Below are 143,125 nucleotides of genomic sequence, written 5' to 3' on the forward strand. Positions count from 1 at the left end.
CGTACATGGCAGCTTCTGCAGACACACGTGCTGGTAAATGTTTAACAACTTGTTCTGGGAGTGAGGGTTGATTTGTAGTGTTTGCTAATTTCTGTGGTGTAAGTACTTCCACCATGTCTAATTTCAAGCTTTTAATGAGATGTTGTTGAACCTGGAATTGGGAAGAGATTCTAAGTAATATAATATTATACAGTATTTCCACCATACGTACATAATGGATGTAAATAGACTTGAAAGCATAGGTAAAAGCGCAATGTAGTACAGTTAGGAACTGATAAGTTTGGGTATTTATTACTTTAAAACTTATAATTTTTTTAGTGTAATGTAAATACCATTATTTATTTATTTATTTATATTGAAGTATAGTTGATGTATTACAATATTATATAAATTTCAGGTGTACAACAAAATGATTCACAATTTTTATAAGATTATACTCTATTTGTAGTTATTATAAAATATTGGCTATAATCCCTGTGCTCTACAATATATCCTTGTAGCCTATTTATTTTATACATAGTAGTTTGTATCTCTTAATCCCCTATGCCTATATTGCCTCTCTCTCCTTCCCTCTCCCCACTGGTAATCTCTAATTTGTTCTCTATATCTGTGAGTCTGTTTCTTTTTTTGTTATAGTCACTAGTTAGTTTTATTTTTTAGATCCCATATATAAGTGATATCATACAATGTTTGTCTGACTTTTTTCACTAAGCATAATACCCTCCAAGTCTATCCACATTGTTGCAAATGGAAAAATTTCATTCTTTTCTATGGCTGAGAAGGAATCCATTGTATTTAAATACCACATCTTCTTAGAGGGTCAAGAGGTACAAACTTCTAGTTATAAAATAAGTACGTCATGGGAATATAATGTATAGCATGGTGACTGTAGTTAATAATATTGTATTGCATATTTTAAAGTTCTAAGAGAGTAAATCTTAAAAGTTCTCATCACAAGAAAAAAATTTTTGTAACTTTGTATGGTGACAAATTGTAATTAGACTTATTGTGATGACCATTGTGCAGTGTATACAAATATCAAATCATTATGTTGTACACCTGAAACTAATATAAAGTTATATGTCAATTATACCTCAATAAAAAATAAATCCACTTCTAAAAAAAAAAAATCCCATATCTTCTTTATACATTCAACTGTTGAGGAATACTTAGGTGGTTTCCAAATCTTAGCTATTGTAAATATTGCTGCTCTGAACATTGGGGTGCATGTATCTTTTTGAATTAGTATTTTCATTTTTTTTCTTTTTTTCAGATAAATACCTAGCAGTGGAATTGCTGGGTTATATGGTAGTTCTATTTTCAGTTTTTTGAGAAATCGTCATACTGTGTTCCATAATGGCTGCACCAATTTACATTCTCCCAAACCTAAAATTTATTTCGTTTTACATATATAATTTAATTCTTAATAAAGGCCATGTTTAACAACTGGGGCACAAAAATCTTGGGAATTTTACAGTTGGTTCTTGAGAGACAGCATGTGCAGGCTCTAGCACAACACTGCAGGTAACTGGCTCTGGTCTCCCTTTAAAAAAATCACATTTGGGGGACTTCCCTGGCAGTCCAGTGGTTAAGACTCTGTGCTCCCAATGCAGGGGGCACGGGTTCGATCCCTGGTCAGGGAACTAAGATCCCGCACGGCGAGGCCAAAAAAACTAACCCCACCAAAAAAAAAAAAAAAAAAAATCACATTTGTTTTTTGCAGTGCAAGTTGCAGTTTTATTCCGTAAGAGGTAAGCAGGCCTGGCCCTGCTACTTAGTAACTGTAGCCTTGGCCTTATCTTTAACCTCTCAGTACCTCAGTTTCCTTCTACAAAATGCGGATAACAGTATTAATACTAACTTCACAGGTTACTGCAGGGATTAAATGAGATCACGTAGGTAAAGCCATTAGCACGGTGCCTGGCAGACAGTATGGGGTACTTAGTAAATCGGCAGTGGCACCAGAGCTTTACAGCCCTGCCTCTGCCTCCCCGGCCCATCTGAAGGGAGGGGGCCACTCCATCCTCATCCACCTGCTGTCAGAGGTAGCAGAGTCAATCACACCACCTGCCTTCCCACCATTAAATCACTTGAAAATGAATGGTCAGGACAGACTTGAGAAAGAAAGGGAATGGGTGTCAAGTGACCAGGAGCAGCAAGGGTGGAGGGCCACTTGTGTCTGGAAGGGCCTCAGGACACCACTGCTCCCAGGGCCTTCCTCCTTCCCTGCTGGCAGCCCCCCACAGCTGCTGCCCAGCCCTCGGGCCAAGGCCAGGGAGAAGAAGCAGGAAATCAGGCTGGCTGGCACCTGTGCAGGCGGCATCTGGACAGTTCCCATCTGAAGATACAGCAGGTAGATGCTCTCTTTGCTGCCTTGGCTTATCTTGAGTGTAAAATGGGGCTGATACTTTTACCCTGCTTACCTGGTCTGTGTCAGAGATACAGATGTCATCAAAGACTTGTCAGTGCTTCAGAACAACAGGAGGGGTTGGCTCACCCCCTTACACACGCCTGCTGACCGGGCAGCCTCAGGTATACTTTTTCCAGGGCTGGGCTCAGGGTTGGGGTGAGCAGGGAATCACAGTTGCTGCTCTGGGAAGCCCCGCTCTGACCTCTGACCTCTGCAAAGCCCCCGGAGATCGGTGGCCAACAGGGACTGGGCCACCAAGCCTGACTCTCACAGGTTCCTGACACGCTTGGGGAGAGGTGCCATGGTTGACGCACAACCACCTGAGCTCAGGGTCTTCCTCCCCCGCAGTGGGAACTGCCCTTCAACTCTGCGTGCCCAGCCTTGCCTAGCCCACCCACCTTGGATTCTGACTTGCTGTGGTGACGGTGGCTTGAATACTTCCACCTCCCCTGGGGTCAGATGGGCTTACTTGTTTACTTTGAAGGCTGCCCAAGGAATCTTTAATCAAAGCAAGAAACCCCATGCTAATTCCTGCCTCAGGTTAGGCAAGCCAGAAGTCTGCTGGATGCCTCAACTTCCTTACAGGTATAACTGGAGGATAATAATGTCTCACTTTATGGGGAGGATGTGTGGATAAAATGAGCTGGCGTGCAAGAAAGTCCTTTCAAAAAGATCAAGAAATATGTAAAGACCATTTGGGTCATTATTTGCTCTTTTTAAAAATTGGGGACAGGAGAAGGCATATGATTTATTTGAAAAAGTGTGACTTTTTTTTTTTTTTTTTTTTTTTTAAACCCGGGACCTAGTAGTATCTGCCCAACAAATTAACAAATTAGGGCTTCACATTTCTTTTTTCTTACAAGGTCTGGTTATTTTTTTTTTTTTCTTTTACTATTTATTTATTTAGGCTGCGCCGGGTCTTAGTTGCGGCACGCAGGATCTTTGTTGCAGCATGCAGGATCTTTAGTTGCAGCATGTGGACTCCTTAGTTGCAGCATGCAAACTCTTAGTTGCGACATGCGGGAGCTAGTTCCCTGACCAGGTATCAAACCTGGGCCCCCTGCATTGGGAGCACAAAGTCTTACCCACTGAACCACCAGGGAAGTCCCGAAAAAGTGTGACTTTTGGAACAGACAAGAATGGATTCTGGTTTTGCAATGCTATGTAGTTTCTGTTGTCACAGAAATCTCTCAGAGACTGTTTGCTCACGTGCAAAGTGGTGTTGACAATATTTAACTTGGGGGTGTTGTCAAAATTAGTGGTTACATGTATAAAGTCCCTACCAAGTATCTGGTACACAGTAAGTGCACAATAAATAGTAGCCGTCATTCCTGCTGTTATATGTAATAGTGATAGCAACAGAGATACCAAGTACAACTGACCCTCGAACAACACGGGTTTGCACTGCTTGGGTCCACTTACATGCGGATTTTTTCCAGTAAATATTACAGTACTATATGATCCCCATTGGTTGAATACAGGGATGTCAAACCGTGGATACAGAGGAACTGCATAAAGGTGGATTGACTGTAAGCTACAAGCGGATTTCAGACTGCAGAGAGGTTGGTTCCCCTAACCCCACCCTGTTCAAGGGTCAAGGTACAAATTCTGAACCTTTTCTCGCTTTCGCTTTCAGGGAGCCATGCTCCTCTTTCCTGCCCTCTAAGTGGTAGAGGCACAAGCTCCTAGATTCCTGGGAGAGGGAGAAGAAATACCATGCCCTCTGACTCATTCCATGGGAGTGACCGATTCTTCCTGGTTTGCCCAGGACTGTACTAGTTTTAGCACTGGAAGTCCATGTCCCTGGAACGCCCTTTGCCCCAGGCAAACTGGGATGATTGATCTACTCACCATCAACCTGGGTCTAGCCACCAAGCCATTTTCCAGTACCTAGATTTAGAGTATAAAGATTTGTACTGGAAATCTGGATGGACCTAGGAATATTAGCTTGAAGAGCCATCTTAAGTCCTTTTAGTACAAAGCAGGGGCTATATAAATAAGTGAAAATTAAAAAATTAGCTCTGGCCTTAAAATTTATTATGCTAGGTGTAAGATACAAAAAAATCAATTATGAAGACCACATCTTGTAGGATTCCATATAAAAAATGTCCAGTATAAGCCAATCTATGGAAACAGAAAGTAGATTATTGGTTGCCTAGGGCAGGGGTTGGGGTGGAAGGAAATGGGGAGTGATTGCTAATGAGTATACAGTTTCTTTTGGGGATCATGAAAATGTGCTAAAATTGATTGTGGTAATGGTTGTACAGCTCTGTAAATATACTGAAAACCATTGAGTTGTACATTTTAAATATACAATTATGTATTTAAACTGTGAGTAGTATGGTATGTGAATTATATCTCAGTAAATCTGTTAAATTTTCAAAAATATTTACAAATTTTAAAACAATTTTTTAAATTAAAAAAAAAAATCAACTGTTCCTCCCACTTGAGAATCTCTAAATTTAAATTATTCTTAACTCTCATCTTGGGAATTATCTCTTTAATGGCCTAAAAATATTTAACCTCTGCCGTGGAGTACCATCCCCATTTTGCAGGTGAGACGAGCAAGGCCCCCAGGCAGAATGTAACAGGAGCTTTTGCTCAGCCCTATAGAGGAGGCCAGTGGAACCTGGCAGGAGGGGAAGTGGTGGGAGAGGAGAGGCTGGGGAGCTAGCATTTACAAAGGGAGAAAAGAGATTCATCCCTGATCCTGGCAATATAAAGCAGAAGGAAATATGTGCTAAACTGAGGATCACCCAAAATGCCACAGAAGAGCAGAAGGGAAGCTCTAGAAAGGTTGCAAAGGGTGACTGGGGAGGGCATTCCGGGCAGAGGAAACAGTGTGGGCATGGGCTCTGAAGTGTGAAAGTAGGTGGCTTGTTAGAGGGATGCAGGTGGTGTGGGGAGGCTGGAGCGTGGGATGTGTGGAGGGATGGAGAGGATCTGGGCCAGATTGTAGGGTGCACCAGACACAGTCCAAGACATGCTCCAAGTTTGATTTTGTTCAGTGGACACTGGGATGTCCAGGATAAGATTTTTAGATAGTAACAGATTTGCAAAGGTCTCAGAAGCCATTTTACAATGTGAGGTAGAGGGTCTTGCATGAAGTCACCGATCGATTAGTGGCCAAACTGACTGCAGTGCAAAACTAGGGGCTCCAATGCCTGGCCTAACCCATCTTCCATCATGTCAAGCTGCCTTCCAGGATGATTTGCCTGCTCTTCTTTTCTTCTTCTCTCATCTGTCTTCTCTAACTCCTCCCTAGCCCTTCCTTTGCTTCCAACCCCCTTGTTGCTTTCCTGGGCCTTGGGTCTGCCTGGGGTGTTCCTGCAGCCGACAGCAGGTTGCTGAACTCGGTTGCAGATCCAGGCAGATCTAATGTTTGCTTTCAACCCCCTTAGTGGTCTGGGCAGTGAGATCCCAGTAGAGGAGGAAATGAGCCGGAAGGGAAGGTGTCCATCTTCTGCAGTGAGTCTGGACCTAGGAGATGTTAGAAAACAAAATTCAACCAACTAAATCTGAAGATCTAATTGGCTTTATTCAGTGATTCAGGAATCACGGTACATCCCATCTAGCAACTAGAAGGGTGCTCAGAGGAGTTGTACAAAATGGAAGGATTTTATAGGAAGAAGGCTGGGGCAAGGGAGCTATTATTAAAAGAAAAGAAAGGATAATTTTTAGGCCCGAAGGTCTTTTTTTTGGTGGGAGGGAAGAGAACTGCCAAGGGTTTTATTATGCAGATTGCCTCTTCCTCTGGGGAATGGAGAGGGTCAATGTGACAGATTACAATGTGACAGCACCTCATTGGTGCTGACCAGAGGATTCCAAACTGGTTAAGATTACATCTATGGTGAAGGTCAAAACTGCAATTAGGTTAGGTGTTAAATCTAGGTTTGGTATCACAGGCTTTAGCACAAGCGACGCCATTTTGGGCCTGTGGGGTTTCTCTTTAACAGAACTCAAGGAGGAAAGAAGGCAGAACAAAGACAGGCTTATGGAAAGGGAAGCAGCAGCCATAGGCTCTGTGGGGCCCAGAATGGGAGGGTTTTCTTGGGATGGGTGTGTGTGCATGGTGGTGGGGCGGGGGTCAGTGCGACACCCTGCTTGCTTTGTTTGAGCTACCTCAAAAATTCAACCTGTTAATTCACAGCACTCTTCCAGAGAACCTGCCAGAACTAGGCTAGGTGAGAGGCCCTGAGAGGGTGTCCAAAGGGCATCAGAAAGGAGAGCCTGCCTTACCCAATCTGCAGCAGAGGCTGAAGTCTCTGGGTCCGAGTGCAGACTCTGGCACTGATTCTCAAGTAGGAACGCCTCAACATTAATTGAGCACCTCTGAGACAGGCACTGTTCAAGGCCCTGGGCCACAAAGTCAAAACCGTTGTCATTAAGGGGTCACAAGCCCTGTAAACACATACAGAGGACGTATCTCCTAGGGCCGCAGTGGGATCACCTATAGATGCTGTAGCTATAAAGTCCACAAACTAGCATATGTTGGAAAATAGCCCCAGGAGACAAGGCTCAGTATGGGAAATAAAGTTAGGCGTGTGGCGGGGTTCTAGCCCGGACTCTGCCAGTCCGCACTCTGAACTTCAGTTTTCTGAACCTTGAGATCTGTCGCGTGCTTTTAGTGTGCTGAGGAATCCCTTAGGAATGCTTTTTAAGATAGATTCCAGAGTCCAATCGTAGCTTTTTCGAATCAGAATGGCGGGACGTGGGACCCTAAATCTGCATTTTTACACCTGCACCCCTGGGACAATTTTGAGGTGGGTAGGCTTTGCAACATAGTTTGAGGAATACCGCTTCACAGGGAGAAGTACCGCTTAGCGACAGGCCTGGCGAGGGATTCCTGAGCTAAGGAGGCAACAGGAATGAAAGCGCCTTGTCGACCGGAGAGCAAACCAATTCTTTGCAAATAACAGTAATCCAAATAATAATACAATAATAATAGTAAAAGAACTGGAGAGTGCAGCGCAAAGGCACCGCAGTCTGAATCTGTACAACCGCCCGATCCACTCTAGCAGCGCTGGCGTGACGGTCCCTTTAAGGACACCCCCCGCCCACCCTGTCTCGCCTCCCGCGGGGCGTGCGGGCCGACGGGCGGCGCGTGCGTGCTGCCAGCCGTCGACCGGCGGGGCTTCCCAGCGGGGCGGGCGCGGCGGCGCGACGCCGGCGCTGGTTGCGTGCGCGCCTGGCCCCGCCTCTCGCCCTCCCCTTCCCCTCCCCCTCCGCGGGCCTCCCCCTCCCGCGCTGTACAGCTGGGCCGGTGACGCGCGTACTGCTGCCGTTGCCTCTGCTACGGCCGCCGCGTTCCATTCTCCTAAGCCGGCGACATCCTCGTCCCCTGCCTCCAGCCTCCTCCTCCCGCAGCGCCGGCCAGCGCCAGCCAGACAAGGGCACTCGGGGTCTCGCCTAGACCCAAGAGGGCTGCGGGCGCGCGCAGGCGGCGGAGCGGATCCCGGCGCCGCGGACGCTGCGAGCGTCCGCCTCCCGGAGGTCGCCGCGCCGTTCCCCGGGTGAGTTGTCACCGCGGCCGGGGGACGGTGGGGCCGGGCATTGTGTCACTGGCGCCCTCGGCCGGCTGTCAGGGGTGCAGGACCGGCGCACCGCCCTGGAGGGACGCTGGGGAGCCCGGACGGCCGCCCCGCGTCGGCTGCTCTCCGCGCTTCCTGCGCCGGCCCGGCTGTCACCCCGACGCCCGGCGGCGAGCCCGGTGCCGGCGTGGGCCGGGGGGGCGGCGGGGGGGAGCTGTGCCGAGGCCGGGAGGAATACCGGCCGGCCGGCTTGCGGCCGGGAGCTTGGTGGCCGGGATCGAGGCGCGCCGCCCGGGCCTCGCCGGGCGTGCGGGGTCGCGCTCCGGCCCGGAATTCAGGGTGGAGACCACATTTTGCAGGTCGCTGGAGAGGAGGTAGTTACAGGCTGGCTGTCTTTATTACTGTTACTGTTTTCCTGTCAAGCGAACTGAAGCTGCGGGTCCTGCGCTGGGGCAGGGTTGGCTTAGCGATGGTGGACTTCCGAGGGCACCTTGGAGCCCGGGTGTGCGAGCACCGGAGCTTTCTGGAGCCCCCGCGCCTCGTCTGGTCTGAAATCTAAAAACTTTTCTTAGTATCCGGGCTGAGACGCACCGAAACCACTTCCTGTTTATGTATGTAGACTTTCTTTATTCACTTCTGGTTTTTAGAGACAAATACTGGTGTCGGTCTGACCCTCCCACAGGGTTGTGACTGTGGGGTTGCTGAAGGGGGAAGTTACCTGTAAGGAGGTCAGGAGAGGGAGGTGGTTTTGGGGACCGTAAGACCCAGGAGAAAAGAGGCGTCGAGAACAAGTCTCCAGCTGGTTCGAGGGAAGTTCAGCAGTGAGGCCTGTTGCTGCTGTTCCCATAGAATGTCCCCTGGTGGCAGGCGGCTCGCTGGGCTTTACTGCTCTTGCTAACTGGGCTTGTGTGTGCTCTGTACAGAGGTGCAGTGAAACTACCCAGTTCAATTAAACCGTAGGTATTTTACACCCTTTCTACGTCTGCAGAGGTGACAAGAGTGTCTTTCCATCCTTTACACTGGTTAATTCACTTCTGTTCTTTTCATTGCTCTGATTTAAAAAATATGTATGAATGGGGTGAATGCATACATACACCTTTTCTGTTTTGGGAATTCCACACCCAAATTGTCACCATCTAGTGGAGGCTAGTAGAGACATGTGCTTGGCATTGAGTTTTGAATTTTCTGGGCTTTCCATTTTTAGCTAGATGCATATTCAACCAGAAATGAAAATTTTCAGAGTTTTGGGGAGGGGGAGTACATCTACCTTCTCCTCAGTAGAGGAGATATTTAATAATGAAAAAATAATAGCAATAACAGGGGAAAGTTCTTGAGGACTTACTGTGAACTGAGTTTTGTGCCAAGAACTTTACTTTCTTGATCTCATTTAATAAACAACAAACTTTTGTGGTAGATTTTGTCATTATTCTCATTTTTTCAGATGAGAGTAAAGCCAAACAAGTAACTTGCCCAAGGTCACAAAGGTATCTCATAGTAGAGCCCTCACCCTGAACTACTAGATTATACTGTTAATTTCTAGTTTGCTTACCATTTGGTAAAATTGAAACTGGAGTCTTTCTAGACTCTTTCCAAAGCACTACTTCCTCAGGCTTTCTCAGATCATGCGCATCCTTATTTCTTTCTCCAAGGTACACATTTATGGTATATTTGCATAACATTCGTGTGTTCATTCATTCATTTTTTTAATTTAGTACTCACAAGTATTTGTGATACAGAATATATGCCGGGCACTGTGCTAGGTATTGGGGTTACTGCAGTGAATAAGACAGAACCCTGCCATTTCTTACAGAGTTCATGGTTTTCAAGTCAATTTATTTTGGCTTATGTTGTTAATTTTCATTGGTGGCCATTTGCTGCTTAAGGAAGTCCTGACCAGTGCGTTAAATAGAGAACAGTACTGATACCACTCCTGATAAATAGAACTCCCTGTCCACAGGGTGGTCTTTTGGATACTGTAGTAGAAATGGCATAGGAAACCAAACCTTACCTACAGCTAGACGGGGACAGGTCCCTGAGTGCTCAGCGTAGGACATGCCTCTCCTCTGGCCTGCAGTGCTTAAACCCGGAGAGCAAACCCATTGTCAAATGGCAGTTCAACTTATTTGCTGAGGCTTGCCTTCTCAAAGCCCAGCATGTGGGCAGATAGAAAGAAGAGGAAGAAAGGTAGAATGAGGTGTTACAGATGCAGGCTGGCAGATGAAGAGACCTCAGCACTTTGTCTGGCTTCCTGGCAGGTCTCCATTATGTGGTGACTGAACTTGTGCTCTTATGTAATGGTGCGTCTCCTGGCAGGGGATTTCCTCCCTTGCCGTTCCCAGGGCAGCAATTCCTATAGCTACCCTCCCCCTCCATACACACACATATGCACCGTCCGAAGGGAATAATTTATCTGGCTTCTTAAAAGTAAGAACTTATTTCAACTTTATTGCTACTCAGCATTGTTTCACTTCCTCCATGCTTTTCCATCCTCCAGAAAAAAACTTGCCTTATGTTTTAAATCTTTCCTAGTACTCTCTTTCCGCATTCTTAGCTCTTCTGATAGCCAGGTAACTACTGGTATCTGTCTGTGGGCTCAGAGAATTACAGTATTTTTTAAAAAATTAGTGAGCCACGTAATCTTCCTCATTTCCGTACCAAAACAAGTGAACTGGGGAGAATGTCTTTAGCAGAGCCTCTTGCAGGCAGAGAAGGAAGGCCAGAGAGCACATGTGCTTGTCTTCCCCTCTAGTTCCCCATTTACTCAGGGACGATTCACCGAGAGACAGCAGCAGGGATGTGATGCCTGCTTACAGGCCTGAAATGCCTACTTGGAGGCCTGAATGTCTGCAGACCCACTAGGCCCAGTTGTGTAATTGCCATGCATGAAGCGTTTTACTGAGCTCCTAAATTTGACATGTGATCTCCTAGTGAAAGGTGCCGAGCAGGATTCATTTTCCCTCTTTCATCCACCTAGACAGTAGGGAAGTCTTGTGTAGAGGGCATTCCCTCAAGCAGTAGGAGAAAGATGGGAAGGAACAAGGAGAGGAAGAAGCCCAGTGTCTTTTTTTTTTTTTTTTTAACTTTGAAAGCAAATATTGCTGTGGTGCAGACTTGAGTGTTGAGGATTAGGACACCTGCTTGTATGATAATAGAGACTCTTTCCCCTGGTTTCTCCTCAAGATGGCTTCAGTCTAGGAGCCACCCACATATCCCACCGTGGTGAGGCTTCACTTAATGGGAATGGTTTTTAAAAAATTAGTATTTTTAAGTTATGTTGCCACATTGCAGGAAACTTGGAAACTAGAGCAGTGAGAAATGATACCTGTAATGTGGTAGGGCTGTTTCCCCATTGGTGGGAATGAAGGATGCAGCTCAGGGTTGGCGCTGGGGGGATGTGTGTGATGAGTATTTGAAGCTGCTAACAGCTGTGGATCTGAGACTAATGACAGTTTCAGGACAGCATGGGGGTGACCGTCCTTGAGCATCAAGATGTGTTCACTCCTGCCCCAGCTAGGATTCAAGGCAGCAGCCGTTGTTCCCTTAGATGGCTGTAAGTTCCAGTATATCCGTTTGAAACCTTTATCTGAAAAAGTAGAGGTACTGGGGAAAGAGGCACCTCTTACAAGGGTTAGGTTTTAGTGGCAGAGCCTGTTGGGCACCTGTGGATGTTTCCTTTTTCTTATGCTCACCTGTGTCTGTGATGCTGTCCTTTTTCTTTCCCTTTTAGTTCTTTGGCCTAGAAACCAGCAGGATTCCTCTATTTGCTATCTCATCCTCTGGTTCTTACCTGAGTGTGGAAGTCTCCACTCTGTTGGTAGGCCTCTCGGTGGTGCCGAGTTGGGTCACTTCAGCTGTGAAAGGCCACCTGTGCTGCTGTCAGGGCTAGGGGACAGCTGAGTCTCCGTGAAGAGACTCACGGAGCAGAAAATGCAATAGCAGAAAATGCAGCGACTGTGGTGAGAACTGAACGGGTTTCACAGACTCTCGTGTTGCCTGTGATGTATTCTCCCTCCCTGGCTCTTATATCTCGAAAAAGGAAAATAGCCACACTTGAAGCATCTGAAGCCGCGTGCCAAGAATTCATGCAGTACTCCAGAGACAGGATATTATTGAAGCATTTTTCTCAAGCAGAAACAGATGTAGCTCCCTGTTTACTGTCGCCAGTGTTAGTGGATCCTTAAAATTACCTGATAGCAGTGTGCCCTTAAATGTACTCTCCCCTCCCATACACACGTACCATTATTATTATTATTTTTTTGGCAGAGCCCCGTTGCTTGATTTGGGGACAGGTAGCCTGGGATTCCTGATGATAGTAATAGGTTCTCAGTGGGTTTGCAGATGGCAGAGGTGGTGACTGACAATTCTTTATTACTCAGAAGAGGATCTTCTGTGGTGAAAGATTAAATGACTCAGGATTCTTTCCTCCTGTAGTTGGAGATTGGACACAAAACCTCAGAGAACAGACACAAATAGGGGCTTTTTCCCAGCTTCCCCTTTCTTTCTATCCTTTTTTAAGGAGGGGGAAAGTCTGATCTTTCCAAATCCAGCCTCCTGCCAGCAGTGACTTGCTTCACCCACAGAAGTTTAAGAACAGAACATGAGTTGCCCTGTGTGTAGATTCTCCTTGCTGAAATTTTGGCTAGACTAGGCTTTGGTTTCTGACAAAGCCAGGAAAATGAAACTAGCTTCTGGGAATAGCAGAGGAGGAGTGTTTACCCCATTCTTCCTTCTTTGAGTTGTTCTTAGTTGATCTCAGTAAACTAAGTGGATGGAAGTTTAAAAAAGGGAACTTGAAAAAGAGAACAAGGTGGTTTTGCTTATTTTGCGTTTTAAGTTGTAGTCAAGGCAAACTGAGGGAGGACTGAGGGTTTTTTTTTGTTTTTAATCGTGAATACAGTGGGACAAGATTACGGAAAGTTTGAAAAATAGAGGGGGGGGAACCACTATGATTCTACCATCCTAACACAAACATTTCCATGTATTCTACTTTTTCTTTTAGTTGGTAGTCCTTGTAACGTTCACTTTTGTATTTCGTTTTTTTTTTCATTTAACATTATAGCATAAACATTTTCCTATAATAACACATAGCCTTTATAATTATTTTTAGTGGCTTTATAAAATTCCATCAAATAGATCAGCTGTGATTTAAATACCCTCTCTCATACATCTAGATTATTTCTAAGTTTGCTCAAGGAGATTTTTTTTTTTTTTGGAGGGGTGATTTTATTTTCTCATATGACATTTTTTAAAAACAGCTTTAAGACAATTTATATATCATAAAGGTCATCCATTTAAAGTGTACAGGCAGTGGATTTTAGTATATTTACAGAGTTGTCCAACGATCACCATAATCTTATCTAATCTAATCTTAGAACATTTTCATCACCCGCAAAAGAAACTCCATTAGTAGTCAGTCCCTATTCCTCTATAATCCCTCTAGCCCAGGGGCACCACTCATCCGCTCTCTATAGTTTACCTATTTGGACATTTCATTTGAATAGAATCATACAATATGCGGTCTTTAATGATTGGCTTCTTTAACTTAGCATGATGTTGCTGAGGTTTATCCATGTTGCAGCATATATCGCTATTTCATTCTGCTTTATTGCTGAACAATCTTTGGTTTAGATATACTACCGTATTTTGTTTATCCATTCATCAGCTGATGATCATTTGGGTTGTTTGTGTTTTTTGGTTATTATGGATAATGCCGCCGTGAACCCATGGGTTTCATGTAGACATATGTTTTCATTTCTCAGGGAGATATCTTAAAAGCTGCATCCATATTTCTACTTTGGAGTTAACGTTCTACTTGGTTATGTAGTTTGTTTGGGCAAGAACAGTATAGCGAAATCTCTTGGTCCTGTGGTGTTGAGGGTATTGCCCTGAATTACGAAAAGGTGCTACATACACATATACATATATATACGTGTATATATGTGTATATATACGTGTATTTATATACATATATACATGTATATATATACACGTGTGTGTGTGTGTGTGGGTGTGTGTATATATATATATATATATTGTTTAAGAGGTTTGAACTCTCCAGTAGCATTGTTTCCAAATCTTTGGTGCAGAACTTTAAACAGTAGTGAGAGTTGACAGATGCTTTAGTGCCTAAATTCAGTGCACATGTACTGCTGCTTTAAAAAAAAGGGGGGGGGGGTGGTTTCAGCATGAAGCCTCAGTTGTAAATTGCATCATTGTGTCTTTTGGAGAGAGTGTTACCGTGAACCCCACAGAGCCTTCCTTATCAATGTAATTTATAGTTCTCAGAAGTTTTCCCTTTCCTTATGAAAAATTCCATGCGAGGGTTCTGTGCACCTGCTTGAAGGCTGCTGCTAGACTGGGGAGTGGCATGCTTGCTGAATAGAGAGCCAGCCCGTGAGGGGGGAGGGAGAGGGGCTGTGAGCGTGGTTTAAACGCAGGCCTGAGAAAGAATGTTATTTAGAATGGCTCTTACGGGCTCTTACTGGTGGACCTTAGTTGCACCCGAGGTTTAAAATATAGATCAGGCCAGACACAAAGAGGAACAGATGGTGCTGCTGGGAGTGTCATTTCCTCTACAGATTAATCTACCCCTGGGTGGTTTTACATCATAGCAGCCTCAGTACTGAAATAGTGCAGTGCCTTCTTTCACTCTTGTTCTAATTGGAATTCCTAGCATTCGTGACCAATAGCTGGTCTTGCTTTTCCTGCTCCTAGGTCCCTCCCAGAAGCTCTTGAAAGTGTGCATGTGTAGGCCACTTAAGGGTCAGAGGGTCAAGATAGTTCTACCTCGGAAACACATGGGACACAGGGCACATGCCCTTTGTCCAACAAGCCAGACAAAAACTAGGAAGTTGAATCATCTTCCCCTGTACCTGTGTCAGGTTCCTTCACCTGGAGCCAAGTCCAAGGACCAGTTTTTCCAGAAAGTTCCCTCGTGTGTGTGTGTAAATGTGTATGAATGCAGCCATAACTTCCCTGCCGCTGTTCACTGCCAAAAGTTTTAGATTTGGAGTGGGCTCTACCTGTTAATACAAATTCTGTTCCCAAGTACTAGGAGTCTCAAAAGGCTGAGTGAGGAGACAGGACTCTTATCTGAAGATTTGAATGCTTGACTGTAGTATCCAGATGTTACCAAAACTTATTGCACAACAAGCCAAGCATGTGACCAGAGAGAGCTCATGAAATGCTAGAGTTGGGAGGATGGGACTCCGAGGATGGTCTCATTTTACAGCCTCACTTTATAGAATAGAAAAATGGGAAATGGTTGCTCAGAGCTCATTTTCCTGAGTGATGACAGGGCCAGGGGAGAAGCCAGGGCTGCAGATTCCTAGTCTGGTACTTTTTCTATCCCAGTGTGATCAACTTCTCTTCTCTGGGCCTGTTCCAGGAAAGGGGATTGGAGCCCAGAAGGGTATGTGGTTCATATCGTTAGGAACAAACTCCTATCCCTTCTGTGATTGTGGTTTTGAGTCTGATAGTGAAATTACAAAAGGGAATGAGTCTTTAAATTCAGTTCTTAAGAAGAACTGTTCTTAAAATGGGAGTTGTGCTTAGGCTGGGCTGCTTAACTCTTTTATCTCTGTACTGTGCTTCCTTACAATTTAGAAAACACCACCTGACTCCAGGCCAATGGGATGTGGTTCCTGAGTCATTTTCCCTTTTGGGTCTCGCTCACCCAGGTGGGACAGTGGCAGGTAGGTGCTGGTGGCATCCTAGATGTAGTAGGACTGCCCAGTATTTGAGAAGATGCTGTCTAGGACGGCTGATGGCCCCTCCCTCGTAGCAGACTGAAACCCTTCACAACTGTGGTTCTGATATCCTCAGGTTTATTTTATGTGGGTCAGCCACCTGTCCAAATGCAGTGTGAACACACGTCCCTAACTGTGTCTCTAACCAGCCAGGAAGGAAATAGACTTCTCGGGTTGAGGTGTCATATATGCTAGCTCTCTCCATCCCAGAAAGCCAGTGAGTAGTTTGGTGTTCAGTGGGTGTTGTTCTTTCAATTGGCATGCTCAGGACATTTTTAGAGAATTAACAAATGGTATGTTGGCTGGTGCACACTTTTATCAATCCTTGATTCTCATCCACTCCCAGGTAGACACTCTGCCATGGGAAGGCCATCTACCTCCTTGTTTCAGTCCTGTGGGAATTTTGCTTGTTACACAGCAGGATGGCAAGAAAAACAGGCTCTGGGTTTCATAAGATTTCATTGGTCCATCTTATTTTCCCCTTTACATGCACCTTCAAGTTCTCATAATTTGTGAGCTGAAAATCTGGTTGGGCTGTGATGTCAGGCTGGTGGGAGGTGGGTAGAGGGTTGCTGCAGAAACCAAGAGGAAGGAAGGAAGTCAAGTCATTTGTGTGGCAGGTATTTAGTGAATGCCCGTGGTGGTTAAGTGCTAGGTATGCAGTTGTGAACCAGAACAAAATGCACACAGCACTTGCCCTCCAGAAGTTAACAGTCTGGGGGAGTACCCACGGCTTACTTAATTTGACAGTAGCGTTGGAGGGATCTGTTGTGTAAAGCAGGCTTTCAGCTTGGCTACGCTGAAGGAGTGGCTCTGGCTTCTTCGGGGACATTTGTGCTCCAAACCAGCAACCACCCTGGAAGGGAGGAGGACTTGAAAAATACCCTTGGAGAATTCCTCCTGGCCTCCCTAGCAAGAGAGCAAATTGCCTTTCTCTGTGGAGCAAGCTCGGTCTAGGAGTTTGGAGTTTGGTCTGGTGTGAGGATTCCAGTTTTCCAGCTTTACTTAACTAACCAGTTTTTAATGTGGGAATGTTTTCTGACCCTGAAGTATTTTTTTTTTTTTTAGTTTAGAGAGAAAAGCGGGTGTGAATTCAACAGTGAGAAATTGGGAGAAGGGAAATAGGTAGGATCAGTGGTGTGAATTCCTTAGGGAATCCTTTTTTCTCCATTTCTTTCAAGCCTCAATTTTAGATATGTTAATTTGCGTCTCTTCCTGATATATCTGGCTTTATAACTTGCTGGGGGCAGTAAAGGACCTAGTACACTACTGGCACAAATAAGGGTCCCAATAAACGCACATCCCCGTATGTTTTACCTCTGTGGGTAAGCCATCTCCATGTAGGCTCAGGTTCTAGGCTGAGACTGGAAGTTTCCTGAGGTCAGTGACTGTCTTGTCCACTTCTTTATACTCAGCTTCTGGATTAATTGACTGGTTGAGAAGGATTGACCAGGTATAGAGGATTAAAGTAAAAAGGGTGAGAGGGCAAGGTGACCTTGAGGCCATCAGCCTTGATGACAAGGAATGTAAGAGTGGTATTATTGATGAAATTCTGAAAAGAAACATTTGGGGGGAGGCTTGGTTTGAGTGAAAAACAAATATAAACAAGGTGATAAAAAGCTGTTAACATTCACCAAGTTTACTCTGACTGGTGGCAGGAAAAGAAGACAGCTCAGGAACCATGGAGGTGGGAGGAGGAGAAGGAAAGAGAGGGTATTGGCTGTTGTCCAAAATGTTTTAGCAAGGCCAGTCAAAAACAATCTATAGGACCCCTTACGAATTTTGATCCGAGACCAGAGATTCACCCCTTCTAATTTTCAAGTGCAGGTCTTTGTTTCTGGAAAACTCTGTCATTCTTTTAAAAGCCTCAGGAGGCATCAGTCATACCCTAAAGCCAATTTACATGTGTGCATCTACTGGTTTGGCCTTTTTTACATATATATATGTTATCCACTGTGACTCTGGCTGCAGGCCAGGAAGTGGTTAACACAGGATGGCTTGTTTCTGTTTGTTCTCCACAACTGAGCTCTTCTGGGGGCGGTTCTTTTGCTCCTGCAATTACAAAATATAATTGTGTGGGTCATCTCATTTGAAGGTCTGTGAATGCTTTTGAAAAATCACATCTTTGAAAGAAGGGCTGCTCTCTGCAAATGCTGACTGTTTTTCTTGGGATGTGTGTGACAGTGAATGAACAGATTCCAGAGCCTTTGGTGTTGGTAAAACTTTCTGTGGATGGTAACAAGTAGATGTTTGTTAAGCAGTGCATCTGAACTAATTTATTAATTGAACAAGTATTGGATGCTCTTTCCCATATAATCATCTCCCCACAGGGATTCTTTGCAGCACAGTATAACCAAGATTTTGAATTGTTCTCCAGTGTTTTGGTTAATCTTTTCCCCTCGTAGATGTCAAACCCCTTGAGGAGGGAGGGGGTGGTTTAAGTTTCTTCTTCATTTACTTATGTAGGTTGGGCATTCATATTAATAGCAATAAAGATTTATTTATTTTATAAAGTGCTTTCACATAAGAAATCAGATAATTACTGTGAGGAAGGTTTCAGTCCCATTTTACAAATGGGAAAGCCAAGGCCTTTGGTAACCAGTGGACATTTAGCGTCCACTGTGCTTGTAAATAGGGATGCTGAGTCAGCCAGGGCTGAGGTTGAATCAAACATTGGTATCCTGCTGGGAAATAGGAAAGCTCTTGGAATTAAAGACTTGATAAATTTTAACTTGTGTGTGAAAAGCAATGTAACAACCCCTTGCCTCGTCCCTACCCCCATCTCAACATAGGTACTCTAAAGGTCGGTATGTTTTTGTGTACTGATGGGACAGAGATGTGAAAGTGTGTGTAATTAGAAAGGGCAAATTTCATCTCCTAACTAAGGAAAAAGCATTGCCATATAGTCTGAGAAGGGTTTTACTTTTATTTTTTGGAGGAGCAGGGAGGCCACAGGGGCAAAACCCTGGTATCTAGAAACTCATACAGTTTTCAGGTTATTAGAGGTCCGTTTGGGGGTGAGCCAGAGCAGAAAGTCTAAGTTCCTCGGGTTCTAAGGGCTCTGTGTTGGCGATTCTAAGTTCCTCGGGTTCTAAGGGCTCTGTGTTGGCGATTCTAAGTTCCTCGGGTTCTAAGGGCTCTGTGTTGGCGATTCTAAGTTCCTCGGGTTCTAAGGGCTCTGTGTTGGCGATTCTAAGTTCCTCGGGTTCTAAGGGCTCTGTGTTGGCGATTTTGAGGGCTCTGCAGTCTGTATCAGCATCGTTGCAGTCTTGTTCTGTCTTTCTGCAGGTGAGTTCTGACTCTAGGCGCCAACTGTGGGTCTGGACCTTCCTGAGATGCCCCCCGCAGCTGTTTCCAAAGGCGGACTGTCTTCGCTTCAGTACTCCTAAGGGCTCCTGAAGAGTGTCCTTTCTTGCTGACAGGGGGATCCAAGGTCTCCTGTAGGCCTGGCTTGACCTCCTCTTCCCCACTGTCCTGCCCTTACTTTCAGAGGCAGAAGGTGAGCCTGTCTGGGCAGTGAGGAGGTTGGAGGTGAAGGTCCTGCCTCATCAGGACAGCTTAGATTTGAAAAACATAAAGCAGTGCCAATGTTCCTGGGGCAGGGTGTGCTCGGACAGCCTGTCTGCTGTTTCCATTTGGTTGGGAAAGTGGAGAAGTGAGACTGGCTGTGGGCCAGGCAGAGCTTCCCCCTTTCCTATGGTGAATGAAAATGGACGATTGTTTCGAGGAGTGGGTACTGAGTGGGAGGCAGCGGAGGAGAGCGGGCCTTGGGACCAGACTCGCCCTGCTTCCCGTCTCAGCTCAGCCACTTCCCAGCTGTATGACCTTGAGCAAATTTAACCTCTCAGACGCTCAGTTTTATCACTTGTAAAATGGAGATGATAATATTACCACTACCTATCTCTAGAGGGGTAGACCTACCAGAATATTAATGATTACCTGGGGTGGGAATTCTGGGGTGATAAAGGGTAACAGGAAACTATAACTTCTTAAACTTTTTGTTTCATTTGAATTTTCACTGTTGGCATGTATAACTTAAATAATTAAAATTATGTTGAAATGTAACCCCTCATGGGGTTGTTATGAAAATCAAATAAAATGGGATAGTTAAAACACTAGGTTCAGTGTCTGACAAGTAAAAGATACTCATGGCAGTTTATTTGGGGAAGAAGTGGTATTAATTAGTATTTGACCCTTGCTTTTTGTAGTGTTAGATTTTCTGTCTGGCTTGTGTACTTTGGATAAGTTTCTTTGTTAAGCCCCAGTTCTTAAACTGAAAATGGGGGTTAACATCAGTATCTACTACATAGGGGGGTTTGGAGGAGACATGGAAAGCAACTAGCCTGGTACCTGGCTCATAGTAAGCGCTCAGTAAATATTATCTGTTGTTGGCTATTATCCTCTCAGTTACCCTGGAAGTGAGGTGGGAGTGATGCCCACTTTAAAGTTACAGAATGTGAGGCACAGAGTAGTTTAGGACAAGTGTGCTGTCGTAAGGCCGAGGGCTGAGTTAGCAGCAGAAATGGTGACGCTGATGCTTATGCTTGTGCGGCCTGTCGGCCAAGGTGGCAACCCAGGGAGGTCTCACCGATGGGCAGACGCGAAGCACCGGCCAGGTGCTGGGTGTGAAACATGCTGCTGGTCTGGACAGCAGGGATTATCGAGGGTCAGTTTTTCCGAGAAGGGGAGAGGCCAGTTTAGGGCCACATCCTTCCTCTACTTTCTAAGGCAGATGGACCGCATCCAGATTGACAAAAGGGAGGGGCTTGTTTCCTCTTGCTTTTCTTTCACATCCTCCTGGCTTGTCAGGTGGTGGACTCCTGACCACTGCCCTTGTTGTGGGTTCAGTTTTCTCAGCTCCTCCGGTCTGGCCTTCTCTGTTAAACTGCCCTGCTGCTGGAGTCCACGCCGACAGCCTCCCAGCCCTCCTCCTTCTGTCCTGGAGGGCCGGCACAAGGACGCTCAGCTTCTGTGGGGTAGGCCTGTTTCCACACCACTTTGGTACTGCCAGTGGCTTCCTCCCTGCTCCTCAGCTAGCTGCCTGTCTGTGCGGCTGAATGGGTGAGTTGAAGCCACACTTGGTGGGAAGTCAGTTTGGAGCTTCGCTGTGGGCTCCTGTTCTGTGTATTCACATTTTGAGAGGAAAAAACGCTGAGTGATTTCTGCCCAGCATTGTTTTCAGAGAGTGAGAGATTCTCATCCCCAAACCCAGTTGTGAGGCCAGAGCTGATTATGCCTCAGTTTCTCACCTTGGGTTTGTACTGCCTGCTTCTCACCCTTGCCTTCTCAGTTCTCTCTTTACCACATTTGCCTTGCTGCGTCTTCACAGGGGTTATGAAATACCAAAAATTGGTGAACAATACAGGCAGTACAGTGTTTAAAGTTTCACCAACCCAGGTTTGCTTAGTGGACTAGAAGAGGGCGTGTGCCTATTTGAATATTTATTTATTTATTTGGCTGCATCGGGTCTTAGTTGTGGCACGCAGGATCTTTTTTTTTTTTTTTTTTTTTTTAAATTTATTTATACTTATTTTTGGCTGTGTTGGGTCTTCGTTTCTGTGCGAGGGCTTTCTCTAGTTGCGGCAAGCGGGGGCCACTCTTCATCGCGGTGCGCGGGCCTCTCACTATCGCGGCCTCTCTTGTTGCGGAGCACAGGCTCCAGACGCGCAGGCTCAGTAATTGTGGCTCACGGGCCCAGTTGCTCCGCAGTATGTGGGATCTTCCCAGACCAGGGCTCGAACCTGTGTCCCCTGCATTGGCAGGCAGATTCTCAACCACTGCGCCACCAGGGAAGCCCCCACGCAGGATCTTTGTTGTGGCATGTGAGATCTTTCGTTGCGGCGTGTGGGCTTCTGTCTAGTTGTGGTGAGCAGACTCCAGAGTGCGCAGGCTCAGTAGTTGCAGCACGCGGGCTCTCTGTTTGTGGCGTGCGGGCTCCAGAGTGCATGGGCTCAGTAGTTGCAGCAGGTGGGCTTAGTTGCCCCACGGCATGTGTCCCTGACCAGGGATCGAATCCGCGTCCCCTGCGTTGCAAGGCGGATTGTTAACTACTGGACCACCAGGGAAGTCCCAGGGGTGTGCATATTTGTACAGACTCTTGCACATGATAGTTTTTATCCTGTTTTCGTGTGTTTCAAATACACCTTTTTCCATTTGTGTTTAGTGGTGGCTGGTGAACCTTGTAGTCCATTTTTCTTTGGGGTATATCGTTGCTGTAGGTGTTGGGTTCACATTTTATGCTTAATTCCCCATCAGGATCTGAAGAATAGGCCTGCTGTTGAGGCACCACAAACCAAGTCATTGCACCTCGAGACAAGTCTGCTCTGACTCCCAGGCTGCTTTCTTTTCCTTATTTATGGTGGCCTGAAGACCTCCATGAAGTGCATCAAAGTGTTTCCTGTTGGCTTGACAAAAGGCAGGTACTTGGAGGAGCTTAAAGACCTCGTGGAGGGGACCCTCTTACTCTTAGCTAATTGAAAAATAAGACTCTTCAGTGGAGAAGCTGCCCTCCCACCTGGCTTATGAAAGCCCCTCTGAAACACAAGTTGTTCCTGCTGTTTGTCATGTTTCTGTAGTATTTATCGGGTTTTTGGAGACAGACTTGCTTAAATTAATTCTGGTTATAAGGGTGATGCCTGGAAGTTTTGGAGGAGGTACTTACAAAAGAGTCAAGCTCTGGGCTTATTTCAGGTCTAATCATGAGCTAGCAGGAGCAGCCTTAGGGCTCCAGGGAGGGAGGAATGGCACACTGCCTTGGAGCTGTCATTGAGGATGCCACCTTTTGGGAACCAAACTGTAGGCAGTTCCTGGCCTGTGTGAAGTTGTGCCTGGGGCTTATCAGAAATGAACCAGATGGTGTTTCTAGCAAAACTGGCAGATGTTCTTGCTGTCAGAATTGATTTAAAATTTTTACATGTAAATGTGGAATTACGGGAATTTTCCTTTTGGGGTTTTTAGTTGCATGTGGAAATGCTACCCTTACCTTACAGAGGCCTTTATTTATCTCCTGCTTCTGGCCACAAGTGACTCTCAACTCCGTGTCCTCCCATCCCCTCTGGTTACTTTTCTCATTAAATGGGTCATTTGTGGTGGGGAGATAGAAGGTGACCAGTCCTCTCTTTAGTGTAATTTGAAGGTTGCTGATGGGACCATGTGCCCAGAATGTGCCTGCTACACAGATAGCATCGGGGACTAAAATGTTCATCATTTGAGTCACTCCTTTGAGTTGAGACCTTTGGATGTAGCAGGTGTGATACCTAGAAAGAGTGACTGTATCAGGGTCACAGAGCCCAGGAAAGAAGGAAGAAGAAAAATCCTGTGGGGAGTGGGACAAGGCAGGAAGTACTGAGTGCCCGCTCTGTGCCAGGCCCTGTGCTAGGTGTTGTACCTAGGAGGGCCTGTCTCCACTTCATGGATCAGAAAACCAAGCTCTAAAAAGTTAAGTACTGTAAGTAACTGTGTGGAGCCTGAACCAAGGTTGGAGGGATTCCAAAGCCTGTGTTGTTTTCATGGCAGATAAAATGCACGTGTATTAGGAAGTTGTTGGGGTGGAGGATGAGGTGGTGAGGGAGACAGAAAACAAATGCCTGGAGAGCAGAGGACAGGGTCAGGTGGGGAGCTGCTGTGGAGGGTGCTGGGGAGTGAATGGTGCTGGGTGAAGGATGTGGAAAGGAGAGGTTGCTTAGCAAAGTGATCTGAAGTGGAAAAAAAGAAGAAAAAAAAGGATTATGGTTTCACTTTGAGGGGGTGTACCATTGGATGATGGCAGCTCTTCCCTGAAGGAAGTGCTGTGGAGTGTGTTTGGGGTCTGGAGGGCCAGATAGACTCTGTCTTTAGGCCGGTGGCAGTTGGGCCCTACAGGAAGCCTTTTAATCCCTGGTGTTTATAGACTGGCCTGTACTCTACTCAAAAGCAACTCCCATTTCAGTTAGTGAAGGCAGCATTATTCGCCTTTGAAACACCGCATTTATGGATCCCCGTTTGGCCTGGCAGGAGGGGCTGGGTAATGCCGTGTTATATTATCCTGACTCCCTGCTGCCTCAGAGGTTGTGCAGGGACAGTTCTGCCATTTCCCTCTAAGTGACCTCTGGCTGCTCCCTCTCCTGCAGCTGCTCCTTTTTCTCCCGGGGATGAGGTGGGAGTCAGGACTAGGAAATTAGCCCTCTTGTCTCTGTGTTCAGGGTAGCCAGGAAGTCCCCAGAACAGGGACTCTGATTTGTTCCCCCGCTCCTTGCCTTAAGGCTGGGGTTGCTCTGTTTATAGCACGGCCCGCCCTTGCTGTAAACCTTCAGTGCAGTTCAGCCTTGATTTACTGACGCCTGCTGGCATGTGTGTGGGGAGTGGTATCCAAAGATGACGGAGGGGGCTTCCCTGGTGGCACAGTGGTTGAGAATCTGCCTGCCAATGCAGGGGACACGGGTTCGAGCCCTGGTCTGGGAAGATCCCACATACCACGGAGCAACTAGGCCCGTGAGCCACAACTACTGAGCCTGCGCGTCTGTGCTCCGCATCAAGAGAGGCCGCGATAATGAGAGGCCTGCGCACCGCGATGAAGAGTGGCCCCCACTTGCCGCAACTAGAGAAAGCCCTCGCACAGAAACGAAGACCCAACACAGCCATAAATAAATAAATAAATAAAAATTTAAAAAAAAAAAAAAACAAAGATGACGGAGGTGGGTCTCTGACCCAGTGACTGGGACTAATGAGCAAACAGCTCATGAGTAACAGGCCAGGTCAGTTCCTTTTCCTCATAGCAGGAAGCATCCATAAACTTTTAAGTCCTGTCTCACGTAAATGGTTATTGTGAGGGCTGATTGTAGTAATAATGAATTGAGACTGCTTCAAAAATATAAAACTCTAGATTCATTCAAAACTTTCTTAATATTGCAAGGTGGAGTCATAATAAAAGATAACACATATTGAGTGCTTTCTGTGTGCCAGGCGTTGTTCCAAGTGATTTACATATATTAGTTTGTTTAATCTTCACAGCAGCTTCAGAGTAGGTTGCTTATATTATACCCATTTTTACAGTTGTGAGAACTGATGCCAAAAGAGGATAAAAAACACTTTCTAGGATGGCACAGCTGGTAAGTAGCAGCAGAAGCAGACAATCTGAAGTCTTGGCTGGACTGTGTGGCCTCTGTGAAGACCCTGAGGAAATCAGAGAATAGAGGGGGTCCCACCTCAGGGGGAGGCAGCAGCCAGGACTTAACCCTCAGAGACCAGAAAGGATCAGGGAAAGGTCACTGGTGCCCAAGAAAGCATTAGCATTTCTGTACAACTTAATCAAATTACCAAAACCGTTTCCGAACTTGGAGCCATCTTTCTTGGATAGTAATGCAATTGACATAGATAATTTAAGCCGAAGAGGAAGGACAAAATTGGTGAGCTCACATATGTGGATGGACACTTACTAACTCTGACTAAAACACAGAGAGGCAAAATCTTAAAGCGAGTGCATCTTTATTCAATTTACAAATGAGTGCAAAGCCCTAGGCAACAAGCTTTGTGTTGGGACTGCGAAAAATCACACATTTAAAAAAAAAAAACTCTTCCCCACTCAGCCTTTTGGTGTTGAAGTTTCTATTAAGCAGTTAAGAATCCGCCTGCCAATGCAGGGGACACGGGTTCAAGCCCTGATCCAGAGAGATTCCCACATGCCACAGAGCAACTAAGCCCATGTGCCACAACTACTGAGCCTGCGCTCTAGAGCCCGTGAGCCACAACTGCTGAAGCCCGTGTGCCACAACTGCTGAAGCCTGTGCGCCTAGAGCCCATGCTCTGCAACAAGAGAAGCCATCACAATGAGAAGCCCGTGCACCACAACGAAGAGTAGCCCCCGCTCACCACAGCTAGAGAAAGCCCATGCACAGCAACGAAGACCCAACGCAGCCAAAAAAATAAATAAATCCAAAAAAAAAAAAAAAGTTTCCTAGAATACCCCAAAATAGTGTTTCTCAATGTGTGCTTTAGAATCACCTGATCCACACTATACCTGAGGAATCCTTCCCTTGTTGGGGCCCTAGAGTTGGTCTGCATGTTAAAATACTTCCCTCTGCTTAGGTTCTGAAATAGAGCTGGGAAGCCAAGTCCAAGCCCACTCAAGAGGGTGCAGAGCTGCAAGCAGCAGTATGAACAATCTTCAAAGCTTCCTGTTTTCTTTTTCTAGTGAATGGAAGTTTTGCCTCTTATTCCATAATATATCCAGGATAATTTTAATATTTAAAATGAATTACATTATCTAACATGGAATTGATTTGAACCTCTAGCAAGATTATATGCTTTGGGGTCAGACTGCTTAGTTTGTAACCTTGCTATCTCTGTGACCTTGGACAAGTTATTTAACCACTGTCCAGAAATGGAGATAGTAGTAGTACCTACCTTTTAAGGTTCTTGTGAAGATTAAATCAGATATTAGATGGAAAATGCTTAGATTCCTGTGCAGTGATTAGGCAGTCAGGTTCCAGGTAATAATAACAATGTTGTTATTATTGTTGTTATTTTTATTATCCTGAGGTTTCATGTTACTGGGAGTATGACCACCCCAGTTACAGAGTAGAGTCCTGCAGGGTAACAAAACGTCCCTCTCCCACTGACACAGCCAAGCCACCGGCTTATGAAAGGCCTTTTGCCAACCATAGGAAGCCTAAACCAAGCACTGGGAAAAAGCTTTGTGATAACATATTCTCAGCATCCCAGTTTTAGTTCTCCGAGCCGCTGTGTGAAGGGTGTGGGTGACTGTTCTCAGGCAGTCAGGATATGTCACAGGTGGGAGGGAAGCACTTGTTTAGAAAATGTCAGAGAATCCACCAAGTTGTTTTAACCAATAACTGTTCTTCATTCAGTCTGCACTCGTTTTTTCCTCTTATTCTTGTTTAATGATTAGGAAAGAGGGCTAAGTTGCACTTTCCCTTTGTAATGGTACACATGTCAAATTCATTTCCTCCATCAACTTACTTGTTTTCAAAAAATTTAAGAAACCACAAGTTCTACTTGTTTCTTGAAGAAAGAATAGGAAATACAGGTTACTTGCAATCATGGAGGGAGAAAATCAGCTGTGATTTTTCCTTCCCGAGGTCACCACTGTTCACCTGTTATTGTGCTGCTTTTGTCTAGGATGATCAGGGATGGCAGTGGCTGGCAGGGTGTCAGGGTTCTGAGGAGGGGCCACCTTTTTGGGAGCCAAGCTGGCCCTCCTGTGGCTCAGAGCCTTACACTGGGCAGCTCTACTTTGGGATGAGCACTTGGCCAGTCCTCAAGTGTCGTCTCCCCTAGAGAGCAGTTACTGTGGAAGGCCAGCTACTTGTTTCCATGGATTCTGTGTACTCAAGTGTTTTGGGCCTGCTTCATGCTGATTCTGCCCTCTTGACTGTGTGCTCATTTTTCACCTAGCCAGGTGGGGTGGGATCTTGGGCCTCTTTTCTCTGTAGGAACTGGTACTGGCTCTCAGGGTTGATACTTTTCCATCTCTTGCCTCTGCCTTGCTAAATGTCGCTGGGGAGGCTCTGTCTAGGAGGAAAACTCACTGGGTAAGGAGAACACTGCCTCAAGGCTTTTAAAATGTAGTGCTTCCTCCCCCTTTTCTCCTCTTCCCGGAATAAGAGCTGCCAGTAAAACTTTAGGGCAGGACTATTGAGATGTATTTATTACTGTTGTGATGGACAAAGGAATTGTCAACTCCTCATCGATCTCCTTTACCCCCTTGCAAATGGGAATTACAGGAAGTCACAACTAGCATAAAGAACTGTGTGTGGATGGGAAGGATGGAGTGTGTAACCCTCATTCCCAGAAATGGGCAGAATGGTGGAGCCGACTGACCTTAGCATTAGGCGGTCAGTGGGCCAAAGCATGGGCTGAAGATATGTCACCATCTGGGAACTGAAATCCGAGTCATCCTGCTCTCAGACTTTGTGTCATCGTGACTCCCCTCTTATGAGCCCCTCTTGTCTAGTCAGTAACCAGCTCCTGCCAGTTCTTTCTTCTGTAGGTTTCTGTCTCCACCACTCTGGCCCAGACCTTATCATCCTGTCTGGCCTCCCAGACTACTTAAGGCTCTCTTGCCAGGTTCATGTCCGGTTAACATTGTTCTTATCTCAAGTGAGACTAGGTAAGAGAATGCAGCCCTATGTGTGTGGGAGGTCATATTACCATCCCTTCCCATGGTGGCGGTGCTCCTTGAGGGTGAGGACCGAGTATTCTGGTGCCTCTCACATAGTAGGCCTTTAGTAAATGCCCGTTGAATTGGATTAGGTCATGTTTCCTGCTCGAGAACATTCATTGGCTCCTCACTACCTACTGATCCAAAGCTGAATTTCTCTGCCTGTTTTTCATAGCTGTACAATCTGGCCTTATCGTAAGTATTCAGTTGAATACTTAATACTTTGTGGAATAACCAGAGTCTGCTATGTGATGGATACCAGGAAAACTGTAAGAATTGTCCCTTGCCCTGAAGGATCTCAGATGGATTTTTTTTTTCTGTTCTTCCCTGATTGTTGACTTCTTTCCCCACCCCTACCTTCCTAATTTATCATGCTTACTTAAGCCTTCCAGCCCCAGAAATTCTATCTCTCCATACTTACTCAGCACTCAAGGCTTTCAGGTCAGATCTCCCTTCCTTCCTTTTTACGGCCCTCTTTAATTGTCTTGGTTCAGATCCATTTCTATGTCTTTTTTTTTCTCCCATTATTCTGTCCATAACTGTCAAGTAGTTGCTGTTCTTCCTTATTTTCTAAAATTCATACCTCACGATTTAGTGGTTGTGTTTTTTTTTTTTTGGCCGCACTGCGCAGCATGTGGGATCTTAGTTCCCAGACCAGGGATCGAACCCATGCCCCCTGCGGTGGAAGTGTGGAGTCTTAACCACTGGGCCACCAGGAAAGTCCCGACTTAGTGTTTTATTGTACCCACATAGACTACTGAAATAGATACTCTTGCCTTATTGTGTGCCTTGATTGTTTGCTGTCAGTGTAGGCAGCTTCTCCAGCTCCACTGAAAGTTCCTGGTGGGCCGGGGCCTGTGCTTTCTGTACATTTTGCAAGCTTTATATAGAGGACCGTCAGGAAATGATGATTCACGGAGTGGACAAAGGTGAAAGGTGATCTGACAGTGCTTGGGAGTGGGGTTCCTAGCAGGATTTTGGATGGCCTGGAGCAGAGCATGGGCTGGAGGCTGGAAGACCATCAAGGAATTTTAGGGCTCTGGAAACCCAAGACCTGAGAGAAAATGGAAAGGTCAGAAAGAGTCAGGCTTGTCCCCCAGGAGCTTGCCTCACTCTGAGATTCTCTTGAAAACCCGGTTCACATGGAAAATGTGTTCATCCTAGAAGTTGGCCAGTGTTCTTGGGGAATTGTGGTGAGGCCAGATGCACGTGTGACGAATCCTCTCAAAAGGAGGGTGTGAAAGGTGCCACAGGGAAGCTTGTAGCTTAAGTGAACAGACCATTAGGGGCAACGGTGAGCAGACATGATTTGATTTATTTGTATTAATGGCGTTTGTATTGATTCCTCTGGGAAGTTTAGGGATTTAAATATATTCTGTAAATATGTTTTTTACTTTGCTTTGTCACTGATGGGGCTTATGGCTTATGTTGCATTTTTCCTTCTAATAATAGAATCTTGCATGAAATGAAAAGCAGTGTCTTCCTCTTCTGAGTTGGGCAGAATTATAAGTGTAGCACTGACTCCCTGCCCTCCTTCCCCCCCCCCCCCCGCCCCTTTATTTCTCAGATCCAACTAGGACTGTGAAAACAGGTTAGTAACATTTATGGGCTGGGACCAGTTTCAGCCAGCTAAATTCCCTGTAATCCAGTCTAAATCTGAGGGGCACACCTAAACTTCCTGGAATTCTAGGTAGGAAGTGTGGTTACGGAGGCAAAGCCATTTAATTGTAGCTTGTATGAAAATAAAACCAGCTTGAATACTCTTCTCACAAACTTTCTCTGAAACGCTTCTTTAGATCTTTTATTTTTGGCAAATGGGTTTTGGGGTGGCAGCCTCATTACTTGTGATGGAGAGGTATAATAAGCCAGTGGGTGATTTCCCAGAATCCTGAGCCTTTGAAAACTGCTATTCCTTTTGGAAAGTAATAAGTGCAGAAGCCAGGCTGCGCGTCTCAGATTTATACCCTCTTCCCATTCTCTCTCCACTAGTAAACACTGTGGCTTCAGTCTGCCTAAAAACATAATGGCTTAAATTTGTTTAAATGTTTGCAGCAGTTTGGTAATGAAGTTTAGCCCTTTAATGATTATGATGATGATGATAGCAGTAGACAGTAGCAGGTAGACTGAGTTGTGAACTGCTGCTTTTAAGGTTCCCAGGAAGAAAATCACGACCTCACTTTACATTTCAAGGTCTTAGTGTTGAGTAGAGGAGGCAGCATCGTGGAGTGTAGGGAAATCATCTGCCCAAAGGTTACCCTTTAGACAAGTACTTTGAAGGAAGTTGTGTTTTTCTGTTTGGAATGGGCTGTGTTGCTTCTTCTGAGAAGCCTTTTTACAGTAGTATAATGGTTCCTCTGGAACTCCTAGCAGGGTTCTCCTGTGTTTACAGCTGCTTTTTCTCCCTAGGGGAGCAGTCGTCTGTTTTAAAGCGCGAAGAGAGAAGACCAGAAGTTCTCTCAAACAGTGAGGTTTGGAAGTCAGAACTGCATTTGCCTTTCAGGAGGGCAGGTTCTAAAGGGGTGTGGTTTGGGCGGAAGTAAAGGAAGTAGTGTCCCCATTCCCTACCCTTACTGCACACCCCACGCCCCTCTACCCAGAGCTTCCTTGTGGCGGCTGTGAAGGAGTTTGGGGTACAAGGTGCCCATTATGGGCCTTTGTTGTACTGGACCAAACGTTGCTTTTCAGCTCCTGAGTAAGTCAGTTTTTCTGGCAGGCTACTTTCTGGCCCTGAATACCCATGTCCAGGGTCCTGGGCTGGTGTTGGCCCTAAAGGCCAGGACGAGCCTATGGTGATAGCACTGGAGTGTAGGGTCAGAAGCAGCATCTGAGGGCGTTTAGGGCAGGAAAGATTTCTGATCATTAGGATGCTTTCATTATACCAGTGCTTCAGGGCCTTGAAGCTGGCGTTTGCCAGGCATCTAGATGAGGTTAGTAAGTCAACTTAACCTCAGTGCTCCTTAGCCTCTTTCCACCCAGCTTTTACCAGATGGCTGGTTGTGGACGTGCATCTTTGTTTTATAAGAAGAGGAATTTTGCTTTGCAGTTGCATAACTGTGCCTTCTATTTAGGTTCTGTAGAGGGTTACATTTGAAAAGCTCATGAGTGTTTTCTTCCACTGCGCGCGCACACTGATCCAGAGTGGGCTGGAGGCTGGGGGACCTTTATGGAGCAAATGCTGTTGAAGGTGGATGCTGAGGTGACAGTAAGGGCAGCTGGTGTGCCGAAGCTCCAGGGGCCTGGCTGCCTAGCTGATGGCCCATCCCCCAGGGCTAGGTCAACTGAGAGGGCTTCGGCTTCCCTGAAATGACTGCTGCTTGTGGCTAGGTTAGTGCGACCAGCCAGAGGAGAGGGTGGGCTTCCTGGGGAAGAGGGTGGGAGGGTCTTAATTAAGCCAGTCTGGTTTGGTAGTAACTCAGACTCGCCTCTGTTTCTGTGTTGGCTGATAATTCCCTTCAGCTCTCAGAACAGCCCTTTTTCGTTTCCAAACACACACACACACACACAGTTCACACACACACACACACACACACACACACACAGTTCTTGGAGACTAATGCTGCTGGACTTCCTAATCTGGCAGAATTCCTTGCGGGCTCAGAATGGACAGAGCACAGTGAACAGTGCTGGGGCTGGCACTCTGTCTGAGGGGGCTCAGTGGTTAGACTCTGATTGGGAGATACTTGGGGAACCTTGTTTATTAGTGAGAGTTGGGAGAACTTAGTTTTGGTTCAGCCACTAACAAGCTCTGTGTCCCCAGGGCAAGTCATAATTCCGCTCTAGGCCTCAGTTTTTCCCTCTTAACACGGATAGGTTGGACTTCAGGCTGTACTGTGTTAGGTTCCCAAGACAGACCCATGAGTCTGCTCCTGGTAAAGAAGGTGACCAGAGGCAGCAAAGGTCGGTGCAAGAGAACCTTGGATAATGCTAGAGTTGTTTTTGAGGCTCATCTCACGGTGGCAGAGCATTGGGTGACGTTGCCACCCCACCCCCAGGGTGCGCATTCCAGATGATGCGTCCACCTGGGTTGGGCCTGGACCTTGCCCTGCTCCTCCCCATCTTCAGCCTTGGGGGAGGGGCGGGCAGGCACGTGCAGATGGCTGTCTCTGCCAGCTGCCTGGGGCTGGGCCATCTGCTGCTTATGCCAGCCGGTGGGGTGAGGGGCGAGCAGCAGCCTAATCTCCACTACACTGACTTCTCAGCAGAGTCCAGCCCCCCTGCCCCCCACATTCTGTCCTCTGTTCCAGCGCTCTGTTGTGCTACCCTTCAGCATGGTCTTGCTTTGTTCTAGCTGCCCCCACCCCCGGGAGAACCCTTGCTGCATTTTTGTTTACTCTGTGTGTGTGCTTTGCCCTTTAGCCCATGCCCCAAGAATCTTTCTGTAATGTAAGACAGCAGCAGCAGCAAAAAAAAAAAAAAAAAAAACAACAAAAACTTTAGAAATGAAACTTTGGACCCCTGTTGGTCTCTGTTCAGATGCAAATGATGAATCTCTTCCCATCAGAGTGTGTACCTTTGGATTCACCTTCCCTTTTTCCATCCCTCCTCCTGGGGAATCTTTGAACAGCAGGGGTGGGCTGAATCACTCTCAGAAAAGCTCTGATTTGGCCTGTGCTTCAAGCATAGCTTCTTTCTCCCCTTGTGTGGATGTAGGAAAGAGGCAAGGAGAAAGGAACCTGTCCCCATGACTCTTGGTGACTCTGGATTTGGAAGTTCTGAAGTGTGTGTGTGTGTGTGCGCGCATGCGTGCGTGTGTGTACATGTGCACAGGGTGTGCAAGGAGGTGGGGTTAGGGTAGATTGTGGACAGAGTCTTGAAAGTCATCTTTACAAGTGAGGAGATGACAAAGCAGAGAATAGAAGGGGAGCATACCCTAAACCAGGACTTCTCAAACTTTAGCATAGGAGTCACCTGGGGAATCGTACTAAAATGCAGATTCTAATTCAGTACATCAGGGATGAAGGCTGAGATTCAACGTCTCTAATAAGCTCCCAGGTGATGCCGGTGCTACTCTTCAGTGGCCCTAGCCTCCCCCTCCTCCTCCTAACACTGGTGAAAAAGATTGACATGGGAAAGGCAGGAGGGAGGCTAGTAAGGACTTTCATAATTTAAACCTGAGGGCCTGGGCTGGACTTGCAGCCAGTGTTTGCAGAGCCCTTTTTGGGTCGCTCATACCTGAGCTCCAGGCTTCTCTGGAGCTCCCCTTGGCCGGGTTCGGTTTCCACAATAGAAGAACCTCTGTCCTCTGATATGCATACTCACGACTAAGCTGGATCCTTCCCCTTTCTCTTTGGCTCATGAGAAGGCCAAAGCTAGCATTTCAAATAGAGCTGGAAGAATGCTTAAGTCATCTTTTCCAACCTCTCTATTTTACAGAGGAGGAAATGGGCCCAGAAAAGTTTTGTGACATGTCCAACCAGTATCAAACAGCTAGTGGCAGAGATGGGGTGAAAACCCAGAAGTCTGAACCCTTAAGCTCCTCTCTCGAGGGCCTGTAAGCCTGAGTTAGGGACAGCGGGAGGCTCAGGGGACAGGTGGTAGGACAAGAGACTTTCCAGTGGTGTGAGGGAATTTGCAAGACATGCACATCTACTGGCATCTGCTGCAGCTCGGTGCTGACCCACTCAGGCCAGGGTTCTCAGCTGCAGTGCAGTTGACATTTGGGGCCAAATTCTTTGCTCTGGGGGCTGTCCTGTGCATTGTGGGATATTTAGTGGCATCCCTGACCTCTACCCTCTAGATGCCAATAGCACCCCCCCAAGTTATGACCATCAAAAATGCCTCCAAATGTTGCCAGGAACCCTGGGACTGGGGTGGAGTGTAAAAGTGTCCCCAGTTGAAAACCGCTAGTTCAGGCAGTAAAGTATTTTGGGAAGGAGGGTCCCTCTTGGGCACCTATACTGGGTTTTTTTTTGAGAGTGTGGTGGTCTCAGAGTTACAAAGAAAGCATAAAAAACAGATGGGGCCCCAGCTTTCCCAGGACCTTATAGTTTAGTGGAGAGACCAGAAACAACCAATGCCCAGAACAGATAAATTGCCATTTTAACGGTCCCTCCAGGGTAAAGCCGCAGGCTGGACTCTGAAGAATGGGGTGCCGGCCCAGGTACTTAATGAGGAGGAGGCTGTGCTACCCTGGGCTGGGTCGCATGGCTAAGAATCGAGTGACTCTCATGGAGCTCTTGAGTTACTCTTACCTGCTTCTCAAGGAGCATTCTTCCATTCTGAAGAAAACCTTTTATCTGAATCTGTAAAGGCCAGTCAGACACATTAACCAATAGAAGTGTACACGTGAGGAGAGGGAGGCCTTGTCAGGCCTGATGCTGGTGAGGCTAATTCATTCCTTCATGAGATTTACTTTTTATTTCTTGATTTTCTTCTGCTATGGGATGACTCCTCTGATAGACCTTTCTTGTCTCTTTTCCAGTGTGTAAAGGAATATGACTACATAAGAGCTATAGTCTGTAATGTTCTGAGTACATAGGTATAAAATATGGGTAAAACATGGCTCTGTATGAACCTAAGAGTCTTTACCCCTTTTTACTCTTCATAGGATACGGTACTTGCAAATGTTTGTAAGGCCACCGAGCTTCCATCTTGTGCTCAGCACAGGCCTGCCTGAGAAATATTACTGCAGAGCACAAAAAGCATTCGTGATGGGAACTTCATAGTTCTTGTCAACTTTTCCTTAACCAGCGTCAGACTGATTTTTTTCCCAGTGCTTTGAACATGATGCTCCATTGCCTCCTGGGTTGCGTTGTTTATAACAATAGACTTGCTGTAATTCTTTGTTCCTCTGAATGCATTGTCTCTCCTCCTACCCCCTCATGGCTGCTTTTAATATGTTCTCTTTAATGCTGATTTTCATCATTTTGATTACAATGTACCTTGCTGTGTTTTCTTTTTGTGCTGCTTCTTGGGATTTGATGAGCTTCTTGAATCTGTGGGTTTATAGTTTTCATCAAATTTAGAAAAATTTCAGCCATTGTTAAAAAAAAAATTTTTGTGCCTACCCATGTGCCCTCCCCGTGCCCCAATTATATATATATGTTAGGCTGCTTGATATTGTCAACACTTCTGACTGACGTTCTGTGTATGTCACTTTGGACAGTTTCTATTGCTATGCTTTCAAGTTCATTAATTTTTTTCCTCTTCAGTGTCTAATCTGTTATCCCATCCTGTGTATTTTTCATTTCAGATATTTGTATTTTTCCCTCTAGAAGTTCAATTTAAGTCTTCTTTTTGTCTTCCATTTCTTTCCTCATCATGCTCATGCCTTCCTTTTTTCTCTTGAACACACAGAGTATATTTGTATAGAGATTTGAATATCTGTCCACTAACTCTATCATCTGTCATTTCCTTGTCCATTTCTGTTGTTTGATTATTCTCCTCATGTGACCATATGTCATGGTTATAATTTCCTGCCTCTTTGCATGCCTGTTAATTTTTTTAAAAAATTTATTTATTTATTTATTTTTGGCTGCATTGGGTTTGTTGCTGCACGTGGGCTTTCTCTAGTTGCAGCTAGTGGGGGCTACTCTTCGTTGCGGTGCGCGGGCTTCTCATTGTGATGGCTTCTCTTGTTGCGGAGCACGGGCTCTAGGCGCGTGGGCTTCAGTAGTTGTGGCACGTGGGCTTCAGTAGTTGTGGCTCGCGGGCTCTAGAGCGCAGGCTCAGTAGTTGTGATGCATGGGCTTAGTTGCTCCGCAGCATGTGGGATCTTCCCAGACCAGGGATCGAACCCATGTCCCCTGCATTGGTAGGCGGATTCTCAACCACTGCGCCACCAGGGAAGCCCTGCCTGTTAGTTTTTGATTTGAAGCTAGACATAGTGAGTTGTGTGTTGGTGGGTGCTGGAACTTCCTGTATCCTTTAAAAACTCTTCAGCTTTGTTTTCAGAAGCAATTTAGTTAGTACTTAGAATTGGTTTGATCCTTTCAAGGCTTGCTTTTCAGTTTTGTTAGGGTGGGTCCATAACAGCCTTTAGTCTAGGGCTAGGATGGTCCCACTGCTGCGGCCAAACCCTTCTGAAGATTCCTTCCAATGCCCTGTGGGTTAGGAGATGTTTTCCACTTTGGCCAGGGGGGAACATGTAAATTTCTGGCTCTGTGTGAGTGCTGGGGGTTATGCTGCCTGTTTCTTTCCTTTGGTTCTTTCCTCAGCCTTGTTTCCTCAAACACCTGCACAGATCAGTATGCTCAGCCTCTGCAGATCTGTGCACTTTTTTCTCTTTGCAGCTCCCTCCTTTCAGTTACTTTGCCCTGCACATTCTAGCCACCTTGGCATCCCCAAATTCCCAACTCTGTCTCTTCAACTCATTGAAATTGTTGAACACTTTCAGGTTTTTTCTCCCTACTCTGTGACCTGAAGATTCCTTTAGGGGATTAGCTGGGGTACTAGTAGGACTTCACTGCATTTCTTCCCCTTTTTTCAAGGATCACTGCCCTGTGCTGCCTATTGTTGAATGTCTGCTACCCCAATTTCATATATAAGGAAACAGAGGCTCACAGCAGGTAAAGCAGTACACCTAGCACCCCTAAGAAGCAAGAGGCAGAATCAGGATTTGAACTCCCTTTTGTATGACACTAAAACTCACATTGTGATTGTTTCTGTAATTAACCATTTCATTTCCCTCTTCTGGCTCCAGCTTACTTCCCTGTTTTGTCTTTGACACTTTGGCTATATATCTCCAATGTGTTTTCACTTTTTACCTCATTATAGTTATTTGTGTATGTATCTTATCTCCCCCAGTAGACTATAAACTCTTTAAAGGTATGAGCTTTCCCCCATCTTTGTACCTTTCGTGTGAATCTAGGGTAAGTAGGTGCTCATTATATGTGTTGAACGAAGTCAGTAAGCTCCTTAAGAAAGATGTGTGTTGGGAATGAGGGAGATATCAGATTCCCTTATTAAGTTATGCTGTTTCTTTTCTTTTTTCTTTTTTAACATCTTTATTGGAGTATAATTGCTTTACAGTGTTGTGTTAGTTTCTGCTGTATAACAAAGTGAATCAGCTATATGCATACGTATATCCCCATATCCCCTCCCTCTTGGGTCTCCCTCCCACCCTCCTTATCCCACCCCTCTAGGTGGACACAAAGCACCGAGTTGATCTCCCTGTGCCATGCAGCTGCTTCCCACTAGCTGTCTATTTTATATTTGGTAGTGTATCTATGTCAGTGCTACTCTCTTACTTCATCCCAGCTTACCCTTCCCTCTCCCCGTGTCCTCAAGTCCATTCTCTGCATCTGTGTCTTTATTCCTGTCCTGCCCCTAGGTTCTTCAGAACATTTTTTTTTAGGTTCCATATATATGTGTTATGGTATTTGTTTTTTTCTTTCTGACTTACTTCACTCTGTATGACAGACTCTAGGTCCATCCACCTCACTACAAATAATTCAGTTTCGTTTCTTTTTATGGCTGAGTAATATTCCATTGTATGTATGTGCCACATCGTCTTTATCCATTCTTCTGTCGATGGACGCTTAGGTTGCTTCCATGTCCTGGCCATTGTAAATAGTGCTGTAGTGAACATTGTGGTACATGACTCTATTTGAATTATGGTTTTCTCAGGGTATATGCCCAGTAGTGGGATTGCTGGGTCGTATGGTAGTTCTATTTTTAGTTTTTTAAGGAACCTCCATACTGTTCTCCATAGTGGCTGCATCAATTTACATTTTACATTGCCACCAACAGTGGAAGAGGGTTCCTTTTTCTCCACACCCTCTCCAGCATTTATTGTTTGTAGATTTTTTGATGATGGCCATTCTGACTGGTGCAAGGTGATACCTCATTGTAGTTTTGATTTGCATTTCTCTAATGATTAGTGATGTTGAGCATCTTTTCATGTGTTTGTTGGCAATCTGTATATCTTCTTTGGAGAAATGTCTATTTAGGTCTTCTGCCCATTTTTGGATTGGGTTGTTTGTTTTCTTGATATTGAGCTGCATGAGCTGCTTGTATATTTTGGAGATTAATCCTTTATCAGTTGCTTCATTGCAAATATTTTCTCCCATTCTGAGGGTTGACTTTCCATCTTGTTTATGGTTTCCTTTGCTGTGCAAAAGCTTTTAAGTTTCATTAGTTCCCATTTGTTTGTTTTTGTTTTTATTTCCATTTCTCTAGGAGGTGGGTCAAAAAGGATCTTGCTGTGATTTATGTCACAGAGCATTCTTCCTGTGTTTTCGTCTAAGAGTTTGATAGTGTCTGGCCTTACCTTTAGGTCTTTAATCTATTTTGAGTTTATTTTTGTGTATGGTGCTAGGAAGTGTTCTAATTTCATTCTTTTACATGTAGCTGTCCAGTTTTCCCATCACCACTTATTTAAGAGGCTGTCTTTTCTCCACTGTATACTCTTGCCTCCTTTATCAAAGATAAGATGACCATATGTGCGTGGGTTTATCTCTGGGCTTTCTATCCTGTTCCATTGATCTATATTTCTGTTTTTGTGCTAGTACCATACTGTCTTGCTTACTGTAGGTTTGTAGTATAGTCTGCTGTTTCTTTCTTATCTGCTGTGTTTATCACAGTCTCTCTTAACGTCTTCTAAGATGATACCTGGACTTTATGAAGTTCTTCATTTGATACCTCTGCCTGAGCTTTGACTAATTTGAGATAACTTTTGAGTCTGTATTTGGAGATTTAAGGGAATATTCCTTCTTGTGAGTTAACCAGATTCCTTTCTTCTCCGGTCCTGACTTAGAACCCCTTGTGGAGAAAACTGGAGATATGGTTGGAGCTAGACCTAGAGCATGCAGGCATTGGTGGAGGGGCTCTGTACAATGAGAGGGTCATGTAAGGGCAGAGGTGGGGCTGGGGCGTGGGACTAATCAAAGGGGAAGGAACAGTAGGCAAGTTCCTGCTTCTCATTTTTGCTTGGGGCCTCGCAGTCCAACCTTGACAGCTTACAGGAAGTTTGGGTAATTTGTAAGGAGGAGGACGGGAAGAGTCATGGTTTGGTTATAAATTAGGAGGCTTTTTGGAACTTATACAAGATGGAGAACATTTGGAGCCAGAAGGCAGTGTCTTGTTTGTTCTAAATGTGTACCTCACTGGGGCTGTTAAGCTTCAGTAGATGGAGGTGAAGAACACGCTTCTGGAATCCTGAACCTTAGGGGAAAATACTCAGCTGACATTTGAGTAGAAAGGAGGGAAATGGCAGAAACTGAGACCGTATTTATGGAGCACCTTAAGGCCTGAGAGACACTAAGTCCACTTCTCTGGCCCTGCCATTAGGTTGACTGTTTCTTCTCACTTATGAATCCTACAGAAGAGGTAGTAATTTTGGAAAAGGGGTGATGGGCTGGAGAGGCTTTTGTTGTTGTTGAACATTAAGGAAGCAGGCAGGTCTTAAATATTCATCCCCAGCGTCTCCATAGCTTTGGCAACCATAGTGTGTGTGTCTGGGTGCCCATTCAGAGGGACTCTCGATTAGGTTTGGGGGGAGGGTGTCTCGGAGTTATCTGGGCAGTTCCAGAAGCTTTAACTGAAATCCTTGGGTTAACTGAGAAGGTACAACTCATAATATATTTGGAGCCAGAAGCCATCATCCAGTGTTTCTTCTCCCTTGTTTTCCAGTTCCACCCACCCCCAATTGTTTGGCCCTTACTGTGTCTGCTTTCTCACTTTGAATTCATGTTAAAGTCAACATGATCTGCCCTCACCACTCTAATAAATGTGCTCTTGAGGAGGTCACTAGTGATATCCTAGTGGCCAGATCCAGTGGGTATTTTTTAGTTTTTATTTACTGGACCTTTGCTGCATCTGCCACTGTGCCCCCTCACATCCTCCTTGAATCACTCTGTCCCTACCTTGACAGCTGTGATGCACAGGCTTCTGGTTTCCTTGTGCTTTTTGGAGTGTCTTTCATGGTCTCTCCTTCCTTGATATGCCGCTTTAAAAAGTTAGTGTTCTCCCCAGGATTCTGGCTTGACTCTCTCCTCGCCCATCTCTCTCACCTAGGTGAGCTCATCATCTATTTTGCATGGTTTCAGCCATCACTTTCAGGCCAATCACTCCAGGGCAATACCCCGAGTTCGGAGCACTTTGCAGAGTTTCATACTCATTTCTAACTTGCCTGCTATACTTTTCTACCTGGATATCTTTCAAGTACCTACAATTCAACCCACCCAAAAATAACCTGAACTACATTCATCACATTCTTCACCAAAACCTGCTTGTCTACCTGTGTTCTTTCCCTCCTGTGGTAGCTTCTACCATTCACACAGTCACAGGCCCCAAACCTAGGTGTCATCCTTTATTGTTCTCACTCATCCCATCCTATTAGTTTCTGGCATCTTCTACAGCCTTTGGCACATTATGGACACTGAATGAATAAAAGAAAACACTTATTAATTTCATCTGAATTTAACTACAGTTTAGCACTTTGGCTTTGATAAATCCAAACATCTCTGATTACACTCGTAACTTTCGGGGAAGGGCATTTGATTTTTGTCCACATTCAAATTATATTAAGGAGAAGGCACTTTTTTGTTTAAAACAGGAATACTTTGTGGGGGGATTAGTTATTATTAGAAATGGGTGGATTAGCCACATGCTGTCTTTTCGGGCTCCCTAAGGAGCTGCTCACAGTTAAAGATAGGTGGATGAAGTCGGATTGTGCTGGCCCAGGAGGGTGTTGTCCTTCATGAACATGGGAGTAGAGGCAGCAGTTGTGGGTGAACTTGCCATGTGCTGTGGCTTTAATGTGAGTCATAGATAGACTTTTCCCTTGGGGAGGGTAACATGCCCCCTTCAAGCTCATTGATGGATTTCCTTAATTATATTCTAGTGTTTCTAACATAAACATTGAGGATGTGTCAGTAACTGTCATGCTTCTCCAAGTTGATCTCCCTTCCTTTCCATCTAACCCCCCTGAAAAAAAAAATAGAAAAGAAAATAAAGAAAAAAAAGAAAAGAAAAGGAGAAAGTGACTTAAAGAATCATAGGATTTTGGAGCCAGAGAAGTTCTTCAAGTAGTGGTCATCTAGCTCAGCCCTTCCATTTTCAGATGATGATGACAGTAATGATAGATGGTGATAACTATAACACCATTTTTGATGACTTACTGAGTGCCAGACACTATACTACGTGCTTTATATGTATTTCCCATATGATACTTACGATAGCCCTATGAGGTAGCTATTATTAGTGCTATTTTATAGATAAGGAAACTGAGGTCCAGAAAGATTGGAGAACTATAGTGGGGTTAAGAGGATGCTGAAGCAGCTATTGTGCAGAGAGATGAAGCATCTTGCTTTTTCAAGGTCCGGTTTTCCAGTTAGAGGCAGAACATGAGTAGAATCCATATCCCCTGACCTTGAACTCAGTAAGCCTATATTTTTGTTTTCACCTGAAAATTCATTCTCTGTGGTCATTTTTGTCTCATCTCTCGCTCAGCCTCTTTTAATTACAGTGAAATTGAATGAAGTAGAGGAAAAAGTAGAGTTGGGGTTTTTGGTGAGTTTTTACAGTTTATTTTTAAATAGGCAGCATTCCCAGACTGACTGGGAATGTAGCAGAAGGCCTGAGAACCAGGAAGTGACACAGACCTGTTTATACCCTTCCACTTGGGAGCCTTTGGAAAGCGATCCACAGAGACAGTAAAAAGTAAACACAACTGCTTCAACCAGTTCTTTTGGGTTTGCTATTTTTGACCTGGAGGAGGTGTTTCCTACACAGCTATGAGTACATACTCTTTGAAAACCAAAATCTAGCACCGAAATATCCCCTTGAGTGAAGGTATATAGACAGATCTTTATTTCCTGTTACCAGACAGCAGCATTCAGTGACTCTTGGCAGACAAAATTATCACTTTATTTTTCTTCTCACCCTCTGCCATCCTTTTGGTGAATTGTTCTTCCATTTCTTTTTTTTCTTTCTCTCTCTCTTTATAATTAGCACTGTGCATGCAAAACTGCCCCGAGAGCGCAGGGGCAGTGTGTGTGATCTTCAAGGTCCAGCTCAAAGCTTTCTCTGTCATCTCCCCCTACTCCCAACCAGAAGCCTTTGTTCTTATCTCCTCTGTGTTCTCATAGCACTTTTTAAAGTTAAAAAACAAAACAAAAAACAAAAACACAAACCCTAGTAGCAGTTTCACAGTGTTATGTAGATAAACATATAATTCCTCTCACGTAGATTGTGAATTCCTTGAGAATAAGAACTGTGCCCCACTTCATCTCTGTGATCACCCAAGCCTTGCACTGAAGACAGCCAGTAAATATTTGCTGAATTGCAGTAGAGTCACTGCAAACACTGAGCCCTAAGAAATCAGATTTAGCAAATCAGCTTCCCAGACTTTATTTGCCAAGTGGGTATTGAAGCCTGCTCCACTCAGCTCTGATGGGAACCAAGCAGAGGGGTGAGATGACACATAGATGTATCTCTGGGTTTAGGAACCAACTACAGCCACTTCTACCAAGCATCTGTTTTGCTACCTGGCAAAACTTCAGGCTTTATATACCCTTTTCCCCTCCTGTTTTATATCTGCTGCTACTTTGCCATCTTGTATTTCCTATACAAATTATGGGTTTGGGGTTTATCTTTTTTCCCCCTTCCTGAACAAATAAATGTTGAGCACTTTGGGGCACAGAAGGAGGCGGAGTTGGTGCTCTGCAGGAATTTACTACTTGCAGTAAATGTAGCATACAACAGTTAAGGAACTGTGAGTGGTCCTTGGGGAAGGATATGATTGGTTCTCCCAGTCTTCCAGGCAGTGATGCTGTGGGTTCAGAAGAGCCTTCCATGCTTGTGGGCTCAATTGAAGAGTTTTCCCAGAGGAGATGCAAATAAGCTTGACCTTGAATTTGGAAAAAAGAACAGGGAGCCCTTTGCAGTAGGAAAGCAAGAGGAGGAAAGACTTCTAGGCCCCTTTGATTCCATTTATCTGTAAAATAGGCATAATGGCACCTATATAATGAGGTAATGAGTGTGTGTGTGTGTGTGTGTGTGTGTGTGTATCTCAGACATGTAAGCTCTGTGCCCTTATCCTCTCCTGTAGCATATTCAGGCTAGAAAACCTCCTTGGTCCCTCTAGACACAAGTATCACTTCAGTATAGTCACATACATGATTATTTAATTTTGGGGGAGGGAATGTTAAGTTCCTTAAAAAAATATATTTTCAGAACTTCATGGGAGAGACCTTTGGAGGTTCATTTGTTTAACCTCTTGGCTCTTCTTTCATCTAAACTAACTGTGTTTTGAGCCTAGTCTGGGGGCATGTGTTTTCAGCCCAGCTGAAACAGTGCCCTTCGGGAGTCTAGTGGGGGCTCAGTAACATCCTGTTAGAGCAGGAAGGGGCCTTCAACAGCACTGATTTGAGGGCCCAGTGTTCCAGACACTGTCCTGATCCTTCACCTTCATCCCATTTCCACTTCACAACAGCCCAACAAGGTGGGTGTTATTTATCCAGTTTGTAGATGGGAACTGAAAATAACTTGCCCTAGGCCACCTAACTAATAATATTCAAGCAGACCAGCGATTCTGGCCCAGCCTGCCAGAATCTTTCCACGGAACCAGCCTCTCTGAGAGAGAAGTACTTGAATTGTTTCGTTTTACTGATGAGGAAACAGAGGCATCAAGAGGCGAACTGATTGGTTCTAGTTTAGCCCATCAGTCTAGAGAAGAAGTGGTTTCCTGCCTTCAGTGTTGGAAATTTATGGCCTGAGCCAAGTGCCTGTGAGCAGGCACTCTGCCTTCTCTCTCCTTTTTTCTGTCCTGTCTTGAGCCTGTCTTGTTTTGTTCTCTTGTGTCCTTGTCTCTTGCATTTTCTCTTTCTCTCTGGGCCTCTACAGCTCTGCAGTGATCCGTGTGTGTGTGTGTGTGTGTGTGTGTGTGTGTGTGTGTGTGTGTGGGGAGGCTGGGGTTTTTTTGTCAGATGTTTGTTATTTTTGGAAAGCAGTTTAGGAACACTGTGTACGGATGGCCTATACAAATGTGCTGATGGATTGATTAAGCTCTAAATGGAAAAGTTGGAGTCTCCGGAGTTTGCTGCAATGCAGAGGGAGATAGATGCTAGGATAGGTCTGGGGAGATGCAGGGGGAAAGGACTGCTCTGCGGAAAAAAGAGGATGGATTTAACATTTCTTCCTTCTAGTCAGAGGTTTTGTTGACTTATGTTTTCAGGAGAAATACGTCTGGGCTTCTCCTTTTCCCTAGAAGACATTCCAGATTCCTTAGAACTCAGAGGGCATTTGGGGATCATCCAGACCTACCCGGTGAGGACCAGGAAGAATGATTGACTTGCCTGAGGCCAATCCGCTGTTGGTTGGTGGAGCTGGGACTTAAGGGCTGTCTCCTGCATTCAGATCCATGCTGCAGTCATCCTGCTGCTAGGTTCTAGAAAAGAGATTCTGGAGACTATTAGGGGGAGGTTTAGTGTGTCTGCTGGTGTCCCTGCTGTCTGAAGCCTGAGCAGTAGCGTAGGGGAAAAGTGGGACAACAAGAGGATGTAGTGAGCAGTTCTGGGGAGTAAGACAAGAATACAAGGAATATTAAAGCAATTCAAAAAAGCCTCAAACACCTACCCTACCCTGGCTTCGGTGGTTTCTGAGAAAAGCTGAGGGTTATTTTTGTGATTTGTAGGAAGTAATTTTTTTTTTTTTAGGACTTTTATTTATTTATTTATTTAATTTGGTTGCGCCAGGTCATAGTTGCGGCAGGCTCCTTAGTCGTGGCTCGTGGGCTCCTTAGTTGCGGCATGCATGTGAGATCTAGTTCCCTGACCAGGGATCAAGCCCAGGCACCCTGCATTGGGAGCGTGGAGTCTTAACCACTGCGCCACCAGGGAGGTGCCTGTAGGAGGCAAATTTTAACAAGAGTTTGATGTTTGTGTCCTTTGGACTTTGGAGCTGGAGATGAAAAGGAAATGGATAAAGTAACTTATGGCTCTCAAGGATCTCAAAGTCCGATAGACAACTTCGTGCCTATTGAAGTACTCAGCTGCTGGTGGCACAAAAGAAAGGGGAAGATACAGAGGTTAGGAAGATTGGAAGGAGCCATTTATCCCCAGGGAGGAAAAAAGTAAACTGAAGACATCTAGAAGTAACACAGTTTTGTCATTTTGTGGGGGAGGAGTGCGAGGTACTAAGATCTGATACATATTTAGATACCTTTTGCTGCTGTGGCCCAGCCATTTCAGGGTGAGTGGGAGTGAAGAGGGGGGACGTTGCAGGGAGAAAGGGAGAGGTAAGGGGGGGCCTCCCAGCACATTATTCCCTTCTCTTATCACACCCTCTGGGGAACTTTGGACTCCAGAGTTAGGACTTCTTATCTTTGCAGTCTGAAATGTAATGGTCGGTTAAGTTGTGTTCCAACTTCATGAGCTGTCCTTTGTCTCCCCCCAGCACATGGGTAGTATTAATCAAAGGAACAAACTCTTATTCTAGATTCTCCCACCACCACCATCCCCTTTCCAGACTAGTCTGAGGCAAGAAAAGGATTTATGTTGGTTGTACCTGCCCAATTCCCTCTTGTAACTAATGGAGAGATGGCCATGGTTTAGGAAATAATCTGTCCTGAGTATTACATGTAAACGGAGGCTGAGCGCACAGAGATGTAGAGAAACTCACCTAGCCCCTGGGCACCAAGCGTGGCTGAGTCAGGACCCTTTGCCTTCACAGAGGAGCGCTCCTTAGCGTGACATGACTGCGCCTCCGCAGGACTGTGACATCCTCCGCCCGCAGGGATAGGCCCCAGGGCAGCCCGGACGCCTGAGCTGCGGACATCTGGGCCCTGCGTGTCGAGGGGGCTGGGTGCCCTGGCTGTTCCATGGCTCCCCGCTCCCAGCCCCTCCCCCAGCTGCTGCTGCCTCCCTAAGCTATGAGCCAGTTTTCAAGGTGACTCTAAGGACACATTTCACCTTAGGCAGGCTTTTTGGTTAATCTGGAAGCATCTGTGGCAACAACAAGTAAGCGAATTGTGTGAACTTTGAGCTCGTGTTACAGGTTCTCCTCAACACCGGAAGCCTGCCATGCTTATCATCATCTTTTTTATGAGCAGTTCCTCAGATCACCCTCTGCTGTCTTGGCTTATAGGCTAAGCCTGTAAATAGGAGGACCTGAGTCTTACCAGTTTAAAGAGCAAGCAGTCTTTTATATTTTGTTCCTTTTGAACCTCACTATAGACTGGTGAGATATTCACTGGTGAGATATTCAAAGCAAGCAGCACCTCCATTTTACAGATGAGGAAACAGAGGCAGAGATGTGGGACGGTTCTTCCCCAGGTTCAGAGCTGTGGCTTAAGGGCAGTGTCCTTCCTCTTGGAGGGTCACTCTGGACAGGAGACGAGTGTTCGTGGCATCACGTTCAGCAGAGCAGTCACTCAGCTTTTGATGTTTTGGGTTCGCAGAGGTGGGGAAAGGCCAGATCCTGACCTTAAGGGGCTGGCAGTCTAGCTCACGGGGGTCTCCCCTTGCCACAGGCTGTTGAGGCGGCAGCGTTGGTCCCATGAAGGAAAGTCAGAAGGGTGAACGCAGACTTCCCATGACACCGCCCCACCCCGTGTTTTGGAAAAGCTGGAGGAAAAGATAGGTTATACAAAGAGAAGCGTGGCTGCTCTGGAGAATTCTGTGATTGAGAGAGACCTTTGAGCTGTTTTTAGGTGTGAAAACGGAAGCCAGAGACGAGTGGTATGAAGTACATTCATAATGTTGAGCAGCCATCACCACCATCCGTCTCCATAACTCTTTTCATCTGGCAAAACTGAAACTCTATACGCATTAAACAGTAACTCTCCATTCCTCCCTCCCCTTAGCCCCTGACATCCACCATTTTACTTTATCTCTAAATTATAATTTTTTTAAATCAGGGGAAGTGGTCACTAACACACCAGCGGAATACTGAAGCGAAATGAATTGTTTTTTGTTTTTTTTTTTAACTACGTTTTCGTCTATGTGTTTCTCTAGGGATAATAATGAATACTTAGTCTTAATTTGTTCTAAGTGTTCCTCTTTTCACTTGGTCTAAAGCCATGATTCAAGGGCAGGTTTTATTTTGTTTTTCAAAATTCTGTGTTCTAAGTGGATTCTTTCTGAAAATGATTAGATGTCGTGTGACCCTTTCTTCATAGTAGCTGGGTTTTCCCATTTTGGGTGATATCCTGGGGCTGTGGGGATTCACTTTTCTCTGTATTATTTCTGAAGCACTAACCCTTGGCTCAGCCTTGCATATAAACATTCCTTGACTCTCCTCTGTTCATCTTTTCTCTTTTCTTTGCAGAGCCCCCGTTTCCATCACCCCATTTGTTTTGCACTTGATCAGGTCTTAGGCTTCATGGTGGAATCGGTCCCTTGGCCCAGGTAGCTGCTTAAGCAGTAAGGGAGGAACCAGCTGTTTCTATAAAACAAAACAGAACATGGGCTCATTTGTGTGCATCTTCTCCCCAGTCCCATACTGGCTCCTCCCCACAGTGTTCATGAGTTTGGCAGACATTCGCTGCCTGCCTGTCAGGTGCCAGGCCCTGTGCTGGCTTATGAAGATTCCAAGTTGAGTAATTCACAGTCCCTGCCTTCAAGGAACTTTGAGCCTAGTGAGGTGAGACAGATAAACAGATATAATAGCTTGATAGAGGTACAGTCATAGTAGGGTGCTCAGGGCACTTTGGGAGTAAGGAGGGGGTTAGTTCTACTGGAGGCGGGCGTGACGGACGTGTCAGAAAAGAATTCCTCCAGGAGGTGACCCTTGTGCTGAGCCCTGGAACTGACTGTATTCCTGGCAGAGAGAGCAGTCAGGTTTATGGGAGTGTCAGTCAGTTTATTGAGGGAGGAGACAGGTGGCTTACGGGAATGCCTTGCTACATTAATTTTATTCTGTATTTTATCTGTCTGAATAGGTAATGCATACACAAAGTACAACACTCAAGAAGATGAAAAGGGAATACATACAGTGAAAAATGAGCTTTCTTCCCTGTTAACCACTAGATTCCCTCGCTCACAGCACTTGGTAGCTACCAGTTTCTTGTGCGTCAATTCCAGAGAGGGACTTCCAGTGCATACAGGTGTGTGTGTGTGTGTGTGTGTGTGTGTGTGTGTGTCCTTTAAAAATACATGCATACACACACATAGTTTTCTTCATATACTAATTTTGGAAGTCATTCCATATTAGTACAGACTGAACTGCCCAGTTCTTTTTAAACCACTGCGTGGTATTCTATTATGTGGGTGTATGACAACTTATTTAACTAGTCACCCTTCAGTCTTGTGCCAGTACAAATAATGCACTGAATATCCTGCATATATATCATTGCACACGTGATTTCTCAGGACAGATTATAGAAGTAGAATTCATAGGTCAGAGAATGTGTGCGTTTTGGGGACAGATATTGTCACATGGTTCTCCAAAGAGCTCTATATTAATTATAAAATACGAAATGTAAGATTCTTTACCACTTGGTAAGCCCCCCACCACGCCAGTCCTCTAAAATCCTTGCCAGAGTGACCTTCCTAAATGAATTTGGTGTTGTAACTTCCCTGTTTATAATCCTCGTAAGCTTCACGTGGTCTTCAGGATACAGTTTAAACTTAGCCTAGCCCCTGCCTCTAGCATCTGCCGGAGCGCTGGGTTCCATTGCTCTGAGCCACTTGTACTTGGTGTCTCCGTTTCCTTTGCCAGTAGACATGTCCTTTAGCAATCTGCTTAGCATCCCCTCCTGTGGGTAATCTTTCCTCTTTCCTCCAGTCGGGCATGGAACACTAAGCGTCACCCTGATCCAGCCTCATCCATTCACTGCAGAAGTATTTGTTGTGCACGTGCTGTGACGTGGCACGGGCAGGTGTCATCCTTGATGATCCATTGGTTCTCGCCTTGAGGGGATGATGACTGCCTGGTAGGGTTACCTGCTGTGGCCGCATGTACAAGGGCAGCACCAAGGACCCATTGCTAACTGGCTGGTGGCCCTGGGCATATCCTTTAACTCATTGGACCTTGGTTTTGGCATCTGTCAAAAGAGGAGGTGAAGCCTGATGACCTCCAAGGTCCTCGACGCTCAGATCTTATTAATAATTACGATAGCAACAGCCGCTGGTGTTTACTGAGGACTTGCTAAGTGCCAGGTACTGTGTTGAGCACTTTGATCCTACTCCTTACATCAACCCTGTGAAGATGATGGCATGGTTACTGTCTCCATTTTACAGATGAGAAAACTGAGGCTAAGAGAGTAATTTGGCCACAAGGTCATAATAAAGGAAATAGATTTGAATTCTGGCATTCTGACTCTACCATTCTTAGCCACAAAACTGTTTACACATGGTTTTGTGTACTGTTTTGGGTCAGTCACAGACTCCACCCCTAGAGCTCTCCATGAACCATCCCTGTTCTACAGCCGTAAAGGCTCAAGTTGGAATCTGGGTAAAAGCTGGGGACAGAGGACCGCTACAGTCCCAACTATTTGGGGGTAGTGGATAAAGACCTGGTGGCTAGCTCTGTTCTTGAACCCCTGGCTCATTCTCATTGAAGACCCTCATAGCTGCTTTTCCTTTGGACTGAGACAATTCATATTGCTGTTTGTAATAACTCTCTTCAGAAAGGGTGCATAGGCTTGAGTCAAGGCTTCATACATGGATTAAAGTCAGGTCTGGGTGTTATCCCTCAGGGACATCCTTTATTAGGGTTGTAGATGGCAGTCTCCTTTATCTGTTTACATAAAGCCTTGTTGGAGAAGGAGGTGTATATGGAATTTAAAAAGGAAGTGTAACCTTATTACTTGGAAAACCTGTTATAAACTAGGATAAATGAAGTCACATGGGTTAACTAAAATATAATAGGCCTATATCATAATGTATCATCAACCCTCTGCTTCCCTGAAGGCAAGTAGAAAAAAATCCTGAAAAGTCTTAATCCCTGATTTTATTATTATTTTTTTTAAGATACTGGTTCCTATTCTTCTTACATCTTTGTCTGAGCTAGAGTGGCTGGTGGGGCTAATTAAGAGTTACAACCCGTTCTCCGCTCAATCATTGTCAAGTGTAGCCAACAAATCTGGGCTCTGGGGTCACAGGTGTGTTGGGTGAGCCTTGATTAATTAGTCCATTTTTGAGATTCGTGGCTGTCGAGTCAGAGCCAGGTCCTCAGGGGGCTCATCCAGCCAAGCCCGGGGCCCTTGGCTCCCGCCGCTGCATTCCTTCTCTAGGCGGTGTATTTCTCCCTTTAAGACATGTGTTCTCTATTTTTTTTTTTTTTTTCCTTTTCTTTTTTCTTTTTGGTTAGTTGAACTTGCTCTGAGTCCAGTGGCAAAGGCAAAGCCAGACTCTGGTGTAGCAGCTCTGAGTCAACAGCCATCTCTCTCCTCCTCTTTGCTCGAGCCTCCAAGGCAGGCAGCAGGGCAGAGCCACGGCAGTTTCTGAAAGCTCTGCAGAGCCTGACAGATCTCCATGTGAGCCGGTGCTTGTCTCCTTGTCCTGTCGCAAGGATCTGGCGCCCGGATGCTGACGCCCATGGCAGCTTGCTTTGGGCCTTGGCATTTCCCCAGGGAGGAGTCGGAAAGCCGCTTATGTGCTTGTCTCTTCTCCTGGCAGTAGGGATTCAGTTGCTAGAATTCTTTCAACTTTGTATGTGATTATGGCTTCCTTACCGTAAAGTGCCTATTGTAAGTAACTTATGGCTATAGTTTTCACTTACGTCCTTGTTTTTGGTTTCTTTTTTATAGGTGAATCTACCCAGGGCTGACTTCAGTGTTCTTACTTCCGGCTTTAACATTTTTTCTTTTTAAAATAACTTGGACGGATGAAAGATGTGCCATGGCAGGGTAGCGCCAAAGAGCACCTCATTGCTTGCCGTGGCCTCCGTGGGACATGGACTGTTCCTTCTGCTGGTGATCCTTAGCACCCTCCTTGGAGACGGCCTCGCCTCAGGTGAGCCCCAGCCTGCCTCCTGTGTGTGGGAGGGAGAAGACTCAATACCACCGTTTCTCCCGAAGGCTGGGAGAAGGGATTCTCTGTGGCGCCGTTAGCCGGGGGGCAGAGGGTGAGGGCTTCTGTTCTGTTGATGCAGCAGGGAGCCAGCTGAGGGCGTGGGACCGGTGGCTGAGGTGCCTAGTGAGCCAGCGGGGGCGGGGCTGTAGGAGCCTGCCGGGGATGACGGGACCGCGCCCCTCCGCCGGCTGTAGTCACGGGTGGGACGGAGGTGCAGGATTCAGGGTGCGACGTGCAGGTAAGGGCGCCGGCTTTGGAATCCACTGCCTGTTTTCAGAGCCCGGTCCTGCTACTTGCGGGCTCTGTGACCGAGAGCGAGTCTCTACTTCTGTAAGCCTCAGTTCCCTCACCTGTGCCAGATGGCAGAGTTGAGTAATTGTGACATAGACCATGTGGCCCCCAAAGCCTAAAATATGTACGCTTTAAAATGTTTGACCCTTTATAACAGAGGTTTGCCACCTTACCCCCAGCCCGGAACGGACGGTGCTCAGTAAGAATGCCTATGAATGGAGTGGCTGTCAGAGTAGGAAGGAAGGAAGGACTGACTGGGCAGAGCTAGGATGGCCCTCAGAGGCTATGCACTGGCCCAGGGCCTTAGGGCCAGCTCATGGCAGTGCCTGGACCAGAACCTCGCCTAGTGCCTGGTGCGCTACCACCACCATCCTCTTCCAGGGCTCTGCTGGGGAAGCGGTCCTGGAATGTTACGTGGCAATATGAGGGCAGAGCATCTGCCTCCTGTGTCTGATGCCTTCAGCCTCTTTAGCTCCATTAAGGCATCCCCTGTACCGCCACTCTCTCTTTTATGGGCTTCCCCCCTTCCTCCTCCCATTCCCCACCCCATTTTCCAGCTACCCACACCTTCCCAACTTTCCATTCAAGGTCTGAAATCAATTATCAGGGATCGATGCTTCCAGACTGGCTGAATAAAGGGATTATTATTCTCCAGTATGGAAAAATATATCTGTAGTGTGGGCTCAGACCAGGATGGGAAAGTTGGCTCTGTTGTTTTCTTTCCCTCCCCCATCTGCAAAGAATCCTTCCTCCCCTGCCACCCCACTCCCTCTGCCCAATCTTTTTTACTCTCCATAAGACAAACGTACTGACACAGAGCAGGGTGCAGGCGGGGGAAGGGGTTTCATCATTTCTTCGATCCAGTGCACCAAGTTACGATGTTTGTCCCTCTCTCTGGAGTGGCTTCTGGGGGAAGGAGGTGCCCACACCTTGGCCTGAGACCCAGAGCACACCTGTACGGCTGTGCCTGCCCTGAGCAGCGTGCCAAGCAAGCTTGCCAAGAAACCAAGGCTCTCAGATACTCTGAGGTCGAGGAAAGGCAATTCAGGTCAGGCAAGGTCTCCTCTTCCTTTTCCTGCATTTCTTACCTGCTCCTGTAGCTTCCCCTGAATACCCATTCCAGAGGCCTTTTTAAATGAGGCGCTTGTTACCCAGTGAGCTCTAGTAGATATGCTTGTGTGTCCCGGCACATTCGCAACGGTGAGAATCCCACGGGACAGAGGTCAGTGCGCACCCTCGGTGGGGCGTTGGCCTGCACAGTCTCTGGTCATAAGTCCCACAGGCACCTCTAGTCTTGGCCATAATTGCTCAGGTTTAGAAAAAAGAATCATGTATGAAGAGGCACTTGAGAGTTTTGGGGTAAAGTTCTGGGAAAAGTTACATATGTCATGTTCAAAGTTCTGTTTTCCCTCCTGGTTCCTCTTATCTGCAGCTGGAGATTTGGCGTTATAACAGAGAAGCGGTCACGGAGACATCGGGTTCAGCTTGCCCCATGGTCATGCCTGTAGCAGAGATGGAGAGAGTTATTGATAAAGTTCCCTTTTTCAGGGTGGCAAAAGGAAGCATATCTTATTCGTCACACCTGGTCACAGCCTGCAGGGGAAGACCAGATTTAAAAATAAGATCTGTGCTCATGCTACCCAACTTGCTTTTCTTGGGCTAGAGAGGAATTAGGATCCCAACTGTGTAGCAGCCTCTCCCAGATGTCTTTACCTGTGACCTTAAGAAAGTTGCTGTGTGTGTGACCTTAGGTAAATCACTTGACCTCTTTGTGTGCCCTGTAAAACAGAAATAAGATACTTAAGGATGTTAGGTTGGTGTTGTGTAATAAAAATGATTGGAAGGCACTTGACATACAAAAATGCTCAGCGTAATTCCTAAATAACAACAGCAGCAGAGACGGTATTTGACCTCCTGTTGAGTCATGTTGGGCAAGAGACTTCCTGTGGATGACGTCCTCTGCTGTCTTTAAAAAACGAAACTGGAGATGCAGAGTCACTTTTTGGGTTGGGGATGAAGGGTTGGGAGGAGGTGTCAAACTGGACCAGTTGAGGAAGGATTGATTACTTCCGGAATCCCTTTTGCCTTCCATGTTTGCATAGTTTGATGGTCTCAACCTAGCTCATGTAAAAAGCTTTTAATTTCCATTCTCTCCCCGTTCTGAGCATATTTATTGAAAAAAAACTTAGTATTTTACTTGTTTCTGATTTTTTTTTCCCTTTAAGATGTTGCCACAATGCTTAGCGGCCATGTTAAATGTCACACAAGCACCTAAGCAGGGAAGGCAGCCATCTGCATTTCCGTGTGGCAGAGGGAGAAAGCCAGGCGGTTAGTGTTCACTGAAGATGGAAAATGTGGAGAGCTAGGCTCTCAGGGGATGATGTGGCTTTGGCCGTTAGCACTGCTATGGCAGAGAGATGTTGGCAGGTGGCCTGGCTCACCTCACGGTCTCTGAAGGGACCTGGAGTCAGAGGTAACATACACTGAACTGGGAAGAGAGAACAGGCAGGGAAACGATGCGTATGGAACATCACCTGTGTGTCGGGCTCTGTGTCGTCACATGTGAAGTTCTCAGAGTGCCTGTGAGCTAGGTGGTCATGTAGCTGTTTGACAAGTGAGAAAACGAGGCAGAGGCAAGTTAGGTAGCTTGGTCAGAGACACGCAGTCGTAGGTGGGGAGGCAGGCTTGGATTTGCGTGCAGTCTGTCTGACCGTGTCGCCCATGCTCTGCCGAGAACTGTACTACCTGTGCTGAGTGGCGGGCTTCTCTGAGACCTGTGTCTTGTGTTGCTCTGTTGGAGCACTCAGATCACCCTTCAGAGGGTGATTTTGGCAGAGGAAGAGAGGCACCATCTGTTTTCTTCCCTGGATATAGGATGCAGGAGTCATCTCTGGGTTACCATGTTTACCTCCGAGGTTGTTTCTGTTCTTATCTACAGTGGCCCTTGGTGGTTTGGGTCCCAGTTTAGGCACAAGGTTTGCCAAGGCAGTTCTATTCTTGGAAAGGAACAATAGGGACCACAGCAAATTGTTTGCTAAATGAGGCTGTAGTTCCCAAAACATCCGCAGAGCATCTTCCTGTCAGCTGCAAACCCTGCTGGCGACGTGATGTAATCTCTCCATGGTGTAATTACCTGTGACTATAAAAAGACTTGGGGATTGTGGTAGGAGGCTGGATGGGTCATTACAGAGCTTGCTGAACCCTGGCGTCGTGAAAAGACATTGAGAAATTACCCTCTGCAGGCTGATTGTTGTGCCATGTTTAGAACATTGCCAACACATGGTACGACCTTTGCACTGTAACTTTCGAACAAAAGAAGCCAGGAGTCTGCCAGACCGAACACCTCGGTGGCTCTCGTCTGGGTTAAAGCCCTCATTAGGCACAGATTCCACCTACCAAACAAAGGTGCCTCACTACCCTGTCCTTAATTGCAAGCTTAGAGGTTATCCTTACCTGCCCAACTCTTTCCACAAAAGGGGGTCACAGGGTGCTTAAAAAAAAACAAAAAAAAAAAACTAGGGTTAGTGCTCGGAGTCTTTAATTATTCTAGGTAGGTTTTCAGATGAATTCTTTGACAACCTCTTACCCACTGGGAGATTCCTTTCTTCTGCGTCACCCCAGCAGCATGAGCCTGTGAGGATGTGAGCAGCCCTCCCATTCCAGGTGGCTGGTACTGGTGTAGCTGGCTGCCTGGACTGGGGCCAGATCAGGAGTGACCTTGGCCCGCCTCGTGTTTACCTCTGGGGCCCGGAGGGACAGCAGTGTTTAGAGGCAACTTTGCCATGGTGTGGTGTGACTGAGGGGGGTGCTGGCCGCTGGTTTCTCCCAGCCCTGTTCACCCAGCGCACCTTCAGCCAACCTGAAGCATGAACTCTGAATTCACTGGAAGATGAGGGTGAATACTGCCTCTATGCCTAGCTGCCTGTATTACCTTGGATAATCTTCCAGACATCATTGTCGATGTTCCCTAGAATAGGGAAGACACTAGATAATCTTACTTAACACACTGCTGCGAGGATTAAATAAGATAGAATATATAAAGCACTTAGGACATTGACTGGCATACAAAGAAGTAATTCCTAGGTTTGAAGACCAGATTCTAGCGCCAGCTGATACCAGTCTACACTTCTGACACCATAGCTGATTAGCTCGGGTTGGAAGGAGTTCCTTGTTTCTTCCGTGTGTCTTGGATTCTCTTGGATTCAATTCAGTACATCCTGAGCAGAGTTAGACACGTACTGCATGAGTTCTTCATAGTTCACAAGTTCCTAATTCTCAAATGCCACATGTTGGCATCTCACGCATGAAGCCAAGCAGAAAAGAGGGGCCGTGGCCCTTGGCGATATTTGTGCTGAGGGGTCAGCTAGGTCATCTCACAGTCAGCCCTTCCCTTCAGTGAGGCTGTCTTGTTGGCATCTCAGAGCTGGGATTCCTCAAAGCTGCTATTTGTTAGGAACTTTCAGAGTTTTTTTGAAACCTTAAAAATTTGAGAATGCCAAGGGTCTGTTCTTTTAATGAGGTATTTCATTTCATCAGCACAGTGATATATGATTGAAGGATTACATTTTAAAGAATTCCTAAACACATCCGTGAGAATACAACATTACAGTTAAAAAATAGGAGCTCTCTTCTCGTCTGTCCATTTTGGTAGTCCTTTTGCCTCCTCCTGCTTAGCTATATTTGACAGCATTTCTTCTTGTAAGAAGCTTTTTCCTACCTAGATTCACTTGCTTCCCCAGAGACAAGCTTTTTCCCTTGTTTAACTTCTTTAACTTGTTAGCTTTGCCAGTAGCCAAATCTTTTAAAAGTACAACTGTTTAATCATTCAGAATTCTGGGAAGTAGTGCAGGGAACACAAACAGATTCTCATCAAGGTTTATTCTTTGCAAAACGTTTTTTCTTTTCAAACTCACAAAAGTATTTTAGGTGTTTCGACCAAGGAGGGGAAATGTGTTTCAGGAAGTTATGGCCAAGTACTCCCGCAGGATTATAAAATAATTCTGCTCTAGCCTTTGTTATTCTGAGTAACTAGTGACACTTTATGAAATACAATGGGCCTGATGATCAGTTCTTCACATGCAGTGGACACATGTCTCCCTGGGAGAGGGCGGGACCTGTGTGTTTATTGTCACTGGCTGGAGTTCTGACAGCTCAGCCTTGTTGACTCTGGCAATGGTGGGAGGCACGAGAGAATGTCGCTGGGATTGTCACACACCAGACAAGGACTGAGTGGGCGTGGGGAGCCACCTGTCAGTATTTGCCGAGCACTGATCTTGGCACAGCAAGGTGCGGGGGCCGACAGGAGAGAAGCCTTGGATGTTTCTGCTTCCCTTTGGAGGCCAGATTGCAGAGGATCCGGTGGTGTCTGGAGTCAGTGCAGCCCCACTCGGGCTCCTGAAAACCATGCACGGTTGCCCCGAATTGCTAATTAATGGTCCATGAAGTTAGGTGGTGACATCAGTAGGTTGTGTGGCCCTCTGCTTTATACCTGTCACACAGTAGACCCCTTCAGTCTCTGATCTTTGAGTCTTCTGTACACGAGCCACTTGATCTTAGTTCGTGTTCTTTGTTCTTGGTTTTGTAAGTGTTTGCATACAAGCTCGTTGAAGGCAGAGACAAAGTCCTTTGTGCTTTGTTGTAACCAGGCCAGTGATCACCCCAGAGGGGGTCACTCCTGGCAGGATTGTGCAGGATCATGGCCCGTCCTGTGCCTGAGGATAAGCAGGACGAGTCCACGGCCCTGTGAGCAGCAGCAGCCTGATCTGCGGTTCCCCGTGGGAGTCTGTCCACAGCCTTCTTGGGAGCGGAGAAGGATGTGAAAGTGTCTTCATGCCTCAGGGGATGCAGGTGGTGGGGCTCCTCTGAGAGGAAGGGAGTGGGACTGGGCAGTCTGCCCAGAAGAGTTCATCACAGAGCGCGCTAACTTTCGGCCCCAGTGAGGATCTTTGAACCCAGCGTGGGTCCCTTTAGGTGATGAAGAGGGAGGAAAGGAAGGCTTTCATTGCCTGTGGGGAGTGAAGTCATGTGGAAGAATGCATGGGAGAACCGTGCTGGCTCTAAAAATATACTGACATTGGAGGGGGGGAAAGGCAGCTTGCATGGGTTTGGCTTCCCTTCCCCACCCACAGCTCCCTCTACCTCTGTCCCTAAAGTCAAGGCTAAGGGGACTCCTTATTCCCCTTTCCTGAACATTAGCACAGTCAAGCCTATCCTCACGCTGTTCTTTCAGTGGCTAGATTCCTGTGGCTGGAATCCCAGCCTCCCCTCCCTCCTGTACTTCACTTCATCCTTTAAGATCAAATTCAAAGTTAACCTCCTCTGAGACACCGACCCATCCCCTTACCACTAGAATTAATAGGGTCTGCAGGAAGGAGAGTGGGCCATGTGTGTATTTATGCTGAATGGAATTCGCAGGAGCTCTTTGGTCTCAGTCCTTTCTCTTGGGAGGATGTCAGAGAGTTTTTCCTATGAACAGGATTCCAACTCCTAGAATCTTAACTGTCTTTGATTATTTGAAGGGATTGGACAGCTCGTTAAGACTTCAGCTTTGGGGAACCTGAACTCTTAGTTCTGCAGATCATGACACACAAACCCTGTATGGACTTGTTCCAAACCCTAATGACCAGGGTTGCCAGGGTTGCTCTGGGACAGATTGGGTTTGGTGTTTTCATAAGCGGCATCAGCTCGTTTAGCAAGTGTGCGTTGATATAAGGCGGGCAGGGAGGACAGCAGGAGATGGGTAATGCCGTAAGGGGCTTCCTGGGGCCAAGTACTGGACTGGCTCTTGTTGGAAGTTACCACATCTAGTTGGTCCTCACAGTCAGCCTGTGAGAGGCGGGCGGTTGCAGCCAGGAGCAGTACTCTATACCAGCAGGGATGCGGACGGGATGGTTGAGACTCTGATTTATCCACAGTTACTTGCTGAGCTCCTGCTGAGTGCTGCGACTGTGCCAGCTCCAGTTCTGTGAGATACTTGCTGTGATCGGGGAAGTCATTGCTGCACTGGAATACGCATGGGCGGGGCTCCTGATTCAGATAAGGGTGGTCGTAGAAGGCCTCTCTGAAGGAGAGGAGTGTACACCGAGACCTGGAGGCAAGTAGGGGGACAAGATGGCATAGTGAGGTTAAGAATGCAGTCTCTTGGGCCAAGTAGGCTGGTTTGAATCCTAACTCTGCCACTAACACGTTGTCTAATTTTGAGCAAGTTTCTCAGTGTCCCTCAGTTTTCATATGTGTGAGATTGGGATAACATACTTACCATATAGGGTTGTGGTGTTACCATCATTATGTTACTCTGTGTCACCTCAGCCAGCATGTTGGGGGCAGTCTGGAGGGAGGAGAGGGAGAGAGTTAGCTTCGTGTCTGCTGTGCTCACCTTGGCTCTTCCTTCCTTTGGAACTTGCAGTGTCACTTCTGTTGAAACTTTGGAAGTCCAGTATACTCTGTTCTCTAAACTGGTTTTCCTCTTACCCTGCTGGATGAATGAGTCGTTTCTTCTACTTTGGTGGAGTATGTTTTGTTTTGTTTTGTTTTTTAATTTATTAATTTATTTATTTTCGGCTGCATTGGGTCTTCGTTGCTGCTCGTGGGCTTTCTGTAGTTGCGGCGAGTGGGGGCTACTCCTGGATGCGGTGTGCAGGCTCTAGGCACGCAGGCTTCAGTAGTTGTGGCTCGCGGGCTCTCGAGCGCAGGCTCAGTGGTTGTGGCGCACGGGCTTAGTTGCTCTGCGGCACGTGGGATCTTCCGGGTCCAGGGCTCAAAGCCATGTCCCCTGCGTTGGCAGGCAGACTCTTAACTGCTGCACCACCAGGGATGTCCCTGGTGGAGTATGTTTGGAAGCTGGCGTTTCAGAAAAGAAAAATGAAGTCTATCCTTAGCCTCAGAGTTCAGAGATGGGGCGGAACATCACCAGAAGCACAGTTGGGGGGAAGCTTCCAGGGATAAGATGCTGGTGGAGGCAGGTAGGTGCCCTTCCTAGCTGGCTGTCAGAGCTGTGGAGGGGTAGGGGCTGTGGAGGAGGAACAAGCTTGGTGTGAAAGATCAAAGGGTTAAAGAAAAAAGCAAACACCAGTTAATGGATTAAAGGTTGAATGAGTCTAAACAGGGAAATAAGGAGGGCTGACAGAGGGTGTTGATTTTGGTACAAGTTGTGGAGAAGATGGGGATGAGAAGAATGGGCTCCTATTTGCCTGTGGGAACAGGAAGTGACTGGCTCAGTGAGGCCGCCCCTCCAGGGCGTCACTCAGGATAGACCCTTCATCCTCTTACCTCAGCCCAGCCAACCCGTGGGAGGCGTGCCTGACAAGGATGGCTTATTGCAGCCAGTCTGATGCACTGCACAGGGTCCCCATGTGGATCTCTGCGTCAGGAATTCCATGGGGAAGTTCCTAATGCTCAGGAAGGGAGAAGAGAGGAAGAGCAGCAGCTGGCCACGGGCATGCGCATGTATCCAGGACCCCTCAGCTGGGGTCAGGCCGGCGTGACTGGAGCTGTTGCGGTGAGGACTCTCTGTGATTTGATGTGTTCAGGGTGCAGAGAACCGCTGTGCCTTCCAGCAGAGATGTGTCTCCAGTTTGGCCACGCAGCATGTGGGGATCTTAGTTCCTCCACCAGGGATCAAAACTGTGTCCGCTGCAGCGGAAGCGTGGAGCCTTAACCACTGGACCACCAGGGAAGTCCCAGTGTCTCGAGTTTCTTGAGAGAGGCTTTCAGCAGAGGAACCCGTTCTCCATGCTCTTGTTCTTAGCTTTGCGGTCCGTCTCAGTAACAATTTGTCAGGCACTTGAGAAGCTTTGCAGTCCGTCTCAGTAACAGAAATTCTGTTACCAGTAATGGCAGACCCTGGCCCTGCAGGAATAATTAAGAGTGTGAATGATAGGATTAGGTGAGGTAATATATGTAAAAGTTCTGGGTAAATAATAAAAGTCTATTCCAATGGAAAGGATTATTATAATGCTCTTTTTTTTGTTTTAAAGAGAGTATCTCTTTTCTGAATTGCTCAGAACACTTGGTTAACACTAACCAGTTAATCCTTCATCCATCCCTGGGCAGGAGGCTGGCATTTGATAGCCCCCTTTGTGCAGGAGATCAAACTAAAGTTTCCAACAGAGCCCCAGATCTTGAGTCTGAAGCCCAAATCTATGGAGTCTAAAGCTTGGACCTCCAAATGTGAGAATGCCTCACTCCTGAGAATAGGGAAGGTGAGAGGAGAAATGGAGAGATCTTTAAAAAAGTCTTTTTTTCACAGACATGGTCATGTCAGACAAGGTTGTTGTAGTCGGGATTTTTAGAGGCCTAGAAATCTGACATCCATTTTCCTCTGGGAAGCCCCCGAGTCTCTACTAGGAATGAGGGCCTGGTATAAGCTAGAGAAGCAGAAGGCTAATCACGGCAGGTTTGGACACAGGTCCTGTTCTGTTTAGGCCGTGGTTGGCGATACCTGAGGCACCAGATTCTGCACCACGGTACCCCTGCTCCGTGGCACGCACCGGTGGAAACCCACTCACCACCCCGACGTGACCCAATGTGTCAGGGCACCCACAGCAGGTGCCCGTTGTCTTCTGCAGGTCCCATGGTGAAGCCCCATGGAGGCGGGATCAGGCAACTCCCTGAGTGTCCGACCCAGGCCAGTTTTCCTGCAGAACAAGTACTGCAGCCTCCATGGGGCAGGATGGCATCTGGGCAGATCAGAGTCATGTCAACTCTCCAGTCAGGAAGAGGCCTGAGCCCTTTGGCCCACCGTCGTCCCTTCTGAAGTCTAGTCTCAGCAGTGTAGAGCTGGCGAAAGGAGGTTCCGTTTTGTTCACTTTACTAGGTCAGGCCCTTCAGGGTCCTCGAGATCTTTCTCCCCAAGTCTGTGCTTTCCAGCCTCTGGTCACAGCTTCAAGGACAGTTTGTGTACTTTCTTGTACAAGACCTTGAACCTTGGAAGCAGGGGAAGAGGATGCTGAGTTGGGAAGCTCCTCCTGCCCCCAGTGGCAGCTCCGTGGGCTCTTGGGCTTGAAGTTCAGGTCATTCAGCTGTGCCAGTTAAGTCACCTACTTGTGAGAGAAGCAACGGGCTGAAGCATGTACGTTATAAGCACCATTGGGTGTCAAATTTGAGTGTGCGTTAGAATCCCCTGGAGGGCCCAGATTGCTGGGCCCCACCTCCACCTCCAGTTTGCATCAGTATTTCTACTGAGTTCTTACAGGCTACTGCTGATGGTCTGGGGACCACACTTTGAGAATCACCGGTTTACAGTGGGGCTGAACAAGCTCACTTAACCCTTCCAGAGCAAATTTGATAAGGTGGAGACAGAGGGCTGGAGAGGTCGTGAACCTCTGGGGAGAGAGGAAGTTCAGAAATAAGAGGCTGCAGGTGGACCAGCCTAACTTGAAAACTGAGAAAAGGTTAAATGATTAAGGGAGGTGCTGGCAGGCCTCTTAACCTTCACCAGTCTGGTTCTGGTCCTTGCCGACTATCCAGCAGAGCGGGAGGGACCAGGCCTGGTGAAGCCCTGGAGGCATCACCTTGGGCATCTCCTCCCTCCACTTCTTATTCTGCCCTCTTAGGCAGCGGTGAGCTCCGAAAGTCTGCATTTTAGAAAGTCTTTCCCCGGCTTGGGATCTGTGGTATGAAGAGCAGGGCCCTGAGCCGGGGTCCCGGGCCTCAGCCCCTGTACTGCCTCTAGTGAGCAGTAACTGAAGGCCCCTCACTTTGCTCAGCGGTGAGGTAAGGGTTGGACCAGCTCTCCAGGGCCCTTTGAGCTTAGATACCGGATATTCTTTAATGCCTTCTCTGACAGCTTCCTCTGCAGGGTCAGGAACTTCTGCTTGCTTGTTACTTGTTTTTTATTTTTTAATGTGGGTGAGAACTTCCATTGATACGCAGTACTGAGCCAGAATCCCATCTGGAAAGTGAAACTAGAGAAGTTTGGAAATTGGAGTAACTTTTCTTTTTAGAGAGCCTCTGGGCTCCACAGTTACGCTGCTTCCATAAAACTGTCCACAGAGGAGTGACTTAGCATCCTTGTTGGGTGCTGATCCCTTCACTCCAGATCATCACACTTGTTGACTGCAGTGTTTCCCAGGCTGTCTGATCAGTTCTCATTTCCAGGTGCTCCTGCATTCACCACTGCCTGGCACAGTGCTCATGGTAGGCCTGTGAAAATATTTGCTGGTGGATGGAATAGAGGGATGTATCCATGTGCCTCTTTTCCTTTCCTTTGATTTCTCCCTGCTTAACTTCGTGTAATTGTCCTTTTGCCCTTCTCCCTCTTCTTCCTCTGTGCTCATTTTAACTACTCTCTGCTCTGACAGAGCCAGCCGTTGATGTTTGTACGTTGTGTGTGTAGGGGTTGGGGTGTGCCTGGGGAGATCACAAAGGCCCTACATACGCCATCTGTGTGAGGGGCACATCCAGAGCTCCCCAGTCTTCTTCCTCTTCCCTTCTCTCTTTTGCCCACTTTGTCTGGGGTAGCTGTGAGTTACAGAATGTTTTTGCCATCCTAGGGGAGTTTGCTGTTCTTCAGATTGAATTTGACCCCATTTACAGCCTTTATTTCCTGCTGTTTGTATTGGCAGACTAAAGGACTCCTGGCCTGGAGAAAATTAGCACGTCCTGCCTCAGAACCATTGTCTGACCCTGTCTCTCCAGCCTCTGTCTGAAGGGGCAAATGAAAGATTTCCCAGCCTTGGCTGATTGTCACTTAGCCACTCTGATCCTGCGTGGGTGGCTTTCAGGCAGCTCAAGCACTGACTAGCCTGAGGTCTGCTTTGAAACGGGGAAAGACTGAGGTTGATTTAATTCACTTTAAGTGAAATCACCAGCCTTTTGATGATTCCATTAATTTCCTCCCTTTTGAATACCCTCATGTTAGCAGTAATTGGAAATCCTGACTCTGTTTCTCATTTCCCCCCACTCCCCTGCTTTAATCTGAGGCAGCTGGATACTGCACGCTGCTTTTTCATTTACTGGAAGAGCAGTTTGAGGGTGATTTTAACGACCGGCTTTGACAGTACTTCCAGAAGCTGAGACTGTTGCTGCCCTTCAGTTGACACCCACGTGGGGGCCTCAGGCTCGCTCACCTTTTGATCCTATAAAACTCTACTAGTTCTTGGTGTGCCGGTGGGAAGGGGTCACTGGGAGAATGCTCTCTTGTCCCAAGTTCTGTATGCAGGCTTTTCATCACTCAACATTTACAGACCTCTTGGGTGTGCCAGGCACGGTCTAGTTACTGAGTGTTTCCCTGCCCCTCCTCCCTGCCCTGGTGGAAGCACAGAGGCCTGAGTAGCTGAGGTTCCAGCAGGCAGACCGTGGGAATTGTCTCTAAGGCTTTCTCTGTGTGTTTTTATGGTAAGAATGCCTATTTCAGTGTTTTTCCTTTCTTGGCTCTAAAGAGGAATAAATAATATGAACCACCTTCTGAGATCAGAGAAATAATGGGTAGCAATAGCTGTAACAGCTTACTACTGTTGGCAGTTGACAGAATGTAAAGCACTTTCTTGTATATCATGTCATACTGGTGTCTTCACAATAACTTATCACAGCCAGTAAAGGGTAAAGCTGGATTTGAACCCAGGTCCTCCCTTTGCAAATGAAATACTTTTCGTACGACATTGCGTGTGTGTGTGTGTGTGTGTGTGTGTGTGTGTGTGTGTGTTTCACACTGACTTTCCCATGCCATTGTCTTTAGCATTATTTCAACCACTGAAGTGTTAAGAAGCTATTATGTATGCACTGGGCCCTCTGCCAGAAACTGAGGTCCTCGTAGTCTAATTGGGGAGAAAGATAAGACAGAATACACCTTGAGTGGTTCAGGTACTGAGTGCTATTAGAAAGAAGAGAATTAACCCTGACGTCATCCAGGAAGGCTTCCAGAGAACTGAGACTTAACGCTGGGCCTGGTGGGAAGGCAGGATCCAAACCAAGGGAGAGCTGGAAAGGGGAGTTTGGTATTTGGCCGCCTAGGACTCTGGGATACAGAAAAGGTGGTGAGGTTTGAGTCTTTCATCAGACTTAGAGAACTAACATCCTCTGGGGTGATGCTTTTCCAACTTTACTGTGCTTTTAAAACCAGATTCGCACACCCCATGCCTACAAGGAACCGTTCAGTCAGTCTGGAGTGCAGCCCAGCAATATGCATTCTTTAAAAGTTTTAAAATAATAGCAGTCTCCCAGCCCTTGGGTTGTCTTTCCTGAACAGAAGAAAGCAAGGGTGCAGGTTTCATTTGTTCCCTTCCAGAGGCAGAAGCTATTTAACACACTGTTGCAGGTGGTGAGGGTGGCCTGCCCTCTGAGAAACACTGTATTCCAAGGAAATGCCCTCCACGTTGCAGGAAGCATTAGGGGCTGGGGATCTGGGTTTTGACACCATAGAGGGCCCACTCCTGAGGACTAAGTGTTTAGGCTAAACTAAGGAGGAACGGGAGGAGTGGTATTAAATGATGTAAGTGAAGTTGACTCTGACAGTGGCTGGGTCAGTCTGGCTGCTCTCTGGAATTGAAGGCAGGTGGTGGGGCCGTTGAGGCTGAGGACCTTCAAAACAGTGCATGCTCAGAGTTACTGCATGTGCCTCTGACTTTTTTTTTTTTTTTTAACGCTATTTATTTATTTTATTTTTGGCTGTGTTGGGTCTTTGTTTCTGTGCGAGGGCTTTCTCTAGTTGCGGCGAGCGGGGGCCACTCTTCATCGCGGTGCGCAGGCCTCTCACTGTCGTGGCCTCTCTTGTTGCGGAGCACAAGCTCCAGACGCGCAGGCTCAGTAGTTGTGGCGCACGGGCCTAGTTGCTCCGCGGCATATGGGATCCTCCCAGACCAGGGCTCAAACCCGTGTCCCCTGCATTGGCAGGCAGATTCTCAACCACTGCGCCACCGGGGAAGCCCCCTCTGACTTTTAAGAAAAGCATTTTTACAGATGCTGTTTGGTATCTTAGCTTTCAGATGAGTTTTGGGAGTGGGAACAGTCAGGGGTCAGTCAGTGGGTAGGTGGAGGAAACTTCTTTGGGATTGAGGGTCATATACATTGAGAGCCCTGGAAGAGGTAATCCAGTGTCTTCCATAGGAGTTGGCAGTCTTGGTGAATCTTAAGATTTCTGTCTGTGTTTTGGGACCAAATGGGACCTAGGGTGGTTGTGAAGAATTAGAAAACTTAACCAAGTTGCTAAATACCCTGTTAAGAAGTGACATGCCTGAGTTTTGGGGTGTTGTGAAATACCTATGGTAAATGTGCAATATGTTTCAGGTAGTAACCACTTTAAATCTATTATCCCATTCTTAGTTTTTCAATGAAAATTTTCAGACATTAAAAAAATACAGAGACTAACACACCTGGGTACTTACCACCCAGATTTAATATTTTGCCATGTTTGCTTCAGATCTTTTTCTCCAGAGATATAGCCAGTGTGCTAAATCAGTGTGTATCCTTCCAACCATGCCTCTGTTTTTACATACTTACACATGTATTAACATGCATTTTTTTTTTTAAGAGCCCTCAGTCTGTGGAGTTTGAGTTTTAGTGGGGTGTGTTTGTTTGGTTTTTTTTGTATTTTTTATATGACATGTACAAGTTTTACAGACTTATACATGCATTCCTAAGCGATATAGGATATCATTTTATGTTTTAAATTGCATGTTATCTTCTGTAGCCTCCTTTTTTTGTTCAACATTGTTTTTGAAATTTAGCCATGTTGATACGTTTGTTTTACCTACAGTATAGCATTCCATTGTGTTAATATGCCAGAAGATTTGTAACCATTCTCTCATTAATGGACATACAGGTGACTTCAGTTTTTCATTGTTAGGAACACTGCAAGGAACATCCTTGTACATGTGTCCTGAATATGTATACAAGATTTCTCTGGCATATACACGTAGCAGTGGAGTTGGTGGATTATTAGAAGTGTACAACTTCAGCTTTCTGTATATTGCCAAGTAGCTCTCCAGAGTAGTTGTATGAGTTTTCACCACTAGTGATACATAAGGAAATTCTTAGTTCTCCACATGCTTTGCAACAGCTGGTATTGTTAGATATTAATTTCTGCCAATCTGATGGATATAAAATGGAATCTCCATGTGGCTTGAATTTTGTATTTTCCTTGACTGTCTTCTCCCAGTTTGCAGATTATTTTAACTTTCTCTGTGGCAGTGGTTCTCAAGGGTCGTTGGGGTCTTTTCAGGAGGCTGACAAGGTTGAAACTATTTTCATATTAATACTAAGATGCTATTTGCCTTTTTGCACTCATTCTTTTCACAGGTGTGTCGTGGAGTTCCAGAGGCTGCATGACATGTGTTGACACAATCACTCTGATGTTTATTATTGTTTTTATTTATTTTTAAAATTTTATTTATTTGTTTGTTTGTTTGTTTATGGCTGCGTTGGGTCTTCGTTGCTGCGTGCGGGCTTTTTCTAGTTGTGGTGAGCGGGGGCTACTCTTCGTTTTGGTGCGTGGGCTTCTCATTGCAGTGGTTTCTCTTGTTGTGGAGCACAGGCTCTAGGCGCACGGGCTTTAGTAGTTGTGGCACGCGGGCTCAGTAGTTGTGGCTTGCGGGCTCTAGAGCGCAGGCTCAGTAGTTGTGGCGTGCAGGCTTAGTTGCTCTGCGGCATGTGTGATCTTCCCGGACCCGGGCTCGAACCCGTGTCCCCTGCATTGGCAGATGGATTCTTAACCACTGCACCACCAGGGAAGCCCTATTATTATTTTTAAATGAATTTATAAATAGTAAAAATTAGCTTTATTTTCAACTGTGGTATGTATTGATAGCTATAACACACAGACAACTTTGGGGGCCCTCAGTAATTTTCGATAGTGTAAGGGGGACTTGCGAACAAGGGGTCTGAGAACCACTGCTACTTTATTCATATATTTTTTTCTTCCTGGAATATGTTTTCTTTTTTTAAATTAATTTTTATTAGAGTATAGTTGATTTACAACGTTGTGTTAGTTTCAGACGTACAGCAAAGTGAATCAGTTATACATATACACATACCCACTCTTTTTTAGATTCTATTCCCATATAGGTCATTACGGAGTATTGAGTAGAGTTCCCTGTGCTATACAGTAGGTCCTTATTAGTGATCTATTTTATATATAGTAGTGTGTATATGTGGAATATGTTTTCTTTGACTTGCTTAAGAAATTCTGTCCAAATTTCATCAAGATGGGCTCATATTTTCTTCTAGAAGTTTAGGAATGTACTTTTGTGGGTGCTGTCTGCCATTTCCCAGGCCTGTCAGCTGCTTAATTTTACACCTTCTCAAAACATTTGTATAGCCTGAATAGAACGTTTTCCACATCTACCTTTATAGTAGAATTCTATTTGGCGGGGGACGGGGGGGGGGTGGTTTGGGGGTGGGGTGGGAAGGGATGGAAGGATAGGCAGGGATTTAGTCACTTTTTCCAGACCCCTTTGTTCAAGATAGTCACCAAGCGTTTTGCAGAATACAGCAGTCTCTCCTTGAGATGCTGTACATGCTCATTTTGGATCCTTGTGTTCACCATTAGTTCATTGCCAACTTGCTGTCCAGAGGACCAGAATTCACTAGTGACAGGGATTCTGGAAGCGCGTCCCCTCTCTAAAGCCCCGGACATTTGAGTTCCTGTTAGAGAAGCACTAGCTTTCTTCTTCCTGGTTGTGTCTGGGCTGGGCTGGGCTGGGTGGGTGAGGGCAGTGGGTGGGCACGCAGCCACCAGGTTGACTACAGTGAGGGGTATAGTGGTGGCCCCCTCCAAGAAAAAAATAACGCTACTGACAGCCCAGGCCTCATCACCTCTCACCAGACTCTTACTGATTTCTCTGTCTCCAGTGTATTCCCCACCTCCCTCCCCTCAAATCTGTCTTCCACCTTGCTGCCAGAATAACTTAAAATCTCAGACTTAGCATGATACTTCTCTCCTTAAAACAGACGAAAACAAATTCAGGTCTTGCTATAATGCTGCTCTTAAGGTCTGTACTCCTTAGCAACGTAACCCTCGTCTGTGCTTTCTCTCTAGCCACTTCCCTAGCCTGTGCTCCGTCCTGGAACATCACCAGGCTTTTTATCATTCCCAAAACACACCATCGCATGTGCCCCCAGTGCCTCACTTACGCTCTTCCCTCTGTCTCACATGTTGCTCCCCATCTGAGAGCTTGTTTGACTCTCAGTCCCCGCAAGACTCAAATATAAATTCTGAGAAGATGATCCCTTTTTCATCTTTGTCTCCCCACTAACTCAGCGTTTCCGATTAAAATGAAGACTTGGAGTTAATTTCTTTTAGTCTTTGTTTCACTTGTGGCTTCGTTAGGGGACAACTGCTACATCTCCATCCCTTCCCCACAAGTTCCTTCCCTATAAATTCTGTTTACCAGATTGACTCCTGTTGTTATTTTGCATCCCAGTTCTTTAGTAGCTGCAAGAGACGGGGATTTCTTTTTTGTGGTTAAGGAGCTGATGTAGACGTCCTAATAAATTTTCTTCCAGCATATCTTGCCTGCAGGAAGGGAATGCGCTGAACAGATGAATGAAAGCACCTAGTCCCTCGCTTTCACTACCACCAATTTAGTTATTGCTCATTTTGAAAAATAATAAATTGACATTTATTTTAAATTGATTGGCATATTTTAAAAGTGATGCACGAGTTGTATGTGTGCATTAATGCTGCCAGCGGAAAGGCCCTGCTCAGGGAAGGAATTCTGGATGGTGCGGTTTTTCCCATTTAGCCCCACCCAGCCTCCTGCCTCCCCTTCAGCAGCTTAAAAAATAAAATTTCACAAACCCTCGAAATCTGTTAGAGATGCAGATTAGGTAGATTAACTTTTATTTTCTGAAAGAGCTTTGTAGCAGGAATCCACGTGGGTACGGAGAAAGGGGGCTACTGCTGGAAAGTCTGCAGGCCTGCGTGCCTGCTGTAAGAGGTTGGGGTGTGTACCTGAGAAGGGATTCAAGTCCGAGACTGTAAGCTTGCAGGAGCCTTCTTCACATCGTTATTGTGTCTGAAAGAGTTGACTTTCTTTGGCAACTTGTTTATGGCCCTTTCGTTGGTTCTTGAGAATGGTCACTAGGTAGGTGGGGAAAGTAAGACAGCAGAAGGGGAAGAGTTGTTCCTTGGCTCGTGTTGCTGATGAGGGCAAAGCTAGGATTTGACGTGTTTCACACTGCCTTCTGGTCCATGTAAACAGTCCAGGTGGACATGAATTCTCAAGTTCAGGGAGAAGGGGCGTATGCCAAAGAAGTGAGGTCTGAACACACAGATGCTGGTTACTAGGTATGGAAACATTAGCTCTTTATATGGATATGGACCTGAGAGGTTTCCTTTGTGGGTGATGCTTTTCTTTCTTCTTATTTGAAGAGTACTGCTAATGTTGCTGTACTGTTTGATTAGTAGTGGTTATAAAGATGAAATATGAGAAGTTAGTTAAGCCTTGAAGATCAAGCACAATGATAGGGATTTTCTCCTTCTACTCCAGTTTGCTCATGCCCCCTCCCCTGAAACGCAGACATTCTGCAATATGTGAGAAAACAATCCTTATAATCAAACCTAATGTATGAATTACAAAACCCACCCCCCCCATTAAAAAAAAAGTGTGGTTATTTTTTAAAAATATGTATTTATTTTATTTATTTTTGGCTGCAGTGGGTCTTCGTTGCCGCACGTGGGCTTTCTCTAGCTGCGGTGAGCGGGGGCTACTCTTCGTTGCGGTGCGCAGGCTTTTCATTGCGGTGGCTTCTCTTGTTGTGGAGCACGGGCTCTAGGCGTGCGGGCTTCAGTAGTTGTGGCACTTGGGCTGAGTAGTTGTGGCTCACGGGCCTAGTCGCTCCGCGGCATGCGGGAGCTTCCCGGACCAGGGCTCGAATCCGTGTCCCCCGCATTGGCAGGCTGATTCTTAACCACTGCGCCACCAGGGAAGTCCAAGAGTGTGGTTACTGCAAAAGGATTTTACCATCCACCAGAGGAGTCACTGTGCAGTTGTTTTGCACCATACGGCTTGCGGGATCTTAGTTCCCCCACCAGGAATTGAACCTGAGCCCTGGCAGTGAAAGCACCGAGTCCTAACCACTGGAACACCAGAGAATTCCCTATGCCGTTGTTTTTAAGTAGAAGTGTTCCTGGTGTGTGTGAAATACTGCATTAGCACCCAACTTCATAGGGTCACGTCTGTTGCTTAAGGTGTGTAAGAGGAAGAGAAGATGGTGGAGCTCCCAGTGGCACCTTGGGCAGTGTGAAATGAGGCGTTAGGTTGGGCCTCCAACTCTGAAAACTGCTGTGTTCTACATCTGGCCATAAGGATTTGCCTCCTTTTTCCCCGTGCGGCTTGTCTCCCCTGTTCCCGCACAGCAAGCTTCTTTGCCAAGGACGAGGAGCCTGGATGTCAAATCCTTTCTCTCTGCCCTGGCAAGGGAAGCTGTTCTATTTGTTTTCCAAGAAGCCTTCTGCACTTGGGGAATTTTTTCTTTTCTCTTATGGGAAATTGCTTCATCATTTCCCAAAAATATACTGCACCTCTTGTTTAAACAGGGTGCCCTTGAATAGCTTTGGAGTCTGAAGCGGGGTGGGGGCATTGTGAAATCCTTTGTTTGACGCTTTGATGCAAGCTGGAATGCTGGCTGTCTGCAGGCAGAAGTCTCCGAGTCTGCCAGGACTGGGTCCAGGAGTGGGGTGTGGGGAGGAGAGGCTCCCTGAGAAGCAAGAGCTGGGGACTTTTTAAGCATTTAATCAGTCCACGTTGTAAGAGGTATCAGCCCTTCTGCACACAAGCTCCATCAGGTATTTGTTCAGTTGCCTTCAGTGTGCCCAGGCTGGTGAAGGTGGGTTCTCTGTTCTTTTGAGCTGCTCACGGTACCCTGGAGAGGCAAGACCAACTCCCACGTAGCAATGGCGAACAAAATGGTGTGTAACTGTGGGCTAGATTGTGTAGTCTTGGGTACTTTAGTTCAGAGGAAGGAAATTCCTGTAGAAGAAAGCACTAAGACCAGGCCTTGCACTATGGGAGGGGTTTGAGTTGATGGAGGGAAATGAAGGATATTGAGAGGAGGGGAAGAAGGAGCTGAGAAGAGCCTGAAGGCCCATCTGAGGCCATGAGTGTGGGTGAATAAGGCCAGTACGGGTAGCCTAGTGGGACTTGACGTTGGAGAAATGGGACAGACCAAATTGTGGAGAGCCTGGCGTATCCAGGAGAAACACAGACTTATAGAGAGAAATTGGCAGACTTTCAAAGATTCTGAGAAGAGAGCATCATTAGGAAAAATGTGGTTTGGGGGAATGTTAGCTGATCAGGGTGAGTTAGAATATGCCTCCAGGTGGGCAGTAGGAGAACCCCAGCTCCATCCACAGTTCTTGGAAGGAAGTTGTACTTGGGTCCTGGGAGGGAGGGGTGGCCTGGTAGAAGGCTTCTGTCTTGAGTGAGCACGGCCCCACAGTGCCTGTGGCCTCTGGCCCCCTGCAGCTCCCCCTGGCAGGGCACAGCAACTCAGGCCATGAGGTTAGTGCTGGCTGAGTAGGACCAGCCATTAGGTGCCAGCTCGAGTTGAGCTTTGACCAGGCCCACCGTGGAGGTGTGATGTGCCCTGCTGGGCCCAGTGGAGCCAGGCACAAGGTGCAGTGAGCTCCATCCCTCCAGCTGGGCATTTTAGGATGTGATTGACCAGGGATGATTGCTCAGATCCAGGTGACACAAGTCACCTCATGCCTAATCAGGAGTGAAAGAGTGCTGTTTCCAAAATCCTTGCCAGTGCTGAGTACTATTACCATCCCCTGTGCCTTGCACCCCCTTAACAACTTTAAATAAGGAATTTGGGTAACTTTGCATTATAAATAATATCAAAGAGTATCAGTCAGAAAGTGCTCTTTTTTAAAAAAAATTTATTTTATTTACTTATTTTTGACTGCGCTGGGTCTTCATTGCTGCACGCGGGCTTTCTCTAGTTGCGTCGAGCGGGGGCTACTCTTCGATGGCGGTGTGCGGGCTTCTCGTTGCGGTGGCTTCTCTTGTTGTGGAGCACGGGCTCTAGGTGCGCAGGCTTCAGTAGTTGTGGCGCATGGGCTTAGTTGCTCCACAGCATGTGGGATCTTCCCGGACCAGGGCTTGAACCTGTGTCCCTCACATTGGCGGGCGGATTCTTAACCACTGCGCCGCCAGGGAAGCCCAGAAAGTGCTCTTCTAATAGACTGTCTAGTAGCTGCTCTTCGAGAAAAGTGGAAATTGAGAAAATAAATTTTTGCTGAGAGAGATTGTATCAGTGGGGACAAACAAGCATAAACATGTTTTGCATATCACAAGATCTATTAATTTCCAGTAGAAAGAGGGAAATGTAAATGATTGCCAAGGGAGGTACTGCCCAATTCGCCTGAGTCAGAAAAGGAATCACAGTTTCCGTACCAGCTGCTGGGCCTGGGCCTGGCCTGCCACTCCCAGCTGACCCACCCCAAGCTCCCCAGCACGGACCCACAACATGGCCAGGGCTGATGTCAAGTTTGCAGCCCTGAGAAGTGAGCAGTTCCTCTTTGGGGATCATCCCAGCCTGTCACCAGGCCAGGGTGTAGGCCAGGCAGAGGCTCCGCTGCCAGCCTTGGCTCTCTCCACTGAGGGCTTTGGGGCCCTGGTGCAGGAGAGGTGCCGGGGCTTAGCCTAGAGCCTTGAAGCTTCAGCTTTTACCTCATGTAAAAGACCAGTGCTTTCTTCCCCTTTTTGTGAAAACTAAGGCCCCAGATACTCTGTTTGGATTGCTGGTAGATAAACTGCTAAGTAATTCTGAGTCATCACTTTGTTACAGTTGAGTTAACAGGGTGGTCCGGTAAAGCAAGGTTTGACTTTAGTGGCCCGGCCCACATTTGCAGAAGGCCCAGCTGTCTTTGAGTTTGTGTTTTCTCTGTCCCTGTGAGAGGTGAGGCTAGCTGGGAAAATTGAGGGGATTGTTGGGGAGAAAGGAGAAGGCCCAGAGTTCAGAATCAGTTGCTCTGCAACTTCTATGCTGTCTTGGGGTGTATGGTTTCATTCGGTTTTGTACAAGGGCTGCGAGTACAAATGGCCTAGCCCCAAAGGAGTGCCCACCCATTTGTGTGGAGTCTTTGAAGCCCGTGGATTCTGTCTCTCGTAGGCCAAGTTGCTCCTGGCAGTGGGGAAGGAACTATTGTTCTGCTAACGTTATTTCACTGCAAGGTCTGGCTGGAGGCATCTGCAAAGACTCAGGATCCCTGATTGCGCGTGTGCCATCAACAAGGCAGAGCGGCCAGGGAAACCCAGGATGAGCTGTCATCAGAGTAACAGGCCTGTGGCAGGTGCTGACTAGCTTGACTTCCCTTGGTGCTGTGCAAACCTCTGCACCCTGGCTGCAGTCCCGGCTTCTTTGTGAAGTGCAAGTGTGTGTGTTGCTGAGTGCTCGTGATCCTTGGACACATTCCTCATTTGTATCTGGGCCTACCTAAGAATGCATTTTCTCCAGGTTCACCAGAATGGTTCCGGGCCTCTGGGGCTGGGGAAGCGAGGGGCGAGGGGTCCAAACTGGATTCCTCGTGAGGTAGTTCTGAAGCAGTGCTGAGCAGTCAGCTTTTGAACATTTGTCTTAGGAACAGCCTGTGCTTCGGCGCATTGTAAATCGACACTCCGCTCACCGTTGGGTGATGAGTTTGGGCTTCGGTGCAGCAGCTGAGAAGGAACGTCTTGGCGGCGGGTCTGCGGTGAGGCTGCCGGCCTGCGGCACGCTCTGAGCAGCCTCGCTGCCTCCGCCTGCGCAGCCGTGTACGCCGTAGCAGTAACTTGAATTTCTGGACGCTTATGCTCTAAGGGTGGTTGACAATGGGAAAACGACATCGCTGATGGTAGTTAGAAGAAGGGTAGGACTTTTAAAGTTGATACAATAGAGGAAGAGATTTGGAAACTCAGTGAGCATGCCAGAAGTAGGGAATCATTAGTGTCGGTTGAACGCTTGCTGACTCTTAAGTCAACAGCCCTGTTATGAAGAGGAAAAAACACAGTTAAAGAATAATGTAAAAAAATGCGCAAATTATGTTGTCCAAGAGTGTAAAAGGCAGAGTATAATTAGGCATTTTACCATCTTGTTTGGCTTTCTGAGAACACAACTTCCTTATAATATGTAAACCTATTATTTGACTTTGGTGGGGGGGGGGTCTTTTCAGGGAAATGGGGGGGACTATCTAAAACCAGGTTCTGCTGTGACCAAGAATTGTGCAAAAACAAAACCCTTTTTTTAAATTAAAAAATATATATGTATTTATTTAATTAATTAATTTATTTATTTTGGCTGCACTGGGTCTTAGTTGTGGCACGCAGAATCTTTAGTTGAGGCACGCACGCGGGATCTAGTTTCCTGACCAGGGATTGAACCCAGGCCCCCTGCATTGGGAGTGTGGAGTCTTAGCCACTGGACCACCAGGGAAATCCCACAGAACCCTTTCTGTAAATGTGCACAGCCCTTCTGGGACTGAGTGTGCCCTTTGGAACGCAGTCCGTATTGATCTACTCTCTTGATGTATCAAGGCCTTTCCCCTTGCATCGTACTCATTTATATGCTAATTTCTGTCATCTTTTTTTCTATTTAGATACTTTTAACCTATGATTTTTAAGCTGTCAGATGGGCTTTATTTATTTAAAAGTGTAGGCTGCTCAAGCATTGCTAGCCTTCTCTAACTGGGAAAGACCCACGTTTGGGGAGGTAAGAGAAAACCAACCACCAAAAATAAACCAGCTCCTAGACTGTGAACTTTTTTATATTCTCCAGTCTCAGTCCCTGACTTTGTGGGTATAGAGTTTTATTATGTGTGTGCTTTAAACAGCTAAGTTTTTAAGAAAAACTAACCGACCTCCTACACCAAGGTACCATTATAATGGAAAGAGAAAAATCTCTTTAATTGTAGCAGTGCTGCGGGCTTCTCCCATGCCTGGCTGGCTGCGGCATGGAGTTGATAAGCATACAGTGTCTTTCATACTTGCCATTACAACATGTTAATTACGAGAATTCAGCTGTGGCACCAGCTGGGGGTGTCTGGCTTTGTGGCAGATTGCAATTAGATGCTTTATTTTCTATTTTCTTTTTCCCCTTTCAACTTTGGTGGAATGCCTTTGAGTAAGGGGCTTTTAGTCTCAGCAGTATAAATACTTTAATGTGCCTAATTATGTAATCATACACTTACACTCCTCTGTGTATACACACATCATTTTATGGATTTTTGTCCCCCTTTCCAGTACATGGAACATCTAGCCCGCTTTTTGGTTGGTATGGTGGAGTCAGACTCCTCCGTGCATTGGGCAGGAAGAAGAGGGCCGGAGGCAGTTAGGGGTTTTCCTCTGATTATGATCTGTCCCTCTGCTCCCTCTCCCCTTGACCCTCTCACTGATGAGTCCTTTATCTCTCAAATAATTAGCATCTCAGTAGTTTCCTAGCAAAGTCAAGGTAATTTAAATGAAATTGGACTTTATAATACTATATCTTTCCATTAATTTGCAAGTGCAGTCTTTCAAAGTGTGTAGTGTTATTTTTCCCAGTCCTCTGCTCCAGGCAGGCATAGGGCAGGAGCCTGGACACGAGAGTTCATGCGTGCAGGCACAATGCAACCCATTGATTTCTGGCATTCAGCTTGTGCAGAGAGGTCCTGTGACCCCAGCTGTTAGACCAGGACCTGGGAGCAGCTGCTTTCTGAGATCCAGTCCTTCAGGGATAGGCCATCTGCTGCCATGCGAGAGAACCCTGGGAAAGAAATTGACCGGGAGATGTCTTTGTACTCCTTTTCTCTGCTCTAGTCCCTCCAGTTTTTTCTGGCCCCCTTCACCTCGGCAAACTTAAGAAGCACGATGCATCTGCACTGGGAAACTCACGTGGTTTCCCCTTCTGTTCTTCTCCTGTGCCCACTCCACCGCACCAGCACAGCCAGCTCCATTGAAAAATAGTTGCCAGGGTAGGCAGGGAGGTTGAGATGGCTGGCTTCTTCAGCTGGATTAGTACCGTAGAGCAGGCTTTCTTTTTATTAGTAGTAACATGACTTTGCATTTTGGGACTGGAAAGGTCCTTAAAATCTCATTTTATGGAAGAGGAACCCAAGATTTTTTCATTCCTTAGCTATGTCGTCAGGGCCCTCCCTGTTCTGGCGCCAGCCTGATTGTCTCAGTTTCCAGCTATCTCCTGCTAAACCTGCTGCTTTACACAGACACAGACACACACACACACACACACACACCCGCCTCTTCTTGCTCCTCTGCTTTTGCTGCTCATGCCCTTATCTTCCCCCTTGCGTGTTCTTCCCGCTTCCTTTAGCCCACTTACAATCCCATAGTCACAGTCTTTTATCCCGTGGTCACAATCCTGTTTCCCCCTAGAATTGGAGTTCTGTTATCATTTCTTTCTTCCTTTCTGATCTCCTCCTCATTGGATTAATCTTTCTTTAGAACCTCATATTGTAGTCCATAGTGATTTCTAACATGTGTCTATTGTGATTATTTATTATAAGCTCCCAGAGGGTAGGGCCTATATCTTTGCCATCTTCCCAACCCTTCTTCTCCCATTGCCTGCTACAGTGCTTTGGTGCTTACTAAAAACTTGTTGAAAGAATGGATGGATACATGTAATCCCTACGTGAACTCTGGAGGATAAACAGCGTAGATGTTACTATTATTATAAGGTACTTGGGGCTCCTCATCTATCTCCCCAAAGAGTCTGAAGTCTCCTCAGGGACAGAACTGTGAATTATTTGCTCTTGAATTTCTAGCACCAACCTGGCACATTGGTAGGTGCTCATAGATATTTATTTGTTACATTGAGGAAGGCATTCCTATTAGGAGAGTGAAATCCAGAGAGAATAAGAATCAGTGCCTGCAAATGTTTTTTACCTCTCTTCTGGGTGAAAGTCATTCTTTGGAATACAAAAGATTATCTACCGAGGCACAGAATGGGTGAGGCTGCAACAGGCAACATCTGACCAGGAATCTCGATCGGTCAGTCAAAAGTGGCTTGCCAGGGTCAGGGGTCCAAAGACCAAGAGAGGCCAGGGGAGGTAACAGGAGCGTGGGCCTCAGTGTGACAAATAAAAGCATGGTTGAGACTCCATCCCCAAAGCTTCCGTAATCTGTTTTGGGATCGCTCTGTTTAATGATCAAGGAGTCTTGACAGTATGTCAGAGTCAGGCTAGTAAATACTCAGGCTAAAATCAAAGGGGAGGCCAGTCCCAGACGTGTGAGAAAGCACCTTGGGGGCCAGGGGCCCTGCTTTGGACCTGACAGCGGGTTTGAGTGGATTCACAGGAGGTGAGAGGCTCTCCTGTCTTCCTTGCTGCCTGGGGGGAGGAAAGGGATCTGCTAGGAGTACTCTGGCTCCATCTGGTCCAGAAATTTAGAAAGATCCACAAGTTGAAAGTAGGGAAGAACAAAATAACCTCTGGGCGGATTTGACTCCTCACCGCCTTTGATCAGCTAATGATAGCGCAGGCTGATAAGTTCCCCTTCTAGGAGATGCAGAGGAAACCAAGAAGGCCTGACAAGCTCCTTTTCCTGTGGTGGTTATGTGAGACAGGGTGGTTTAAACAGATGAAGTGTTTAAATAAGAGAATCCCATCCCCCACAGGACGGAGGAGACTCTCCAGATGAGTGGACTTTGTAACTTTTGACTCTGTCTTCCCATGGTCCGTTTGTCACAGTGTTCCTTATACTTGTTGGTTCAGAGGTGATAAAGATAAGACCCCTTCCCCATGCCACCCACCCCCCCCTCCAAAAAAACAGCTTTTCCCTTTTATATTTCCTTTAGTCTTGTGGTAGGGTCAGCCTGACACAAGCCCCTACAGAATATACAGGGCTCACTTCGTGGCCTGCCTTAGACTCGTAGTCTGTTATTTGCACCTTGTCTGTCACAGGGAAACCCAGTCACATCTGTTTTTTCAGGAAAGATTACTCAGGCCTTTACCCCTCAATTACTGGTGAGTGTTTTTCAAAGAAGTGTGGTGCTTGCTGGTTTTAGGCCATCCCCCTAGCTGATTTCTGCCACCTCAGCTGATTTCTGCCCCCGTCTGTGGGTAGAGTTTATTGATTGTTTCCTTTCATTCTTTGCAGTTGTGTGGGCCTCGGTAAGTAGCAGTGGCTTGTTGAGCACCCGGCATAAGCAAGACGCTGCCTGACTCACTGTTTGGAGGTACACGGCAGAGGCTGTTTATTTTGGGCTTTGGCAGAGCTGCCCCAGTGATCCTATGTATTCTGGGCAGCTGGCAGAAGGGCAGCCCTCTACCTACTGTAGCTCGCGTCCCTGTTCTGCGTTTAGTGGCAAGCTTCCTTTCACATATCCCTCTTGGAAGGCTTGTGTTCCCAGCTGAAAATGCCCCCATACCCTCTCCCACTTGCAGCTTTGGGATCTGTGCTCCTTAAATAGCTCCATTGTTTGTAATGCTCAGAGCTTAGTGAAGGACACTGTCTTACCTTCCCCCCACCACTTCTCTGGAAAAATGGGGCCCCACTTGAGATAGGAGCTGAGTCCTCTGGGCACAAGCAAACTCACCAGTCCACATTCTTCTCCAAACAGGAATTACTATAACATTTGTCAGATGGACCCCACCCCCATGCTATACTTTTGTAGGTCTTGGGGTAAGTTTTTCTGGTGGCATCTGTAGACAGGGAGCTTCCCTGTAATGGGGAGAAAGGCAAGCCAGAGTTTGAATCCAGACTCTACTGCTGGGTGGCTGTGTAACCTCAGGCCACTACTAAATTGTTCAGAGCCTCACTTTCCTTCCTCATAGGACGGGAGAATTTAATTAGGATGGCAACTTTAAAGTGCCTAGTGTAGCGCCTGGTGATAAATGTTAATTCTCTTAGTCCCTTCTACCCTGTTGGACAACAGAGATCTCTACATTTATTTTAAGTTTAAATTTGTGTTTCTTGAAGGCCTACTGTGTGTGCCTGGCACCAGACTTGGCATAAAGCATTTCCATTAGATGGCAGAATTGGAAATGAAACCACAGCTCTGAGCTTTGTACCCAAGAGTCCAACCCTGTTGTAAACTCCAAGCCCGACTCCTAAGTTAATTATCACTCGCTCATCAATTATCCTTCTGAGGTTGGACAGTGCCTTAAGCAGCTGACTGGGGCCTTCCTCCAGAGGACCAGCCTGCGTCCTCCTGGAGGTGAGGAATTCTGAGGGCGAGAGCTGACTCATGTGCAACTTCCTTAGATGATAGGATGACGGAGATGAGACCAGGAAGTAGCAATTGCTGATGAGGAAAAAAATAAACATCTGTTTTCTCTTAACCCTTTAACCCTTTAACTACCACTGTCAAGGGACCACAGTATCATTTGTTAATGCCTGTGGAATGGCCTGGCTCCCTAACTCTGCCTGTGTCCCAACATCCTGGGGTCGGGGGCGGCAGACAATTGTGGGCGCTGCTCTGTAGGTCACTGCATTGGGTGGGGGGCTTTAGATGCTGTACAGCCCAGGCCTGGAGCAGCAGGAGAAGGAGAGTGGTCCTCCTGCCTGCCCGTTTTATAGCAGTCATACAGTGTAGGGGTGGGGTCGGGGGTGCAGTCCCAGCTGACAGCATGTCCCCCAGGTCCCTGAGCTGTGAGAACGAGAGGGGGTGAAGGGGTACCAGGCCATATGGAGGCCGTTTGTCCGCCAAGAGCAGCCCGGTCTCTGCTGAGAAGTGGGGAAGGGGCTGGCATATTACTGAGCTGGAGGAGGAGGGAGCAAAGCAAGCCCCTCCAAGGTATTCATCCTTCTCTGCTCTCTTGCCTGTCCTCTCTCCAGATATCCAGAAATTTCTGAAGCAGCCCTTTTTCTTTTCTTTGCCAGAGTCTTTGCCCTACCCCATTCCAAAAACCAGAGGTAAGAATTTAGTTTACAATGTGAAAATAAATGTAAAGAATTTATCAGTGCCTACTGTGTGCCAGGCATGATGCAAGACAGTTTCAGGTACACAGTTTCATCTGTCCCCTCAAACGCTTTACGGAGGTGGGTATTGGCGGTCAAGGAGTAAGGCTCAGAAGAGTTCAGGCAGTTGCAGGGTTGCAGGGCAGGCCCCGAGGTCAAACCCAGATTCATCCATCAGACCGTGCTCTGACTCTCTGCGGGCCTGACCCTGGGTGGCTGGGAGAATATCTTCACCGGTAGATGCCAGCTTACAGAACATGAGATGTACTATGCAGAGGGAGTCTCTCTGCTGGGAGACTGTGCAGCTCAGGTTGGGACTTGAACCCATGTGCCAGGACTCGATCCCAGCCTAAACTGAGATTGGGACTTGAACCCAAGGTCTTTTAATGGAGATCACACACCTGGTTTCAGGACTTAATGAAGCTCAGGTTCTTGATGTCTCATTGCAGAAAGAATTCAGTGGGAGACAAAGTGATAAGTAAGAAGTGGATTTATTTAGAGAGAAACACACTCCGCAGACAGAGAGTGGGCCATCTCAGAAGGCGAGAGGCTCTGGAAATATGGGGTGGTTAGTTTTTATGGGCGGGGTAATTTCGTAAGCTAATGAGTGGGAGGATTATTCCAACTATTTCTGGGGGAAGGGGCGGGGATTTCCAGGAATTGGGCCACCGCCCACTTTTTGACCTATTATGGTTGGCCTCAAAACTGTCATGGCGCTAGTGGGTGTACCATTTAGCTAATGCATTACAATGAGCGTATAATGAGGCTCAAGGTCCACTGGAAGTGGAATCTTCCTCCGTTGTGGATCTGGTTAGTTCTAACCAGTTTTGTCTTGTCCTGTGGCTGTGTCATTCTTTTAAAGGTTGTGCCCTACCCCCTTCCCTCCTGTTTCAGCTGTTACCTGCTCCTGACTCATCTCAACTCGGAAACCACGTGACCCTTTGCATTTAAAAACAAGGTAGTGCCTTGAAATGTGGGCAAAATATTCCAAGTCAAGTCAGTTTTCTACTAAGCGTCTACTCTCTGCCAGATTCTGTGCCGAGTTCTGGGAATACAAGAATCAGAACAGGAAACAGAACAAATGCTTGCCCTACAGCTTGGGTAGGTGGGTGGGTTAATGGAGAGGTAGGGGAAGGACTGACCTGTGAGAAAATAATTGCAGAGACAACAATACAGTGATGTTTATAGAGAGGTGTGAAGACGTTAGGGGAAAACAGAGGAGGAGTAATAAAGCTGCTGTTTATTGAACACTTGGAGTGTGACAGGCCCTTTACCAGGTACTTTACCTGCATGATTGTGATGAATCTGCACAGCACCCCTGTGAGGTACATACCTTTAGTGTCCCATCTTGCAAATGAGGGAACTGGCGCATAGGAAGATCTGCCTGAGCCCACGTGGTGGGAAACCGTCAGAGCGGTACACACCCCGGGTGCTCTCACTGTAGGCACAGGCTGGTAATCTCTACCCTGTGCTGCTTAGTTCTCTTTGGGACAGTGTCCTGGAGCAGGCGACCTTGGAACTGAGTCTTGAAAGATGGGCTGGGTTTCAGGTGACCCCGTTGTACTTTCAGGTCAGGGTTTCCAGGCAGAGGATTAGCACTTCTTCTTTCAGAACGACTAGGGACTTTGATGGCTACTTCCAGGTGGCAAGAGTTTTTATGTTCGGGGCAGGGTTCAGTAAAGAAAATGTTCTTCCTTCTTGTGCACTCTGACCTGCTGGCTGGCATGTCCCCTCTCCTGTGAGGTGGGGGGAGTGAGGGACTCAGGCCTAAAACAAGAGGGACAGGCTCTGAAGCCAGACCCATTTGTGAGCTGCCAGGCCCCCGGTGCAGGGCTTGGGCTGGGCCCCTCTCAGGATGGTGGCGCTGGGGGCCTGCGAGGAGCTGTGGGGACAGCCTAAGCCTCGGTGGCTTCTGCCACTGAGCCTACACCCCGGCTCCAGTGCCACACCCTGGGAAGGGCTTGAGCGCCACAGCTGGCCCTCCTCCCGGCATGTGGAAAGTTCTCATGAGAAAAGGGATCCTGGCTGGACAATGGGCTTCCTGTCTGACTGCTGGGAAGGTTTGTCTTAAAGGAGAGGAAGGTTGCAAATGGCATGAGAAATCCTCTCTTCCCTCTCGCTGCAGCCTGTTTTAGACTTTTGACTATTTGAGTGGGGCCAGGAAGGCAGAAAGCCAGGGGAAGCCATGGACAGAAGCAGCCCTTGGTTCCCTCTTGAGTTAACTGACCTCCGCCTGCCTGGTCCTCTGCCCTCACCACGCGCCCAAGGTAGGAATCTGCCCTGACGCCGGATGCAGGAGCCTCTGCACAGACAGGGTGCTTCTCCTGGGGCTTCTCACACCCTGTGCTCAGTCCAAAACCGTGGTGGCTGTAGGACTTTTATGAAGGAATCTCGGGAGGTGGTGAGGCTGGCCGTCCACCCAACTTAGACAGATTTGCCGATGGCAGACTTGGAGGCCATCTGGTTCAGTGCCTGCGTGGACTGAGTCCCAGAGAGACCAGTGTCCACAGGCAGCACCCAGATTTGTCTTCGTCACTGGGCTCCTCTCTCTGGGGCTCCCTTTCCAAGGTGCGGGTGTGGGAGGAGAAGCCGGGCTCAGCACCCTTGCCGCTGTCCAGGGAGCGCCGTGGAGTGGAAAGCCACCGCTCCTGGCTTCAAATCCTGACTCTGCCTCTGACCTGCTGGGTGACCTTGAGCAAGTTTCTTAACCTCTCTCACTCAATTTGCTTATCTGTATAATGTTATAATAATGTTTCTTACAGGGTTTCTGTGAAGTTTAAATGAGTTAAACATGTAAAGTGCTTAGACTGGTACTTGGCATATAGTAGAAGGTCAGTGACTAGGAGCTGTAATTACTGAGATTTCTCAAGGAGGCCTCAGAAGGAACCTTTAGACTGTGGTCAGATGTGATACCCCATCCCCCCCTTGCATTTGTCTGGAATGCCCAGTACCAACTTTCTGGGGAGGCTTTCTTGAGGAGAATCATCTCCCCTTTGAACTAGCAAGCTCACACCTTTCACAGAGTAGCGAGATGTTCCAAAGGCCCTAGGCCTAGTCCATCGGGGGATGAGCCGCAGAACGGAGCCTGGTGTCCTGCCCTCCTCTGCAGGCCCACCTTGGCTTCGTGGTCAGGCCTGCAGCTCAGGAGCCAGAGCGCCTGTTGAGTCATTTAGAGATGTGTGGCTTGGAGCAAATGACTCAACTCAGCTAAGCCTCATTGTTCTTATCTATAAAATGGAGAAAATGTAGTACCTGCTTCGTGTAAAGAGAGAGCTCAGAAGAGTGCCTGGTACACGTCATAACGCTGTTGGCAGTAATTATTATTTTCCTTGTCTTACGTGCAAAAAGAAGTCTGCACGTTTGAATGCCTTTTTTTTTTTTTTTTTTTTTTTTTTGCTGTTTTTGCCTTGCTTTTTCTCTGGCTCTCTCTGTTCCTAGCAAACCATCGAGGGCTCGAAGTAGAAATTGGACCTTCATATATCAAGAAAGGGCTTTGAGAGCAAGCACATAAACAGTGCTTTAAAACACAACCTGAAGGGACCCTCAGTGCTCCATGGTGTCTTTGTCTGCTGTTAGCCTCCCGTCTCACACTCGGTCGTGTGGTCTGAACCCTTCCCGCTGTTCTCAGATCCCTAACATCTTTGCCGTCCTGTACAATGGCCACTAGCCCCAGGTGGCTCTTGAGAACTTGAAATGCGATTAGTGTGGCTTGAGATGCGCTGTAAGTGCTGACTTACTGTGAAGAAAAGAATATAAAATATCGCATTAATAAATTTTTATATTGATTATGCGTTGAGCTATCAAAAATGTATTTTGCATATATTGGTTAAATAAAATACATTATTAAAATGAATTTCACCAGTTGTACATTTTTAACGTGGCTACTAAGAAAATTTAAAGTCACCTGTGTGGCCGCATCGTATTTCTGTTGGACAGTATTGTGCTAGGTGTGTGCTTTCCATCTATTCCTTCCTCCCCTTTCTCCCGTTTCTCTTTGCCTGGGCTCTCACCTTCCCCTGGTCGCCAGCGGTTCTCAGATGAACGGAAAAGATGTCCCTACCCAGAAGGTCACCCCAGGCCAATAGAAGAGCTCACCTTTGAACACTTCCTTCTTTCATTTACATCAGAGTTGGCTGTGCGCGTGTCCGTGTCCTGTAGACGGTAAACTTTCTGAGGGCATGGTCCTGTCTCCTTTACTTTTGTGGCCCTGCTAGAGCGTCTTGTGAGGAGAGGCTCGCTCTAACTGTTTGATGCAGTTACAGCCACACAGGGACACGTCTGATACCGCCTCAGCCGTGTCCCTGATGACCACAGCTGCCGTGTTGGTGTGCTGGGTTTGCGGAAACCACTTCCTTCTCCCCTGAATTCCCAGGGAAGCTTTTCTCTGGCCATCCTTTGAACACCTTCACTGAGCACCTATTTCTCTGTGCTCAGTTGTGTTCTAAATGCCACTGCACTGGTTTTGGTGTAAAACGACATTATTTCAAACCTGCCAGTGAACACTGACACAGTTTCTTAAGCCCTCAGGCACTGTGTATGGGAGTGTAGTGTTTTCTTGGTAAGTGACATCAGATGGACACCTCTTAGTGTTGAGTCTTTTTAATAACTGCACGAGGTGTTTACATGTCTGCTTCCGCTCCGCAAGCTGATCTTCACACTCCCTACGCCCCACACCTCGTTTTAAAGGGGCTCAAGTATTTGTTCAGTTTGTTAAGCTGAATACTTTGACCCCAGGGCCATTCCTGGAGCTTGTTTTGATTCCCTTGTTATGGAATCTTACAAGACTTTGTTTTGTCTTTAATTTGTCTCTTCCTCCTAAAAGTCTGGTCCCCAAAACGGCAAAAGCAAAACACATTTAGAAGTGCTGACTGTGGGTTCTTGTTGGTTTCTGCTAATGGTTTTAGGCTGTGGGGACTCTGGGGTAGAAGTATCAGCCAGATGGCTTTGCGTCTCCTCCGTCTGCACCCTCACCAGCTGGTCACATGGTCTCTCGCTCAATGACTGCCATGCTCCAGGCACGCTGCCGGGCCCCCTGGAGAATTACCTCGCTGCTTCCCGTGCTCACTGGAGGCCTAAGTGGGTGTAAGAGAGAACGGAAAGCGGAGAAGGAAGCTAAGGAGAGCTAATTGATTTTTTTCTGTAAAATTTCCATCTTCTGGCTTTCTCCTTCTTTTTTTAAAATTATGCAGCTTTGCCAAATCAGATGAGTTCATTGTCTTCTTGGGGCTAGGAACAGAGCTTGAAACTCCCCCTGCGGACCTGGGGTTGTCAGAGAGCAAGCAAGCCTGATGCACAGATGAAGTCAGCCTCTTGCCCAGAACAGGGGCTTCCGGAAGCCACTGAATGATTTGTTTGCTCTTCCTGATGTCCTTCCCGTTCCTGTGAACCCCAGGCGTCACCGAGACGGTCCTCTCCAACACCTGCTCTTTGCCATGGCTCTCCCACTCTGCTCTTTGATTGGGCAAGAGGGCCATATTTTTTCCTTATGTTCTTGGCGTCTTAAAACAATCTTGCCTTTTTCTGACTTTTCCTTCTAAGGCCTCCTTATTTCTTCCTCGGACCTGGGGCAGTCCCTTTGTGACGCTGAACCTAATGTACTCTAGTTTGTTTCCTTTGTATGATCCTCATAGACAAACATAAGAGAACTTTTGTCCAGTTTATTTCACCATGCAAGGGTTGCTCTACTGCTGACCTACTCTAAAAGCTCTCTCCACTTCTGTCCATCTTACATCAAATTCAGTTCCTCTTGTAATTCTGCCCATTGAATATAGTATAAACACCTCCTGTTGCAGCCAAGGCCCCTCTACAAGATGGTTTCATCACAATATTATTATTATTATTACTACTACTACTACTACTGTTATCGTTATATTTTATTTATTTATTTATTTATGCGGCCAAATTTTCTTATGCAACCAAGCTAACCTAGGCTACCTGATGCTCTCTGGGCTTAATCTACACTGTCCTACTTTGGTGCATTAGCTGCAAACCACCACCTCCTTTCCTGCTGAAATCAAGCCCCATTGGAAATGCCACTTCCTCCACGAGCCGTTCCCAGCCGTTCCCCACACAAGGTTGGTCTCTCCTGCTCTCAGCTCCCTCTCTTGTGACACTAATCCCTTTCTTTGATGTGTATTAGAATAAATCTGTGTGGAGTATCTTTGGAGAGAGGCACTGGGTTGACTAGGAAAGGAGAAGGGCTTACTTTCCATGTTCACCCTCTTACTTTTTGGATTTTTACCATGTATATATTTCCTATGATTATTTTTTCTATGAAGGTATTATTTGCATAACAAAGGACCCAGTCTATAAAACGTTAGGAGAAGATATTGGAGAGTATGTTTAGGAAAATGTCCTTACCCAAGACACAAAACCCAGAAGCCATGAAGAAAACAACTTTTAAAATATATGTGTCGGGACTTCCCTGGTGACGCAGTGGTTAAGACTCCGCGCTCCCAGTGCAGGGGGCCCGGGTTTGATCCCTGGTCAGGGAACTAGATCCCACATGCATGCCGCAACTAAGAGTTCGCATGCCACAACTAAGGAGCCAGCGAGCCGCAACTAAGGAGCCCACCTACCGCAACTAAGACCTGGTGCAACCAACCTAATTAATTAATTTTAAAATATATATGTGTGGACTTACTTGTCATACCCCTATTTGGCTACAAGTACCTGAAGTGCTTATCTTTCTATCCTTTTTCAGAGCACAGCACAATGCTCCCTACACAGTAATCAGTAAATATTAGTTGAATTGAAATACAATTGTAAGTCGCCTCTTTGTAGACCTCATTTTTGCACATATAAAATGGGTGCCAGGTGATGTCCAGGGCCCCTCTCAGAGATTCCGTGAAGATGTGGGCTTTATGGGCAGAAGTACCCAGCAGAGCAGGAATGGTTTTAGAATCAGCAGCCCTTCCCCTGGGACCGTCTTCCCCAGCACATTGGACCTGTAAGTGGGTCCTTCCTGTTTTCGGGAGCTGCCCCCCGGGTGTTCATCATTAATTACACTGAGGAAATGAACCAATTAGACACAACCCAAGGAGAGCCGGGAGAATCTGTGGCAGGCTTGTTGCCCTGAACAAAAGAGGGAAAGTGTAAGGGGTAAAGCAGTTTGCTGAGGTTCCTTTGGAAATCCAGCTGGCCAGCTCTTTGAACTACTTGGCCAGAGTTTAGAGAGGCACCAGAAGGAATGTGACGCCTGTGTCTCCCTCCCGTTCAAGACCTCGGGCGAGGTGGGTGGTGTTGGAAGAGTCTAGAGGAGGAGGAGGTGTGTGCTTCGCGGGGACTGAGGGGGCTTATTTGGGCTCATCTGCGGGTGTCAGAGAGGCTGCCCAGACTTCTCTGGATCCCTGTGGACCTACCCCGGGTTTTAATAGCTTTAACTATGGAGTCTTTTCTCCCAGTCTCAGTGACACGCAGCCCAAGGGCAGGGAGCCACCATCTCTTTTTCGACTTAGTATCCACCCCACAGCCTGGCTGGCAGTCATCTTGCTTAATAGAAGGTTGAAGGGAAGTGGTATTTGGTGAGAGAGTGGTGGGTGGTCCCATGAAGGGAGAGCACCTTATCTCAGACAGTCAGAGACTCCAGGTCTGTTAGAGGAAGTGAAGAAAAGAAACCCAGCAGTTCTTATTCTCATACTGATGTCCTTGTGGTAGTCACAATGGGGACAGGGTATTTGTCAGCAAAATCAAATGTCCTTTAGAGACTTTCGTCTTTCCTGTTTTGGTAATAAGGCTTGTGGTAAGTTGAAGTTTGTGGGTGCCTGGCCACCTGCCAGCATGTCTTCTCCCCCAGCCCAGCCTTCCTAACAGTGATCCCATAATGCCCCTCCTGTCCCCTCCTATTTTTGCTAGGCACACCCCATGATCCATTGCCGGGGGACTTCAGTTCTGCAGTGTCTGTCCAGGCTCAGAAGGGGAGGCTGCCTTCTCCCTGGGCTGCTCAGACCTTCCGGCTCCTCTGACGTATTACTGCAACTTACCTACACCAGCGTTCCCACCACACTTAGGTACCACTTGCCATCTCCCTAACTGACCTGTTCAAAGGGGAGGCAACCTTGACATATGCACTCCTTAAAGGCCCACTCACTCCTGGGGTGGAAGCAGTGTCTGCTGGTGGGAAGAGCACAGGTTTTAGAATCGGAAGCCCTGGCTCTGCTCCCAGGTCTGCCTGACTTGGCTAAAAGTCATTTAACTTTTGTGGGCCAGTGTCCTCATCTTCAAAGGGAGAAATGATAACTACCTCACGGAGTTGTCAGAGGAATAAATAAGATAGGAGGTCAATGAAGGTGCTTTTAAAACTAAACAGTCCTACCTGAATGAAAAATAATGGACGTTACTGCGGGATAGAGACGAGTGATGCCAGTGACCGCTCTAGTCAGGGAATGGGTGGTGCACGGGGGCTTGGGAAGCCTCCCAGGAAATGCATCAGAAATCCCCTCTGATGCCAAGAAGTCACATTTTTATTATGCGAAGGAATCCTTTCTGGTATTGATGTTGGAAACAAGGCTAATGTTTCCCCTGTGCAGGTTACTGGTGTTTTCTCACCTGTCACTCTGATTCGTTGTGTATTTCAGTAAGTTTTATTAAAACCACATTATGCGAATGCATTATTTCATTCTTTTTTATTGGCTGAGTAATATTCCATTGTACATATGTACCATGGATGGCCCTGGAGATTATCATACTTAAGTGAACTAAGTCAGAGAAAGAGAAAGACAAATATATATCACTTATATGCGGAATCTAAAAAAAAAAAAAGATACAAGTGAACTTATCTACAAAACAGAAACAGACTCGCAGACTTAGAGAATGAACTTATGGTTACCAGGGGGGAAGGGTGGCAGGGGGAGGGATAGACTGGGAGTTAAAAAAAAAAAAAAAGAGTACACAATTTGTAATCATAAAAAAATAAAATGCTGAAAAAAATCCCACATGCGCTAGATCTCTGTAAGTCCAGCTTTGTTGAAGTCTACTGTTCGGTGATGGATGCCGTTGTCCTAAGGCGCAGTGCTGGGGAGGGAGGGCGAGGGGAAGTGCTGCAAGCAGCCAAGCTTCCCCTGCTGCCAGGGCGCCTCCCTCTGTCATTGGCAACCTGAACTTGCAGAGTTTGGCCAGCAGCCTTTCCAAGGGGCTGGCTCTTTGCTCCTGGTGTGTTTCCTGCCGAAGCCCTCGGAGCTGCCCCTCTCTGTCGCTGGCGGCAGTCTCGCTGGAAAACCTCACCACTGTACCTCTGCTCTCTCTGTCTTTGCAGTGTGTTCCCTGCCCCCGGAGCCAGAGAATGGTGGCTACATCTGCCACCCCCGGCCCTGTAGAGACCCCCTGAACTCGGGCAGCGTCATCGAGTACCTGTGTGCCGAAGGCTACATGTTGAAGGGTGATTACAAATACCTGACGTGTAAGAATGGCGAGTGGAAGCCAGCCATGGAGATCAGCTGCCATCTCAACGAGGGTCAGTTTGGCAGATGAGAGGGGGGTGCTGCTGGGCTTCTGCTTTCTTCTAACTCCCGGGAAGTGGTGCCCGCTCCCTCTGGGGCAGCATGGCCCTTCTGATGCCCTGCAGCCTCCCTTCCCTCGGGATTTCATGTCTCTGGGAAAGACGTTTGCATTGCTGGTGCGTGTCCCAGTGCATTTCAGCCGAGCCACCGAGGCATCTGCTGTGCTATGTAAAGTCCCTTTGATGCTCCGGATCTCTTGTTTGCCTAGCCCAGTGCCGGTGACCTTTGACTGTGTTCTGCTAACCCATGAGCACAGTGCGAGCACCTTCTGTAGTGTCTCTTTTGTATTGTTTTTCCTTGAATGGAAGTGGACTGTTTTGTTACGGAGCTGCAGTCCAGCTGGCCAGAAGACCTATCCCCCTCCGCCTCCTCCTGTCACGCATGACGGGAAATCCAGCTGCCTGCGGGAAAGTGTGTCATGCAGCCATCTTTGTGCTTTCACTCGAGCTTCAAGACCGTGACACCCCAGAGAAGGGTGGGGACAGGCCTGAGGTTTACAGCTAAAGCTGCAGGATCTTAGAACAGATTGTTATTACCACCCTATTCTTATAAATTTTCCTGCCACGTGGGTGGGACTTCAGATGGTGGAAATGATGTGTGCATTTGGATGGTTCATGTCTTCCAGCCTGCTACTGAGGACAGGATCATATGGGGTTTATAAAGGTAAGATCTCTAGGGGTAAGTGAGTTTAGGTGTTAGATGGTCCTCAAAGGTCCAAAGTGAAGGGAATTTCAGATTCAGGAACAGAATAGGGAAATGTCCCCTTTCCCTGATGTAAAAGCCACCCTGCACCGTTACTCCAAAAGTGGCCCTGGCCATACGTAGCGTGTCTCAGCGTGGCACTGTGCAGGGGGCCCTTGACAAGGTCAGCCGTGGGGCTCACGTTCCGTGTGTCAGGGTACAAAGCACGTCTGACGATGGCTTGTTCCCGTAGACAAAGATGCCCACACGTCGCTCGGGGTCCCCACGCTGTCCATCGTGGCTTCCACTGCCAGCTCCGTGGCGCTCATTCTCCTCCTCGTGGTGCTGTTTGTGCTGCTGCAGCCAAAGCTGAAGTCTTTCCATCACAGCAGGTGAGCCAGTGGCAGCGGGCGGCGTGCGTCACGGTGGAGGCTGGCCTTCGGCTGGCAGAGGGGTGCTGGTGGGCCTGCTGGCCTCTGCTGGTCTGTGTGCACCCAGGGAAAGGGGAGGGCCCTGCCGTGTGTTAAACTTCCAGATGTGCCTGGCACTGTGCTTTTGCTTTGCATACATTGTCTTCATCCTCACAGGATCGTTGCAGATTAGGAAACTGAGGCTCAGAGCGGTTAAGTCATTCACTCAGGGTCCTCCCTCTAGGTGATGACAGAGGTGAGATTTAAACCCCAGTCTGTCCAACTCTAGTGCCATGTTATTTCCCCTACATCAGTGGTTCCCAAAGTGTGGTCCCAGCAGTGTCAGCATCACCTGGGAACTTGTTAGGAATGCAGATTTTCAGGCCCCACCCCAGACCAACAGAATGAGAAACTCTGTGTTTCTCAGGCCCTCCAAGCGTTTCTGATGCAGGCTCATGTCTGTGAGCCACTGCCCTGTCTCCCTGTTCCCCTCTCCTGGATGCACATAGAGGCACCTGTGGGAAACTAAAAACAAACGCCAACACCTGGGCCTCCATCCCCAGACGTTCTGATTTATTTAGTTTGGGATGGGCGCCTGGCGTTAGTGTTTTAAAAAGCTCCCCAGGTGGTTCTGACGTGCAGCTAGGATTGGCAAGCACTGCACTATACCATACTAGAAACCGAGGAAGTGGTTTTCTTGCCTACCTTTGTCACTTTCCTTTTTCCAGGTGAGTGCATCAGCCACAAATCATCCCAGACTGGATAGGTGAGGTTGGGGTGGGGATGGCCAATGGTGGGGACCTGGCCCCCGGTGGGTCCCTCAGGGTGGACTCTCCCAGGCTGGCATGGCCCCCTTACCTGCTTGGGTTGCCCTGGCCCTTCCTCGTTCCCTCCGAAGAAAACAGTTTATGTCCATCCACAGCCCTTCCGCATTGACTGTTGTCAGGCACAGGCACGAAGGAACAGACTAAACTGCATTAAATAAAATGCTCCTGGTCTGGAATGCACAGACAAGGACCAGTTTAATATCTGTGTACTGTGTGTGTGATTCTTCTTTCTTCTTGTTATTTTGTTTTGTTTGGGGCAGGGGGTAGCAGCTATTTTTAAAGGTAGTTAAACAATTAGTAGACTAGAGAAGATTTGGAAGGGACTGTTTATTTGAAAGAATTGGCTACTGCCACATAAAGTCAACTCGAGCTGTTCCTCATTTCATCCAAATTAGGGATCATTTTCCCCTGGTAGTTAACTAGTCAGTGTGTTCAAAGTAACTGATTTTGCCTAAGTGGAAGGGAGATTTGGGTTTCATTATAGACCCTGTTTAAATTTTGTACATCTATTACTTTTTAAACAAAAAAAAAAATGTTATTTTGAATAACGAAAGTTAAGCACATGCCAGAATGCACTCTGCTTTTGGATGCCACCCTGTCATCAAAGTTTCCCTTCTTCCCAGAAACATCTGAGCACTTTTATGAGTGCCACTTCTGTCTTCCTCACTGTGTGTGTGCCATTTGAACTGGGTAGTACAGATTTTTATCTGCAAGTACAGGTGAGGAAATTGAGAACGAATAAAACAGTCCAGCAATAATAATATGGTCCAGCCATAGACCTTATGTGTCTCCTGGTGTGACACACGGAAGAGGACATGACATCACAGACAGTGCTGTGATGTGTAGTGTTCTAGGCAGAGATTGGCCTGACTCTAATCCCAGGGAAATGATTAGACAGGTCCAAATCATGGGATATTCTAGGAGACAGGTGGCCTGGACCTTATAACAAACGTCAGTGTCATGAAAGAAAACGATAGTGGACTGTTCTAGATTAAAAGAGATGCAAGAGACAGGACAACTAAGTGCAATGCATGATCCATAATTGGATTGTGGATGAAAACAAACAAGACAGCAGCTGAAGCAGATATATTTTTGGGTAGTTGGGAACATTTGTATTACAGTATTATACCAATGTTATTTCCAGGATGTAAATACTGTTGTAGTTATATAGGAAAAGAGGTTCTTGGGAGGTGTGTGCTAACTACTGTCTTAATTAGTAAGAAATAACTTATTTTCAAAATGGTTCAGGAATTCCCTGGTGGTCTTATGGTTAGGACCCTGCCCTTCCACTGCCGGGGGGCCTGGGTTCAATCTGTGGCCTGGGAACTAAGATCCTGCAAGCCTCACAGTGGCAAAAAAAAAAAAAAAAAAAAAAAGTGCGTGTATAAAAGTAATCCAGAAAAGAAGTATTTGCATGGATAAATCTCCCAAACGTAATGTTATAATGTTGAGTTAAATACAAAGCCAGACACACACACACACACACACACACACACACACATTTATTGTCTGTCCCATTCATATAAAGATCAAAAATATGCAGAAATAACTGGTGTTGAAGGATTCATGTTTAGGCAGTAAAATTACTAAAATAAAAGTCAAAGGAACGATTTTCATGAAAGTCAGGATAGTGGTTACTTTTGGTGGTGAGGCGATAGGAATGGACACGGCGGGGGTGGGGTAGGCGGTGCTGGCAGTGTTCTGTTTCTTGACCCAGCTAGGGCTTGTACGCCATGTTACCTCTGGAATAAATCAGCTGTACGTTTTTCAGTATTTGTCTAATATTTGTGTTACAATTCACATATTTTTTTAAGTTTATGAAGTTAAAAAAATGAAATAAAAGGCAAGCAAAGTGGCTGAGTCGAAAGAATAAAATTCTTCAGTTTTTGAGTCCAGTGTCCCATTTCAAGACCACGGTGCTGCTTTTCCTCCTCCTCTTTTTAAAAGGAGCTTTATGGAGATGTCATTTACAAACCACACAGTATACCCGCTCGAAGTGTACAGGCGGGGGTATGTTCACGGGCGTTTGCAGCCATCATTCTCCCACTTTCCTGTCTTAGCTGTGCTGAGTGAATGGCTTTATTTCTGGGTCTCTAGCGTCCTAGTTTTTGCACAGGACCGGAGGGCTAGGTGCCTGTGTACCCAGAGGTTAAGAACACAGTCTTCGGAAGCAGGTGGAATGGATTCGCAGCCTAGCTTCCTCCCTTGCCAGCTGTGCGACTGGGGAGGTTACTTAACTACTCTGAGCCTCATCTGCATTCTTGGTGAATCTACCTGAAAGGGCTCAGGTGAGGACACAGTGGGGTAAAGTGTATAAAGCCCTAAGTGCCATGCCAGGTACGTAGTAAGTGGTCAGAAACGGTTGGTGGTGTTGATATTGTGATATTCACCTGTGCATGTATTCTGATTCTTCCTTTGTCCTTTCCTCCGGATGCAGGCGTGACCAGGGGGTGTCCGGGGACCAGGTCTCCATCATGGTGGATGGAGTCCAGGTTGCGCTGCCGTCGTATGAGGAGGCTGTGTACGGCAGTTCCGGTCACTGCGTGCCGCCCGCTGACCCCAGAGTGCAGATAGTGCTGTCAGAAGGGTCTGGGCCCGGCGGGAGGAGCGGGCCGAGGGAGCAGCAGCTGCAGGAGCAGGGGGCCTGCTCCTCGGCAGGCGGAGAGGAGGCGGCCCCGGGCCAGTCTGGACTGTGTGAGGCCCGGGGCTCTCGGGGCTCGGAGACTGTGATGGTGCATCAGGCAGCCCCCGCTTCCTGGGTGGCCGGCTCAGGGAACAGCCGCGTGGCACACAAAGAAGCCCCAGATTCAGAGAACAGTGACATACAAAGCCTCACGTCGGAGGACTACACAGATGGTAGGTGCTCTGTGCTTATCATACGTTATTATCTGCTCAGGGTCCTTGCTGGGAGTGAGGAAGGACTGCGAACCTTTCTGATAATTGGTGTATCTGGGGGCAAAGAAAGATAATACCTGGGGGATTATCCTACAAAATAGAATTTTACCCTCGGAGCCCCAGGTAGGCCTTTGGGCTCTGTATAGGGAGGCTTTTCACTGTTGTCTGTGAATTTTAATAGGTTTGGAGTCTCCGAAACTATTCATGGCCTCAGGGATATGCTAAATCAAAGGGTAGACAGCCGGTTGGAGGTGGAGTGGAGCCTGTCCTCTTGTTATAACTTTTATGTTCCTGAAAGAACAGGAATGACAAGGAGGTGTGGGGTCTTACGACAGAGAAAACTGGAGCCTGCCTCTCCCAGAGCATTCCAGCTGCTTCATTTTAAATAGGAGCATGCCAGGTCCCGTGCTAGTTGGTTTTCTTGCACTGTGTCAGTCAGACCTCACAGTGATCCTGAGAAGTGGGTGTTATTACCAGCCCCATTTTACAGATAGGGAAACTGAGGCTCAAAGAGGTTAAGTCACTTGCCCATTGGTAGGTGGCTGAGCTGGGATTTGAAGTTGACGGATCTGCTCCCAAACTTGCGTTATAGCCCCATGGTGCCATGCTGCCTCCCAGGTCACTCCAGGTCCTTTGTGGCAAACCAGCCAGAGAACAAAATTGCCCCCTCCTGACACCTCTGCCTTTACCGGAGCCTGGAGAGTTGAACGTTGGGATTGACTCTGTCACTTTAAAAAACATCTTTATGTAAAATCCCACTGTGGTTCAGGATGCAGACCGAATCTAGATGTTTCCCTTTAGAAAGTGAGGACTTCTATACGTACCAACCCCCCCGTAAAAGAGCCTTAGAGAAAACTCTCTGTTTCCTGGGAGTCCTGGGCACAGTTAATGTGTACGGTTTAGAATATCTGAAAGCAAAGAAGTTGGAAATTCCTAAGTGCAGATCAGGTGTAGGGTTTCCTGATTATCAGCAGCATGCCTCCTTTTTTCTTGGTGGGATATAGAGCTAAGAAGGGGCCATTAAATAGGTGGCCAAGGTTTAAAGGTGGAAGCCAGTGACCCCCATGGGCAGCCAGCTTTACATATTGTGTGTCTGCACGTATTGACACAAACCTCAGCCCTTATCCTTCCTAAGGAGCCAAGGTGGTGCCAGCTCTTCTGCCTTCTCCTCCTTGCTCCCTTGCTTTGTTCCATGTATTGAACAAGCGTTTTTCAGAGCCCATCTTGTGCCAGGTGCTGGATTAGGTTTCAGGTGTGATGGAAAGAACGGTGAAACATGCTCTCTGCCCACATGGATTGTCAGTCAGTTGGGAAGATGGAGCCTATACTTGAGAAAAAATGGAACCAAGAATGGTAGAGTCCATGTCAGAATGAGGAGTGCAAAAAACAAGACACACAGTTTATCGAGTTGGTTACAGGCTAAGCCTGAGCTGTCTGGGGCTGACAGTAGTGAAGGGAGCCAGGCCCTTAAGGTGTCAGTCTAAGCCGGGTGACAGATGAGTCAACTAAGACCCAGAGACGGGGAGTGATTTACTCAGTATCACACAGCTGGAGGATGGCTTGAAGGAGGAGGTGAGACTTACCAGGGCTCAGGAGCCTCACAGGGCGAGAATAAGGACAGAAAGAGAAGCAACTAGACCAGCAGAGTTAAAGCAGAGAAGAGGGTTCAAGGTGGTAGGACCAGAAGGGGTTTGAATACCCGACTGAACGTTGAGATTTTGTCACACAGGCAGAGGGAGAGATGAGCAGGGAAGGCCTAGAAAAGGGTGAGGGATTTAGGCTACCTGGGAGCGTGTGAGGGGAGCATTTCAGTTCTCTAAACGTGGGGTCCCTGCGACGGGGTCGGGTGTGCTGCAGAGGCACTCACACGGGCTAACCACGGTGCTCTCCGTCCTCCTCTGCCCGCAGATATCCCGCTGTTGAAAGAAGCATGAGGGCTGCCGCTGGCTTCTCTCCTCTGTGCCCTTCCTCCCTCTCCCTGTGGGTTTGAGCACCGCGTACTCCAGCTGCCCTGCCCGGATACCTGAGCTGCCACCTGTGTATCTGTGTATCTCTGAGGGCCTGCAGGCCCACCTTGGCTGGAAACTCAAGGAAGATTCTCACCATCTGCCTGCTGGACAGCTGGAGGAGCTGGCTTTTTGCCTGGCCCAGCCTTCCCGTCTGTGTCGGGGACATCGTTGAATGTGCTGGATTGAACCCTTTCTTGCCCTGAGCCCTCCGGGTCCGCTCCAGCGAGCGAGCGCTTGGGCGGCAGCCCCCGTGGGCCCGAGAGCGCTGCGTTTACTTGTGCCTTCCTCCCGCCCGTCCGGTGTCCCTGTCATGCGGGCTTGTTGCTGTCCTGCAAGCCTTCGTGGCGGCACTCTGCCACACAAGGGGCCGGGCCTGGGTCTGGCCTGTTTCCTTTGGGGGCTGGCACCGCTGCCCTTAGCAGGAGCAGATCCGAGAGTGGCTCGAATTGGGGCAAGAGTGTTGTTCCCTTGGCTTACCCTTGGTTGACACTGGTGGCGCATTGCTTGGCTGAGCAGGGAGGCTGGGTAAAGTCATGCCAGAGCCACCCCAGCGCCCAGCTCTGTAGCTCAGAGGTGCCGGCGCCTGGCCCTGTTGAGTTTCCAAGAAGCATCCAGAAGATCCCAGGGGAGGGGAGGACGGTGGCTGATAATGACCGTCTTCCGCATATGCAAGCTCTCACTTCCTACTTCCAGCATCTGGCCTTCCTGGCCTCGGTCCTCTCTCTCTCCCTGGAGCGTAGGGGGGAGTTGCATGCGGCCTCCTGGGTTTGATCCTGCGCAGCTCCGGCTTCCTTGCTGGCCGAGGCCTGAGGCGAATCATCCATGGGACAGGAGTGTTGCTGAGATGCCATGGGATGCCCGTCTGGTCACTGGCAGTTGGGGCCAGTTGCCCTGTTCTGGGTTCGTGGTGAGGGAAGGGGGCCTGAGAGGCGCCGACCGAGTCCCCAGGCAGCTGCAGGCAGCTCCGCCCCGGTCCCGAGGGTCCTCCTCACCACAGTCACGTGCCTTAGTAACTGTGCCCAGGAGGCATCCTGCTGCTTGCCTCGCTGCTGCTGCTTTTCCTCGTTCCGCCCTCCCCTGCCGCCCCTCCGCTCGTCACAGCTGGCAGACGACTCCCTGGTCTTCCCGGCACCGGGAGGGCCCAAGGCACAGTCGGCACCCCCCCGCCCCCCCACCCCGCTTGGTGGTGGAGGTGGTTTGGAAGCAGCCTGGCCCCGGGGCCCTGCTGGGGCCGCTCCCTCGGCCGCCGAGTGTCCGATGCTGACAGGGCTGCTGCCTCCAGGAGATGTGGCGCTAAGGAGCGCATGTTACCGTTTTGTTTCTGAAGCACCGCGCCTCCGCTCCTTCCCCCAGCCTCTGTTTGGGGTGGTGAAAATAATAGAGCCCGATGTGTTTTCAGTTCCTGACCTAACAGGGTAGCTCCGGGGCCGCTGCGGGTGGCCTCCAAGAGGAGAGGAACGAATGGCCCGCCCTCAGCCTCCCGCCTCCACTCTCACACGCGCACTTTACTCCCCGCTCTCGCTCTGCCGGGGGCTCGCCGCCCCTGTGGTCTTCCCTCGGCTCAGGTGAGGGCAGTGCCTGCCTGCGTCGGCCTCCTCCCCGCGGGAGTCCTCGCGCCTGTGCCCTCAGCCCGGGCCCGTGAGCCGGAGGGAGACGGAACGGAGCAGGGCTGTCCTTGGCCTCGGAAGAGGCCGTTTTTGGAGACGTGCCTGCTAGCAGTTGCTGGCACGGGGCCCATCTGGAGGGCAGGGTCCCCGGCCCCGCCGCTTCACCCTGCACAGGTTCTGTTCCACCCACCGGCTGCCCTCGTCTTCCTCCAAAAGAGAGCAGGGACCAGTGGGGGCCGGGGGGAGGCATCCAAAGTCTCATTGCTGAGCCTGCAGCTTTCATTTCCCAATCTTCCAACACCTGAATTCTAGTCTGGAATCTTTCTTTTAAATGGAAGCTCTTACCTTTTTTTATATAATTACTCTGGGTTTTTCACCCAAGAGATTGCACTTTTTGTTTGCGTTATATTCAGCCACAGAGGTGACCGGCTTGGCTCTTGAAAAAAGAAAAGCCTGCCTTCTGAACCCTTCTTCCACTTTGCCCGCCCACCCTGGGGATCACAAGCCCAGACTTGCCACCCGGTAGGGAAGAGAGAAAAGTCAGGAACCTCCCCTCCACATCCCCCATGTCACTGGCTTTGCTGGGGCCTCCCGGAGTCCCCTGGCCTGTGGGTGCAGAGGCAGCCTGTCATTGCTGCTGACACCCATGACGGTTTGCCGCAGTGAGTTCTCTGCTCCCACATCAGCCATGCGCTGCTGTTTCTAGAGCTTCTGGCCTTTGTCCCTTGCGAAGGATCAGGGCCCCCCCACAGCTGCCCTGGAGTGGGGCCTGGCTGAGAGACAAGGTGGTGCTGGGGGCTGCCAGAGGGGCCTGGAGCAGGTGGGGAGAACTGCCCATGGTCTGACTTCCCGGGCTCCCCTCCAGGGGAGTCCAGCAGAGGACTTGCCCAGGAGAACGGTTGGCACCAAAGGACTTTTAAAAAGGGGTGTTTTGTTTTGTTTGTTTGTTTTTGCGTACATGAGCTGACTCAGTGCAGGTTTTATATCCTGGCAACTTGCAGTCACATTCCAGTGACTTTCAAGGGCCAGTATATGGTGAAAATTACTAAAAATTTCCATCCCTTTCAATGCCTTAGTTCAACACGTAGGCTCAATCTTCTGCCATTTTTGAGTTTTGTGTGCTATGCTCCCACTTCACTGGGTATGAACCGTGAAATGGGCCGAGTCCTGGCCACTTTGTGAGTTCTTTTGGTTTTATAAGGTATTTCAAAGTACATCCTACTAACACTCCATTTGCAAACAGAACTCATGTTGTCATCCCCATTCTTCCTGCCCTCCTCCTCTCCCCCTCCCCCAGCTTTAAAGCTCTGTGGAGAAGCTGGATGGCAAGACAGACAAAGGTACACTTTTCCTGCTAAGTTAGTGGTGGCACAGGAATCCTAGCACTCGGCCTTTTCCCTCCCCATCCCAGAGGAGCTCAAACCACTTGCTTTCTACATAACAATGTCACTTCCATTCCCAGGGAACATCTTTACATAGAGAATGGAAAATGCTGCAAATATTTCTAGATCCTTGCCTGTTCCCCTCCTCCCCCCCCCCACCCCACCTTGAGAATAACGGGCCCAGGAAGGAAGGGACACAGGCTTGACAGCTTAATTCCAGATGTGCTTGCTGAGGATAGAGGCTGGGAGCGTCTCTCGTGGAGCCTGGTAGGGCTCTTGGCTCTCAGCATAGGGCCTGTCATTACTGGTGTCCGGTGAGGGGCCCCGAGAGGATTTTGTTTGACAGATGTGTGCACCTGAGTGGTAGAGTAGCCAGTTCCCCGGAGAGGGAAAGGCAGGCTCAGCTTTCCTGGGAAGCGACTCCTCCTAACTGCCAGTTGAAAATCTAGTAGAATTTTGAATGAGAACCCCGAGGCTGAGCCCTCTGCTAGGGCTAGGAAGATGGCAGGGGCAAAGCACTAGGAAGATGCAGGGGCAAAGCACTCAGATGGCCAAGCAGGGAGGAGAGAGGGGCGAGGAGGGTTCCCTGGCAGACCACCACGCCCTGCCCAGGCTTCTCATCACACCACTATGGAATCTCTGCAATGGTTTCACATGACACACGCATCATTGACTGTGCAGGATGTCAATCAGTTTGGGTTTGCTTTATTTTATTTTATATATATATTTTTTGGTATCCTGTACATTGCAGTGGGTGTGAAGATAGTATTTTAATATTTGTACAAAGTTTAATTTAATTTTAATTGTTCTATGTATATAACTGCATTTCTAAATAATAATAATAAAAAAAAAAGTTCTTATGAAGGCAGTTGTGAGAGATGTGATCCTTCCAGAAAGTTTTTGCAGCAACCCTCCTGTGGGCAGGAGCTCATGAAGGGATGAAGCGCTAGCTCTGGGGAGAGAGGTACCTGGTAAGAGGAGACAGGATGAAGGTACAGGGAAGAGAGACCACAAACATAAGTGGAAATACATCACTTCTCTTTTTTTTTTAGTGCTCTTAGTGTGCCCCCCACTGCGCTCAAGCTGGGATTGGGCAGTGAGCAGGACCGTGAGTTTGGGGCCTGCGTGGAATTCCTAACGTATCAGGAAAGCAGACAGTCACAGCACTGTGCAGTGACGGCTGTGATCACCGAAGTTATGTTGGGGGACAGTCAAACACCTTTTGGATGAAATGCCACGTGAGCTGAGATGCGAAGGGCCAGAAGAGTGAGGCTGCGGAGCAGGACACGGTGTGTGTGTGGGTGTGAAGGCAGCAGAAAAGCACGTTCAGTTTGAGAAACTGAAAGGAGTCTAGGGCCGCCGCAGGCAGGGCTGAGGGCAGAGTGGCTCAGGACCGGCTGAACGAGGTAAGCAGAGGCCAATGGTAGGAGGCCCCGGCCAGCCAAGCTGGGAAGTTTCACTTCATCCTAAGGGCAACAAGTGCCTTAATGGTTTTAAGTAATAGAATGACTTAGTAAGCTCTGGTTTTTTTTTTTTTTTTTTTTTTGGAAGCTGTCTCCGTCTCTTAAGAAGAATGAATTTAGGGGGATAAAACATAAGTACCTGGAGACCATGTAAGAAGTTGTTGGTCTTGTGGGAAATAAGGCAGTTTGAGCAGCTAGGTGAACAGCAACACCATTCTCTGAGATGGGGAAATGGAAGGCACAGTTTGGGGAGGGGAAATGATGGAGATCTAGAGATGAAAGGGCAGAGGACATAGAGGTGAAGAGGTCATCATTGCCAGGTAGGAGAGGCCGACAGACAGTACTTGAGCAATTGCAACAGGTAGTAAGGGTGTGAGTAGAGAGATGTACAGGGTACTTTGGGATTGAAAACCAGGCCACCCTTAAATTTGCCTTCGGGGTAATGGTCAGGACGTGTTTTTCTAACACACAGTGTCAGGTGGGAAAACATTCTAGGGGCATCTGTGCCAAACACCCAGTCTCAGCCTCAGAGCACCAGTCCTCAGAAGGGTCCGCACAGACATGACTGCCATATTAATTGCAAGGAGAGGAAGAGAAGAGTATTGTACCAATAAGAGTAATGGTGATAAAAGCTGATCGTTAGAAAGCACTTACTCTGTACCAGGCAGGGTTCTAAGTACTCCGTGTGTATAAACTCATGAAACCCACACAGCAGGTCTACAAGGCGGGTACCATCCCTGCCCAGAGCCCCAGACCATATAGAATGAAAGTGAGGCCTAAAGAGGTGAACTAACTTGCCCAAAGCGGAGCCAGGATTGAATTCAAAACCAGATACCCGTGCTGGAGTGATCCCCTCCCCTGGCCCGTTCCTACCCCATCAGACTCTTGCCTGCCTCTCCAGGCCCTCACCCCCTTCTTTCTGCCTCTCAGAGTCTCTGTCTCACCAGAGATCTTCAGGTAGAGGAAAAACACTAATTTCGGGGCAGGGAAACGGCACACTGTTCACGAGGATAATAAACTACTCTCATCTCAAAGGATGGGACGCACCCATCATGGTGTCGGGAGGAGGCATTTAAGCTATGCAGAAATGTGATGACATAAATTCACGAAGCGGCGGGAGTTGTTCCTCTACAAGAAAAAACACAGGAAAGATTGCTTGTTTCAGTGAGAGGTAAGTTGTCGCTGTCGTTGGGAAACAGGTGCAGAAACACGTCCCATCAGGTAAGCTATGCTGGGTAGTCTTGTCAAAACGGGGTCAACCGCAGGCTTGCGGCCTTTCTCTTGAACAGACAGATGAGGGGGACAAAGGCAACAGCCCGCGAAACCTGCAGAGCTGCTGGGGGAACGGCTGTCTTTGAAGTGGTTGCCTCAGGTTGGAAAGTGGATGGGAGGAGAGAAGAAGAATTTCCTGCCCTGCTGCTGAACCCCTGCCTCCCAATTTGGAAAGTGGAGACCCCTAGACAAGAACAAAAGTAGTAACAGTCTCTAGGGCTGGGCTTTCTCAGACTACTTAAAATATCTTTCAGTACGCCAAAGTAACACATAGGCATTTGAGAAAATTTAGAAAGGACATTACAATCACCCATAATTCCACCTCTTGCTGGCAATGTTGTTCTAATCTCATAAAATTTCATTGACCTCATTTTTAATGGTTGTATAGTTTTCTGTCGTGTTGGTAATTTGGACTTCCAGGTTGCCAAAATTTTTTTTTAATTTTTATAACCAGTGGTTTGATAGTGTTTTAAATTATTTCTCTGGAAATGAAACTGCTAGATCAGAAGAAACACACATTTTAGAGTCTTTTGATATATCTCAAATTGCCCACCAAGGAAGTTATTCCAAATTATGTTGTCATTGGCAGTGTTCATTTTCCTAACAACCTCACCAGCATGGGGAGTTATCATTTTTAAAAATATGCTAGTTGACAGAAAATGGTGCTTTGATTCACACTTGTTTCATTATTCCTGAAGTTGAATTTTAAAATATAATTTGCTTACCCTTTGTAACAAAGACATATATCGAAAACTGTCCAAGTTTGACGTCCGAGACATCCATGTTTGAGATGAAAAATCAAAACCGCGATTCCTCTTCTAAATTAAATAACGCATTATATACAGAGAGAAAGATAGATGATAGATAGATAAATTCCTGAGGAAAGGAATTAATCTGAACCCGGGCAAGACATGACACGTTCCCAAGACGGGCCCGGGTTGCTGCTCTAAGCTCTGTGGTGGTAGAGGAGCATCACAGGGCTTGGGGACCATCCCGTCCCACGCCCAGAGGTGGACAGCTATTTGGCATTTCAGATTTCCCATGATGCCCTACGGCCCCCAGAAAAGGAAATTTCACAACATAGGAATGTCCTGAGCAGCCCATCTGGGGCAGCTTGAACTGTCCCTGAGCCTGGGGTGGCAGACGATTCCCAACTTGGCAGAAAACTGAGGCGGTTTTGGCAAGTGTGGACTTCCCCCCGGCAGAGCTTCCTGTGGGAGCAGGTAGTCCAGCCTCCAACAAAGGCAGCCTGCTTGCAGGTTCAGCCTGCTGGCTGGGGCTGAACATCTGGGGTAATTTGGGGTGTGTAAAGGAAGGACTTTGGCTCCACACAAACACACCAAGCATGGGGGCGGCTCTGGCTTCTGGGGTGGCCTCTTGAAGCCCTTGAACATCGTCTCCAAAGACTTTTAGAGACTTTGGTGCTGTAGCCTTTCTATGGGATGGCCATTCCCACTCCTGCTCTAATCATTTGTTCATTCATGCATTTGCTAATTCAGTCAACCAAAAAAAAAAAAAAAATTTTTTTTTTTAGGATTCACTTTACACAAAGTCTGATACTAGATTCCAGGGGCACAGCAGTGAATAAGACTCAGAGTCTTTGCCCTCAGAGTTTGCAGACTAACAGGGGAGAAAAGAGATTAAATAGCTGCCTGAAACTTAAGGCAGAACTTAAAGAAATCTAATGGAGCACCAGCAAAGTGCCTGGGGAGTGAAGAGGGAAGAGTTCATTTCTTTGGGGGACGAGCAGAGACTCCCTAGGGAAGATGCCGTTTGCTTTGCATTGTGAAGGATGAATTGTGTTTTAACACTACAGGTAGGGGGAGTAAGTCAACAAGGAGCTGTGGAAACCACAAGGTCCTCCTGTATAACACAGGGAACTATATTCAATATCCTATGATAAACCATAATGGAAAAGAATATGAAAAAAAGAATGTACATATGTATAACTGAATCACTTTGCTGTATAGCAGAAATTAACATAACATTGTAAATCAACTATACTTCAATTTTTTAAAATATTAAAACTGAAAACAACAACAACCAAACAAGGAAAAAACCCAAGGAGCTGTGGGGTGGGAAGTATGAAGAAGAGGACTCTCCAGACTGTAGAGACCTGGGAGTGTAAATTGGTACATTCTCTGTGGAGAGCAATTTGGCAACAACCATCAAATTACAATGCAGCTCCTCTTCCCTTCTCTTACTGAACAATTCAATTCTAATGCCATTAAGTGGGGGCAGAGTTACATATATCAGAATGGGAAACAGAACAAACACCATGAACCCTGCAGTGTCAGATTGGAATGGTAGGTTTTCATGGTTTCAATCTACATAAATAGATATAGAAATATAGGTATAATGCACATATGCATGTACACACACACACACACACACACACACACACACACACACACACACCGATATTCCCTAGCTCTTTCCAGAAGGTTTGGGAGCAGTGACACTTCAATAGCAGCGAGCACATCTAGAGTTCAGATCTTGGCATTTAAATACTGTTTTTCACTAAAAGGAACCAGGGCTTCTTGGAGAAATGGCTGTTTCCAGAGCCCAGGCAGGAAGATTACTAGATGAAACTGCAATATTTTGTTGTATTGAGCAAAAAAAGTGCTCAAGAAATCATGGGTACATGTCCAAAGGACTCCCTCTTGAAGGGACTTCTACTGACCAAATCAGGAACAATATGAGCATCAAAGTAAAGTGATGATAATATAATAGATCATAATCCATTGAATACAATAGGAGACCATGAGTCCATATAGATAAACAGAAGCCTGGTAGACATAACTTCATCCAGGGGGACAAATCAAAATCGTGCACCACCTGATAGAATGCAATGAGAGAACCCAGCATCACTTCCATAACATGCCCTGAAATGCAACCTAAATCTAATCATGAAAAAATGAGACAAACCCAAATTGAGTGATATTTTACAAAATAACTGGCCTGTAGTCCTCAAAATGCCAAGGTCGTACAAGTCAAGGAAACACTGAGGAATTGTTCCAGAGAAATGCAAGGCATGATTCTAAATTAGATGCTTTTGCCATAAAAGACGTTATTGGGACGACAGGCAAAACCTGAATGGAGTGTGAGGATTAGATGGTAGTAATGTATCTGTGTTAATTTCTTGTTCTGTTGGTTATATTGAGGTTATGCAGGGGCATGTCCTTGTTCGTAGGAAATACATGTTAAAGGGGATCCGACAGCATACTCCCCAAATGGTTCAGGAAACTTTCTGTAAATTTGTTTCTAAATAAAATTATTTACTTAAATTAAAAAATATTACAATACACTCTTTGACCTAGAAATTCTACTTGCAGGAATTTTTCTGAAAGATATCCTCGCATAATACATGGAATATCAAAAGTATACAAGCTATTCATTGCAGTTGTCTAATAAAGCCAAAATTTGAAGATAAATAATCATCAACATAGGCTGGTTAAATACATATGATACATCTGAACATAAATGAATACAGGAAAAAAAAAGAGAGAGAATAAAATAGCTCTGGACTAATCTGCAGGATACACTGTTGTAAAAAAAAAAAAAAAAGCCAGATACAGAAGAGGGTGCTGGAACGCTATCATTTGTGTACAAAAAAGGATTTTTAAAATGTGTCAATGTGCATCCTTTTCTATGCACAGAGGATCATTCCAGATATGGTCAGCATTGGGTGCCTCTGGGGACGGAGCATGACTTGGGAGGAAGGGTCATTTTCTACACCTTTTGTACTTCTGAATTTTGCAGCAAGTGAATATATTACCTGCTCAAAATTAAATTATTTCTTTAAAAAAACAAAATGCATGATACCTAGGTACAGAGAAAATATTCACAAAGAATTTGTGCAAATGTATCTGATCTTTTCTCTTGTTACAAATTAGTAATTTGCCTTCTGGGAAGGGACACACAGCTCCCCAAAGAGCTTTGCTTAAGAACAATAAACAGTATTCATTGCCCGTTATTTCCATCTGCCTTCCTGGAGAAAATAAAAATTATGGCTTGGAATCGTTCATGTTATGAACTGAACTGTGTCCACCCCCACGAATGCATATGTTTTTTTTTTTTTTTTAATTTATTGATTGATTGATTGACTGACTGATTGCTATGTTGGGTCTTTGTTTCTGTGCTAGGGCTTTCTCTAGTTACGGCAAGTGGGGGCCACTCTTCATCGCGGTGCGCGGACCTCTCACTATCGTGGCCTCTCTTGTTGCGGAGCACAGGCTCCAGACGCGCAGGCTCAGTAGTTGTGGCTCACGGGCCTAGTTGCTCCGCGGCATGTGGGATCTTCCCAGACCAGGGCTCGAACCCGTGTCCCCTGCATTAGCAGGCAGGTTCTCAACCACTGTGCCACCAGGGAAGCCCACGAATGCATATGTTGAAGTCCTAACTCCCAGTACCTTGGAATGTGATTGAAATTGGAGATAGCATCTTAAAAGTGGTAATTAAGTTAAAATGAGGTCATTAGGGTGGGTCCTAATCCAATATGACTGATGTCCTCATAAGAAGAGGGAATTTGGACACACAGACACAGAAGGAAGATGATGCGGAGACACAGGGAGAAGATGGCCACCCACAAGCCAAGGAGAGCCTCCTGGGACAGGTCCTTCCCTCACGGCCCTTGGAAGGAACCAACCCTGCCGACACCTTGATCTTGGACTCCAGCCTCCAGAACTGAGACAATGAATTTCTGTTGTTTAAGCCACCTGGTCTGTGGTACTTTGTTACAGCAACCCCAGCAAATTAATATAACATTCAATTTCCAAAGGGGGCTCTGACCAAGGCTCTCTCCCACAGTGACGTATCCAGGGGGCAGACAGCGTGGAGGAAGCTAGTGAGGGAAATGGCTAGAAAGATATGACGGCCCCAGCTGGAGCAGGACTTTGACTGCCATCTTAAGGATGTGGATGTGATTCCCTAGGCAAGTGGGAGCCATAGAAGGATTTTGAAGAGCAGAAGGACAGGCTCTGAGTATTTTAGAAAAGAACTTGGTGGACAATAAATTAGAGTGGAAACCTAACCAGGAGGCCACTGCCGGCATCCTGGTGAGAGAAGGAAGAGCAGCCCTCGGATGATTAGACCAGAAGGTGGGCTTGAGTTAGTGTGGAAGAAATGAGACCATTGCTCACATATTTGGGAAGATCGTTCAGGTTAAGAGGTCTGAGGTCTCTGTGGTTGACTGTACTGTATAGGAAGGAATAAAAAACAGACAGAAAGGTCGAAAAGACTGTACAGGTCTTTTGAACTACATGGGTTTGAACTGTGCTGGTCCACTTATACATGGATTTTTTTCAACAGTAAATACCACGGTACTACATGAGTTGAATCCACAGATGCAGAACCTCGGATATGGACATTGGACTGTGAAGTTATACTCAGATTTTCCACTACTGGGTATGGGCACCCCTAACCCCTGTGTTGTTCAAGGGTCAACCGTACATCTCTATGGTGGAGGAGAAAAAGAGGAAGAACAGAGAAATGCACAAAGGGCTTTGATTGGAAAGAGAGAATGTAGGGAGCTGTGCAAAGGGTCCAGGAGTATGGGGCTGAGGGGCCAGGACCCAGGGAAGGGTCCATCAGACTTGTCCAGGGGGAGAATCAAAGCCTGTTCTAGGGAATTGCTTCTGGGGTGAAAAAAGAAGTGGTTGACCTCCCATAGGAAGATGTAGGGGAACTCGAAGGACCAGAACACAGCCCATCTGGGAGGGGAAAACCCAGGGAGGTGGGGAGGTTGAGGGCAATAATTTGGCTCCTCTGATTTCTCCCCACAGCAGCTCAAACTCGGAGGCTGGGAAGGACAGTTTGCAGGTAAAAGGATCTGATTTCCTCCCTCTGATAGAACAAAAGCCAACTCTTTGGGAAGAACTTAAAAAGTTGATGTCTGTTCCTTGTCTTGGCCTTGGGAGCTCAGCCCATGGTGAGGGAGCCGGGATGGCTCAGCCTGCTGGCGCCATCTAATGTCAGACTAGACACTAGTCCTCTGCCGGTCAGAGAAGGGAGGCTTAGGCCAGGCGGGTGGGATAAACTGGAAAGCTGAGACGCAGCCTGCAGCAGAGTTTTGGGCACCTGTGGCCTCCTGGGGCGGTGGAGAGGGAATGTGACCAGGAGTTCATGGGCAATGACCCTGGGACTCTGCATTAGTTTACTAGGGCTGCAGTAACAAATCACCACGAACCGGATGGCTTAAAGCAACAGAAATTTATTCTCTCACATCTCTGGGGGCTAGCAGTCCGAAATCAAGGTGTCAGCAGGGCTTTTCTCCCTCTGAGAGCTCTAGGGGGAGAATCTTTCCTTGTCTCTCCCTAGCTTCTAGTGGCTGCCAGCAATCTTTGTCGTTTGTTGTTTTATAGATGCATCCCTATCTCTGCCTCCATCTTCTCTGTGTCTGTGTCCAAATTTCCCTGTTTCCACCAGTCATCAGATTAGGATCTACCTGATCCAATGCGACCTCATCTTAACCTGATGATATCTGCAAAGACCCTGTTTCCAAGTGAGGTCACATTCACAGGTATTGGGGGTTAGGACTTGAATGTATCATTCTGGGAAACGCAATTCAACCTACAACAGACTCCTTTCATCCAGCAGATTTTCCCTGAGCGTCTGCAAAGTGCCAGGCCTGTGCTGGGGGCTGGGCTTGTGGAGCTGAAGGTGTGGACACTGCTGGGTCCTGGAGGTTTTCGTGCGTGGCTCTTTAACAGTCTTGTCACTGATCTGTGGCCTCCTAGTTCACCCTTGACTCCTCAGCGCCCAGCAGGGCAGGTCCAGAGACTCATTATTTCACTGAAGTAGGAAAGGAAGATGGAGGAAGGGCAGGAGAGAGGAAAGAAGGGCTGCAGGAAGGATGAGGAGGGAGACAGCACAGGGGAAAATAGGGGGGAGTAGTGCAGGACCACTGACTAGAGCTTTGCAGAGCAGGTGACATTTAATCTGGGACTTGAGTTTGCTCAGCAGAAAGAAGGTGAGCAGGGGAGGGGCCTTCTGGACTGAGCTAAAATTGTGAGCCATGGCCTAGAAGCCTGAAAGAGGCTGTGGTGTTGGGGAGCAGGGGGGAGTTTGGTGTGGCTGGAAGGGAGGGTGTGTGTGTGGGGATGTGCTGCCCAGTGGCATGGACCTGGAGACTGCTCTATGGTAAAGGGCTGGGAGGGACATTCTCATGACTTTAAATGCTACCCTGTAGGTGGAGGGGCACCCTAGGAGATTTTAAAGCATGCTCTAGGTGTCATAATTATCAGGGGTAGAGACTGAAGCAGGGAGAGACTCGTGAAAAAGGGGGTCCAGAGGGCCTCCTAGATAAAAAGGGAAATTTCCAATCACAGAACTGCCTTCACTTTCTGACAGCCCCTAGGCCAGAATAAAGCCATGTTGCCTTGAAACTTACCTCAAATACTTAATACAAGCTTCCAAAACAAGCCCCTGGTAGCATCTTCTTCCTCAGGTGTGCAAGCTCCTTCACGGCAGCAAATACCAAGAAACCCCTTCTGTGTGACTTTAGGTGCATTCTCTCATAGGCTGGCTCTCATAGGCTAGCATAGCTAAGTGTCTTTTAATTCCTAGTTTGCTGAGTGCTGTTAATAATGAATGAGTGTTTAATTTTATCAAATGCTTTTACTGATAGAAAAGATAAGATGTAACGTGTTTTTCTTTAATCTGTTAATGTAATGCATTATATTGAATAGTAATAGAATTGATCGCTATTAAACCATCCTCATATCCTTGCTAAACCCAACTTGATTATGAGAGCATGTAGCCGTGTGTGCCTGTTTTAAAATACACTGCTGTTTTTGTTTAATTGGCATCTACTGCCAATTTAAAATTGTCACTCGTGTGCCCGTGTGTCTTAAAATACACCGCAGTTTTTGTTTAATTGGCATCTACTGCCAATTAAAAACTGTCACTCACCATCTGGTTCTGCAAGACTGAAGTCACTATCCCCTGCCGTCACTGACCCTCAATATACCCTGAAAGGAGTTCGGGGTGGAGATCAGGACTGAGGCCCTCTGTGCTCTGAAAAAAGTTGGCAGAACAGGCCTTCAGATACTTAGATATTTTCAGGAGATTTTATGAGCTCAATTTCTTGCATCTTCTCATATCTAGAAAAGGACTAAAATTATTAACAGAGGCATCTGCTCCTTGTGACTAGCAGCGACCTTTGGCCAAAATGTGTGCTTGGCTGCACGTACCCCCTTCACTAAAGTCATATATATACTGATGCCCTCCCCCTCCTCTTCAGAGCAGTTCCTCAGGCCTATCTGAGAGGCTGTCTCCCGGGCTGTAGTCCTTATCTGGCCCCAAATAAAACTTAACTCACAACTCTCATGTTGTGCTTTTTTTTTTTTTCAGTTGACATATATTTGTAAGTGAAAACGGTCTGAAAATTTCTTTTCCTGTCCCTGTTTGCTACCAGAGCTATACTAACCCCGTGGAACAATATTTTGTTGACTTCCCTCTTTAATTTTCTGAAACTGTAGACTACAGAGTTTATTGGCTCTTAACAGTTGGATAAAACTGACCTACAAAACCATATGTGCAATTTCCTGAATGAGTATTGATTTAATTTGATTTTCCATTTTATTGAGATAATTTTGGTATTTTTTTCTATAAAGTTATCCATTTAAATGTATATTTTCCAAATTTGTTGGCATATAGTGTTTTGATTTTTTAAAATTTTACTACCTGTCATCATGTACCTTTATTTTTTTTTCTGTTTTTAAATTACTACAAGCATATTGTTTAAAACACAGAGAAGGCATTACTGAGCCTGCGCGTCTGGAGCCTGTGCTCTGCAACAAGAGAAGCCGCGATAGTGACAGGCCCGCGCACCGCGATGAAGAGGGGCCCCCACTTGCTGCAACTAGAGAAAGCCCTCGCACAGAAACGAAGACACAACACAGCCAAAAATAAATAAATAAATAAATAAAAATTAAATAATGTATAAAAAAAAAACACACACAGAGAAGGCAAGTAATAATGGGAAAAGCCATCTGCTTTGCCTCACCCTCCCCACACCCACTTCTGCTCCCCAGAGGCTTGGTATATAACCATTCCTGCTTTTGTACTCCTGGTGTTTCCACCTCTCCCACTCTGCCACCCCTCTAAATAGGTCACTGATACTGACATTTTTTACTTACCTACTTTATTTTTATTTTTATTTTTTTTGAATTTTATTTATTTTTTTATATAGCAGGTTCTTATTAGTTATCCATTTTATACATATTAGTGTATATACGTCAATCCCAATCTCCCAATTCATCACACCACCCCACCACCACCACTTTCCCCCCTTGGTGTCCATACGTTTGTTCTCTACATCTGTATCTCAATTTCTGCCCTGCAAACCGGTTCATCTGTACCATTTTTCTAGGTTCCACATATATGCGTTAATATACGATATTTGTTTTTCTCTTTCTGACTTACTTCACTTTGTATGGCAGTTTCTAGATCCATCCACGTCTCTACAAATGACCCAATTTCGTTCCTTTTTATGGCTGAGTAATATTCCATTCTATATATGTACCACATCTTCTTTCTCCATTCGTCTGTTGATGGGCGTTTAGGTTGCTTCCATGACCTGGCTGTTGTAAATAGTGCTGCAGTGAACATTGGGGTGCATGTTTCTTTTTGAATTATGGTTTTCTCAGGGTATATACCCACTAATGGGATTGCTGGGTCATATGGTAACTCTATTTTTAGTTTCTTAAGGAATCTCCATACTGTTCTCCATAGTGGCTGTATCAATTTACATTGCCACCAACAGTGCAAGAGGGTTCCCTTTTCTCCACACCCTCTCCAGCATTTGTTGTTTGTAGATTTTCTGATGATGCCCATTCTAACTGGTGTGAGGTGATACCTCATTGTAGTTTTTTTTTTTTTTTTAAAGATTTATTTATTGATTGATTGATTGCTATGTTGGGTCTTCGTTTCTGTGCTAGGGCTTTCTCTAGTTGCGGCAAGCGGGGGCCACTCTTCATCGCGGTGCGCGGGCCTCTCACTATCGTGGCCTCTCTTGTTGCGGAGCACAGGCTCCAGATGCGCAGGCTCAGTAGTTGTGGCTCACGGGCCTAGTTGCTCCGCGGCATGTGGGATCTTCCCAGACCAGGGCGCAAACCCGTGTCCCCTGCATTAGCAGGCAGATTCTCAACCACTGCGCCACCAGGGAAGCCCCTCATTGTAGTTTTGATTTGCATTTCTCTAATAATTAGTGATGTTGAGCAGCTTTTCATGTGCTTCTTGGCCATCTGTATGTCTTCTTTGGAGAAATGTCTATTTAGGTCTTCTGCCCATTTTTGGATTGGGTTGTTTGTTTTTTTAATATTGAGCTGCATGAGCTGTATATATATTTTGGAGATTAATCCTTTGTCCGTTGATTCATTTTCAAATATTTCCTCCCATTCTGAAGGTTGTCTTTTCATCTTGTTTGTAGTTTCCTTTGCTGTTCAAAAGCTTTTAAGTTTCATTAGTTCCCATTTGTTTATTTTTGTTTTTATTTCCATTACTCTAGGAGGTGGATCAAAAAAGATCTTGCTGTGATTTATGTCAAAGAGTGTTCTTCCTATGTTTTCCTCTAAAAGTTTTATAGTGTCTGGTCTTACATTTAGGTCTCTAATCCATTTTGAATTTGTTTTTGTGTATGATGTTAGGGAGTGTTCTAATTTCATTCTTTTACATGTAGCTGTCCAGTTGTCCCAGTACCACTTATTGAAGAGACTGTCTTTTCTCCACTGTATATCCTTGCCTCCTTTGTCATAGATTAGTTGACCATAGGTGCGTGGGTTTATCGCTGGGCTTTCTATCCTGTTCCATTGATCTATATTTCTGTTTTTGTGCCAGTACCATATTGTCTTGATTACTGTAGCTTTGTAGTATAGTCTTAAGTCAGGGAGTCTGATTCCTCCAGCTCCATTTTTTTCCCTCAAGACCACTTTTGCTATCCGGGTTCTTTTGTGTCTCCATACAAATTTTAAGACTTTTTGTTCTAGTTCTGTAAAAAATGCCATTGGTAATTTGATAGGCATTGCATTGAATCTGTAGATTGCTTTGGGTAGTATAGTCATTTTCACAATATTGATTCTTCCAATCCAGGAACATGGTATATCTCTCCATCTGTTGGTATCATCTTTAATTTCTTTCATCAGTGTCTTATAGTGTTCGGCATACAGGTCTTTTGTCTCCCTAGGTAGGTTTATTCCTAGGTATTTTATTCCTTTTGTTACAATGGTTAATCTGAGTGTTTCCTTAATTTCTCTTTCAGGTTTTTCATCACTAGTGTATAGGAATGCAAGAGATTTCTGTGCATTAATTTTGTATCCTGCAACTTTACCAGATTCATTGATTAGCTCTAGTAGTTTTCTGGTGGCATCTTTAGGATTCTCTATGTATAGTATCATGTCATCTGCAAACAGTGACAGTTTTACTTCTTCTTTTCCAATTTGTATTCCTTTTATTTCTTTTTCTTCTCTGATTGCCGTGGCTAGGACTTCCAAAACTATGTTGAATAATAGTGATGAGAGTGGACATCCTTGTCTTGTTCCTGATCTTAGAGGAAATGCTTCCAGTTTTTCACCATTGAGAATGATGTTTGCTGTGGGTTTGTCATATATGGCCTTTATTATGTTGAGGTAGGTTCCCTCTATGCCCACTTTCTGGAGAGTTTTTATCATAAATGGGTGTTGAAATTTGTCAAAAGCTTTTTCTGCATCTATTGAGATGATCATATGGTTTTTCTTCTTCAATTTGTTAATATGGTGTATCACATTGATTGATTTGCGTATATTGATGAATCCTCGCATCACTGGGATAAATCCCACTTGATCATGGTGTATGATCCTTTTAATGTGTTGTTGGATTCTGTTTGCTAGTATTTTGTTGAGGATTTTTGCATCTATATTCCCAAGTGATATTGGACTGTAATTTTCTCTTTTTGTAGTATCTTTGTCTGGTTTTGGTATCAGGGTGATGGTGGCCTCATAGAACGAGTTTGGGAGTGTTCCTTCCTCTGCAATTTTTGGAAGAGTTTGAGAAGGATGGGTGTTAGCTCTTCTCTAAATGTTTGATAGAATTCACCTGTGAAGCCATCTGGTCCTGGGCTTTTGTTTGTTGGAAAATTTTTAATCACAGTTTCAATTTCATTACTTGTGATTTGTCTGTTCATATTTTCTATTTCTTCCTGGTTCAGTTTTGGAAGGTTATACCTTTCTAAGAATTTGTCCATTTGTTCCAGGTTGTCCATTTTATTGGCATAGAGTTGCTTGTAGTAGTCTCTTAGGATGCTTTGTATTTCTGTGGTGTCTGTTGTAACTTCTCCTTTTTATTTCTAATTTTATTGATTTGAGTCCTCTCCCTCTTTTTCTTGATGAGTCTGGCTAAAGTTTTATCAATTTTGTTTATCTTCTCAAAGAACCAGCTTTTAGTTTTATTGATCTTTGCTATTGTTTTCTTTGTTTCTATTTCATTTATTTGTGCTCTGATATTTATGATTTCTTTCCTTCTGTTAACTTTGGGTTTTGTTTGTTCTTCTTTCTCTAGTTCCTTTAGGTGTAAGGTTAGATTGTTTATTTTAGATGTTTGTTGTTTCTTGAGGTAGGATTGTATTGCTATAAACTTCCCTCTTAGAACTGCTTTTGCTGCATCCCATAGGTTTTGGATCATTGTGTTTTCATTGTCATTTGTCTCTAGGTATTTTTTGATTTCTTCAGTGATCTCTTGGTTATTTAGTAATGTATTGTTTAGCCTCCATGTGTTTGTGTTTTTTACGTTTTTTTCCCTGTAATTCATTTCTAATCTCATAGCTTTGTGGTCAGAAAAGATGCTTGATATGATTTCAATTTTCTTAATTTTACTGAGGCTTGATTTGTGACCCAAGATGTGATCTATCCTGGAGAATGTTCTGTGCACACTTGAGAAGAAATTGTAATATGCTGTTTTTGGATGGAATGTCCTATAAATATCAGTGAAATCTATCTGGTCTATTGTGTCATTTAAAGCTTGTGTTTCCTTATTAATTTTCTGTCTGGATGATCTGTCCATTGCTGCAAGTGAGATGTTAAAATCCCCCACCATTATTGTGTTACTGTCGATTTCCTCTTTTATAGCTGTTAGCAGTTGCCTTATGTATTGTGGTGCTCCTATGTTGGGTACATATATGTTTATAATTGTTATATCTTCTTCTTGGATTGATCCCTTGATCATTATGTAGTGTCCTTCCTTGTCTCTTGTAACATTCTTTATTTTAAAGTCCATTTTATGTGGTATGAGTATTGCTACTCCAGCTTTCTTTTGATTTCCATTTGCATGGAATATCTTTTTCCATCCCCTCACTTTCAGTCTGTATGTGTCCCTAGGTCTGAAGTGGGTCTCTTGTAGACAGCATATATATGGGTCTTGGTTTTGTATCCACTCAGTGAGCCTGAGTCTTTTGGTTGGAGCATTTAATCCATTCACGTTTAACGTAGCTATCGATATGTATGTTCCTATGACCATTTTCTTAATTGTTTTGGGTTTGTTTTTGTAGGTACTTTTCTTCTCTTGTGTTTCCCACTTAGAGAAGTTCCTTTAGCATTTGTTGTAGAGCTGGTTTGGTGGTGCTGAATTCTCTTAGCTTTTGCTTGTCTGTAAAGCTTTTGATTTCTCCATCGAATCTGAATGAGATCCTTGCCGGGTAGAGTAATCTTGGTTGTAGGTTCTTCCCTTTCATCACTTTAAATACGTCATGCCACTCCCTCCTGGCTTGTGGAGTTTCTGCTGAGAAATCAACTGTTAACCTTATGGGAGTTCCCTTGTATGTTATTTGTCATTTTTCCCTTGCTGCTTTCAGTAATATTTCTTTGTCTTTAATTTTTGCCAATTTGATTACCATGTGTCTCGGCGTGTTTCTCCTTGCTTTCATCCTGTATGGGACTCTCTGCGTTTCCTGGACTTGGGTGGCTATTTCCTTTCCCATGTTAGGGAAGTTTTCGACTATAATCTCTTCAAATATTTTCTCGGGTCCTTTCTCTCTCTCTTCTCCTTCTGGACCCCTATAATGCAAATGTTGTTGCGTTTAATGTTGTCCTAGAGGTCTCTTAGACTGTCTTCATTTCTTTTTATTCTTTTTTCTTTATTCTGTTCCACGGCAGTGAATTCCACCATTCTGTCTACCAGGTCACTTATCCGTTCTTCTGCCTCAGTTATTCTGTATTGATTCCTTCTAGTGTGTTTTTCATTTCAGATATTGTATTGTTCATCTCTGTTTGTTTGTTCTTTAATTCTTCTAGGTCTTTGTTAAACATTTCTTGCATCTTCTCGATCTTTGCCTCCATTCTTTTTCCAAGGTCCTGGATCATCTTCACTATCATTATTCTGAATTCTTTTTCTGGAAGGTTGCCTATCTCCACTTCATTTAGTTGTTTTTCTGGGGTTGTGTCTTGTTCCTTCATGTGGTACATAGCCCTCTGCCTTTTCATCTTGTCTATCTTTCTGTGAATGTGGTTTTTGTTCCACAGGCTGCAGGATTGTCCATCATGTACCCTTTAATATTTCTCAATTCCTAAAATTGTTTACTTGTGTGACTTTCACTTTTTTCTTGAGCAGTCTCACCAGAGGCTTGTTATTAGTTTTATTTGTCTTAGTCAGGTTTATTAACGTCTACTTTTTTTACAGTAAAATTCACCCTTTTTCATTTTTGTTTTGACACTCATACAATGATGTAATCACCATCACAATCAAGATTGTTCCATCACCCCCTAAGTTTCCTTTGTATTCCTTTGTAACCACCCCTCTCCCACCCTAGCCCTCGGCAACCACTGATCTGTTTTCTGTCTTTATTAAAATTTTGCTTTTACAGAATGTCATATAAATAGAATCATGCATTATGTAGCCTTTTGAGTCTGACTTCTTTTACTTAGCATAATGCATTTGATTTTTGTCCATATTGTCATGGGTATCAGTAAGTCCTTCCTTTTTATTGTCAAATAGTATCCCATAGTATGGATGTACCAGTTTTTTAATTCATTCACCGGTCAAAGGACATTTGAGTTGTTTGCATTTTTGACTAATGATGTTGAGCATCTTTTCATGTGCTTATTTGCTATTTGTCTTTTCTGGTAAAGTGTCTGTTCAAATATTTTGCCCATTTAAAAAACTGGGTTGTTTTCTTTTTAAGTTTTGAGACTTATTTTCTATTCTGGATACAAGTCCTTTGTCAGATACATATTTTGCAAATATTTGCTCCTTGGTTTTTTATTGTTGTTTTGTTGTTTTCTTTCTTAACAGTATTTTTCAAAGAGCAGAAGTTTCCAATTTAAATGAAGTTCATAAGTTAAAAAAAATAAATTAATAACCAGCTTGGAATTTGTTAATCCCTCTCTCTTGTTTTTTTTTTTGTTGTTGTTGTTGTTGCTGTTGTTGCTTTCTATTTCATTAATTTATTGTTATTGTCCCTTTTAAAAATTTCCTTCTTTGGTCTTAATTTAGGTTTATTCTGTATTTCTGTTTGGCTTCATGTATTGAGCACAACTTACTTATTTTAATTTGTCTTTCAGTAAATGCATTTAAGCCTACACATTTCCCTCCATATACCACTAGCTACATTTCAAAAGATTTGATTAGTAGTATTTCCATTGTTCAGTTCTTACTAAGTGTCATTTCCCCTTTAACCATGAGTTATTTGACAGTAAATTTTTAAGTTTTCAAATATGGATTAAAAACACTTTAATTATTGGTTTTAAATTTAATTGCATTGTGTTTAGTAGAAACAGTGATTAGTATAACAGATTATTTGAAATATCTTGAGATTTTCTTTGTGACCTTACAACTGGTCAGCATTTATGATGCTTTTTTCACACTCGAAATAATGTATACCTCTGTTTTTTGGTGCAAGGTTCTGTATTCAAGCAAAATACTTTAAATGATACCATAAGTTCTTTTTTTGGCGGGGGGGATTGGTTCTTTATCCCCTTTCCCTGAGTAGCCTTCATGTCTGGATATCGGTGAGCTTGGGCACGCCACTACTGGGTGGAAGGATCATAATTGGAGGCCCTGGAAAGACACCCCCGCCATGCACTTTCTCCCACTCCCAAAACCACCTCAGCCCTGGTCTGCTCTTCTCCCTCCCCCTCCTCAGTCTGGCCTCTAGCGCGGGATGAACTCGGTTGGGGTGTCACTCGACGCCCACTAGGGGCTGAGGCGGTTCCAGTGCGCAGGCTCTGAGCACCGGATAAAAGCAGAGCTGGCGAGTCCAGCGCCGTCTCAATGGAGGAGCGAGAAACGGAAGAGGTCGTGGGGGAGAAGCAGCAGGAAAAATACAGCCACCGTCAGCGCCGCCTCCCTGCCACCGTGTATCGGGGTAAAAAGCTGCCGTTGCCGTCGGTGCAGTTGCCGTCTGTGCCTCCTACTTTGGCCCCGGGGAAGGATTTCCCCGCCGGCGGGACAGTGTGCGGGGAGGGGAGCGGGAATTCCTTTATCGATACCGTAAGTTCTTAACTATTAGCTAATAGTATTATTATTTTCTATTTTATAATTTTTTTTCTGCTTGATCTATCCATTTCTGAGAAAGGCTGTTAGGATCTCCGACTAGGCCTTGTGATTTGTCAATTTCTTTTTATAATTATGTCAGTTTTTGCTTTCTAAAACTTAAGGCCATCTTATTAATTATCTATTACTGTGTAGCAAATTACCCCCCAAACTTAATGGCTTAAAACAACAATATGTATTTACAGTCTCACAGTTTTTGAGTCTGGGATTCAGAAATGGCTTAGCTTGGTGATCCTGGTTTGGGGTCTCTCATGAGTTTGCAGCTCTCAGCTGGGGCAACTGTCCTCCGAAGGTGAGCCCAGGTCTCGGGGACCTACTTCCAAGCTCATGCACGTGATTGGCAGGTTGGTGCATCAGTCTCCCCCCATGTGGACGTCTTTCGGGCTGCCGGAGTGTCCACATGACATGGCAGGTGGCCTTCCCCAGAGCAAGAGTGTGCAACACAGAAGCTGTGATGTCTTTTATGATGTGGCTTTCGGAACCACATACCCCACCATATTCTACTTATCAGAAGTGAGTCGCTAAGTTCAGCCCATATTCAAGGCAGGGGAGTAGGCTCCACCTTTTGAAGGAAAGAGTGTTAAAGAATTTGTGTGCATATTTAACAATGATTCAGCTGTTATTCAGTCTACCCAGGCTTATGATGTCCTCTTCTTTTTTTTTTTTGGCTGCACCACGCGGCATGCAGGGATCTTACCCCGACCACGGATCAAACCCGCGCCTCCTGCAGTGGAAGTGCGGAGTCTTAACCGCTGGACTGCTGGGGAAGTCCCGATGGCCTCTTTTCTTAATGGAGTATTGCTTTATTATGTACTTTTCCTCTTCATCCCCTATTAATTTTTTTAACACCATATAGTTTGTTTATGTAAGGTTGCTAAGCCAGCTTTTCATCCCTTTATTTCCAAATTTTCTTTCCGGTTTTGTTGTAGGTCCCTCTCATGAGTAGCATGTTATTGGATTTGTAGGACTATGATCTGATAAGTTCTTTTAATATTTGAATTTATTATGTTTATCTTCCTTAAAATTATTAATACATTTGGACTTCTGTCTACTATCTTATTTTGTATTACCCTTTTATTGTTCTTCACTTTTCTTTTTCTACTTTCTTTTGGATTGAAAATGTTATCAGTTTTCTATAATCTCTATTTTTCCCTTGTCTAGTTGGGAAGCTATAAAATAGTATTTCCATTCTTTAGAGGTCACCAAACTTTTTCAAAAAAAATGGAAATTATTATATCCATCCACCAAATATTTCACAGACCACTGCCTGTCTTGAGATTTTAAAAAACTCTACTTTCGTTATACATTTCTAATTTTATTGCTTTGTCATCAAAGTACAGTCTGAACAGTAAAGATCCTTTGGAATTTGTAGAGGCTTCCTTTATGGCTTACTATGTTGTTTTAAAGGTTGCATATCTCAAAAAGTATGTGTATTCCTTTTTTTCCAGGTTCAGAGTGTTATATATAGCTAATGGCTCAGTCTATTAATTATATTGCTTGGGCATAGAGGAGTGTGGTAATATTTCAAAGTACAATTGTTGACTTACCTATTTCTCCCTGAAGTTTTGTCAATTGTTGCTTGCCCTGTGCCAAGAGGCTCTCCTGCACTATCACAGACACAAGCCACATTGGTTTTTCAGTGTGTTTATTTAACTTTAATGCCAAGCTCTATTCTTATTTGCTCCATTTGGATAGTTTATTGCTCAGGCACATGGTCCTCCTTCAAATTAAAGTTAAAATCCTGGTGAAGGTTAGAAATGGTTCAAGTTAATAAAGTGGCTGTCAAACACTGAAAATGGATTAGGTAATGAGGGATAAACCTGTTTCCGAACCTTTATAGGGCTTTCCGGCATCTGTGACTTCATGTCAGCTCCAGTGAGAGAGACAGAGTGCTGTGCAATTTGTCCACCAGGTGGCGCGCACTAAGCACATAGTTAAGAATGGGGGATTTTTTCAAGTGTTTTTGTGTGTGTGTGTTTGTGTGTGTGTGTGTGCTTACCAGACCAGGAACTTACAATAACAGAATGTATAATAAGATCTGGATTGAATCATTTGCATCTTTTTTTTTTTTTCCTGGAGAAAATCAGATCATCAATTCAAAGGATGAAACAAATGCTTTGGTTCATTTATTCATTCAGAAACATTTCTTCATGTGTTCTTTCCCCTTTTGTTAAAAAAAAACCCACCACCCAAACATAAATGTAGTTAAGGTATTTAATCCATTACTTTTTTCTGTAATGTAATATTTATGTTTTATTTTAAATTTAACAAGGATGATTTTATATTCCCGCTGCTGAGAAATATGACGCGTTCATTGCTTTAGTTGTTGAAACAAAAAAACACTGAGTTGTTGCATTTACATTATCACCCCCCCATTGTTGTTCACTTAGGATCCTTTGAACCATAATTATAAAGGTTCTGTTGCTATGTTGAAAATGCTTATAATACGGCAGGCAACAAAAAGAAGGCATAAAATAGATTTGCTTTCATCATAGCCATGTAAAGACATGCGCTCACATGGATGAAGGTTGGAAGGGGACCACGGAGAAATAAACATGTGGCTTTCTTAGGGGACAGGAGTTTTGTGTGTGTTTTTTCTCTCTTACAAATCATACACTGTAGCTATAATAGTTTGATAAGGAATAAAAAAATGACGCCAAAAATATATATGCTTTCATATACAAAGTTAAATATGAGACAACCTTCACTGTGTTTCTTTTCTGGCCATTATTATTTGTTTTATTCCATGTTTTTTTTTTTTTTATTCCATGATTCTTGATGAAAATAATTTTGTTGTATAGAAAAAGCTGGTCTTCAGAAATGATCTGCTTTAGTGGTCAAATGTACCGGGTCTGCCGCTATTGGCAGCCTGGGTCTCCTCTGCTGCCTCGGAATAAGAACAGGACTGTGTGAGGGTTAAGGGATCTGTATCAATTAGGTTAAATAATCACTTTACATTTATTCAAACTTAAATGCAAGAAGTTAAAGCCTTGCCAAAGGAGAGGGGCGTGTCTCCCCAGACTTTTCTCTGGACGGCACCCCGTAGTTGAAGCCACCTGCAGGACTGGCAACAGGGCAGCTTTGTTGCTGGTGCCAGGCTGGTACATGGGGAGGGAGGCACCTCCTGGCCTCCCTCTGTGGCCCTCCCTGCAGCTGTCACAGCAGAGGTGCTGGTTTTCCTGCTGCCTGGGGGCTGGAATCAACAGGAGAACCGTGTCCATTCACCTTGGGAGTCAAGTTTGGAAAGAAAGAGAAAGGTGAAGGCTTCAGAGGAGGGACGTCTCTGATTAGCTTCTCCCTACTGGGGAGACAGGTCTGGCGGGCCAGGTGGGTGGGGCAGGGCCTCGGGGTTTCCCACCTGGCTGGCTTCATTGCCCGTGGTGCCCTTCCCATAGGTCCAGGACTTTTCCTGAGGGGCCAGCACGGGGTCCTGCTCCCAGGACGTCTTGTCCCTGCCAGTCTCACCTTCTTGGATTGCTCTCCAGGCCTCTGCACTCAGCCCAAATATCTGCACGCTGTCCTCCCCACCCCGAGGATGGAGAAAGCCCATTTTACAGATAAGGAAACTGAGAAGGGCTTTATCATCTTCAGGATAGGAGAATTCCCTCAACCAGCCAGAGGTTGGTTTCAACCAGAAAGAGGCTCCTTTCTTTGGTGCAAATACCTACTTGTTCTGGGGAAAATACAAACGGCATAGGCCTCGTTGAATCATTAGGAGCTGGAGTCTTGCTCTGAAGAGGGAGGACCCGGTGTGATCAGTGGTTAGACTGTGGGCTCCCTAAAGAGGGGGACTGGCTAGGTCATCTCTGTCCCCCAGGGTCCAGTGCAATGGCTGGCTCCTAGCTGAGAATTAATAGGTGATAGTAACCACCGTTATGTCAGAAATCATATGGGAGCACGTCCAGGCAATGCTGTGAGGCTGGCGCTCTCACTAGCCCCACCTCACAGCTGGGAAATGGTTCAGAGAAGTTAGGTAACTTGTCTAAGGTGAGCAAGTGGCTGAGGCTGGGATCTGCATCTGTCAAAAGCATCTGGGGTGATCCTGGTACAGGTGGTCCCTTACCTTGAGGAAACATTGTCCTAAGGACCTGGGCATTTCCTTTCTAATAAGTGAAGAGTATTGGCTTGAGCCTGATTTGACCACATTGAGTTCAGTGTTCCCAACCCCCAGCAAGGTGGGTAGCCTGGGCTCAGGGACCCTACATCCTCCTCCAGCAGTCACCCTAGCTAGCTGTGTGACTTTGGGTCAGTTATTCGCCTTCTCTGGTCCTTAATTTCTTTATCTGTAAAATGAGAGGATTAGGTTAATCCAGTAATTCTCAAACCTTTTGGGGTTTTTTTTTGGACTTCACTTCCCCGCAGCACACACATCTTACCAGCACTTTCGCTGCCTCTGTCAGCCTGCATTCTCCTCTCCTCTCTTCTCCTCTCAAAATAAAGTGACTTCAAGAGCCACTAATGAAGGGAGACCCACAGTTTGGAAAACTCTGGACTAAATGATCTCCTGACATTCTGTGAGTCTATAACCAAGGGACCTGTGCTCAAATCCCCCAGGGCCAGGCTGCTGGGGTTGGGGGAGGGGGACGGGGTGACCCAGCAGCCGGCGCCCACAGCCAAAGGGTCTGCAATCTTCAGATGCTCTTAAACAAGTCCCAAAATACAATTTTTAAAGTGAAATCCCCTAATTTTTCATTGTTAGCAGTAATAACTTTGGTTTTAGACCAAATGTTAGAAGTTTATTACTTTGGTTTTTAAATACTGTGCAAGCAAAAAAGAAAGAAGGAAAAGAAAACAAAAAGCCAGAAGGGCCAGAAGTTTTAGTTCTCTGTGTAAGAGATCAATCCTCTTTTTTTTTTTTGTTTTTGTCCCCCCACATTTGCTGGCCTGTCCTGAGTCAAATCAATTCAGTGGAATCACACAGAAAGGCCTGGGTTCTAGAACAAGTTGCATGTTTGCTTAATTCACTGCCTGCCCTTCCTCAGCCCCCAGTCTCCTCTGCGACCACCTCTCCCCCGTATCCTTGAGTTACTCTGCAACCGTGTACTCACGGGGGAGTATGTGTGGGAGGGGAGAAGCGTGCCTTAGGCGGGAGCAAGTAGAAAATGCTCCCTGGGGAGACCTCTCCACCCCATCCCCATCCCTATCCTGAGCATCTGTGGGCAACCAAGGTCTGCCTCCAACGGGCACAGAGGGAACTCCCCCCACACAGCCCAGGTGCTAAAGAGAGGCTGGGGCACCCAAAGCCTAAGCAAGAGGCAGGAAGAAACCAGCAACCGTGGCTTCCCTGGAAGGGGCCCTGCAGCTGCGCACAGCGACCGCTCCCCTTCCGCCTCCATCCCCACCCCCGAACCCTCACACTCCCCTCTGCTTCCTCTTCCGCCTCCAGTCCTGCCCACCTTACAGCGGCTTTTCTAGAGTGAGGCCCATCTACCCTAAATCTCCCAATTGGTCTAATGCTCCAAGCTGGCCACCCACCTCAATCTCCCTAACCCTAGGGTTTGGTCTCAGAAAACTAAAGATGCACTGTAAGAGCACACTATAACCTATTTTTAAAAATTGTTGTGGAAAATTTCAACAGGCACACAATTAGAGAACAGTTCAACAGGCCTCCATGTACCTACTCCTGTGCTTCAACAGTTGCCAATAGTCTATCAATTTTGTACAATTTTTTAAAATGAGGGGTTCAAATTATGCTTATTGATGGGAAAAGATGTTCCTGATTTATGGAAAAAGGCAGTTTGAAAAGAATTAATAGTCAAGTGTAGCATGATCCCAAACGTGTTAAAATGCAGTGTTTTTTTTGACGTTTGGAACTGCAGATTAGCCACAAGATAAATATGTCCAACTGACCGCTGCTGAGCCCTTAGTATCTGTGGCCTGTTCTGGTGGCTTCTTTCAAGAAAGCTTGTCCTGCTTAGAGGGACAGGGTGAAGCAACCTCCTGTCCTGGCCAGAGAGAGATGCACAGCTGTATGTCACACTTTTGCAACCCGCTAGGCACCCTCTCAGTGCTGTGTTTCCGGAGCTGAAAAAACATCACAAAGAGAAAAAGCCACGAGGCCTTCAGTAACACTGCAAATGAAATTCATAAATGACAAGCAGTTACTTAAAGTCGTGGTGTCAAAATCTGAGTAAGATGTTTGTGGTATATTCTTGCTAAGTGAAAAAAAAAAAAAAAGGTGTAATACTGCCAACAGGGTGATCCTCATTTTGATTTGACAAAAGAACAGATGCCTTAAAAAAAAAATGCCTGGGGGACTTCCCTGGTGGCGCAGTAGTTAAGAATCCGCCTGCCCATGCAGGGGACACAAATTCGAGCCCTGGTCCGGGAAGATCCCACATGCCGCGGAGCAACTAAGCCCGTGCGCCACAACTACTGAGCCTGCGTGCCACAAGTAGAGAAAGCCTGCACGCCTAGAGCCCATGCTCCGCAACAAGAGAAGCCACTGCAATGAGAAGCCCTCACACCGCAACGAAGAGTAGCCCCCGCTCACCGCAACCAGAGAAAGCCCACGTGCAGCAATGAAGACTCAACACAGCCAAAAATAAATAATAAATAAATAAATAAATAAATAAATAAATAAATAAATAAAAATGCCTGGGAAGGTGCCCTGGTAGGCTGCCTACACATCGGTGATGTGTGGAGGGTGCTTATGGGGGTGTTTTGGATTCTTCTTGCCTATCTGAGGAGTCCACTTTTTTCCCTATGAGATGCATATAGAAAAATAAGCAATTTATTTAAAAGCAATTAAACCACTCAAAATAAATACATTTTTGTTTTAGTAATCCCAGTATCATTGCATTTGAAAACAAGAAGTACCACCAAAAAAAAAAAAAAATTGGACTTCCCTGGTGGTCCAGTGGTTAAGACTCCGTGCTTCCACTGCAGGAGGCATAGGTTCGATCCCTTGTTAAAAAAAAAAAAGAAGTACCACCAACTGGGTTCTACACTCAAAGAAAGTTCCAGAGCTGGGAGAACCTGTCTGACAAAGACAGGTTGAGGGAGGGCACTGAAAACTACCTGGTCTCCTCAGGTGTGAACGAGGGTGGAGGTGGGAGATCCAGGTGTGGGCGTTGTATAGAAAAAACAGACAGGACCTGGGGAGACTTTGGACCTCCTGTGTGTGTCAGGGTGGGGGCACTTTGGACAAGTAGCCCTGACCCAGTGCAGCAGGGTTGAAATGAGGGCTTGGCTCCTGATAAAATAAGGTTCTCTTCTTCAAGGAGCCTTTAGGTGATTTGTGCATGAAAAATAAAGTCCAGAAGTAAAGCCCCGACAGAGCAAAGACAGATGTCTTAGGTAAGGCAAGCAGTGGTCACTGGTAAAAAGATAACTCGTGGCTCTGGGAAGTGTTAGACACTCCTAGACCAGGAGCCTCTGTGGTGCTTCTATATGGAGCAATCCTGTGTGGGCTAAGATTTAAAGAAAAACTGTCCAACTTTAACTGGCTGCAGCCCATGCAGCAGAAGGAAAGGATAATTTTACAGGAAACCTAGATGAATAACACTAATGCTAACAATGTTCCTACCAACAGTAAGAGCACCTGCCATTTATTTATTGAGCTGTTACTATGCACCAGGCACTTTGCATATATTATCTCACTTAACTCTTGTTACCATTAGGAACCATAAAACCGATTGTGTTATTTAACATCAACAACATAGGGCTGAGAAACACCGTTCTCTAAAAATCCATGTACCATGAGAAATTTTACTATGTGAAATCTTTTCCAGGAGAATGGAATGTCCCATTCTTGCCTGAAGGTTCTGAGCTATGCAGGTCACTATAACACATAGCAACTGTGATTTCCAACCTAGGTACAGAGCTTGGGATAAAGGGTTTGGGGATGCAACATCCCACAAGTAGCTTCATTTTGTAGTAAGGAAACCAGGTCCTGTGTTCACTTCCTAGCCCTGGTGGTAGTCAGACAAAGTTTCTAACAGGACCTAAAACAATGTTGCTAAGGGGCCCTGGCCAAGGCCACACAACCCCTGTTCCTTTTGAATCATTATTACTTTCTTACCAATGACACCCTTGTTCCTCCACTGAAGGAAGCTTTCTAAAAAAATAGAAAAAAAAAACCAAAGCTAATTCAAAGACTCCTAATTCAAAGCTAATTCAAAGCTAATTCAGAGACATTTTAAAAGGAAATAATAAAAATGTTTAAATCTCTGCTGTCCAATATGGTAGCCTCAAGCTACATGCAGCTGTTGAACACTTGAATAAACACAACACTGTACATCAACTATACTCCAATAAAAATTAATTTAAAAAAGATGTGCTGAAGTGTGGAATACACACCAGATTGCCAAGACTAAATTTGGCAAAAATTTTAAATATCACATTAATAATTTTTATATTAATTGCATATTGAAATGATAATATTTTGAAGATACTGAGTTAAATGAAATATATTTTTAAAATTAATTTCACCTGTTTCATTTTACCTTTTAAAAAATGTGGCCACTGGAAAATTTAAAATAATATGTGTGGTTTGCATTTGTGGCTTTCATTATATTTCTATTGAACAGTGTTGGTTTAGATAATCATTGTCATACTGGAGGCAAAAAAGAAGAGAAAAGAAGAGAGGAAGGGAAGGGGAAAGGGAGGAGGAGGGGGTGGGGGAGAGGGAGAGGGAGAAAGGAAGGGAGAAGGAGGGGGAGGGGAGAAGGATGTCTGGTTAAAGATTATCAGAAACCTCCTAGGACTGGTTAAAAGTCTGTAGGCTCCTCCCAAGACCATGGTAGGGTGGTGAGGTTCCAGAAAATGTACTAAAGCCTGTTAATGTCTATCAGAAAATTGCTCAAGTGTTTTATCAAGAATGCAAAATTCTTCTGAGAAAGAACAGCTATTTATACCAGACCAGAGAGTTCCACTCCTGCTTAGATTTGGGACAGTTTCTTCCTCAACCCCCAGAGAATATGATTCCATGGGTCTAAGGAGGGGCCAGAAATTGCATTGTTAAGCAGACCCACCAATGGGGTGACTCTGGTGTTTCTCTGAGTTTGAGAGCTGTTGACTTGGAAGGTGGTTGTATAGACTTGGTGACCCCACTGGAAGGGCTACAGGTGCCACGAGAGGGCCCTGAAATGGGCCTTTGAGAAAAGCCCTGTGCTTCGTAGAATGTCACCTGAAGGGAAATGGGGGAGAGGCTCTAGGGTGAGGCCAGGACTCAGTCTCTCTGGAGGTGGGGTAACTCCCAACACTCACCCTTTTAAATCTAACCCCCTGTGCTCATGTGTTGAGTTCGGTGGCTCAGGCCTGTGGTCTTCCGATCTTACTGTTCATCTAGCCTTTAAACAAACTTTGGAAAGCTATGTACTTTTCCCCACATTTTTAAGTAGACATCTAAAATCTTTCATCATCTAGTTAAATAGTTACAAAGGATGTAATTTCAGGTGTAATTTCATTATTGACATTTCAAAATGAAACCATTAGATCACTTTTAAATAAATCCATTGGTATCTGCATATCATTGCAATTTGATACCCATCATGATCCATTTTAATACACAGGAACCAGCTCTTCTAATGGGACAAAAATTTATATCATTCCTTTTCTTCTTGAGCTCACTTCCATTCCCCTGACCCCATAGAATTTTACCCCAATGTAATGTGTTTTTATATCTGAAAGTATTTTAAAGCACTGCTTCATATTTCTATGCATCAAAATTAGGTGTATAAATAGAAATTTTTAAAAATTTAGTTGCCTGTGGTCAAAACAACATAAAATATTACAAACATATTACAAGTTTTGATAGTTATTCCATTTCAAAAGTAATTTTACTGGAAATACATCTCTTAATGGGGTGGATAGGGCTATTTGTTCCATATAACCTTGGATGAATAATATTAATTGCAAGAAAGAGACATCTATACATTTAAGTGCTGAAGAACATTGTTTATACAGACAAGTCGATGGGAATGGGTGGAGTTTTGTTGCCATAATCCCACTCAGTTTGTGAAATTCCTTCTGAGTTATACATAAAAAACCTTTTTATGAATGATCAAAAATGATGCTTAATGAGGTGTTAGCTGGCAACCTGCTTATGTCCCCCTCCAATTACTCTGAAAGCAAAGGATTGGAAACCATTTGACTCACAAGGGATTTGTAATCCTGTTATTAGACACATTGTTTTTTCGATACCTACCCAATAGTATTTCTAATTATCCCTTCGTTTGATACCTCGGAGGTGCTCCTCTCCCACTGGACAAAAGAAAATTAACCTCTCACTCATCCGGAATCTTTGTCTAGTGGGAAAGGGGCTATTGGAAAGGAGATGCCTGAACCAACGGGAAAGTTCACAGTCAGATCAACTTGGGAAGGAGTTCACATCAAATTGGAGGATTGTCACAGACTTTATGTTTGTGTCCCCCAAAATTCATATGTTGCCCTCAAAGAGGTGGTATTTGGAGATGGGGCTTTGGGGAGATAATTAGGTAACGGGATCGGTGACATTGTAAAGGAGACCCCAGTGAGCTCCCTCGTGCCTTCATCCACGTGAAGACACAGTGGGAAGACGGCCGTCTACGAACCAGGAAGAGGGCCCCCATCAGACACCTAATCTACTGGTGCCTTGATCTTGGACTTCCCAGCCTCCAGAACTGTGAAAAATAAATATTTGTTGTTTACAAGCCACTCAGACTATGGTATTCTGTTATAGCAGCCCACACTATGACAAGGATCTTGAATGGCAGGTGGGCCTCTTAAAATGGAATTTAGTGCCCAGATATCCCTTGGGAAGTCTCGGTGTGTCCCCCAGGGGTTCACATAGCCCAGGCATTCACACATGGGCAAGCTAGGTGCAACAGCTGCTGCAGCTGAGAACTCGACGTAAACATAACCTCGACTCACCGGCAAGGAGGTGGCAGCTGCTCCCTGGTGTGTTTTGGGGCCCATCACACCCAGAGCTGCCTTTCAGTTCAGCCGGTTTCCCCTCCATGGGAAAGTGGCTTCTTAGCCTCATACACCCCTTTATGTGCATTCTTCTTTCCTTAAACTTCTCTGGGTAAGTCCTTAAAGTTTTCTTCAGCACATATCCAATATTTATTGCTCTGTCATGGTAGTAAAAGTTTGAGCTCTCTGAGATAAACAGCTTGAGTTAAAATATTTACTTGTTGTGCATGCAACCTTTGGAGGTTACTTTCAATAAGCCTCGTTCTTCTCTTACGAAAACTTGTTTTGTTTTGAGGTTTAAGTGATTTAATGCACACGAGGTCCTGAGCACAGTGTCGGGAGCAGTGAGCACTCAATAAATGCAAGCTAGTATTATTATTGACAGTTGCTCTGCATTCAGCCTATCTTTTAAGTCTTCCTGGAACAGGTGATGCTCATAAAACGCTTTGCGACTCAGAAGAGAAACCACTGCACAGGTCTCAGGCCCTGTTGTTCCATCACGTTAACTCTGCTCCTCCCTGGCCCCATTTTCCTGGGGAAGGTTGGGGCAGAGAGGCAGAGAGGCAGTGTGTTGAGTTAGGGCTCGGGGATGTCAGTGTCAGAGCCTCAGAAAGGAAGGGGGGCACCCACAGCGTCTGAGCTCCTCAGCCTGAACTCAGTTTCACCTTCAGCCTCTGCTTGCAGAGGCACATCGCTGAACTCTATCCACCCCTCCACTCCATAATGAAGGTGACCTTGGCCGTGGAAAGAGTTTCAACCGACTTGGGTTTGAATCCCCGGCTGTCACTAATAGTTATTGAACTTGTAAAATAGACCTCTTGGGACATAGCTCTTCTCCCATAAAATAGGCTCAGCAATACGCATCTTAGGGTTAATGTGAAGGTCAAAGGAGATAAGTCTATGAAAACCCTGACACAGTGCTGGGCACATAGTAGGCCCCCAATTATTCCTAAATGCTACCAGGTACAGTAGGTAATTATAAGGGCATCTTCCTAGTTAGACATAGTGAGGAAAACAGGCATGACTCAGGCAGACAAGGTGGTTTCACACACCCTCACCCGAGCAGAGCCTGGTGTAGGAAGACAGATAAGCCAGTTTGGCTTGCTCTGGTGGAAGGGTGGTGGGTGGTTGTGAGTTAGATCCAGGGCACACTGGGCCATTTTGAAGTTGAGCTGCTTGTTTGTTCAGCATTGGGGGTGTCAGCCTAGTTTACAACGCCCCTCTTAAACTTCATCCTCATCTATGATGTGGGCTCTCTGATGGCCGTGCTTGTGCCAGGGGACATCATTTCCTCCGATTGGACCGGGATACACATCTCGCCCAAACTGGGCTAATCAGATTTTCCTCTCCAGGGAACTTGAAACTGGGACAAAGAGGTTCCACTCATGCTGGGATCTGCTTGTGGATGGAGGAGATATAAAACCTGGGTGATATGATGTGGCCATCTTCTGCCATATGCATTGAGAGATAGGGAAAGCCAGGCTGCAGGGGGAGAGGAAATGAAGTAAAAACAAAAACAGAAAACAGACAGGAGAAAGGAGACTATATTCCTGAGTTCTTGACAGTTCCCACTTCCTGTTTCCAGACTACTTCTCAGACCTGGACACATTCTTGCCCTTGGATTTCATGAGACATTTTCTGAGTCCTCAGTGATGAACCTATCTTTTGCTGCTTGCACTAGATAATTTTGCATGTTAAGCTATTTCATGCTCAAGTTACAGAAGTCAACTTGAGCTAGCTGAAACAAAAAGAGGAAGTTAGTGCAAGGTGCTGGGACATCTCATGAAATTCAGGAGGTTTAAATCAGTTTCAGAAGGTGCCAGCATCAGGGCAGCTCTGGGTATGTCAGCCACAGACTGGGAAGCCGACTTCTTTCCAGCAAGCTGCCATTAAGATGCCTCAGTGTGGGGTGTTTCAGCTCAAAACTCCAAATTCCAGGGGTGGAGAGAACCTCATTGATCTGTAATGAGCGTATTAGTGATGCCTGTGGAGTAGCTCCAGGCAGCAGCAATATAACTGCTGAGAGAATTTACTATGAGGACAGGACGTGCTGCTTCCCAAGGACAAGGGGTGGGCACTGACCAGCCAGTGCAAGTGACGTCCTGTGAAAGCTGGTTCCTACAATTTACGGCTCATGGGGAATCGTTCTTCTCACTGAGTGGGCTGCGAAGGTTTATAAAACAGTGTCTCTGACATCAAAGAATTTATAATCTGCCCACAAATAATAATACTCCAAGGCAGCCTGTGACAGCTGCTAGAGGAGATGTACAAAGATGAAATGCCACAGGAGTTTAGAGACAGGCGAGACGCCTTTGAGCTGTGGGGACAACAGCCCAGACTCCGGGCCATGTCAAGGTTGGCAAATGACTTACTGAATGAAACACTAAAAATACACTTAACGTGCCTTATGATAACAACCAGGAACATGTATTTACAAATAAATGTTAAATGCAATAAAGCAAGAATGTGTTTTTGATGGACTAATCCAGAGTATGTGAGCCATGTTGACATATGCAAATGTATAAGGTGAAAAGTAGACACACACCAGCTGGGCCAGGGTCTTGTCTGAATTTGAAGGCAAATTAGTCCTATCCCTATACTTTTGGCCCCAGCCCAGATTGTAAGTTTCTAGTCCGCTAGTCTCCCCAAACCCTCGTCCCCATAGTGTTCATGCTTGGGATTTTATAGGCTGATGGGCTTTTCTCCACTGGTCACTGGAAAGCTCCTTCCAAGACAAACACATTCTTAATCTGTTCACAAAATACTCCCTCCATGTCTTTGTCTCATCAAAAACCTGAGTGGCTTTTAAAATTTTCCTAGTCATATATATGGGGATTCCTTTCAACTTGATCTTAGAAACTGCTCTGACCCATATCTGTCTCCTATGCTTCAGACCTATGGGTCCTGCTGCCTGATGGAATCTCCTCCCAGGATGTTCCAACTCAACTAACGTGAGTGAGCGCACGGGCATTACCCCTTCTTCCTGTATCCTCTACTGCACCCACTCTACAGCCAGGAAGTGAAATTTGATTCTTATCGCCCTTACTCTCCATGTCAAATCAATCACCAAGTTGTTATAATTTGCCTCCTCAATATCACTCCCATTTGTCCCCTTCCTTTGCCAGTGCCCCATCAATCCCATGATTGACTTAATGCACAACTGTTGGTTTTGCCTCACCATCTGTGTTATCTACTGCTATGTGACCAGCTACCCCAAAACTTAATAGTTTGAAACCACAAATATATATTATCTCCCATAGTTTCTGAGGCTTAGGAATCTGGGAGAGACTTTGAGTGGTTCTGAGGGTCATTTCTGAGGCTGCAGTCAAGCTGTCAGCTAGGGCTGCAGTCATCTCAAGGCTCGTGGGGCTGGAGGAGCTGCTTCCAGGCTCACTTACGTGGTTGTTGGGAGGCCTCCCTTCCTTTCTGGCTGTTGGCTGGGGGCTTCAGTTAGACTCTCCATAGGTTGCCTGAGGGTCACAATGTGGCAGCTGCCTTCCCCACAAGGGAGTGGGGTGTGTGTGTGTGTGTGTGAGAGAGAGAGAGAGAGGGAGGGAGGGAGGAGTTCTAGATGAAAGCCATAGTCTTTTTTAAAACATAATTAAGTTTTTATTTCTTTTTTTTAATTGAAGTATAGTTGATCTACAATATTGTGTTAGTTTCAGGTATACAGCAAAGTGATTCAGTAATATATATATTTTTTTCAGATTATTTTCTGTTATGTATAGGTTATTACAAGATATTGAATATTGTTCCCTGTGTTATACAGTAAATCCTTGTGGTGTTTTTAATTTCTAATTAATGATTCTTTTCTTTTTTTTTTTCCAGCGTTTTGAGGTATAGTTGACATACAGCACCAAATAAGTTTAAGGTGTGCAGCATAATGATTTGACTGACATACATCATGAAATGATTAACATAGTAAGTTTAGTGAATATCCATCATCTCATATAGACACAAAATTAAAGAACTTTATAAAAAGCCATAGTGTTTTTATTTACTTTAAAGCCATCGTCTTTTAAAACTGAATTTCCAACATTTTCACTTCTGCTATATTCTATTGGTCACATAGACCAAACCTGATACATGTGGGAGGCTAGGTGTGGATACCAAGATGTAAGGATCCTTGGGGGTTATCTTGGGAGTTGGCTACCACAACATCCTTTTACCCTTTTTGTTGGGTAAAACAATCTCTTGCTTTTCCTTTGGGGAACCACCCCTCCCCCACTGGTAAGCTATAGTTTGAGTGGAGCTGCCCCACCACCATTTCTGGTGAGGGTCCCCATTTGCGGTATGGATCCTGCTTAGCTAAAGTCCATATCAGTATATTTTGCTATGGATTGGATGTTTGTGTCCCTCTAAGATTCATGTGTTGAAACCCTATCCTCCAACGTGATGGTATTTGGAGGTGAAGACTTGGAGTGGTAATTAGGGTTAGATTAGGTCATGAGGGTGGGGCCCTCATGATGGGATTAGTGCCCTAATAAAAACAAGAGGAGACACAGGGTCTCTCTTTCTCTGTGCTCACACCAAGGAATGCTCTATGAGGACATAGCAGGAAGAGGGCTCTCACTGAGAACCTGACCATGCTGACACCGTGTTCTTTGACTTCCAGCCTCTAGAACTGTGAGAAATGAATATTTGTTGTTTAAGCCACTCAATCTGTGGTCTTCTCTTATAGCAACCCAAACAGACTAAGATCCAGTCACTCTGGCCTTAGTGATAGGGTCAGGGATGAGCAGATGACCCAACTGAAAGGCAGTGAGACATTAGGAAATGTTTGCTAGAGCTTCTGGGAGGATCTGAGTTGCTTCATTGGTAGATCCTGGGAGAGATGCTCTCTCTTCCTCTGACTTTGGAGGTGTGAGGTTGTGAGGCTAGGGCTGCTGGCATCTTGCTAACACAAAACAAGTCTTCCTGGAAATGAAATTGATATTCAGAGGAAGTCGAGCAAAGAGATGGATGCCAGAGCTCTGCTTGAACTCTGGATAAAACCAAGCCTACAGCTGGACCTGTCTGTAAATTGCTCAGTTATACGAGCCAATAAATAAACTCATTTTTTTAGATGGTTGTACCAGGGATTCCGTTCCTTGTCATATAAAAAGTCCTGATTCTGGCCACTGTCCCCCTCCCAGCCCTCCCCCTCTAAAACATAAATCTAATCATATTTTCTTCTTGCATAAAAACTTGCAACACCTACTCAGTGTCCTCTGGATAAAGTCTCAGCTCATTAACATGGTAGATGAGACCCCCCACTCTCCTCTCTGTCTCCACCTCCAGCCCCTTTCCTTGCTTCCATTTTATACAACACTCAACTATTTATACCATGTGCCCTGCTGTTCTGAACAGGGTCTGGGAGCACATGAGCCTTAATCAGGATTTAGGGTGGTGGAAACCATCAGAGAAGATTAGAGTCAGCCTCATCAAGATCACCTGGAAGCCCCAAACCTCAACCCAGAAGCTGCACTAGTTCGTATATGCTAATGCTGGAGGTGCTGGGCCTTTCCTGGTCACTGGCTTTCCACCAGGATCCAAGTTTCTGCTGCTCTGGTTCCTAATAATATCTCACTGTGGATGCAACAAGATCTCCACAGAGCTCAACAGGATGGACTAATTGCTTCACCAGCAGGATATCTGACCCCAATTCTCCTTAGGCCAAGGCCATTTGAATTAATACTCAATATCCAAGCTCTTAAATCAGAAGACTGCTTATTTGAGATACAGTGATCAGGAAGAAGCTTCCCATTCCCTTCCACAACCCTTTAGCCGAGAGTAAGCCATTTCTTCTGGACTAACCTTGGCCCACTTCTGGGTACTCTGATTTATCAAACAGATAAATGTCAGGTATTCTTCACTGGATTGGTCCTGTGTGCCTTGACTCTAATTATTGTACTAGGGAAGGAATCATTGCCAGGAATGGGGCTGATCTGGGGGAGGGGGTCTCTTTCTGGAGGTATGTGTGAGACAGGCTGGGCCCTGGGACCTGGTCCCTGGGACACTTGGCTGCAGTCCTTGCACCTGGACAGACGTCTCCTCAAGCAACAAAATACAGAGAAACTATAAGGGACTAAAAAGAACTGTATGCATGGGCAGCTGGGGCAAATTATGGACAACAAGATACAAAAAGACCAAAAAGCCCAACTGCCACTTCTGAAGAGCCTGGAGCAAAAGCAGGGTACTGCGCATGCCCCCTGCACACACCACCACCAGGGAGGGGCAAACCACCTAAGCCATGCCTCTGGCCCAACCCCTCGACCTGCACCTACCCTCACCCCATAAGGAACCAGCTCACTCCCCTCAGCAAACAAGCAAGCAAGCAAGAGAACATGTTGTTTGTTCTCACTCCTTCCTGCTGCAGCAGGGGTCCCAATAAAGTCTTGCCTGAATTTCTTATCTGGCCTCGTATCAATTTCTATTGATTAAGGAGGCCAAGAACCCTGGTTGGTAACATGTGTACCCCACCACAATGGCTCTGTTAGGAATCGGTATATGGAGAATTGATACTCTGAGGCTTCCTTCTTCTTCTACTTCTTTTCTTTTTCTGAGTGCTTAAACAACAAATATTTATTTTTTCACAGTTCTAGAGGCTGGTGCCAGCATGGTCAGGTTCTGGTGAGAGCATTCTTCCTGGCTTGCTAATGGGGATTTCTTGCTGTGTCCTCATATGGTGGAGAGATAGCTCTGGTGTCCATTCCTCTCTTATAAATGTACCAGGTCTATTGGATCACAGCTCTGCCCTTATGATGAGGCTTCCCTCTGGATATCAGAGATGGAAAGAGTCTGGTAGTTGGTCAGTCCCCAGTTGCTGACAGCTTGTGGGGTGGAGTAGGTGTAGAGGACAACCAGCATTGAGGGGTACCTCTTGGGTAGAAAAGGCCCTTGTCCAGTTCTTTCTCTCTCTTTTTTATAAATGCCATGAATGGTTTCGCTTTGGAATGTTTGTCTTTTATATTTACCTGCAAAGGATTTGAGGTCATAAAAAAGAAGCTTCCGTGTACTTTAAGTTCCAGTCTTGTTGGTTCCCTTTGTTATAGCAGTTTAACCTCCCCTATGATTTTTGTCCCTTCTGACTCGAGAGGTAGGGCTGCCTGGATCACTCATTAGAGTGGAAATGTGTGGAGCGTGCCAGGCACGGGATCAAATACTTTACATGCATTATCTCACCTAATTCTCATGATAACCCTATGAATTAACTACGATTATTGACCTATTTCTCACATGCGGAAACTGAGGCTTAGAAAGGTCCAGCCCCATACTGAAAGTCATGGATTCTCTCCTTCACAAATGTGGTTGGAGTGCCTGTGATATGCCAGGCCCTGTTTTAGTCTCTGGAGCTTCCCATACTAAGTGTTGAGTCTGAAATTCCAACACACGTCTTATTCCAGCTCTGCACGTTTAGCTGATGGCCTCAGCTGCTTCCCCTGTAGATGTCATCTGTAACACAGCCTAGATGCTTCGGTCCTTGCTAGTAAGGGTTGATGCTGAATCCTTTTACACCTTCTAGCCCGCATCTGTGTAACACAGAGACAAAAATATAGCTAAAGTTACTTGCCCATGAGGCAAAATTTGCTCTCCTGACTTAAAAAATGCTATAAGGTTTTGACTTCCCCTTTGAGTAAGTCATTTAACTTTGGAAAGAAAATCCTTTAGATCCACAGAGTTAGAAAAGGCACACGGGGTTGAATCAAGGTCCCACCATTTCCAGCTGTGTGACTTTGTGCTTTGGTTTCAACATATTAAAAAAAGAAAAGAGGATATGAACTGACATTGGAGAGTTGTATAAAGGTTGAATTGGCTAATAAATCCAAAGCCCCAAGCACTATGCCTGGCATACAGTAAGGGAAAGATTGGTGGCAGCTTTCATTAAGGAGGATGAAGATTGTAAAGAGGCCACTGGATTCTGCAATTAGGTTAAGGTGAACGTTGAGAGCAGTTCAGTGGAGAGGCGGGGTGGAGGTCCAGCTGTAGGTGAATGAGAGCTCGAGAAAGTGGCACCTTGGGGTGTAAAAACTACCTGCTCTGTAGCTAAATGTGTTGGCTTAGGAAAGGTGAGATGGGGCAGCTTTGACAAGCGACATAGGTTAAGAGGTGGGTTTTATTTTTTTTTTAAATACAATTTTGTTTACACTTTCACTCTTTTCTTTTTTTAATTTATTTTATTTTTATTTATTTATGGCTGTGGTGGGTCTTCATTTTTGTGCGAGGGCTTTCTCTAGTTGCGGCGAGCGGGGGCCACTCTTCATCGTGGTGCGCGGGCCTCTCACTATCGCGGCCTCTCTTGTTGCGGAGCACAGGCTCCAGACGCGCAGGCTCAGCAATTGTGGCTCACGGGCCTAGTTGCTCCGCGGCATGTGGGATCTTCCCAGACCAGGGCTCGAACCCGTGTCCCCTGCATTGGCAGGCAGATTCTCAACCACTGCGCCACCAGGGAAGCCCTGTTGTTTGTTTGTTTGTTTGTTTTAAGTTTTAAAGAGGGAAACTAAGCAGGTTTGACATTTAAGGATTAAAGAGATAGTGGAGAGGTTAGGACTTCAGATAGAAAAAAAAAAAAAATTGATGGAGCAAGGTCTGGAATCTGGTGCATAAAGGACCAAAGTTTGAAATTTAGCTCCTTCTTTCTTTGAGACAGAAGGGGAAGATGGGTGAAGATATATGTAATTTGAAGATACAGGGGAGAGAGACTGAGGCAAAGGCAGCCTGATCAATTCTACTTTCCAGGTGAAGCAGGAAGTATTGTGGTAGTTAGCCTCCGAGATGACCCCCCAACCATCCCCCCTTCCTGGTCCTCACAGCCTGTGTACTTCTCTTCCGCATTGTACCAAGTTTGGCTGTGTGACCAATAGCATAGGGCAGAAGCTATGTGTTATGGGTTGAATTGTGTGCCTCCCAAAAAGGTATGTTGAAGTTCTAACCCCCAGTACCTCAGATGTGACTTTATCAGGAAGTAGGTCTTTACAAAGGTCATTAAGTTAAAATGAGGTCATTAGGGTGGACCCTAATACAATGAGACTGGTGTCCTTATAAAAAGGGGACCACGATGAAGAGTGGCCCCCACTTGCCACAACTAGAGAAAGCCCTCGCACAGAAACGAAGACACAACACAGCCATAAATAAAATAAATAAAAAAAAAGGGACATTTGGGGAATTCCCTGGCAGTCCAGTGATTAGGACTCTGAGCTTCCGCTGCAGGGGGCAGGGGTTCAATCCCTGGTAGGGGGAACTAAGATCCCGCATGCTGTGCGGCACGGCCAAAACAAACCAACCAACAAAAAACAACAGGAACAAAAAAAGGAGGAAATTTGGACACAAATTCAAAGAAAGACAGACAGGTACAGAAGGTAGATGATGTGAAGACACACAGGAAAAGATGGCCATGTGACTGAAGTGACGCATCTCCAAGCCAGGAACACCAAGAATTGCTGGTGAACACCAGAAACTGGGAAGTAGCAAGGAAGGATCCTCCTCTAGAGCTGTCAGAGGGAGCATGGCCTTGCTGACACCTTGATGTAGGACTTCCAGCCTCCAGAACAGTGACACAATACGTTTCTATTGTTTTAACCCACCCAGGTTTTGGTACGTTGTTATGGCAGCCTAGCAAACTAAAACACTATGGTATGTCATTTCTAAGATCAGGTTATGAAAAGATTGTCGTTTCCATCTTGGATGTACTCTCTCTCTCTCAGGTCATTCCTTCTTAAGATAGCTAGCTGCAGGTTGTGAGGACATTCAGGCAGCTTATGGACAGGCCCACATGGAGAAGAACTGAGGTTTCCAGCTAACAGCCAGCAAGGAACTGAGGCCCATCAATAGTCAGGCGAGTGAGCTTGGAAGGAGATCCCTCTAGTTCAGGTAAGACTGCAGCCCCAATCAACACCAACAGCTTACTGTGGGTTCATTTGAGACTCTAAGCCAGAGCCACACAGTCAAACCAGCCCTGAATTCCTGGCTCACAATGACTATGAGATAGTAAATATTTGCTCTCTTAAGCTGCTAAATTTGGGGTAACATGCTACACAGTAATAGATACCCCTGCTAACAATGAAGGAAAAATGGTCACTTGAGAAAAGGAGAGAAAGCATGGGATGGCTGCTGAGATAACAGGAAAGGCAGGAGAAAACCAAAAAATGCGGGTCTGGTTAGTGGTTGCAACTATAGTTGGAAACCACCCGATTAAGGTGCCAGTTAAATATTCAGATTCCTAAGCCTCCAATTCCTGAATCAGGCTCTCTGGGAAAATGGCACGGGGAATCTGCATTTGAAATACAGTAGTGCCCAGATGATTCTTTTCAAGAACCACTGAGTTAGAGGATAATTGAGAGTAGAGGTAAAAGTGGAACAGAAACAGCAACTAAAGCTAGAATTTAAATTGGGTGTTAATTCATAGCACAAACTGATATCAAATAACCACACTGCTATGGACCTGTAAAGAATTTCTAATTTTTGTCAACAAATTCTGAATTAGTGGGAATTACTTTCTATCTCTGCCTTAAAAAATATTCTCAGGAGGTTTTTAAAAATTTTTTTTTAATTTTTATTTTTTTGGCTGTGCTGGGTCTTCGTTTCTGTGCGTGGGCTTTCTCTAGTTGCAGCGAGCGGGGGCTACTCTTTGCTGCAGTGCACGGGCTTCTCATTGTGGTGGCCTCTCTTGTTGTGGAGCACGGGCTCTAGGCATATGGGCTTCAGCAGTTGCAGCACCCGGGCTCAGTAGTTGCAGCACGCAGGCCCTAGAGCGCGTGGGCTTCAGTAGTTGTGGCGTGTGGGCTTAGTTCCTCAGCGGCATGTGGGATCTTCCCGGACCAGGGATCGAACCCATGTCCCCTGCATTGGCAGGCGGATTCTTAACCACTGTGCCACCAGGGAAGTCCTTCTCAGGAGTTCTTATGCTAACCTTTGCTCCTTCTCTCTAAAAATACTGCCCTATTTCTCCTTCAGTTCAATCCCTATGCAGAGATGCTCTGCCTATTCTAATTTCTACCTCACTCTAAACTTCTCTGGCCTTGGTGGTGAGAACTCTGCAAATTCAGAAGTGTTTCCTGTTTCTGGGATTTCTGGGGCCACTCTACTGCACAGAAAGTTATCCCATGAAGGTCATGCTGCAGCTTTTGTGATCAGGGCTGTGGCAGGAAAATCTGTAAGTGGGATGTTCTGGGCAGAACAGAGCACTAGATTCTCTAAGCCCCAGTTTCCTCATTTAAACAATGTTATAACACCTACATGGAAGGGCTGGCCTGAGGATTGACTGAGATAATGGGAGTAATGTCCTTATCACCATGCCTGGAACATAATAGTGGCTCAGGAAATGGCAGCTGTCAATTTTAAAAGGGATGGTAAGGAGAATATGCTTAGGTGCCCTGAATTTAATCTTGATGTTAGAATGGTTTGTGTCCCAATCAGGGCTCCAGCCACAACCTGAGTGACATATGAGTATTTGGAGCAGGGAAGATGGTTTTTATGGAGAACAAAAAAGGGAGTTCCTGAACCTAGGTCAGTATTAGAGAATACTCCTGGCTGAGGATTAGAATCACCTGCAGCCCTTACTAACAAACTAGGACTCCTCCCCAGGCCAATTAAAGCAGAATTTCTGCCAGTAGGACTCAGGCAGCAGAAAGCTTCAAATACTTCCCAGGTGATTTTAGTATACAGCTGGTGCTAAGAAAGACTCATCTAGGGACTCAAATTAAAGTAGTGGGTTCACAGGTATTTTAATTACTGTGCACTATATTAAACAACAACAACCAAAGCAGGATGTAGCAATAGAAGTCAGATGAGTATGTAGGTGTGAATCTGAGTCAAAAATCGAACATTTGAAAAAAACATAAATTTCCAAGAGAAATTATTTAAGGATACTTATTGTTTTAAAAAAAATTGTTAGTATTATTATCTAGAAGCAAGGAAGTCAACACTTGTAATGTTGGGAGTTTTGGATAGGAATTTTTAAGCATCTGGTGATATTTAGGACATTTTCAGAAAAACAGAATTGTTGGTCAGAATGAATATTTTTCCTTAGGCATATAGTAGTGTCATATTAAGTGGAAAACAGATAAAAATTTGAATATACACTTTAGATCATAAATATATTAAAGAAACATGGGAAAATGCCCATGATTAAGTTTTATGAATAAAACCCCTCATGATACCATGATACCATATATATGAGGATGATTCATATTTTGAAAATACAGTTGTGCTCATAGAAAAACACTAAAGGGAAATTATAAAAAAACCTAGATAGTTATCCCTTAGGGTTGGAAATAAGAATGACCTTTTTTTTTTTGATTAATTAATTAATTAATTTATTTATGGTTGTGTTGGGTCTTCGCTTCTGTGCGAGGGCTTTCTCCAGTTGCGGCGAGTGGAGCACAGGCTCCAGACGCACAGGCTCAGTAGTTGTGGCTCACGGGCTTAGTTGCTCCGCGGCATGTGGGATCTTCCCAGACCAGGGCTCGAACCCGTGTCCTCTGCATTGGCAGGCAGATTGTCAACCACTGTGCCACCAGGGAAGCCCCCAAGAATGACCTTTTAAATTCTCATATCTATGTTTTAAAAAATGATGAGGTATTACTTTTGAATTGGAAAAAAAATTAAAGTCAGAAAAAAAAACACACATAAGAAGGAAATACAGCAAAATATAAGCAGAGGTTGATTTGATGAGAGGAGATTGTGAGCATTCCCTTCTTTCGATTATTCTTCCTGTTGAACATTTTTGTGACAATGAGTATCTATTTCTTTTTATAATTGGAACAAAAGAAACTATTTAAAAATAAAGATCAAATCCTGTCTCCTTGTTTATGAGTTTACTTTCTGACAAAGGGAGTTGGGTGAAGCATTTACAGAGCAGTTTGAAGTTTAGGAATCACTTAGCTCAGGGGTATGCAAACGTTTTCCGAAAAGGGCCAGGTAGTAATTATTCTAGGTTTTTTGGTCTATATGGTCTCTGTCGAAAGTATTCAGCTCTGCTTTTGTGGCAGGACAACAGATATAGACACTAAGCAAATGAACAGGAGTGGCTGTGTTCCAAAAAAACTTTATTGATGGATACTGACCTTTGAATTTTATATAATTTTCATGTGTCATGAAATATTATTCTTCTTTGGATTCCCCTCCCCCTATTATTAAAAATGTAAAATCATCCTCAGGCCATACAAAAACAGTTGAGAGGCTGGATTAGGCCCAAAGGCCATACTTTGCTGACTCCTGAGTTAGATAAAAATCAGGGATGTGATGAAGGAAACTTCCCACAGTTATGCTGAAAGTCTCCCAGAGAGATGGCTTTGATAAACTCTGTTTATTTTAATCTGTAATTTCTTTGCATCTTTTTTCCTTTACTAAAGATTTGCTACTCACTTGGATGTCTTAGGAAAAAGATGCCAAGTCATTTTGTTGAAACATTAATATAGGAACAGGAACACCTGAAAGAAATGCTAATGCAAACCCAGGTCTACAAATACTGAGTCTTTTCTGTGCTAGGCATTCCTGGAGACAAAAACATGAATAACACATATCTTTATTATAGGTCAGTGGTGAAGGAATTATAGGGGTGTACACAGAATATTGTAGGATCACATAGAAGGGAGAGTAATTCTGCTCATGGAAGATGACTTTGTGTTTATTGGAGAAGTTGGTAAGAAAATCTGGTAGGGAGAAAGGCAGTTTTCATGGAAAAAACAAACACTGCAGAAGACAAGTTGTTTAGAATAGAGTAGATTAAGTCACTAGGAACTACTAATGAACAATTTGTGGAAGTCACAAACTTTTTAACAGTAAATAAATCAAGAGACTTTATTAAAAAATTAATCCTGAAGAAAATCACAACACCTCGGGC

General features: G+C 45.9%; 1 protein-coding gene across 2 annotated transcripts; it reads left to right on the forward strand.

Moving 5' to 3' along the window:
- The first annotated feature begins 7,637 nt into the window (after positions 1-7,637).
- On the forward strand, positions 7,638-100,018 carry SUSD6 (sushi domain containing 6). 2 transcript variants are annotated; one of them, XM_059914511.1, is made up of 6 exons: positions 7,638-7,923; positions 50,480-50,684; positions 89,100-89,297; positions 90,278-90,416; positions 93,699-94,117; positions 96,065-100,018. In XM_059914511.1, exons 2-6 carry the CDS (start codon positions 50,564-50,566, stop codon positions 96,088-96,090), a joined length of 903 nt encoding a protein of 300 aa, XP_059770494.1. In that variant the 5' UTR covers positions 7,638-7,923; positions 50,480-50,563; the 3' UTR covers positions 96,091-100,018. The 2 variants fall into 2 exon arrangements, with proteins under 2 accessions (XP_059770494.1, XP_059770495.1); XM_059914512.1 differs by lacking the exon at positions 7,638-7,923 and adding an exon at positions 8,162-8,315.
- Positions 100,019-143,125: the final 43,107 nt, after the last annotated feature.

Source organism: Balaenoptera ricei, chromosome 2 (assembly GCF_028023285.1).
Source record: "Balaenoptera ricei isolate mBalRic1 chromosome 2, mBalRic1.hap2, whole genome shotgun sequence".
NCBI classification, from domain to species: Eukaryota; Metazoa; Chordata; class Mammalia; order Artiodactyla; family Balaenopteridae; genus Balaenoptera; species Balaenoptera ricei.

Coding starts and splice junctions, on each gene's coding strand:
- SUSD6 (XM_059914511.1), top strand. CDS start 50,564: ATGTGCCATGGCAGGGTAGCGCCAAAGAGCACCTCATTGCTTGCCGTG. Junction 90,417..93,698: donor AAGTCTTTCCATCACAGCAG/GTGAGCCAGTGG, acceptor CTCCGGATGCAG/GCGTGACCAGGGGGTGTCCG. Junction 94,118..96,064: donor GTCGGAGGACTACACAGATG/GTAGGTGCTCTG, acceptor CTCTGCCCGCAG/ATATCCCGCTGTTGAAAGAA.